At 39.0% G+C, this 110,097-nt stretch overlaps 7 protein-coding genes across 17 annotated transcripts; 5 read left to right on the top strand and 2 right to left on the bottom strand.

The window, feature by feature from the left end:
* Positions 1-481: 481 nt before the first annotated feature.
* Positions 482-9,208, top strand: DNAAF4 (dynein axonemal assembly factor 4). The gene is made up of 9 exons (XM_074836948.1): positions 482-1,067; positions 1,642-1,789; positions 2,114-2,247; positions 3,270-3,510; positions 4,123-4,268; positions 4,925-5,034; positions 5,741-5,894; positions 6,891-6,996; positions 8,354-9,208. Exons 1-9 carry the CDS (start codon positions 945-947, stop codon positions 8,461-8,463), a joined length of 1,272 nt encoding a protein of 423 aa, XP_074693049.1. The 5' UTR covers positions 482-944; the 3' UTR covers positions 8,464-9,208.
* Positions 9,209-9,322: 114 nt separating this feature from the next.
* On the bottom strand, positions 9,323-12,373 carry PIERCE2 (piercer of microtubule wall 2). Its single transcript, XM_074836950.1, has 2 exons — positions 11,853-12,373; positions 9,323-10,973 (listed from the first exon to the last, which is right to left on the bottom strand). Exon 2 carries the CDS (start codon positions 10,962-10,964, stop codon positions 10,611-10,613), a length of 354 nt encoding a protein of 117 aa, XP_074693051.1. The 5' UTR covers positions 10,965-10,973; positions 11,853-12,373; the 3' UTR covers positions 9,323-10,610.
* A 70-nt stretch (positions 12,374-12,443) lies between these two features.
* Positions 12,444-66,385, top strand: CCPG1 (cell cycle progression 1). Of its 10 annotated transcripts, none has more exons than XR_012624915.1 (12): positions 17,310-17,381; positions 21,365-21,479; positions 22,451-22,530; positions 22,718-22,925; positions 23,935-24,030; positions 26,839-27,093; positions 30,633-30,754; positions 31,825-33,227; positions 35,136-35,221; positions 58,662-58,779; positions 64,578-64,707; positions 65,086-66,385. XR_012624915.1 is itself a non-coding variant. In XM_074837825.1 (10 exons), the coding sequence occupies exons 2-10, from the start codon at positions 17,322-17,324 to the stop codon at positions 35,311-35,313; spliced, it is 2,517 nt and encodes an 838-aa protein (XP_074693926.1). In that variant the 5' UTR covers positions 12,444-12,645; positions 17,310-17,321; the 3' UTR covers positions 35,314-35,875. The 10 variants fall into 10 exon arrangements, 5 of the variants coding, with proteins under 5 accessions (XP_074693926.1, XP_074693927.1, XP_074693928.1 ...); XR_012624914.1 differs by having other exon boundaries at positions 64,578-64,711; XR_012624913.1 differs by having other exon boundaries at positions 64,578-64,768.
* Positions 35,864-45,238, bottom strand: PIGB (phosphatidylinositol glycan anchor biosynthesis class B). 2 transcript variants are annotated; one of them, XM_074837830.1, is made up of 12 exons: positions 45,028-45,238; positions 44,815-44,950; positions 44,407-44,520; positions 43,698-43,802; positions 43,390-43,520; positions 42,645-42,785; positions 42,187-42,238; positions 41,545-41,756; positions 40,266-40,330; positions 37,829-38,039; positions 36,919-37,099; positions 35,864-36,340 (listed from the first exon to the last, which is right to left on the bottom strand). In XM_074837830.1, the coding sequence occupies exons 1-12, from the start codon at positions 45,165-45,167 to the stop codon at positions 36,209-36,211; spliced, it is 1,620 nt and encodes a 539-aa protein (XP_074693931.1). In that variant the 5' UTR covers positions 45,168-45,238; the 3' UTR covers positions 35,864-36,208. The 2 variants fall into 2 exon arrangements, with proteins under 2 accessions (XP_074693931.1, XP_074693932.1); XM_074837831.1 differs by lacking the exons at positions 44,407-44,520; positions 44,815-44,950; positions 45,028-45,238 and adding an exon at positions 44,165-44,398.
* Positions 45,207-46,047, top strand: PIGBOS1 (PIGB opposite strand 1). The gene has a single exon (XM_074837835.1). It carries the CDS (start codon positions 45,440-45,442, stop codon positions 45,602-45,604), a length of 165 nt encoding a protein of 54 aa, XP_074693936.1. The 5' UTR covers positions 45,207-45,439; the 3' UTR covers positions 45,605-46,047.
* A 6,042-nt stretch (positions 66,386-72,427) lies between the features above and the next one.
* On the top strand, positions 72,428-81,540 carry RAB27A (RAB27A, member RAS oncogene family). The gene is made up of 5 exons (XM_074837834.1): positions 72,428-72,580; positions 74,269-74,354; positions 75,129-75,232; positions 75,992-76,115; positions 78,772-81,540. The coding sequence occupies exons 1-5, from the start codon at positions 72,428-72,430 to the stop codon at positions 78,968-78,970; spliced, it is 666 nt and encodes a 221-aa protein (XP_074693935.1). The 3' UTR covers positions 78,971-81,540.
* Positions 81,541-86,018: 4,478 nt separating this feature from the next.
* RSL24D1 (ribosomal L24 domain containing 1) lies at positions 86,019-94,401 on the top strand. Its single transcript, XM_074837832.1, has 6 exons — positions 86,019-86,176; positions 88,517-88,630; positions 91,011-91,083; positions 91,799-91,862; positions 92,333-92,418; positions 93,995-94,401. The coding sequence occupies exons 1-6, from the start codon at positions 86,096-86,098 to the stop codon at positions 94,066-94,068; spliced, it is 492 nt and encodes a 163-aa protein (XP_074693933.1). The 5' UTR covers positions 86,019-86,095; the 3' UTR covers positions 94,069-94,401.
* The last annotated feature ends 15,696 nt before the right edge of the window (positions 94,402-110,097 follow it).

Raw genomic sequence — 110,097 nt, 5'->3', positions numbered from 1 at the left:
CTGCGAGGCAATAGCATGGAGCTGCCAGCATGACCTAATTATTTTTAGAGGACATCTGAAAGCTTCAGTGTATTGCTAAATCAGTCCTCAGCTTTTAATAGTTTTAACCAGAAATTGTCAAACTAATAGCAGTTTGTCTCTATGGAAATGTATTTGGATAATGAGAGCTGCATTCCTTCCTACTCTGCTTAGGTGTGAGTGACGGAAACCAGAACCGTGCCTTACATTCACTGGATTGTGGTAAGTCAGTGAGCCAGTACCTACAGGAGGGTTTCTCTTAAGTTTTAGGAAGCCAAAAGTACTGTCCGTTTGCTTCACTTCCTGCACTGTTACTCTGAGGCCCCGGGTCAGTTTGCGTTGTTTTAAACTCCGTCCAGGACCCGCAGCAAAGAGCGCCTCACCCCTGCCTTAGGCAGCCTGCACCCCGCCTTCCTCGCCCAGCACGGGCGGCGCGGCGGGCGGGGCGGCCCTGGGTGGCGCTTGGCTCCGTGCCGGGCCGGGCCGGCGGCGGGCTCGCTGGGAGCCGCGGCCACCCTGTGCCGCCGTTCTTAGCAGCGGGGCTGGCCGCGGCGGGGCGGGCTCCTGCTCGCGGGGCCTCCGCGGCACCGCCAGGCCGCCGCTCCCGCGCCGCCTTGCGGATCGCGCTACTGGCGCCGCGTTCCTCGGCGGCAGCAGCGGTGCAGGGGACCCGCGGGCTCCCGGGGACTCCGCTCCAGAGCCGCGGTGCCGGGGAGAGGCGAGGGGGTACGGCCTGCAGCCCCGGGGCCCACAGCTCCCGGCGTGCACCGCGGCCCGCCCCGCGCGGGGCGCCATTGGCCAAGGCACCTTCCGGCGGCAGCGCGGGGGGGGGGGGGGAGTTGACCCGGAAGTGCTCTTGGGGAGCCCCGGAAGCTCCCCTGTCCCTAGCAACGGCGGCGGAGCGCCCGTAACAACAGGCCGCGGCCATGCCGGTGTGGCTGCGGGAGTACAGCTGGCGGCAGACCGGCTCCGCCGTGTACCTCTCGCTGCCGTTGCGCGGCGTTCGAGCCACCTCCGCCAACATCTTCTGCACGGACCAGTACTTGAAGGTGGGGCGGCCGCGCCCGCGCCCTCGCTCGTCCCACGTCGCGCGGTATCGCCGCCTGGAGATGTGTTGTGCCCGTGGGCCTGCGGCTTGGTCGTACTTTATAGCTCTGTTAAGAAGCACCCGCTTAATACACCATGGCAGCGCTGTCAAGTTTATAATCTTCTATATTAATCTGTAATCTCCCTTTATATGCTGCAGGCTGTTAAATATCCCACTAGGGTTAATGGCTTTACTACTGTTCATTATTCTCCGTACTAATGCTCTTGCTACTCAATAGGTGACAGCTACCCGTTCTCTATAAATGGCCTGAATTAAACACATCTGCTTATATTATGAATAATTGTTCTAAATTTGAGGTCCACGGCTTCTGTTGCAGTGCTGAAGAACCAACTTTCTCAATCTCTTTTATCTAGTCTAATAAAATACATAACTTCCATATGGGATACTAAGCAAATTAATTTTGTCAATAGCATGTGTTTCTTGAGGTTTACTGAATGCTTGTACTGAGTATTCCGATTATGTGAGATTTAATTAAAAATTGTAAATATTAGTACAAATCAATTATATTTTTATAGGTAAGCATCCCTCCCTTTTTATTTGAAGCCATTTTATATGCTCCTATTGATGACACAAATAGCACAGCAAAGATTGGAAATGGAATCATTTTCTTCACTTTGTATAAAAAAGAAGTGGCTATGTGGGATTCCCTGACACTAGCAAATGGTAAGTTTTGTGCCAAAACTTTACAATAAGCAATGTGAAACTTCTGCTGCTAGATGTCTGCTAGGTTAAACCTTGTTGTTCGTTGTTAAAAACAGAAAGTATATGAAAACAGACAAAGAACATCTACTGGCTAGTGCACACAAAACAAAACAATATTGTAAAAGTTACATTTTGTACGTAAGCAAATCTTAACTTTTTTTAGAGATGTGCTTGATAACTGCTTTGTGGAATTTGAATCATGTTGCGTTTTCCTAGACAAAGTAGCAAAGGCATCCTGGTTTTATGACTATGGTACATAACAGTAGTTTTTGTTTGTTTTTTAAGCTAACAAGGAGAAACTGCAGTATTTAAGAGAGAATGCTGTTCTAAAAGCCCATGAAAAGGCAAAAGAGGAGACAGAAGCAAAAAAAGTTACAAAACAGGAACACAGAAAATATGCTTTGGAGGCCACAATGAAGGTAAGCTTAGAAGGAACCCTACAAGACATATACATGTAAACAATTACCAACTAATCTGGCAGCTGCTTGGTTAAATGTACCTTAAAAAATATGAAAAGTACTCATTTTTATTACAGTAGTGGGAGAACCTTGTTATTTCTTTGTGCTTAAAGCATATCTATTACCAAATATGAAAATGATACAGAAAAAATACTTAGACATTGCCATTTTCCATTAGTAATACGAGTGAAAGCTTTTGGTGAGGAGTTCAGATTTTTGTCAATTGGAAGGAGACTATGGTAATGTGGTAAAACTGTAATCTTTTGGGGCCTTTGCATCAGCACAAGTATTTAGTCATTTAGCACTGTCAAAAATACTGATTAAAAAAAATCTTAATTATTCATTATTATATTTTATATCAGACTTGCTATTGATTGTCTGTTGTGTGTATCTTTGTCATTCTGCATTTTATGCATATTTTAAGGTACCTTCTTTTCTTCAAAATGTTTATGTATATAAAAACTCTGGTCACTTCATTTGTGTTTAAAAGGATTTTTTAAGGTATACAGTGCCATTTTAAGATTGCATGTACAATTTGGACTAAAATTAACTGCAGTTAGTGACTTAGTAGCAACGCTGTACCTATTCTGCCTATGTAATAATCTCAAAGAGAAGAGGCAAAATAAGAAATAGTGTATTAAAATGAAGCCATATATTTTACATTTCTATATATTCCAGAGATCTGCATTGGAATATGGCTAGAATTTTCATTGTTTATAAGTAATATTTATTTATGAATGTTTCTGGATCATACCTTAGTATGATAGTTAACCTTAGTAACATAGTTAGAAGATATGACTTTTAAAAGCTAATCAGAAATCTTTACTCTCCCAATCTTTTTTAAGCATCTTTTATAACTCTGTTTGTACAATCACATTAATTATGATGTTATGCCTGGTATATGAAACTGGGAAGATAATGGTGACTTAGTCATCTTACTGTTATCAGATGTTACATATCTCATAGGTTTATCATTCAAACAGTTGGAAGAAGAAGAAAGAAAAAGAATTGAAGATCTGAAAGAAAAGGAGCGGCAGAAGGTCACTAAGGAGTTGGAGTTATGGAAAAAACAGCAAAAAGATGCTGAGAAACAAAAGAGGGTACAAAAAGAAGAGGAACTACATCATGAAGTAGAGAAATTAAAGGCGAAGAAAAAGGAAAAAGTGAACAAAACTATGATTCCTAATGAAGGAATTTCTAAGACTGCACTCAAACCTACAAAAGGTTGTATTATTGAAATACATTTTATCCTTCTTTAAAATATGGGTATAACTTTATTCCTAGATGTTTCTAATTCATCTTTTATCTTTTTCTCTCTCTACTGAACTAATTCTTTTAGTTTGCAGTTATTTTCAGGCAATTTATTGAGCTAAAGCATGTGAGTTCTTAGCTCTCGTTTAAGTCTTTGGAAGTACAAGGGCAGGTTTGTTCTAAGCTTTAGAGAAGTAAAACAGAAAGCCTTTCTGACAGTGTAAGGGTGGAGTTCATGTTACCCTAAGTTACGTAACTGCTGGTTTTCATAGAAATACACAATCTTCTTTCATTCTCTCTATCCCGTGTCTTGGCCCCACAGAGAGCCAATTCAGGAAACTAAACCAACAGAAAATATTTCATTTTTGTTTTGTTTGTGTGTTTTGGTGAGGTTAGTGTTAGTTCTTGCAGTTGCCCTGCCAGAGAATCATATAAATAACAGAGATAGTGTGTGAGAGGAGCTATTAGAGGTTTAATTCTAATGTGCAGAATTTCTAAATTAGGTGTACTTTGGACTTTGGTAGAAAATCAGAAAAACCTTTTTTGTTTCATTTTTCATTTCCAGTACTCCAATTCTTTTCATAGGTCATGGTTCCTGTAGTATGTTTTCAGAAAATTTAAAGGAAGAACAGTTACCAGCTCCTCGATCTGCTGCTACAATTAAAATCAACTTTACATCACGAGTTTTTCCTACAGCTCTGCGAGAATCTCGCATTGCAGAAGAGGAGGAGGTAAGGTTTGCTCTCTGTTTTAGTATGATGCTTCTACTGTCTTCCAAGATGGCAAATTACTTACTGTGAATTCAGTAAGTTGACAAAAATGTTACCTGTGCCCAGAAATGTTACCTGTGCAATATTCTTATCTTCCAAGGAATGCAGTCTTATTTACATAAGATTTAAAGACACACTTCTATATAAAAATTATTTTCACCAAGCATGTGATTATGCAGATTAATAAATAGCATGTTCCTTTTTTGGGGAAGCAAAAAAAAAAAAAAGGCAGCAATATTATTTTAATTCCTTGAAGTACAAAATTTGAAATGTCTTTACTCTTACATTTCAGATTCTTTAAGTTCTGTCCTCTTAAAAAGAAGCTCACAGTTAGGTCTTTTGAGCTCTATTAAATGAGCATAAAGAGTTTAGAAATTCCAAAACAAGCAAACAAAAATGTTTTAGTGATGCAGTAACCTTACTGCTCACACAGTAATAAAATATGTGGGGAAACTTGAAAGTTTTTCATATCTGACATAATTAAATATTTCTCTCTGTACAAAATATGTGGCAAATAGAATTCTTTTGATAGGAGTGAGTGAAGAGATCAAAGCAAAATCCTTTTTTGGATTTGAATTTTTCTTCAGAAATAATACTTACACGTTGTATATCTACAGTGGCTACGGAAACAAGCGGAAGCTCGAAGAACAATAAGTGCTGATTTGTCTGAGCTGGAAGATTTAAAAGAAGAGGAGAAGAATCCAGATTGGTTAAAGGACAAAGGAAAGTAAGTTAGATTCCATTTGAAGGTGTATTTAAAATTAAATATTAGTTATATAGTGTATATCTATTGTTTAGTTTTGATATTTTCTATTTATCCTAGATACAGATGGTGAATGTCTACGTAGTAGAGAATTTATTGACAGCTTATGGGGTTTGAATCTGATAAAGTCATGAGATGCAATTGCTGAAGCTCATGATGGACAAAATAATTGTGAACATATAATGCATAATTTTCTATGAGGATAGTTAAGTCAATGCAATATTATACTTAGGTGGATTTCCTTGAATTTGTACTTTTTATTAAGAGGTTAAACATCTGTCTAAAACTTCAGGAATTTGATAAAAATATTGGTATGTTTATATAGCTGTGTTATACAGAAAGGTTTGATTAGGCAATCATAATCAGATACATAGCTTTCAGAATTAGTCCTGTGTCTGCATAGATGTGTCTGCCTCTTACTGTTCTGCATTGCTTTTAAGCAGTGACTGTTTTTGTTAGGTTGTGTGTCTATATGCTGTATTGTCAGCATCAAGTCTGACTGAGCTGTCAGCCGTGTTGTTCTCAGAAAGGGCTATAAATGGCCATTTCCAAGGAAAAGCTCCTAAACCTTCAAATTTTTGAAAAGAAATTGTTAACAATAATTAGGTATTTATTTTGTGATTTATCACCTTGTTTAAAGTGCGTGTCTCACTTTTTGTTTTATACTTAGCAAAATGTTTGCAACGGGAAACTATCTTGCGGCTGTAAATGCATATAACCTCGCAGTGCGACTAAACAATAAACTTCCCCTACTGTATCTCAATCGTGCTGCTTGCCACCTTAAACTGAGAAATTTACATAAAGCTATTGAAGATTCCTCTAAGGTATAAATACATAGCTTCTCTGTCAGCTTATACATGATTGTGATTTATTACTGTGATGCTTCTGTTTCAAGCAGATCTGTAAATACTTATTAGTGCAATTCCAAATTTTTTAATTCAAAATTGATATAATGAAGTCATGGTGAAAGGTTAAAACTGGACAGTGATTAATTAATGAACTTTCAGAAATTTAAAACAAAGAAACAAAAAAAACCCTAAACCATGCTTCCAGACATTTGGGAGGAATGGCCATAAGTAGATTCAGTACATGTTTCTTTACAGGTGAAATATTGTAGCAATATATAAACCTGAAAAGAAAGACAACTTTGAGCAGGAAAGAAAAGAACATATACACAGATACCTTTTGTATTATGTTGTGGTGTTCATTTGGTGGGAAGAAAAAAGGTGGTGGTGATGAGGAGGATACCTTAAAAAAACCCCAACAAGATGTTTTTAAAGAAGGGCTGTATCATCTTGGTGTTTTAGAAGCCATTATTTGTGCAATGAGAGAAGAGCTATCTCAAATGGCACCTGAATAATTTGGAGAAAGTTTTCCCAGAGTTATTATTTTTTGAACTAATAAGTACTTGGGGCTTGAAACTTGTTTCTTCTATTTTTTTTTCTAGTAATTACTACTGCAACACATGCTTTTTTAGGGCTGCTTTTTTTTTTTTTTTTTTTTTGGTAGCATGCTATGGAATATCATGTATGAAAATAGAATACATTATTTGACTGTAATAAACATTTAATCCAGTATTTGTCAGTTTTTAGCCATGGCAATGAAACTGTATTTATCAAACTGTGGGGTGACAAATCTTAATGACTAGATTCACAAGCCATATAGCTAAATTTGAATAGTTATTTTATATTTCTCTTTGAATAGTTATTATGTTACTGCATAATAATAGGGATTAGGGGAGAGAAGTGTGTGTAAATGAGAAGAAAACAAAATTATGGAAAATCTACCTCTAAATATTTTGGGTGTTTTCATTTGTAAAGGCACTAGAACTGCTGACACCACCTGTTCCTGATAATGAGAATGCTCGAGTAAAAGCATATGTGAGACGTGGAACAGCATTTTGTCAGCTGGAATTATATACTGAAGGTGAGACCTTGGTTTTGTGAAAACATGCACATGGATTTATACTGACGTTCAGGTAGTTCTGTTTAGCTCAATGAGAGTGCTCACACCTTTAATTTTTCAAGAGGGACGTTAAAGGAGGCCTGTACAACCTATGTTTCTTTTGTTACGAGCCTTCATACCACATTCCCTAATTTTTTAATTTAATTTACTGGATAATTGCAATTCCACTTGAAAAATCTTTACAAGTTTTAAGAAAAAAATGATTGTATTCCGAATTTAAGGAGTACACAGTTTTTCTATTGAGGAAAAGGCTTTAGGGAAGTGTGTATCCTCTGTTTGGTCTATTGGGTCAGTCTTTCTTGTCTGTAGTGGCCAGCTGTTGACCATGGCAGCTTGGTGGCCACAGAAGGTATTAGTGAGGAATGAATAAGAGGTTGGAGATGAGATATTTGTGTTGGGAAGCATTCAAATGTAGGATGCAAACTGATATGAAACTAGGTTGCGCTAGTTTTTCTGTTCATGAAGCAATGTTTTATTGGTTTTGAGATTATATTTACAGTATTTTCAACTGTGGAACAAATTAACCTGAAATACTTCTAAAATATTTGCTTGTGAAGTGCTTAGTAATGTATCTTTGTAAAATGATTTATGAAACCTGTATTGATGAGCAAAATGTTTCATCAAGTACATGTGATTTGTGTGAAAACAGCTGAATTAACAGTGTCCCTACTGAGTTCTCTAAGAGTACCAGTTTAGTTTTGTAATTGTGAATTGTAAAATTGTAAAAGTGAATGTTGATAATAGAAAACGAAGAATATAAAGAATGTTAGTGTTGAAATACTAAGCTTTTCTCATCGGTTACCTTTTTCTACCTATGAATCACTTTGTCATTCCCTTACAGCTCCATTTGCACTTGGAAACCTTATAAAAAAGACAATTAAACAAGATTTTATTTCCTGTACTCATGGTTTGCCTTTTTTCCCCCCAAGCTCCAGTATTCACAGTTCATGTCTTTTTTTCCTTGTTTTCATGCACTTTCATTCTGTTCTTCAATTTTACTCATCTGCAGAACACTTTTGAACACTCCCCTTATGCACATATGCATATATGTGTGTATGTATGTGTTTTCATGTTTCAATACCTGAAAATGTTTATGTAGTACAGTGTTTCCACTAAAATGTTTTTTAAATAATGTAAACAAAATATAAATTTATTTACTGACAAAGCCTAATGTAATTCTGATTCCATCTTGCTCAATAGCAAAACTCAAGATCAATACATTATGCGTATGACTAGGGAGCAGTTATTTCCAGTTAGTTGCTAAAGAGGATGCTCTTGCATTATTGATTGACCTTCTTCTTAAATGTATCTGTATTAGGTCTCCAGGATTATGAAGCAGCTCTCAAGATTGATCCTAAAAATAAAACTATAGAAAAAGATGCTGAGAAGATTCGACACCTAATTCAAGGAACAACACAAGAATCTTAATAGAAAAAAAAAAAAAATAACTTTTTAACAGGGACACCTTTTGAGGGCATCAGAAAGAATCTTAGTTCTCTTCAGTATGTTCTTAACTAGACATTTTTCTGTTTCACTCAGAACACCTACAGAATTGATAAAAGATTGGATATATGAATTACTATTTTTGGAAAGTGTAGTATTATAACAAATATGATTAGATATATTTTATATCATTTTGATACAAAGTTGTCATATTTTTGCTTTCTGTGATATATTGGTGGGCTGAATATTAAAACATGCTTTTGGTACTTGATTTAAAGTTACTCATAACTAAATTAAACATTTGTCTGGAAATATCTACTGAAGCTAGACAGTTGGTTTTCAAACAACTTCAGTAGCTCCATGTAGTCAATACCTGTTAACTTCTTGTTTTTCTGTTCTCCACCAAAGCTGAAAGAGTTCTGTTTCATTATGGTTATATGCTTTCCTCTTTTCTTATTGTTCATAGTGTTTGGCACATCTGAAACTAAGTGAATTTAGATACTGTAATTCAGGCATCTAATTTGGAAAACCTCCACCTGTTAGCATAGAGGTAGATGTTACGTCCTGCAGAACATTCTTTTTAACATTAAGGAATGTACACTGAATATTTTCAGACTATTTTGAAACATTTGTTTGGGCTGACCAAACAAGGTAATTGGAAAAATTATAAACCTGTAGCGTTGTATTGTAGTGGTTAATTAATCGTGTGATAAATAGTCCTATCAATGAATATGACTTCCTCCATACTACTACAATTAGTAATCTTACAGTGTAGTGCTGTAATAGCATATTCTAAATCAAAACCGTTGTTATTTATATGAGAATACATATTTTTCTTGAGCTAGTGTTTTAATTTATACTCTGTTGACACTGGCCGGTATCTCAGGAATACTGGTGTGATTACAGATTCTCAAAAAAGGGACCATCCTGGTGAGGTTACAAGTGGTGTAAAATGACATGAAGCATGACACTGTCCTTTGAATTCCTGCACCTGTTGTTCTGGATAGCGGAAGAATGTAATACAGAATTTTATTGTTTATATATATGTTAGCATTTGTATTAGCGTGACAACCCGAAACACGGGACTCGAAGTGGTTCTGTTTTGTTAGGCGTTCTGTCCAAATTGTGACTGTTTCAACTACACTCCTTTCAGTAGCAGTTTTAGCAGACTTCTGAATTTTCCACGAGTCTGTTTCCTGAATACCATTTATGACAGATTTCTGTCTTTAGAAGAAAATATTTTTTATGCAGATATATGTTATTCTGTGTAAATTTTATACTCTTGGAACAGGGAGAAGGTGCAGGCGTTGTTTCCAGTTGCTTTACTTAGAGCCTTGAGAGGCGTGCTGAGGTGAGTCAGAAACGTCTGGGGTAGCTGCTGTTCCTTCTTTCCTACAGATACCTACTCCACTGCAATGGAAGGGGGTGAAAATACTTTTTTATAGCAGTTGGAAGGACAGCAATGCAGGAGCTTTAGTGCCTCAGTTGAGTGTAATGGTATACTTGCCAAAATAAGGCTATTTCGTATAATTACTGAGGAGAAGCGGGGGCTAAGGAGGAGAGACGCTGGCAATGGGAAGAAGAACATGCAATGGAGTAGGTGCTGGTTGTAAGTTCCTGATTTTCTGTTTTGGTTCCAGAGCCTATTAGAACACTCTGTATACATCTGTATAGGCTGTTTGTATTGCAGTGATTTGTTATAGCTGCTCAAGGCTGGTTTTGATGTGGGCAGGCACCTTTTTCTACTGCTATGAAATAGAAACAGTGCCCTCTTTAAAGGTTAGGGAAGCAAATTGGTGGCATGAACAATATCTGCCTGTTTCATCTGATTATATTGTTGGATGTTACACTTTTGACTTCAATACCTGAGCTGATGATGTGTGTACTGTATCGAAGTCATATGCGTTATGCTGGTCCTGACATGTAAGAATGTGGAGACTGACTTTATGTTTTAAAATTAGAAAACAGTTTAATGAAACTGTTTAATTTGGTTTAGTTAAACCATGACAACACAGCAAAATCAAAATACATCAGATATTGACAGTTATTCCCAGAATACTGAAATAACAGATTTATTTTCTTAAAGCTAGGTGTCTCATCTAAGTCTATGAAAAAAAGATGGAGATGCGTTTTTATAGAGTATGCTGGAAATTGGGGTAGTCATATACCCTACTTCTGTCAATGGCAGTGTTTAAATAAGTATCTTGAAATGACGCACAAGTCAGTAAGTGTTTTGAAAAGGTTTGATCCACTGGATGATAAATACAGGGTACCATCTGCGAGATAGGTGGTATAGCACCATATTCACTTGAAGTTGTTTTAAACAGTAAAACCTGAGGCTTTGTCAAAGAACTGTTGGTCATGAGTGTTTTGGGGTCCAGCATACAGGAAAACACCGGGTTGCCAGGATTTGTGCAGAGGGGCAGATGAGGAGATTGGTTTTGCTCAGTGTTCAGACTTGATGGCAGTTCCTTGGCAGAAGTCATCTTCTTTCCCTATTCAGGAGACATATTTTAATTCAGCCTTTCAAATAACAGGGCAAAGCATTTCAAATTTGTCAAATGATTGTGGTCAGAGCAAATGTTGCTCAAGATGTGTATTGAAATACAGGCACAGTGGAGAGTGAGGAACTTAACACTGCTGACTTTTGACCTTATTTAGTAAACTGTGGTCAGTGATAAATTAGTCCATTAACTATGAAGTAGCAGCAAAAATTTGGAATTTGCATCAACTTCTGCATTAGTGATAATCTTGAGCATAGAAAATATCTTAATATGTGTGGTAGAAATAGTATAGATAATAAAAATAGGAATGAGAGTAAGAATCTAGTGAGGTTTTGTGGATAGTTTGTTTTGGTTTTGACTTTTCTAATATACAGAAGTATGTATGCTAAAATAGAGCCCTAAAGAAATGTCCAAATGACTGTACTTCTTCACTCATGTTTGCATGCATGAGTTTACTTTTTTTTCCCCTCTGTAGGGAGTGAATTAACATATGACAGATACTCCTTAGTCTGTTGGTGGTAGGTGCTCTAACGCAGTGTTGGTGAGCATGCAGTAAAACTGCCCTGAAAGGGCACCTCCCTTAGTTTTGCTGAGCAAGCCATTCAAAACCTGCTGGTCTTCAGAGGTGCCATGAGATCTTTTTTCTTTGTACCTCAGTCATGTAAGAGATGAAGAAAACATTCAAGTTGCTAGCTTAGATAAAACTCACGTAAGAAATCCTGACTTTACTTTGTTTATTAATGAGGCCTGTTGTTGTCTCCCGTTTAGTTTTTGCACCAGTATTAGAGCACTGGTGGGGCCCAATTCCCCGGGCTTTAGGCTCTGCTCTGTGTGTATTGTGGATGGGATGCGGTGTAGGAGCTGCCTTACCCCCAGCTGCGAGCGGCTCTCTGGGAAAGGACAGCTTCTCCGGAGGCAGCACGGCCGCAGCCGTCTGGTTCCAAGCCCGTGCTGTTGGGAAACTTTCCAAATGCGTTAATTCACAGTCATCAGAGTTCTTCCACCTGTCCAAAACCAGAAAGATCAAATACTTCTAGTCTCCATCTGTTGTGCCTTTTTTTTTTTTTTTTTGGTGGGTTTTTCTTTGGTGGGGCTTTTTTGTGGTTTTGTCGTTGTGGGTTTTTTCCTTGCCCTTAGCACAAGCACTACTCGCCCGTCAGGGAGCGCGTCCCTTCGCAGCGGCTGGCCCTCGCCTGGCTATGCCGGGATGGCCTCTGAGAGGCGCTCCCCGCGCCGCAGGTGCCTCGGCGCTCGCTGTCCGCGGCCGGCCCGCAGGCCCGCCCTCGCGCTCCTCCGCGCCGCGCTCCCTCCCGAGCTCCGCGGGCCCGGCCCGGCCCAGACCCGCTGCCGCTGTCCGGGAACGCGGCGGCCGCTCGGCCCGAGCGCGGCGGCGCGGCGTTGCCATAGCAGCGGGGGCGGGGCGGGGCGGGCCTCCCGCCGCGGTGCCCGCTGGGCGCTGCAGTCGGCGGGGCGGGCGGGCCGCCGGGCCGCGGCCTACGCTCGGACTACGCTCGCCAGGGTGCTGCGGGGCGCCGCCCCCCTGCGCAGGCGCGGCCCGGCCCGGGCGGGTCGGCCCGGGTCGGTGTTGTTTTTGACGGCGTCACTGGCGGCCGCGGTCCGTGTCCCCTCGTCCGTGCCGGGCCCCGTGGGGGGCCGCGCTTAGGTGAGGCGGTGGGAGCGGCCCGCGGGGGAGCTGCCGCCTTCGGCCTGGCCGCGGTGCGCGGCCTCCCGGGGAGCGCGGCGGCCGGCGGTGCGTGAGGGGCTGCCTGGAGCGGGCAGAGCCCGGCGGCGCTGCGGCGGGGGCAGCCGCCCGCTGTTGGCCGCAGGGAGCGAGCAACCGGGGCGGTGCGGGGCGGCCGCGCCTCTCCGCGGCGGCCGCACGGGCTCGGCGGGCGGCACTGCCCGCTGTGCCGGCCCTGGCCATGGCGTTTGCCAACTTCCTTCTCTTTCATCATCTGCCTCCGTCTCTCCGGCTGATGCAAGGTGTTCTGTTTCCTCAGTGGGGGGGTGTGCCCTGAACTGTTCCGGTACCGGGCCGGTTTCTGTGTCAGGTGTGTGGGAGAGAGGTCGTGAGCGCTCAGCAGGGAGCGAGTGCCCTGGCATGGGTTGGCTCCTAGAAGCCACATTTGTCTGGCTGGAAGTCGTAGCGATGGAATAGTCGGTATGGGTTGCTAAATATATTCATGAAGAAGAATGTTACTTTAGGAAAGAAATTACACCGCTCAGTAGAAATAATAGATTTGCATGAAAACCCTGAAGTGTGATACCACTGTAGCATGTTTTTATTTCTGCTGTGCGACAGAGAAGCTGCTGTAGAAGAGAACCATGAGTTTTTACTTGGAATGACAGCACAACAAACTCTAAAGAACGCCGATTTCTATCCGTGCCTTGTTATTCATCTTGTCCTTTGTCTACACTTACCGAGTTGGTTTTTTTAGCCTAGGAGATCCTCTTTGAAGACAGAAGAACTTAGGGGTTTGTTTAGACTGGAATAGTTATTCTTTCTGAGACTGGTATTTATTCTTCACCAGTGGATAAATAGGATGTGGTATCTCATTTTTATGTGGAATAACTTGGTATTGCATTACGTATGACTGTAAACTTCTACACCTTGTGCTTCTGGTTTGCGTGTCACTAAGGTTAGGAAAGTAGTTCACACTCCTGGTTCCCTTACCCCTCCTCCCCCCCCCCGCCCCCCCACCTCCCCCACTCCCCCACCTCCCCCACTCCCCCAACAACAATATGTAGAGGTTGAACTCTGAATATAACAGATATTTATTTTGTCTAGATAGAAATTTAAAAGGTGATGTCACTGAGAGTGTAGGACGTTTGCAGGCCTAGAATCAGCTTTGCAGTTTAGACTGCAGTACAGAACAACTTGAGCTGTAACTTTCTTCTGAAAAATAGCGGCAATAAAAGTGTTTAGTGAGAAGCCAAGTGAGTGAAGCTGTGCGTATGGGGTGAGTTGTTTTTTGTTTTTTGAAACTTTTCTTCTGGCTTGACCTGGCGTACAGGAGATATGGAATACTCCACTGTGTCCTCCAGTTATCCTTGCTGTTACTGGGCTAGAACCCATTAGCATCATCTTGATTAGTTAGGAAGTTTGCAGGCTTCATGTCTGTTTAATTCCTGCCCAAAGCTGCTACTTTTTTTTTTTTTTTAATAGCTTGCATTCAGAAAGACAGTGGTAACTGTATCCAGCACCTTTGGGTGGGTAGGAACAGCATACTGGTTCTTGGTCATTTGGTGGTGGAGAATACAAGCTGGTGAAGAATTTGTGAGTTGGTCAGTTTAGCCATTGGGCTCAGATTAGTCTTCTGTATTTCAGTTTCCTTAAGAGACTGGATTTGACCTTAGATTTACTTATGACTAGGTGTGTTTTATTAATCTTTTACAGAAATAAGCTGTTTACCCTAGGTGTTGATTGAAGTTTATGAGCCCTGTAGTTAGGCGTTTTTTTATTAAGGCTTTTTAGGCTGTTTTGCTCTTTTAGCACTAATTATAATTAATATAATGCTTTACTTTTGATAGCTGTGTTACTCATGTATGTTTGCTGAATGTGCTTGTAGGAATATAGCGACCCTAGAGATGACCTTCAGTCTGATGCCATGTTCTCTATCATATTTGATAAATTTAGTGGTTCTACCTGTAAATCTCAGTGATTTTGTAATTATTCTTTTTTATTCTATTCTTTTTCTTGATACTAAAAATTTTTCTATTTTGGAGATTGATTACCTGTATTCAGTTAAATATGCAGTATTATAATGTAAAATAATCTGGTTAAACACAAGATAAATAACTTTTAATTCAAGGCCAGCAACTAATAGAAAATAGTGATTGTTTGCTTGTTCCTCTTTTTTTTTAATATTTTTTGATTCTGCCGATACCCACCTAGTTAGGTCCTGAAGCTTTCAGTTAGGAGGGGAAGACAGATGTTTAATACTCCATGGAACCTGAGGCCATGGTTAGGTATTCAGTAGAATTGGTTTTATGCAGTGCTCAGTTACCTGTCAGTCTGTGATCTGGATGGAGAGGGAGAACACACCAGCATTTATGTTGAGTTAGCTGGGGCCCACAATGAAATGCTGAGCTAGCTAGAGGAAAACATACTTTACCATGTCCAGTACAGTCTGCTGTTAAAACTTGCCCTTGCAAAATTTGTAAATGCACATGTATCAACAGGTTGGGGTTTTTTTTGTGTATTAAAGGATTTTAATTGTGTGACTTCACTGTTCTTAATCTAGCACTGAGGTGCACTAAAGCAGGAATTGCCGTGTTACGAAACCACAGCCTGAATTTCCACAGTGGAGATCAGACTTACTAGTAAGGACTGGGTAGCCACCTGTACTATATTTGCCCCAAACAGTGTTGTTTGTGGTTACACAAAAGGCCTGGTTTTCAATGACAGTAAATGTGGTACTCTTATGATTGCTCTGTTTGTTGAATTGTAGAATAATTAAATGGGAATGTTTTCATACTGAAGAGAATTCTTAAAAGATAATTTCAGATTACCAGTACAGTTTTTGCAACGTAGCCAGCGATCTTTCTGTTAGGTGGCAAGTTCTGATGCTGGTAGTTACCTTCCTCTGAAAGGAATACTGCTGCTGAATGCCGGGTCAAAGTCAAAATAATTTAATGACAGCAAGCAGATGTTATCATCTTATGAGAATTTGGGAACTCCGTCTCTGCCATTTGGGCATTTGTTATTTTGATGATTGAAGAAGTATAATTTAAAAAAAAAAAATCATTATTTTGATGATTGAATACAGTATGATTAAAAAAAACCCAAACCAAATGACCCCAAAACAAAATACTCCCTGCCTGATGTTCCCCAGCTGAGATTCCAGGAAGAGCACTAATGAAGGAAGAAAGAATTTAAAGGAAAATGACAACCATATTCAAAGTAGGGCTTTATAATAAAAGGAAATCCAGTTTCTCTGTAAGTTTGATACCTAAGTTGATTGTTAGTGAATATTTTTGCTTTATAAACTGTGGTTGTGATTGTCACCATTGCCTTTTTTTACAGAGTAACCCCAAATGTATTAGTTGAAGTTGATGAGGAAAAAGTGTTATATTAGAAAAAGTATGATAACTACCGTAACGCAGAGATATGAGATAAATGTTTACTGTATTTTGTAAGAAACCTAAATGGAATGGGAAATTTTGTGTTTTGCTGTGCAAATTTCTAGCCACACTGACGTATTTAGATGTTCTAATTCAAGGTTTGTGTATATTTTCTGTGTTAACAAACTGGGAGTAAAGGCAGGATTGATAATGAAGTAGAGAGTAAATAAATTTGAACAAATAGGTGCTTTTCTCTGTGTTCTTACTGGAAGTAACAAAGTATGGGAAATAAAGCAGATGTCTGAAGTTCTCAGAACTCTCTGCTTTGTCAATATTGTCATTTTATAGAAGCCTTATTGAACCATGATTTCTTTGTTGTTTTATTACATTGGATGCATAAAATAACACACAACCGATTGGAAATTATTCTGGTTTTCAGAAGTTTTTTTTCCCCAAGATAAATCTGTAGTAAATTTTTATTTTAAGGAATGAGAAATGCATTACATCTCTTTTTAAAGTTAGAATTTCTGTTAGTTAAGAACTTTAAAAAATAATCCGAATGTGTAACAATAATGAATACTCTGTATTCCTGGTACAGGAGAGAGAATAAGCAGACAGCTGCGGCCAGATGGCTCTCTTATGAAAATAACTACCAAAGTCATCCAGTACTGTTGTAACAATTTGTACTTCAGGTTTTTTCATTCTGTTTTTGTACTCTCCAGGTACTCTCTCAATTTTCTTCAGAATCACTATATTTGAAAGGAGTGAAAGAAACACAAAACTTTGTTTTGCCCAGTAGTTAAAGAGAATTACTTCCAAAAGAGCCTAATTTGTGTTTTTTCAAAAATACCGGGGTGTTTTCCTTGAATTCCTTGCCATGTATGAATTCAGAAATGGCTTCGTCTACTGAAACATGTCTTAAACAATGATGCTACAGACAAATTTTAAATTTGATTATTGATTTATTGGCTAACTGTGTGTGTTTAGCTAGTCTAAGAGCTTTTTGGCTGCCTAAAATAGGTAGGTACCTAGCAAAGCCATATTTGCTCCAAGTATAAAAAAGATAATATGAACTATGTACAAAAGAATATATTTTCTTTCTAAGCTTTTATTCTATCTTCTTTTTTTTAATTCCAGAATAACAGTTTTGAGTTAGTGTAGGGTTCTGTAACATCATGATTTGGAGTCTTCTGTTTATTGTTTTTCAAGGCAATAGTGAAATTGCATATCTTGCACGTTAAAAGAACCTACTTTTACTTGCAGCGTGCTTTGAAAATGTCTGAAAATTCCAGTGACAGTGATTCATCTTGTGGCTGGACTGTCATCAATCATGAGGTACCCAATCTCAAATTAATAAAGTTCTTTCAGTTTAAGACTAGCCATATGCAGTAAAATATTATTTCAACTTTGTAGTTTTTGTGTGTATGTTGCATTTCAACAGAGAATATAGAAGAGAGAAATAAGAAAGCATAAAAGTACTGTTTAAAAATGTGTATCCTTTACTATAGCTGACATAAATTTTGTTATTTAAAAATAATTTTTTTCTACAAAGGTTTTACTTTGAAGAATTGCTAGAATTTTAGTGAGATGCTGTCCTCTGTTCCATCTTTCGTGAAAACACTGACATTCTATGTAACTTGTCTGTTGTTGCTAATGTATTCTTTTTATTCTTTTCCTTCCAAATTCACACCACCCTGCCCTGTTCCCCATCCCCGCCCCCCCCCCCAAAGGTTGGGAATAATGGGCAGGCAAAAATTATCATGCTGAAGGGAATGATTCCATGATTTTTCCAAGTCTTTTTTACCTCTAAGGTATCTGATCCTAGCTTTGGCAGTTCTGTTTAGGAACAGCCCTCTGTCCTTACATTCTGTCTTCCTTACTATGAAAAAATAGGATAGGGACAAGTTTATGCTCAATGATGAGAATATTAGAATTACGATAGAATATTAGAATATTGTAGAATAGAATATTAGAATAAAGTTAAAATTAGAATATTCAATTGATGTGTGGAGCTCAACCAAATTTGTATGGCTTCAGTTGTGCTTCTGCCCATCTTTTGATCTCTGCTATAGCTTCATTTATTAGGCATACTTTTATTTGAGATGAAATGCTAGAATTCCCTCATTCTTTGATCAAGTCATGTGGTATAGCTATTTGCAAAGTCACTATTATGTCTGTGTAGCCCTGTTTTAATTTGTGTGTTTGTGTTTCCTATCTTCTGATGTTTGACTAGTTGTATAAAGTGACAATGGGTTTATTAAAGCAAAAGTAATTTTTAGCTCCTAGAAGAATAAAGCTTGAGACAAAAGAAAAAAAAAAGAAGCAATTAAAGGTCTGTTGGGATCGGATTTGTTGTTGCCTAGGTGTCTATGGGGTAGATGTCTGAATCTGATGTTGGTTTCTAAGCTTTCATTGTATAGATTAAATCAGTGCAGTCAATGGAGTCCAGAGTGTGGTAATTCTTATGTGAAGGTCAACACTTACATTTGATCAAATGACTTGCTTGTATTGATTGTACAGGTGCCTTCAATAATTTGCTCAGGTGTAGACAGGACAGTAGGGATAAGCTGTTTCTCCTTCACTGCACACTCTTCTATTTGCTGATTATAATGAAAATCTTGGTAATTCAAAAGGCAAGCCATTACAAGTTTGTGATTGTACTCAAGTTTTGAAAGATCAGTTCAATTTCAAAAGGGCAAGAGATATGGTTTGTGGCTTATAAATGTTGGGCCATGGTTTCATTTCTGTTGGCAGCAAGGTGGTATTTAAGAGATGCTTAAAACTTCTTTTCCTTCTTTTGGGTTGGATGACAAGTTGGGAATCCTGTCACCAAAAGAGAAACAGAAAACTCACTCCAGTCCGCAAGAGCAGGTGGGATGGGATACAGGAGTGCACAGGCTGCTGGACCTCACAGACTTCTAATAAAAGTGAAAGGATTTGGTAGTTGACTACAACAGTTGGGTTACTCAGCTGTGAATCGCAGGCTTTATTTTCATACTTGGAATGGTTATTTTACACTGTAACTGAAAATGAATTATGCAGGCTAAATAAATTAACATAGTACAAGAAGGCAGGAATTTGTCTAGCCAAATCAGAACAGATTTCTACGGTGTAGAGATTTTCTGTTCCCAGTTATTCCCTGATTAAAAGAAATAAAATCATTCACTTTGGGGTAGGAAAACACAGGTGTTTTAAGAGCTCCCATTATTGGTGTTCTGCTGGCAAGACAGCTTTGATTCTGAGTGTGAAGAAAGTATAATGAATGGGGTAGCTAGATACCCTTCACACACTTGTTATCCAGGGAGGGGGTGACATGTGGACTGCTGTATACTTTGGGAAAATGATCTGGAAATGATATTTAGGAAAGGGCTAGAACTTAAGGATTAGACAAATTTGGAATACTTTAGTATTGCTTTCTTGCATATTATCGTGACTTGTATTGATGATGACACAACAGAATCAGTTTCTGGATTTGTTTTGCCATTTACAAAGGCATTGGGTTAAGAGGGGCAAGAAATGGCAGTTGACTAGATGGTGATTGCAGAGAACTGAGTTGTCTATGCTGCATTTAATATCTGCTTTGAACAGAGCAGTGATGCTGTGTATTGTTGGACTACTTTTAAGAAAGGACTTGCTAATTTTTGTAGGAGTGTAGTGAGGAGACAGTATCCTTTCTCAGCCTCTTTGCTGTTGATGAAGTGGAAGGGTGATAGAGGTGTAGCAACAGATAAAGTGAATTGGAGAGTTCAGACATCAACACCAGACTGCGTGTGTTTGAAACAGGATGGCTTACCTTGTACTCAGCTAGCCCAGTTTCTTGGTGTTTTAGCTAAAATTGTAATCTGTTTTAAGCTATATTCCTGATGTTTGTCTTCTTGTGGAGCCTGGGCAATCTAAATTGTTTTTTTTTTTTTTCTTCTTCACAACTTAAGAAATGAAAGTAATGGTTCTGTTATGCCAGAGAACAATTGTCACATAATAAATCTGTATACCTATCTATAAAACCCAACCAAGCCAAAAAAACCAGTTAATTTTGTATGTTCTTTCCCAAGATTTCACTCAGGTTTTAATAAGTTACTTATAATTGAGTGGTGAATTTCTGCAAAACATTTGAGATTAAAATTGTGATACTTTTGTAGTCAAAAGAAAAAAAAATACAAACTATTTGTCAAATTACTAAAGCAGTTAATTTTTGCAGCGTTTTAAAAGGAACATACATTCTACCATCACATTAGAAAGTTATCTTATGCAACTCTTCTTGAGGTATCTAATCTTCCTGAAGACAGTCTTCTCTTAAAAACAAAACCATGCATGTTTGCTTGAGTCCTGAAATGAGGCATCGAGGGAAACTGATCTGGAAGTATTACTACTACTGTAATTTCACACCTGCTGTTGCAGAAATAACTATCTCTGTTTACAAAAACAGCTCAAGTTATTTATGGATCAGAGTGACTTTGTATTTTTGAGTTATGTTTTGCATGTTTATAGTTTTCTAATAACCTTACTTGTGTATATATTTTATATATATATACATACATGTATATATATATTAAATATTTAGAATTGTCAACCATATTGCTTGCCTTTAGTGCCCTGCAACCTCTGAGTGTTGTTTATCTTCAGTTCCTGTTTTGCTCTGAGGTTGTTGCTGACTGGCAGCTGAGTAATAACTAAGTCTCCTTTCTGGATTACAGAAAGCAAGCCGATTTGAAGACTGTATAAATACTTGTTTTCCTAGTGTTGGAGATGTACTATTAGAACAGCCATTAAAATTTGCGGACAGGAATTGAGATGAAGTAGAGCTATGCATATTTTTTCCTGGTAGTAGTAGTACTTACTAGCGTTCGTGGTGGTACGAAGTTCTGTTTTGGGGCAGGTGTGTGTATTTACATACGATACATGGACATGTGTGCAAGAATTAGATGCCATATTCCAAACTCATTTAACAACCTCCTCTGTTTCTCTAAATTCTGTTTAATAAATAGGTCTAATAAAGCTAATAGAAAATAGTTATTTAAAATATTTAGCATAATTGTTAATTGATGCCTAAATTGCCTCTTTTTTTACCTAGAATTGTCCTTCTCTGCCTTTTTTCAATGGTAGTCATAAGTATTACACGCTAACAGTTGTTTCCCTCTAGTTAATTACTCGATATTTCTCTTGCTTTTCTTTGCTTAAACTCTTCTTCAGTTCTAAAGGTTATTATTCTTCTCTTCTGTTTTTATTATTAATGTTCTGTTTTCTTGTGACCCTTTCCTTCTCCTTTGTTGGTGGAAACCCCAGTAACTGTAATGTTCATTTAAAACTCTTAACTCCAGGGTTCTGACATAGAGACAGTGACTTCAGAAAATGGAAGCACAAATGATAACCATGAGTTTGTTTCAGAAGAATACATTTCTTTGCAAGAAGAGGAGCAACCAATTGATTTGCAAGGTAAGATATTAAAAGAGGAGCAGTTCCATAAAATAGGTAGATATCTGTTGTGGCATTGGCACAAAATCAGTATTTTTAATAGAGTTTGTATACTCTGTAGGCCTCTGTCAAAGTACTTGCTTCATCAGTATTGGAATATGGAAAATACTCAGTCATCAACTTTATAAAAGTATTTTTTCTTGAAATAGATGAAATTAGGAGAATGTCTTCAATTTTGTCAGTACTTTGGATGTGTTTATAAAATACTGGGCGCTGGTGTTGCTGGAAGATAGTGTATGGAAGTGCTATTGATAAAAGAAATATTCCTTCCTTGATAATGTCATAAGTCAAATAAGAGTAATTTGCAAGGAATCATCAGTGCTTATAGACCTAAAAATAACATCAAGGCACTGTGAGCATTTCTTGAGTTGGAAGTGTAAGTCTGATGCATATTAATATAATGAAAATCCACTTATTTTAATTACTAGATTTAATTCTCAGTTTGTAAATACTGATATGAGAACACAGACGTGACAGGTTCAGTGTGCAGTGGACTAAATTTGGGCTTGGCCATGTTTCCAAATTCATAACCTCTCCTGTAGAAACAGGACTGGACACTTAAACTCCAGTGAAAATATTTTAATTATCCTAGAGTACAAATGTACTGTGGTATCAATTTACAGTATAGTGTTGGTTTTTATCTAACTGTGCTTTTCACTTATAGGTTACTTGCATTATGATCAATGTAAGCATTTGAATTTAAATATCTTCCAAAACATTGTATTACATAATGACAGATAGGATTCTGGTGTTTGTTAGAGAGATATTAAAAATGAGATTTAGTGTATTCTTAGAAAACCTTCCCTGATATGAGTAGATAATAGGAATGTCACAATTATACATATTTTAATATTATATGGGAGTGGGCATAATTTGTGGTTACTGGTTTTAATCCCATGTTTGTTTGTTTTTTACTGTTTTTATTTATATAGCTCAGTGCACCAATGATGGAGAGATACCAGTGGTAGATAATACTCTCTCTGCTTTTGTGGAAACTCAGGCAGTTCCAGAGGTAAATTATGTTACGTTATTCAGAAGCTTCTATAAACCCCATCTGACAATGCCAGGCAATGTTTTGAAGGCATTAAAAGAAAGATACTGATTTTTCCTTTTCTTTAAAGCATTAAGAATTCTTGCTATTTTTAAATTACTTTATATCGTATGTATCTGAATAATTTTTACATTGTCCATTTCACTAGGGAAATAAAGAAAAAATCCCTGATGATGGGTCCTGCATTGGAACTGTTAGTGATGATTCTGACATTGTTACACTTGAAGCTCCAAAACCAGACGAAACTCAAAGTCAAGAGGAAGCTCCAGCTGATGGTGAAGAAGCTCGAAGTTCAGAGGATTTTAACATGGGCTCCTCCTCTAGCAGTCAATATGCGTTTTCCCATCTAGAAACTGGTAAGAGTGATAAATTACTAAGCAACTGTGTGCAAAAATGTCACCAGGAAAAAAAAAAACAAAAAGAAATCTTTGCTGAAGGAACCTTCTTTGTGTGGAAAGGGAAAAAAACGGTCTTGTTGAGTACATATCCAAGTATTGGCAGTCTCTAGGACAACTCTGGTTGTCCTAATTCTAAAACTTTGTCCAAATACATGTTTGCAATCTTTTCGTTTGAAAGAGTTCTCTTCCATTAAGTGTTCACTATTTTAAAAAGAAAGTAAATTTCTAGTGTATTTTGGAGAATTAAAATTACTTTTAGTTCATAGAATAACTAAGTTTTCTCTTGGCAATTTTTTTTGCTTTTGTAAGTTGGCATAAATAAGTAGCAACTGGGAGAAAATTGATTTTTGGGGCCATGAGGACTGATTAGCAGCATGATTACAAAAATTTTTTGCTTACCTTCATAGATAGACATGTAGGAAAAAAAAAAAATTTTTTTTTTTTTATTTTTAAGATACTCCCAGAACTTGTCAGAAATATGCAATGCATGGTATTCAGGAGGAAGGGTATGAATATTTGGCCAATTAAAACAAACAAGCCCCCAACAAACCCAAACAAAAAAACTTACTCTAGTTCTCTAGTCTTCATTTTAATTCTGTTTGGCTGCTTATTTGTAATCTTTACTATTCTCTTTATTCTCTAACACTTTTGTGTTACTGATTTTTACCTTTCAAAGTAAGCTTATTACAAGAGCAGGATTTTTCTTAAAATACTGTTTTATTTTAGGAGTAAAGCATCGTTAACTGTTCACGTATCTGTATAGTATCTGTTGGAATCAGAAAGTGACAGCTTAGCATCTAATTATGACCAGTGATGATTCATAACAAAGCTGTTGCTTTCTTTAAGTCTTCTGGATGACTTGAATTAATTTTTAATTTAAAATTTAGTTGACTTTCTTTTTTCTTTTAGGGCTGAGTTCTAAAAATGCTTTTTTCTTTTCCCCCCCTCATGTTTTTGTACACAAAAGTCAGTTGGCTGGAGAAGCTGAGGAAGATCCCTGATTGTGTAAGGGGATGGGGAAATGAGGTGAAAGAGCATGTGTCTCGCAGTCTTCCTTTCCAAGGTGGTGTGATTAAATCTGATCAGCTTGTGTAAAGCTGATTTCTTATGGCTTGCATGGAGTGTTCTTAAAGTTACCAGTAGCAATCTGACTTGATCTTATAGTAGTGATATTCCAAACAGATGCTGAAAGCCAGTCCTCACGGAAGAATTTGGCTAAGGTGTCAGTGTTTTATTTGAAAAATGTTAAACTTACATTTTTAAGTTTGAAACGGTCATCAGTAAGCTTTGTAATACGTTGTAATACGTATGCTTGACTGTTTAAATTAATGGTTCTTGTTGGATTCCAAATCTATGTGTGACTGGCAAAAAGAATTTCTTCTTTCTGACTTGAGTGGATTTCAGCATGGTCTTCAGTGCTGTGCATTTAATTGAACAAGTATTATAGAAAATGTCTGGACTACTTTTGCATTTATTTCAAATGCCAAAGTTTTAGCAGTCAGAATTTTCATGCCACTTTTTGGCAGTGGAAATCTTTGCCATCCACTTCTTGTCAAGTTTTCTATTGTGTTGGAAAAGGATGAGCTTCTGATTTTCCTAATGTAGATACTAAAATGTTCTACAAGGATATTCTGCCACTTTTACTTACAAACCAATTCCTGCTTAGGCTGTCTTCACCATGCAAACTGAAATGTTTTAATACTGCTTCATGAATGAAGTTAACTAGCAGAAGCATTCATATACTGAGATAAACTGCATCTAGGCTTGAGTCATGTCTGTGCAGAAACGTCAAAGAAAATCACATTCTTAACTGACGTTGTCACTTCATCTGGTTTCTAGTGTAGATCTGCCACTTCAAAATCTTAGCAGAAGCTAGAATTTTGGACTGCTGTTGTGGTCACATTTTTTATACTCCTTTTCATCCCGTGAATGTTAAGAGTACAGCTTTGTACTGAATTCTTACTGCAGCTGTAAGGCAGTGTCATTCTTGCCTGAAAGTGTAATGCTGTTGACAGCTTGCCAGTGCGTGCTTATGAATGGCTTTAAGTGTCTTACAGTTTTTTCTCTTTGCTTTCTGTTTGTCTATTTTTTTTTTTCCTTTCATATTCTTTGCTGTCCAGTGTATATCAAAGAATTTCCCACTTGGCTAGAAGTAGCTTGTTCCTTAACCACTTTTGTATTTTGTATGTGTAAGCTTCTTTGGTTGTTGAAAAAACACTAGAAAACACAAATAAGTGATAATAACACCTGTCTCAAGTGTGTCCTGTATAATCCTTTATAATGTCTGACCTCTGCATTCTAGTAAAGATACCTCTCGCCTGACTAATTTCGGAATGCTTGTCTTTATTGTCCAGGATTGGGGAAGAGTGCATCTGCTTAAATGACTGATCCTAAAATAGTGTCCTTTTCTGCCAAGCTATATAAATTAATTTAAGAATCTACATGTCAAGTAGCTGTTTAAGTGATTTGTCTTTATTGCAATGTCTGCTTGGTCAGTCTGGTTTGACTAATTGACTAAAATGGATTTTTTTTTTTTAGTAAGAGGGGAAGTTATCTTTCATTATCTGACATGCTGCTTGTCCGTGCAGTCAGAAATTAGACATATTCCAGTTACTAATTGGTAATCTTTTCTGGGGTTGATGCAATCACTTCTATTAAGTTGGAATTTATTTTAAGTGAAGAATCTTAATTGGTAATGTTTTCTATAGATAATGGCTGGCACTACTTGACATTCTTGTCTATTCAGTGATGTGTGCATGGCTCTGCTCAAATGGTTTTCAGTTGTGAAATGTTCAAGAGCAGCAGCTCAGTATTTATATTTTTACATTTGAGTGATGATCTGATACAAGAATGAGCAACCATATTTCTAGAAGGGGCATTAGCATTGTGTAATTGTGGGCATCAAATTTAGTATCCAAGCAGGAGCACTTTGTCACGTACTGGAGACTTCATTGATCACACTGAATGTATTTCAGGCATGTAAATTAGGTACACGAACACCGGTATTTGAAAGCTGCTTTTTCACCCTGCTACTGCTTCCCCTTGATACTTGCCTTACACTTGAAAATGATCCTTTCAAAGGAGGGAGATTAAATAATCATTACTTACATACTGGATTATATAAATCAGTTTGCAGTACATGCAGCAAGCATTTGTACCACTAATAGCAACAAGCAATTTGGAAATAGAATTGAAAATAGCTTTTTTGAAAGTTGCATAAAGATGTTAATAGGTAATATAAGGTAGATATTAAGAGTAAACAAAATTACATATTTAATATCTAAAGCTTTACATTGCAAATTTATAATACCTACATTAATGGAACTTTAATGGAATTTTGTCTGCAGCTGTGTGTAGATCACAGAATGAAGTTTTTTGAGAGAATACAGTAAAACCATGTCTGTCTTTTAGGAGGTCTTTCTTTTTGCAAGCCTTTATGTTGCTCTTTTATTAATAAATAGTTCAGTCTCAGTATCTGTGAGAGAAGGAAAACGGAATCCTTAACCTTTCTACTTCACAATAATTTGCAGAGGCAGTACATGCAGATGCTTTAAGAGGCAGGATTATCTGAAAGAAACGTTTCCTAGTGAGTGAATGATAAGATACAGAGAAGTGCCATAGTTTTTTGGTGATCATTTCTTGATTCTCTATCTTTTCATTTTAAAAAATGAATTTTTAACTTTGGAGATCAAGCATTCCTTGCATATCCAGCATAAACTTATCACATCGAGAATTTTTATTTTGTTTTATTAATGTTCTCTAAGTTAAATACTGAATATATTTTGCATAAATATGATGGATTTTGGTACTCAATTTGATTTTTAAAGCAACAATTAATGCATTTTAAAGACTGTTCTATGTTGGTGTTCAGTTTTTTCATCTCAGGCTAGCAATGATGAGTCAAGTAGTGACGAAACTAGCAATCAGTCCAGTCCTACAGTACGAAAACGTCGGGCTAAGAAGAGGCTGATCTCTAGCTCTGAGGTTGAGGGTGGGTCACCTGCTGAACCAGAATCTGAACCTCCCAGAGAAGAGCAGCACAAACGCCAGTTCAGTAGTGGCCTTAACAGATGCATCGTACTAGCTTTGGTGATTGCGATCAGCATGGGCTTTGGACACTTTTATGGTGAGTTTATAGAAAACAAAATACATAGAATTAACATCTTCCATAATAAATACCATTTTATTGTGACTCTAAATTTTTTCTTGTTCTCTGCTAACAATCTAAACCTAAAAATGAGGAAAAGCAACTGCTAATATGTGGATAATACAGCGAGGCTCTTCAGCAGTGCAGTTGTATTTAATGTATGCTACTTTAAAGTAAATAAAAAGAAATTAGTTTTTGCTTGCCCTTCCAGATAGAAAGTTCTTGTTGTTCTCAGTGCAATGTGTACCCTTCATTTTTCACCTCTTTTCTTTTGAAATAGATTTGTGGTAGTGCTTACCATTCCTAACATTGTTCAGAGAGTTATTTCAGGCTTTTGTCACACATGTACTCATCTGGTAAGTGTAAGAGCAAGGCATTTTTTTTTTACAGGAGTTCATAGTATCAATATCTTTCTCTCTGTGGTGGAGAAAAATACACTGCAGTTATCCTTGCAGTTCCAAAGTGGTTTAGGGAATGCAGGATGGCAGTTTTCCTGTGTTCAGTGCATTGTCTAAAGTTAAGCATTGCACAGATTGTTACTGCATTTAACAGCAGAACTCATTCCAGATCTAAATCTACATAGTGCAGTCCTGATCTACGAAGATGCACGTGTTGTGATAAAAATTATAGAGGGCATGTATTTTTAATAGTAATTTCCCTAAGTAGTTTTAGTTTTATATGAAAATGTGCCTGCATAAAATGACTTGTGGTTCAGTTTGAGACTGGGAATATGATTCTAATTGGATTTAATTTTTGACTAATTGTTAGGGGTCTAAATTTTGACATTTACTTTGAGATTATAGTAATTTTCATTCGACCCTGATTATTTTTTTTTTGTTCTTAGGGAAACCTGAAGGTAAGTCATGAGTGATGATGTATTGTGGATGCTGTGCTTGCATTCAGATTTATGCTTTAAATTGTGTGTATGTGTACACACACATCCATATATGTATGCATAATTAAAAAATTAATCAAGTCTTAAGAATTACTAGTGTATGTGGGTTTACAGGAACGACTAATCTGGTTGTATAAAATACTTTTTATTTATCAGCTGCAGCTAGTAGTAGCCAATGTAAAAACTGATTGATCTATATTGGCATGCTAGAAGCAGAGAGGTGCATGATGACTAGACCAGTCTTTGATAGTGCTTTGTGGTGGTAACTTGAGGTTTCAGTTCTGTTAATCATTTTACTGTGTTTAAGTTGGGGTTAATGATAACTACTCTACTTCTAAAGAACTTTGAGGTCTCTGTATGAGACAGACATTTTGGAAATGTACTCAGGGTCATATCTTTATTAAGGGATTCACTTTGACTTGTTCATTTATTGAATCCGTACTTCTAAATAAAAATTGTCATTGCTGATGACAGGGACGACAGTATTCTCAGCAGAAAGAAGGCTACTCTTGTGTGGCTTTACGTTTTGCCTCTTAAAGTGAAAGTTCTTCATGATTATAACTAATCTTTCTACCACTAGAAAGGAAATCAAACCTTGCTTTCCATATTCCTGGGTTTTTTTGTTTTGTTTTGGGTTTTTTTGTGTTTTGGTTTTTTTTTTTTTTTTAACACAAACTTGCAAAGAGAAGTCCATCTCCGTAGAGGACTACTTTGTATTTTTTGTGATTCAGCTTGGAATGAATGTTGTCCACAGCAGTCTTTTAATGCTAGGCTAATTGTCATGTAAGAGGGTTGGAAAGGGTTACTTTTTATGAAATTACTTTTTTTTGGGGGGGGGGTATCAATACTAGGATATTGTGTTTTCCCTTTAGATAGAGCTCCAGGACCTCTAAGACTTCTAAAGATGTAGAAAGCGACTAGGATTAGGATTAGATTTTAATCAATAACTGTATCCTAATCAGTATTAAACTGAGTTAGCTGGCTTTATGATGCTCTAGGAAGGAGATCTGAAAGAGGGCAAGCTTTCCAGGAAAATAGGTAAGTGGAGAAGCCAAAGTTAGGAAGTCCTTGCCAGAAGAATGTCTCCTTATGGACATTCAGGTATCTTTTCTCTTTAACCAGAATCTGCAAAAGGGGATATTGATGTAATGCTAGGGATTTGGATAGATTACTTAAAGAATCTGAAGGATACTGTGACTTAGAGTACCAACTGGAAACACAAACTATTGACTGAGAAATGGTGCCTCATTAGGTGCATTTTCAGTGTCTTTGCTAGCCTTTCTGTGTTGTTAAATGTAATTTCTGCTTCCTGTATCTAAATTATGATTCTTGATGAGGAAACAGTTTTAAGTGTTTTTCTGTAATTCAGGTTCCTCATGAACCATTTACACTAACAGATGATTTTTCAGATGCAGTGTTCAGATCCTTAGGATCAATGGACTTCTTCAAAAGTATCTATACATATATATAAATATGAAAACAGATTTACTGTCGGTATATTTAAATTCACTTATGCAAGGATCTGTGCTTCCAATAAGTGTTTATTAGGACTATGCAAACTTAAAATCACTGCTGTAAAAGCCTTGCTTTCCCTTAGCTGAACTGAACTATTGAGGTTCAACTTGGTTTAATAGAGCACTGTCTGTTTTTAAGTTCATACTCGACAATACATTAAATGGAAATTAAGAGCACAAAAAATTCCTCAGTGTAATAGTATTTATAGAATTTCTTCTGTTTAATAATACATCTGCCCTTCCTTTAAATACAGAAATAGAACTCTGCCGATGCTGCCTTGGTTTTGAAAGAAACACCTAAAACTTGATGTTACTATCTGCTGTAAAGTCAGTTCAAGAGAATCTTAAAAGCAGAGAAATAAAAACTACATCAGTGTTAGGATTTACAGAACATGTGTGTAAGTAGGGAAGTACCAGTAAAGAAGTTTTACTTGTTACAAAAAATTGGTGTCTAGTACAATGAAGATACTTTTTTCAGAAAGTGTGTCTCAGCCTTTATCTGACAATTGAAAGGATATTTGCTTGCTCTTCAGCCTTTACTCATGGATAAGAATGACAAGATAGAGCCTGCAAATACTTGCTGCTTTGTGAGCAGTGTGTAGTAATGGTGTTTCTGCATGGAAGTTTAAATATTGTGCCAATATCCTCTTATTCATGTAACTTTACTTAACAATAAAAGTTGTAGTTCTGAAATAGATAGTGCATGGACTAATGGTCTCCCTTATAGGATCTAAAGTGGCTTGCATGCTACTAAAAAAAATGACAAAGTCGTCACACATATCCTTTCCTGCATCACTTTTGTTGTTTTGGCAGTGTTTCAAAATTCCTTCATGTGTTATAATCAAATAAGAGACAGTGTAATAGCAAATTTTTGGGTCTGTTTGAGAAATTGTTTATCACTGGAAGAAACAGAATCTGCATGTAGCAATCTGGTTTTATAATCTTTATTTTGTTACAGCTAAACAGTTGCTAGTAAATACTGGACAGAAATTGCAAGGTAAGAATGCTTTTGAATTTGCAGGGAAAACGAAGGTGATGTTTAGGTTCATCTGTTCCTGTAACTACTAATGTAAGTCAGACTATCAAAAGAAAGTTTTTTATCTTTGTAGGTACAATACAGATCCAGAAACGTCAGCAGCTGGTGACAAAGACGCGTGAATTAAAAGATATGAAAGATGACCTTTTCCAGTGCCAACAAGAGCAAGGAGATAAAGTGTATCATAAAGTGGGGGTAGGTATGAGTTTAGCTGGAAGTCATTCGGTTATTCTGTCATTATGTGTGTAACTTACACAAAGTGAAATGAATTTATCACACAAATCCATTACATTTTTTTCTTTAGTAAGTTCTGAGAATGTAATTTTTCTTTCCCATGAATTCTTGATCAAAATCTTGTATTTTGATCAAATTTGTTATTGGAATGCCTTTAAACATGCTGGTTTTATGTATATATAGTCCAGGAGTTATCTGGAAACAGAGGTGGTCTCTTTTCCTGTGACATAATGCCAGGTTGTCATTAATGAAGACAGCTGAAGTAGAACATGCTGGTAAAAACCTGTTATAGGTTGAACATACAGGTCTTATGAATTTGCTTTCTAAATTGTCAACAGTTACTAATTTTTTAAGTACTTGTACTTTTAGTTTGTTACTGTTGGATCATTCAGAGAGAACATTAGGGAGTGCTTTGTGTGTGCATGTCTGTAGGGTTGTTTTTAAGTTTTCTTTTATGTTGCCAATAGCAGCACTTATACATAATTCGATGTGCTTAGTTCTAGAGTTTGTCAAGGATGCCAAGAGGCTGGGGAGATCCTTTTGTGTTAGGATATAGTTACATGAACACGTATTTTCAGCAACAGATTTGGTTCAAAATCAGTTCCTGAATTTCTGCCCCGACTGTTGAATGTCCTTGCTTCTGCTAATGTATTTCATTTTGTAATCTGTAAACCCAGTTTGCTGAATGTAAATCAACAGCAAACATGCATATTTTTATTTCCTTTTAAGATGTTACAATTCATGTACTCAGTTTACTATCGTTCAGCTAGCTTAACCAATACAAGCAAGAGGTGATGACCTCTGGTTGGAAGAGGGAGCCTCTCACATGGTCTTTGTTGCCAAGAAAGTGTTTGTGTGTATCTGAGATAAACAAACTAGCTCTATTTTTGCATCTTGCTGCAACATGTGTCACTGCATCCAGGATGACAAGGAAGCTCTGTCTGGACTACCTTGGTCTTTCATCTTTCTAGGTGAAATTGTAACAATTCTAATGGTAGTATTTTTGCTTGTTTTCTTCTTGTTTGTATTAGTCACTCAAGGGAGATGTTGCCACATGTTTGACCTCTACTGAGGTGGAGAAGAAATCCTTTGAATCTCAAAAAAAAAGTCTTGCTGCAGAAAATCAGCACTTAAGAGAGTCTTTAGAGAAGGAAGAGAAAGCTTTGGCCTCACTTCAGGAAGAATTAAGGAAGCTAAGACAACAAATCAGAAACTTAGAAGATAAAGGTACTAGCACTGAGTCTATTGTAATGGAAAATCAGAAACTAAGGGAACATTTGGAAGAGGAAAAGCAAAGAAACCACAACTTTCTTAGGCAAAAGGAAACACTCTTCGCAGAGGCACAGATGTTAAGGAGAGAACTGGACAAAGAACGTCATGTTACAGAAGCTCTAAAAAAAGAACTGGAACAGTTAAGTTCTCGTCAAACAGCTGACAGTGCTAATGATGATGATACATTAAGAGGAAATCAAGAAATAGAAACTCTGCGAGGAAGACTAGTAGAACTAGAAAAAAAGCTAAACTTTGAGCAACAACGCTCTGACTTATGGGAGAAGCTGTATGTTGAAGCAAAAGACCAAACTGAAAAACAAGAAATTAATGAAAAGGGACAAAAGAAAGGTGCTAAAGGGCAAAGTAAGACCAAAAAGAAATCAAAGGAATCATTTTTTGGTTCAGTTAAAGAAACTTTTGATGCTATGAAAAATTCCACAAAAGAGTTTGTAAGACACCATAAAGAAAAGATTAAGCAGGCTAAAGAAGCAGTAAAAGAAAACCTGAAAAAATTCTCTGATTCTGTAAAGTCTACATTCAGACACTTCAAAGATACCACAAAAACCATCTTTGATGAAAAGGAGAGGTCAAATGATAAAAGACGTGAGGCAAACAAGAAAGCTCGAACTTTTTACCGAGAACATAACTCTTACGAGAATCTGAAGCACATGCATTACAGGGGACCTAACATGCCGAAAGAATTCAAAGACGGAAGAAAACACCAGTTTACAACATTTGAAAAAGATACAGATTCACCAAAATGTCTCAATGATCCTTTGTGTAATAGAAGACATCAGTTTGTCCTAAAGGGCTGCTCTGGTATTTTTGAATGTGCTCATCAAGAATTCATTAGTCTTTTTAACAGAGTATCGGATCCCATCAGGGTGGATGAATTTAATCGGCTAATGAAAAAGTATTTGCAACAAGTTGTACATAACTTTCATCACTGGAGAGAACTAGAAAATTTCATCAATAAGTTTTTTCATAATGGGGTATTTATACATGACCAGATGCTGTTCACTGATTTTGTTAATGATGTCAAGGATTACCTGGAAGATATGAAGGAATACCAAAATAATAATGAAAAGGTTTTTGAGGATTTGGACAAATACGTCTATAGATACTACTTTCATTATGATAATTCACCTCAATATGGACCCAGGTTTGTTTCCATGTTTCCTGAACTTGTTAACACAATGAAGTAGTCTTTGTAAAGACAACTACTGTCCTTGTTTGAACAGGTGTTTATATATATATATATATAGGCTAAAAGACTTTCTGAAGGACTCCATGGAAATACTAGATTGTGTTATACAAAGTGGACCTGTAGTACCTTATAAATTTTGTGTGTGTGTGATAATAGTTTGGGAGGCACTACAGATCCAGTGTATGCAATCTAATATTTCTAGAGCTCTTTAGAAAACCGGGTAACTGCAAGTAGGATTACTTTAGAGTGAACAGCTCTGATTGCCTATCTGATGGAATGAATAACTATCTCAGAAGAAGCATTACCTAGGACTTCTTGTCCTTACCTGAACGAGAAGGTTTTGGAGTATGTTTGAGCAGTCTGAGTCCTGTCCTGGCAGGTATGTTCCCTGCTGGCTTTTCAGGAACTTCACTACGCTCGTAGCTTAGTATACTAGTGAGTTAGTCTGTATGCCCAGATCAGAGATACTCAAATGGTGGGCCTTAGTTCAGATCCCGACCCTGACTAAACTTTGTTCAGACATGCTTACCAACGTCTTTGGCATGAATTGTTTCCTATATTACTTTCCTGTACCTAATGGTATTCTCAGGGCTTCTGCAGAGCAGTTGTGGTATGCTGCCTGGCTGGCCCAAGGGAGCTAGATATGGTGGACTGTTTCTACCACGTTGACTTTGATGAACAAAAATGAAGCAAGCAGCCTTAATGTGTGAAACTTGCTCTTTCTGGAACACTTCTGTATTTATTTTATGTGGCTTTTAATATCATTGCTATTACAAGATTTGCAATATAGTCTCTTGTGCTAATGCTTATTCTGATCAGGTAAGGAAAAAATGTGGTGTATTATGAATTAGTTAATATATAAGAAGTTGTCCTTGTAGTCATAATAGAACTTTTCCCTGTGCTGGTATTCAGTGCAAAGCATATTTAGATCAAGGTGCAGTTCTTCAGTCAGGTTTCTCTTTTGGACTTTTTTATTATTTCGTGCATTTTATTGCAGCAGGAAGTCTGAATACTTAACTACTTTGGGATTATAAATACCATGTGAGGTAGTACTTTCTCTTATTAGAAGTTGAACCATGAGGATGATACTCCTGTTATCAGTTAGCAAGTAGCCTTTTTAATGTGTAGGTTTGGCATAAGTTTTATGTTTTTATTTATAGTTCAAATACTTCTTACTAAATGAACTTTAATTTTTAATTTAAATACTTAATTTTTGAGCACTTTAATTCAGTTTGCAGAAAGAGAATTTGAAATTCGTTTACTTAGAGTATTATACAGAAGTTTGTATGATACTGAGGATGAAAATAGCCTTAGCTTAGCAGAAGGCAAGGTACACTAGTCGTATGGTAACAGCATGTAGTATAATGGGACTGTTTGCATCAAAAACTGCAACAGGTGAGCAAGTGTTTTGTCAGTGCCTCCTCTCTGTATAAATGGATCGTGTATGAAAACCTCTGAAGTGCCCATGTTTGCACAAAGCATTTCCTAAGAGTCTGTAAAGTTTTATTTTTATAGAATAACTGAAAAATAGGTTGAGACCTACCTCAGGCATCATAGCAGGGATAATCAAACAGCCTGTTTTCTTGGCTTTATTCTAAAAAGAACTTTGGGCAACCAGTTGCAGAGCATTTTTATTTTTAGAAGGGATTTCTTTTAAATACACCATCTTATTGATGACTTAAATACACCACACCCCCCCTGTTTTGCTTACAAGAGAAAGGACTACTTAATACAAATTCTGTTTTCTTTTCAGTCAACCTCGGGATGTTAAAAGCTGTTCTTGACAATGTAGTTGTGTTTTAGAATGCTTTTAGAGAGATGCTTTCATAAGAGTAGTAATAAGCTTTTGTTTACTCCTTGCAGTCGACCTAAAAGGCCTTTTACACAAACTGAAAATTCCAGATATGAAAAACCAGCTCAGAAGTACCACCACCGTAATAAAAGAGAAGGTAAATGGCATAAACACGGTCGCACTAATGGAAGACACATGGCAAATCTTGAAATAGAATTGGGGCAATTACCCTTTGATCCAAAATATTGAGTAATTTATGGTAAAAATAAGATTAGAATTCACATCCTCTCCAGAAACTAATTGTTTTTCAACAAAGCAGCAAGATGCAAGTTTTTTCTCTAAATAATTTGATTTTTACACACCTTTGTTAAAAGGCAGAAGTCGAGCTTTCTAATTTGCATATTCTGTACTGTTGCTTTAACTGTTCTTTGGAAGTTATCATAGTTTGGGTGCCAGCAGCATTGTTGCAGAAACTAGGCATGGAATGACCTGTATATGAAAAATATGCTTAACTGCATTCCATTAGTATAGTTCAAGCTTGAGTCATGCATAATGTACCAATAATTAACTCCAATGTTTGATATACTAACTTCATCTCATCCTTCAAAAAGGTCTACATTATGGTAATGTATTTGTTAGTGTTTTGTAATCTTATACTTGCTTCTTGTCTTTGGGGGGGGGCGGTTCGAGAGCCTGTTAATTGTGAAGAATTTGCTGTGCTGCATTCTAATCAGCTTGCTGATTTAAGCACTTGAAATGTCTTGCATATCTGCATATTGTAGAAAAAAATAAAGAGACATTGTGGGTAAAAGTCTTTATTTATAAAACAAACCTAGTATAGCTGTACAGTTCTGTAAAAATGGTCTAGTCTTGTCCAGTTTCTTACTGTTTAAGTAGTCATATAGTAACTTTGGTCTTCCTGATGTTTTCTAGTGTTGTAAGGTAAGTCAGCACCCCCATCCTGCCACACTGCTAACTGAAGTTGCCTGAAGTGTTCCCAGACAGCCAGTGGCTGCCTAATCAGACCTCCCCATTTGACTTCCCCAGTTTCAGACTCACTACGCTCTCCTGTCTGCAGTACAGGATCGTCTGGTACTGCTGTGCAAAACTGATCTCATTAGGTCTTAAGTCTAGAAACTGATCTTCAGGTATGATTCATTTCAGTTCCTTTCCTGTAGACGTAGATGTGGCTTCCAACTCGTCCTTGAGGTACATGAGTGTGAAAGACAGTAGCTGTTTTCTCATAGCCCCTTAAAGCTAGAAATGATGATATTTCCTGTAAATGAACATACATGAGTTTCCAGTCAGAAAGTGCAGTTGGGAGCATCAGAACAGTGTTCCAAAGTCTTCTGAAAACTATCAGTTCAACTGTCCCCTGGAAGTTTTATCCTTTATTTTAGGAAAGACTGCTAGAAAAAGAGGTACCTATCCTGTTTGATCCTGTCCGGAGTGGATGTCCACCAGACACTGTTGTTTTGGGTACATGAACTTCATAAAAGAATTGAGGGGGAAAGGTACTCTTGACTGCAGGCATTTTTCCTTGTCCTTGTTGCTTACTTAAAAGTGTATGGTTCTGGGAATGGACCACAACATTTGTTTTAATGTCGCTTGAGGAGAATTCCATAAAAGATTACTTTATGGCATGTAGAATTCACACACGAGGAGAGGGCATATGTTAAGTATGTATCACTCGAATGGTATCTATACTATATTATGGACTAGAGGGTTCAATTCTAATTTGTGTTTTTAAAAGCTGTGAACAACAGTTTTCAAAAATCTTACCTATAACTCTCCCCTAACTTATTTTGTAACTTGACCTCAAAACTACTTTGTTTCATTGTGCAGTTACCATACCTGTTCTAGCACACTGAAGAAGATCAAGTGAGTGGGTAATAACGAATCATTGTAAAACTCCTTATTAAGCCAGCCAAGGGGATTAGAGTAAAATACATCTGCTTCATCAATATAGCTCTCATTTCCAGTTAGGTCTGGGGGACACTGAAGGAATCTCATTTTCAGAGGACAGTGAACATGACTGGGGAGAAAAACAAAACAAACACTTCAGGATAAACTGACCAGTATCTAAGATTTGAAATGACTCATCACTTAAAGATACCTCAGTCAAAACCAAAATTGAATATTGGGTTTTCTCCCTCAGAGTCTTATTTTTTCCCTTCTGTACTTCATGTGAAAGCAAAAGTAGAACAAGTGGATTCAGCTCCAAACTGCTGTATGTTGTCAGCTTTTCACAGAAAACAGATTTATGCACAACAGCAGTTTCTTAAAAAGGTACTTTTCCATATCAGCTTCATGGTTTATATCTGCTTTTATGTTTTGTTTATGTGCCAGGATCTATTGCAAACTTTTGGGAATAGTGACCTTAGTCATTATATGTTAAATTACATTTCTTTACTCTCTAGCAGCAGAAGTAAAGGTAAAATTAATAGTTTGACTGTAACAATCAGTCTTCAGTTTTGCTACAAAAGTTACCGTAATGAAGCACTATGACTTTCAGAAGTCCTAAGACTTAGTGCATATCCTCATACAAAGTTATTTTACAAAAACTGAATAAAGCTTAGATGCTGAATTTTATTCTGTGGTATAAGTATTTGACTTGTTTTCCTATTCTGTATTAACTGTATGAAAAATCCAAACTTTTCCTGTAATGTTTATCCATCTCAATTTGTTAAGTTTAGGGAAAAAAAATAATTTTAATTTATGCTTAAGTGTATGGAATGTAGTACACTCTTAACTATTTTAATACCTGTAAAATGGAGTAGAGTGGCATGGCATCATGATGAAGACAAAAGCTTGTGACTGGTGAGAGTTATTACAGAGTTGCTGTATGTGACTCATAACATCAAGAGCACCTCGCTGGTGAATCAAGCCTGTATACAGGGCTGGGAGTAAGTTTGATAAAAGCAGGAAACTTGCTGCAGATTTCTTCCATGCTTTCAGGTGTTTCAAAGAATATCCTATGGAAACATTTGAGTGAGTTTTAGAGATAAGCAGATACTAACAGTTCCACACAGCAATTTAGAAAGTACCGTAACTTACTGGAAAGGCATTACTGACTTGGTACAGTACCTTGCTTTGAGATATTTTAATAGTGTTCTTTTAGTCTTTACTCTTTGCATGGAAATTCAAAACTTAGGCTTTGCCCTTATTAACTCTTGGATTTAATGGTGTAAATGTTAAGCCCAATACCTATCTTTTGAAGTACAGAGGTACGATTTCACAGCTAATGCTTTGTCTCTTTACGGCTTAATTTTAACTGCTTGTGGGGAAAAACAGTCTGGTCAGTAGTTTAGATGAACGGTGTGTTGGCGGCTTACTGATGCGTTCCAATTCACGCGTGTCCAAGTAGAGCAAGAATAAATGGTAACGTGTGCCTTGGAATGGCTGTGGTATGCTTTTTCCCCAACACGCTGAAAGCTACAGCGTTCCCTTGTTGTTCATTTTTGAGCTATTATCCTTGGAAAAGCTTACTCCTCCATCTTTTCCCATCTCCGCTCCTTCCCCCCAACTTTTCTTGAAGGAGCTAATAACAGAAAGAGACATTTCTCCTGGTGGAAGATAGCTGTATAAACCTGTTTCTCACAACCACAACTTAGATGAACCTGGCACAGGATGTTGCAACCAGTATGGAAACCCTTATTAAGTCATGTGCTTGTCAGTATTAAGAGATAAAAATATTTTATGCAGCCTAGCTCTGTGACCGTGTTGACTGAATCACAAGAATCAAGTTAGAGTAGGCCTGTTTCAGAAGTCAGTAACAAGATATACTAGTATTCAGTTGGTATGTTCTGTCAAATTGCAGATCTTTATCTCAGATGAAAACAAAGTCTACTAATTAGTCTGTGGTTTAAACACGAGTGGAAACATTCTATTACAGGCATTTTTTACTGCTTTTGTGAAATGCTCTTAGCTTATCTTTAAGTGTGCTTGGAAATTACTTTGAAATTCATGTGGGGTTTTTTCTGCTTTTATTTATAATGTTTTGAGTAATTTAAAGACCTCTTCATAACCGCTGAGTTATCAGAAATAACTTTTGGTCATTTTTTTCTTTACTAAAGTATCCAAACAGATCATAATTAGCTCTTGATAAATTGCATAATGACCTCATTCCCTTATAGACATGAAAGTTGAGGGATATTAACAAAAAGTAGTGGTCTGGAATTTTTCTGCATGTGAGGTAGAACTAGTTCACCTTAAATCTAGATCTGCTATTGAATCAAGTCAAGACATATTACATATTTGATCTCAGCAGAGAGCAAAATTATTGAAGTAAGATTTACTTCTGTTTAGGCTAGCAAAACAGGTTAAAGAAAATTGTTTTTCATCAATTCGTCTGTTTTGAATTTGTATTTAAGCTAAAGCTGTACAGCTTCATGTTTCGAAGTTCTAATCTTTCTAACTTTTCAGCATATTAGACTTTACATCGTGATTTTACTGTTCATATAGATACACTACTGTAATTAATACCTAATTTTGTAAAATATAAACCACTTCCTTATTAGGCTCTTTTGTGTATTTATAAGAAAAAAAAACACACACAAAACAAGAAAAAATATAAAGGAATACTTTAAAAGTTTCTATTAAAGTATCAGAAAAATCTTTTTTAGCAAAGGCAATGCGCTTTCCAGTTTAAACTGTGGACAGATTCTCTTAAAAATTAAAGTTAACCACATTAGTTTAGGGACCTTATTCGTGTTTTAACAAATTCACCTTACTATGCCTGAAGGAAAAAGCTATTGCAGTAACTGCTTTAAAACTTGTGGGAAGTAGCCTCCAGCCTAGTGGTTGATCAGGAGCAGACAGAAAACAAGCATCATCTCCTTAACTCAAAGGCATCTGTCAGGAATATCCAAGAGAACTGGGTGGAAAAATACTGCAGAGGAGCCAAGAACAAAATTCAGTGTAAGGGTGGCATTGCTAAAAAATTAGGAGTCACTGAGGCAATTTTAGTATTTTTTGCAGGAAGTACTTACAGCCCTGCTAAGGACTCCCCATCTGTGTTTCAGTCACTTGCTGTTCCTCATCTTTTCCCCCCCCCTTCTTTCTTTTGTCCTAACTGTAAGAAAAGGTTAGGCTAATTCTAAGAATCCTTTGTCAAATACCTACATTGACTTTTAACAGTCTCTCTTTAGATAAAAATTATATACAGGGAAGGTTGCAAGACATTTGAAATGACTGCTTACCACAGAAAACCATGCAAAATGGCAGTATTGGGTAGATGAACCTGAATTCTTTGTGACTCAGCATGCTGTAATAAAACAGATAGAATACTACAGCAAGAAAGTTAAATGCATCAGTTCTGTTGACAGAATGTGTTTCAGAGCATGAAGGACTGGAAGAAAAGCACTTGCATGTACTAAAAAGCTTCCGGCATTGAAGCAGTTTAGAGTCAAAATCCAAATAGTTGCTTTTTAAGAACCTAATGAGTACATTCAAATTAAGATTATTTGGTCAGTTTAAACCAAGCACTAATAAAAGTACCTAGCTACTACTCTAGTGATTAAGTGGTCTGATTCTGTAACTACTAGATAGAACTTAGCTAGTACTTCACCAATTTGCTTTCTGTAATAAAACACAATAAAAAGCGTGGATGAGAAGCTAAGACTCAACCACACACTGTTAAGTAACATTCACCTCTACTAGTAAAACTACACAATTTCCCATGCCAATTTTAGGGGCTTTTTTGGAGATTACTGCACGACTGGTGTCATGGGAACCAAACAGGTTCTTAAAAGACTAAGGGAGATAAAAAAGGCCTAAAACTAATAGAGCTACATCCGGTTTTGAGTTGGACGGAAAGAAGAGATGGCATTTGTGGCCTCGCTACCGTTTTGCTGTATTCTGTTACTACTATAGTCTAATACCATTTATTACTTAGTATTTATTAATTTGCTGTATCTTTTCTTGTCTGAAAGTGTCTCATGTTTAACGTACAGTTAATTCTGATGCTTTAGAAACACTTTACCTTTTCTTCTACTTCTCAAAATAAGACATATAGTCATATGATAAATGTTAAGAGCTGTGTGTAGACTTGTGAATGGAGTAAGTTTTAGAGGCCTAAGAACCTCCCATCTTACTGGGGATGTATTGAAGAACCAAAATACATTTTCGTTAACAAGCGTCTAGTAAACACAATTTTCTAACTACTTCTGTTGTTGCTTAAACACCTGTTAGGTGATTTGAGTGTGGGTTATTTTATTTTCCATTGAAAGTTATGCTGAATTATTTTATTCTTTAAGGGTCTAATAAATTCTAAAAATACATGTTTGGTAATGATACAAGTAGTATTACAATAGTTTCTAGAATTTTATGTATAACTGACTGCATTTCTTGGAGTGCTTGAATAGTTTAAAGTTTTCTATCGCTTAACCTGAATACTGTGCTTTTTTGTTCTAGATAGGATATGAGCTCTGAAAAGAACACAACCAGTGAAAGATAGTAGTTACACTTAGGAAAAATTACCTGTATACCGACACTGTCCAAATCACTGCCATTAGAAGGATGCGATACCTTTTTGCTGCCAGCACACAGCCATGAATAAAGAAAGGCAGATGGGTACCCAAGATGACTGGTAGTCCCTGACTGAAGTACCAATGCCAAGGATGAGATCCGTAAAATGTTCCCAAATTCTGCAGCACGTTGAATTTCAAGAAGTTCAGCTGAACCAGTACCCACTGGGAGATTTGGGGGGGGCGGGGGAGTGGAAAGTTAAATACAAATCCAAAGTGAAAACCAACAGCTAAATTGAATTACAGTTATCACTGGCCTTAAATGATAGTGCCTTTTCATTCATACTTATGTTTTTTTCGACTAAGACTTGTCAGAGACTTCCTATATTTAGCAATTAAATACGGTAGTGTTTTGTAGTTTGTTGATAACTATTGATTTATTGAGAGCTGAGCATACTGATTTTAAGTCACAGCCTGTCATTTAAAATAACTGAGAAGTCAGTGTTTAAGGGTTTATGGCTTAGGATCTATTTGGAGATCATAGGCCAGACACAGTCACAGAAATAATGGAAGTTAGAGACATCTGAAACATCCGTCCATGTTAAAATGCTAAAACCCAACCTTTTTCTTATAAGTCAAGTTTAAAACAACTTACCTCACCAGAAAACACGCGGTCAATTATTAAAGAGGTTCCTACTGTGACCAGTCTGCAAAAATGGAAAGTTGGTTGCACTGATATTGCCTGAATTGCTTTTGTATCTGTCCTCTAAATAGTTGTCAAAACTCCCCGATTCCTAATCTTTTTTTGAGATTATCCATAGTTATGACCATTTTACAGGGACCAGTTGCCATTACCCAGTATCCTTGTACAATCCCAGACAAAGCTGGAATGCTGTTCACATCTCACCCTTATCAAATCTCTCCTAGTGCTTTCTTTTAGCATATATATTAATTTAAAGGAAGCATGTCCCTTATTTAAACTTTTGCAAAAGGACTTTTCCTTGGGTTTTTTTACACTAAATTGGCTTTTTGGGTTGTTTGCCTTTGTGGAGGTAAAATCAATCTTAAGATATAGCTGTGCACAGTCATAGTTTAAATTTAGTAAGAACTTACCCAATTGGAATGCAGTTGTACAGGATAAGGTCTGCTTTCCTCTGTTCTTGCAAAAAATGACTGAAGACCAAAGGTATCCATGGGATAACAGCAGTAGGACGAATAACAATTGCAAGTGCTACCAAAGCTAAATATTTGCAACTAGAATGAGGGAACATAAGAAAACCGTAAGTTTGTTTTTTTTAAAAGGTCTGGTCAATTCTTTTGCAGACAGTGACATTTCAACAATGTAAGTACTGTCATGTCTCTGACCAGAAGTTTTTCATATTGTAGATAACTTTGATTCTCTCAGTGCAGATACTCTGTTTTGCTTGGGAGGCTGCCAACTGTATAATAGCTTTATTAGCAGTGGAGTTGCTAACTAGAAGCACGTACTTGCTTTAAAATAGATAGCTGGCAAAGAAAGTTGTGACCACAAATTCACCTATATCTGAACCCAAACAAGCTTTTGCTAATCTTTTCCCAAGTTACTACAGATTTCAGTCCTTTAAATTAAAAGTTTCCCATAAGGTGATACTTTGTGTAAGGGAACTAGAGAATAGTAATTTTACATGCCAGCTATAGTGTTTTTAGAGGAAATACCATGCTTCCTGTTCATTCCATGATCTAGAGCTCTTGCTGCATGAATGAGATAGTTTTGGTTGCCTTTTATCTTAAAATAGAAGTTAGCATTTTAAACTGTATCAGTAGATTGGTGTTATATCAAGCCAAATATTATCAGTACTGTTAATAGAAAGTTTCTCACCTGCTCCCCATCTTGGAACCTTTTATTGGATAGTAGGAAAGAGCAAAAATGGTAAGAAGAGTTTCCATGGTGTTTGTTAGAGTTCTGGTACAGGAATACCACGTAAACCAGGAACACAGCTGGCAGAAGTACTGAAAATAATTACAAACAACAGGATGCATAGGAAGAAATGTTAGAACAAATTCTGTAGTTTTAAATGAAGGTGATAGTTCTTCAAGGTGTGACTTACTATCATTTTGCTGTTGTTTACACTGCAAGCAACAGTGTTTATTAACATGCATAAAAATTTTTTAAAAGCTAAGACTCACCACACACTTTGCTGTTTCTGCATTTTCAAGGTGTTGCACTAATGAGTAAAGCTTCACATCAGCAAAAGCTGCCAGCACTGCCTGTGCAAGTCTAGGGACCCATATCTATAGCAGAGAAAATTTTACTTGCAGCAAACCTGTTAAATTCTAAGTTTGAAGAGAAGACTACTGAATTAGTGAATGACTGTTCAGATGTGAAAATAGTGAATTAGTGAATATTCTCTATAGCTTTTGATGTGGGCTTTTTTTTTTTTAAATAGTAAGGTCCTTTGGTGAGACTAGTATTTCTGCCAAAACAAAGTCTAAAGTTCAGCTGAAAGTATTCAGAAATTGAAAGAATTCTTTGCCATTCATCTCCAGAAGAAGTCAAAAGGAGCTGTTTGTACTAAACTCAGTAATAATACACATTATTAAACACTCTGGAAAACTGAACCACTGAGCAATTATGATGCAGTGGCAAACAATACCAGTATGAGACTCAAGGACATTGATGGAGGCCAAGAATAATCCTCTGCAGTCACAGGCAGCAGTACCGTGACTGGAGATCTTTGGATGAGTTCTGCACCCTCGCAGAACCCTTCAGCGAAGTCTCTGTGCTCGTACATCTCTAACTGCCAGATTCAAGGCTTTATATTTTACCTGGCCAATGACAAGAATACACTGTTTTAATTGAATTTTAGTAGCAGAGGTGTTTTTTGATTATACTCACCAGAAGTTGAACATCATCCTGGGCCAACAGCTGTAGTGCTTTGTAGATGCTTGCAAAGATCAGTGGGTATGAATAGCCCCTTAAGCCATTCGTCCATTCCCAAGTTAAGTAGCCATAATTATTAATATTAAGGATAAATCATGAACAACTGAAACAAAAAGCTTCATTCGAGCTGTGTCACTGTCCGAGTTGCGCGCGTTGACATTTACCCTTGCGGCCAAAAGCGGTGGGGGTTTTGCTGCCGGCCAAGCTTACGCCTTCCTGCCGGGGAACTGTCCGCCCGGCCGCGCCTCGCGCTGGCGACACGGCGGCCGGGACCCCCCGTTCCCGCAGGGGCGGGCCCCGGGAAGCGAGGGGACCGCGAGCGGGCCGGGAGGGGCGGCGGGAGCCGGGCACCGCGAAGGATATTTGAAGACCATGCGGTGCGCCACCTCCAGCGACTGCCAGTACTCGTCCGGGACGAAGCTGGTCCGGACGAGGGAGCAGTTCAGCACCCGCAGCGCCACCGTGAGCGCCAGCAGCGGCGCCGGCCCGCCGGCAGCGCCTGCGGGAGGGGAGCGTGTGTCCGTCAAGGGGCCCTCCCAGGGGCGCCGCCCCGCCCCGCCGCCCCGCCCCGCTTACCGGCGCCTCGCTGCCCGGCGGCGCCGCCGGGGGCCCCGTACAGCACCGACCGCCGCTTGCGGAGCCGCACCGCCGCCGGCCTCCGCGCCAGCAGCCCGCCGGGCGCCGCCATCCGCCGGGGCGGGCCTGTGGCGGCGCATGCGCGACTTCACGGCGGCGCGGACGCGGCCGGCACTTCCTTCCGGTCCCGCTAGCGAGCGGGAGGCCGCGCGCTGTGCTCTCCCGTCCGTCCGGTGAGGGGCGCCGGCTCCGCCCGCGGGGCCAAGCGCTCCCGAGGCGGGGATCGCCGAGCGCGCTGCCCCCGGCCGCTTTCCTCTTTCCCCGCCCGGAGGCGAAGGCGCCGCCGAGGAGCGCGGAGAGGCCGCGGCGCCTCACGAGCGTGTCCGCGGGCGCGGCGGCGCCGCCTGTCGGCATGTGGGGGCGGCTGCCGCTGCCTCAGGTGGTGCTGGCCGTGGCGCTCGGCGTGGCCAGCGGCATCTACATCTACCGGCCCGTCTTCCGGCCCCCCGCACCCGGGCAGCCCCCCGAGGGCACGGCGGGGCCGCCGGCGGACGCCGCGCCGGAGAAGAGGCCCTGAGAGAGTCGCGTGAGCCGCGCCGCTGCCCTGGCGCCCTTCGCCGGGACCGCCGGGCAGCCGGGCCCTCCGCGCCGCCCGGCGGAGGAAATGGCGCCCGAGCCGCTGAGGAAGCCGGAGCGTTCGTCGCCTGCCGGGGAAGGTGCCCCCTGCGCCGGCCGTGGCGGTCCCCAGCGGCCCCTCGGCAGCCCGGCCCTGCCCTGAAGCCATCCGCCAGCCGAAGGTGTCACCGCATGCGTGTGTGCTCTTGGTACCAGCCTGTAGGGACGTGAATGTTGAGATATGTATAAAATTCTGAATGTTGAAAGGTACGTCTTCACGACTAAGTCTAAATAACCACCAGGGAAGTGGAAAAAGAAAGCCGCAGTTGTACGGTTACACTTAATGGTTTCTTTCTGGATTGCCTCTGATCTGATCCTCCGAGCGATAAATACCATTTTTACGTACTTGCACAGTTTCAGTTCTTAATACTTCAGTTCTGTGGGGAATGCAGTTGTACTGGTGGCCGAGAAGGGAACTGCACCCAACTTTGGTGTCCTTGGCTTACATTCATACCTGTATATATACACACACACATACACACGTGTTCCACACAGGCATACACGCATCTTTCATTCCTGACAGAATGAGACTAGAGTGGCTTTAATAGATGATGTGGCGGAGAAGTGCTTCAGCGTGTAGCTCAGTAGGTCGGCATTAATCTTGCAATAGGTGTGGATCAGTCTGACAGAATCTGAGCTTCAGGGAAACTAGAGCAGTAGATATTTCAAGACTTCAGAAAACTAAAAAGAAACTAAAACCTGCAGACCTCGGGAGGAACTTCTGTCAGATTCGGGTTTTAACCCTTGAGTCTGTGGACTGCGTGAGGGAAGAAATCCTTTCCCTGGATGTGCTTTTATTTAAATATGGAATGATGTGACAGCTGGAGGCAGCGGGTGGACTTTACAGAAGCTAAGGTGGGAGGATAGCAGGAGAAGGTGGCCTGGGAGGTGCAGTTGAGTGCGTGATAAATCTGGTTTGGACATGAGGAGATGCCCCAAGTCTGTGATGAGTGCAAAGGCAGAAGAGCTACTGTGGTGACTCCAGCAGCTTCCTTTGTTTACAAGACCATTATATATTGAAAAGGCTATTTTGAAAAGGCATAACTGAAGTCTAGCAGGCACTTCCTTTGTAAGCATAATTGCTGGAAGTTCGTCCATAAAGATGGCAGTTGATTTCGAGAAGTCTCACGAAAGGGGATGCCTGAGCTGATGCAGACAGAAGGGGATTGATGCAACAGCTTAAGACGGGTTGCTGAAATCTTGAGACTGCTGGATTTAAAGTGTGCTTATTGAGCAGCTGCCGAGAGAGCAGAGAAAGTGCGTTCCTCTGGTGAGGGAAGGTAGCCAGCAGGCGGCAGAAAAAACTCACTTAATCTGCAGTGATGGACATGACCTGGCACCACGTATTTTCTCTTCAAAACCTGTTTTGCCTCTCATGCATTGTTATGAAACGGCGTGTGATCTTCCAGAAAAGTGAGGAGGACAACCAGACTGGGGGGCCAGCCTGTTCCATTAAAAATGGCCTTCGGGATTTGAGCAAAATCGCATCGTTGCGGTACGGTGCAGCCCTCGGGCCGTGCTCGCCGGACCGGGCGCCCGGGGCGGGGGGGATCGAGCTGAGCCGGGGCGGTGCTGCCCAGCCCAGCCCAGCCGTTCCCGCCCCTACCTCGGGCCTTACGGGAAGTGATGTTGCCTTGACGGAAAAGGCACGCTTGCAGCCCAAAAAAGGGCAGGTGCGGAGGGACGCGGCGCTGCGGGAGCCCCGGTGGCCGTGTGAGGCGAGCAGGTAGGAGGGCGGCGAGCCGGGCTGAGGGGTGGCGGGGCCGGGGAGGGGCACGGCGCTCTCGCCGCCCCGTCGCCCTCCTAAGGGGCAGCTGCAGGAGGCACGGGGGGCGGAGGGCTCCAGAGAAACGCTTCCGCTGCAAGAGGAGTTAATAAATAATCGCTGGACGAGTGGTTTGGGCAGGAGCTCGAAATACTGGGGAGAAAAAAGGTGATTTCCCTGTGCCGCGGGGACTCGAGTCCGAACCAGCGGGAGCGCCCCGGCCCCGCGCCTGCCGCTCGCTGAACCAACGAGGGGCTTCACAGGGGGGGCTCGTTCGTGAGGGTGAAGGAACAAGCCTGAAGCCTCGGCCCCTCGGCTGCCCGTGCCTGTGCTTCACTCTACAACTGCTGCCCCGAGCACGGCTCCGCCAACGGGCCCGCTCAGGCCTTCGCATGGAGCACCTGTAGGAACTGCAAGTTTCCCACAGCTCGGGCCGTGCATTTCTTTTGTAAAAAGGACAGGTGGATTGCATGTCTGATTTTAAAAAAAAAAGCGCCCTTAAAAATGGTAAGTTGTCGAGGGAGCAGTACAAGTGCGCTTTATCTGTTTAGCCAGAACTTAAATTCTGTATTTGAGTATCAGCAGATCTGTTGCTTCTCTCTGAACGCTGTGTGTTTGTCTGTCACAGTCTGCTTGCTGAGAGGGTTCAGGGGATCTCTTCTCATTTGCAATGCTTGGGCTCACCTAACACTTTGATGATCTTGGATCTAAAGAAAGCTAAATCCATCAGAAAAATGTCCTGGTTTTTCTAGCTCTGTGACTAGATTATATTAATATATAAGTGGTATTTTTTTATGGTGCTAGCAAAGTATAAAGGACATGCCTAGAACTGTTAAAAACACCCAACTTTAATTTTTATCTCTCCTTGGAGATGAATCAGGTGTATTTTGAGCTGTCTGATCATATGATTCCTCAAAAACTTTCCCTAATTATTCGTGCTTGTGAGTTTTTCATCAGGATAACACATATGCTGTTTGGAGTTAGGAGTTCTGCTAGGTGTTAATGGTGTTTCTTTGTACTTACAGTTTTTATTGAAACTCTACAAAATGCATTAGTGGCACTAATCAGTTTCTAAAATCTATTGTCTGCCTTTTCTTGGAAATTTATTCTTATGTAGGCTTGTCTTCTCAGCCCTTGTTTCTTTTCATAGACTTGTACTACTTTTGTGACTGTTCCAAGTATTTTCCAGCCAGGGAAAAGCATATAGTACAATATGCATTTCAAACGTTGATACATAATTGTAGGAATAGTATTTGTGATGCTAAATGGATGTCTCAAAAGCATGGTTAGAAAGATGGGAAAAAGAACAGCACGTTCCTGTATGTCTAGTTCAGGGTTCTAATTTTATCTCTACTTAATCTCTTGCACAAAGGAGTTCTGGGTGGGGGGAATGTGCTACAACTTAAGACTGTTTTATTTTTACAGTTAATAAAATTTCTCATCTGCAACCAGATATCTAAAACTAGTAAGTTTGTTTTCATCTCTATCGTTAAACATGGGAACACATTATTTTATCACTTGACTACACATTTCCTTTTCTTTCAAAGAGAAGATTGCTGAGATAAAAGAATTTTTAAGTAGTTTTTGACATTTACAGAAACAAGTATTATGAGCAATAATCCCTGTTTGTCTTCTTTGGATTCTTGTTTTTTCTGTTACTGCCAGGTATCCACTGTGCTGGCATAATGACCATTGAGTAGTCTTGTCAGTTTTCAGCAAAACCCTGGAATTGCAGATCAACACCATTAGGAAGAGCAGTCTCATAGTCAACAGAGGGCTAGTAGGAATTTCATTTAGGCAAAATTGGAACTAGAGATGGAATATAAAGAATTACAACTCTTTTTCCCCTGTTAATGTCTCAGCAAATAATTATAACAGGGTGCATTTAGAATGTATTAAGCTTATGATTTAAATAGTTAATCATCAGATGCTCTCTTCTGTATTAAAGCTGTGTTATTGTACTCCACTGCACATGTGATCTGGTCCTGCAGATAGTTAAGTTTGTTCTTCAGTAAATTCAGAGGGTTACTTACATATTTATATCTAAGCGTTTGCTGGGCTGGGCATGTCAACTGCTCAAGGACTTGCTTTCGCTCCGCTTGTCTTGCAGATACCACTTGTGCTGAAGATAATATCATGTTTACAGAACTGACTTCAAACATGGCTGAAAACTTGCTTAAATACCACATAGTTTAAGAAATACTTCTATAAAAAGCTGCCTTTTAGATGAGAAACAGATTTTTTTTCTTCTGTTCATACAACTATATTCCCAGTCTTCCTCTGGGAATAGCATCTGGTTGTGAGATTTCATTTCCTCATTTCTTTTTTGGTCGTCTTAGTCTGAAAACTGCATCCCTGTCAGGAGGCAGGACTAACTTGAAGCAAGTTAAATCACATGAGATCATACCCTTTTATCTCCAGTGGAGGTAAAACCCTAGTGAATAAGAAGTCCTAGCTCCTAATTTCTCTCCTGGAGCGTCCTTATATTGTTTTGTTTTCATACATAATACAAGAGAATCTACTTTTGATTATTGTAATTAGTAGTCGCAACATCTGTGATTTATTTTCCAATCTAGTAAACTTTGAAGATTAAATTATGGCATATAGATTAAAATATGACATATAACCAGCATAATTTTTTCCTGTGATGTTGCTGTGGCTTCAAGGGGTTGAAAATACTCTGATATAGGTATGACAGTTTTGCATAGTACTGGGCGTTGGAATCCTTTTCATGTACTGGCCAGCACTTTGGAGCTGACCCGACAAGTTCTTCAGTATTTTAAACTATTGCAGGGGGAAGAAAAAAAAAAAGCAAATGTCCTTGCTTTTACGGCTCTGAAGATAATATCAAAGCGTAAACCAATGCAGTGCTATTTTCCTGAGTTTGCAAACCCGTTTCCCATAGCTGTTCCCTTTCTCTCTGATACTTTCAGTGATGAGAAATGGGTAAGACTGAACCATGTTAGATAAAAGCACTTTTGGAAGACAGTGTGAAGACTGGTACTAAGGTAGGAAAGGGGCAGGAAGCAGCAATGAAGATAGAAGCTTAGGAGGAGGAGTACAGCTTTTCTAGAAATTTGTGGTTTGCAGTGGAAAAAAGGACATGAGCAGTGCTTTTAAATTAAAAGTTAAATTTTTGGGCACTTGCAAATAGTATTTTGAAAATCACTCTATGCTTCTGCCTTGATTATTTGTGTAAAAGAGTTATGTGAGTGAAAGGACTGTAAAGAGTATACCTAACTGAAATATTTTATATGCAAATAAAACACTGGGTGGGTATAAGGACAACTGCTACCCAAATCAAGTAGCTGATTCCAGATTAATTTTGGAGTTTGTGTTTGCAGTTTTGCAGCTGGCCATCTTGCTGCTTGTGTGTACATCTATCAGCTGAAAAGGTGATAAAAGGATAAAGGAATAAATAGCAAAAGGTTAAATATTACTCAAGGTTCAGATTTTTTCCTTTCAGGTAAGGTGAGCTCCATGGTTAGAAGTGATGCCTTTTAATAGACCACCTTAATTGGTTGGAAAGGGTAGCTGAGCTTTTGGGTATGTAAACCTCTTTCAGGTTTGAATTGAAAACAGCAGAATGCAAAATAAAGTTGAAAACAATTGATACATGATTTTTATAGTACTTCTGTTAAGCATATGAACCCATGAGGCAGCATATGTCATTACAAGGTGATGAAGGTTCTCTTGCATTAGTACTACTGTTTTAAAGGCATCCTCCCATTTCTAATTAAACACGTCAGAATGGCAGTGCTTTCACCGTAGCTGCTATACAACCGTGAAAGCGAACAGCATGTGCTCTCCAAAGTCAATGAAGTTTCATTCTGAGGGCCTATCTCATTATTTTCATAACTGTTGGATATTTTATTTTGCTCTCTGAGCTGTTCAGTCAAAGAACTATAAGGAAAAAGGTTGCTCTACGAACTGAAAAGGAAGAAAAAAATTATTTCCAGTAACATCCTTGGGGAATGGGAATAATTGAACTAGACTGAAGGCTGCTCTTAGTGATAAGGACTAATAAAGCATGTATATTGGGGAGGAGGAAGAGAAAAGTTGATTCATTTTTATGATAAAAAAATATCAGCTTTCTGGTTTTCTTGTGTGTCTCTGCCAGTCTTGCAAGTATAATGTTTCATATTAGTAGTTGCTGAGGGAAATTACATTCCTTGTGGAAATCCCTGCTGATAATTGCATAATTAACAAAGAGTGTGATACATTTTGAAAACTTCAGGATATCACTCAAAGCTAGCAGCTGTGGGAGCTGCTTATGCTGTGAAACTGTTGTATGCAAGGTTTGCATGAGGGATGAATTGCTGTTACAGTTACTGCCCATGGGTGGTGTTTTCCAAGTCTACTTTAAAGCCTAGCTAACACTCAGAATGTGAATTATAGCAAAAAGCAGGATAGGTGGTTTGGGGTTTTTTTGGTAATTGCAGATGTTAATCATAATTCCCCTCCCCCCACTTCCTTGGTTCCAGACCAAACTTTATGCATGAGTGAACGTGACCCAAAATACAGGTAGCGGGTTGGGTTCTAGACCTGCTAGTATCCATCTGCAACAGAGTGTTTCTCATCCAGCGCTTTAAGATCCTGTGCGTAACAGCAAATGCTTCTCTTTCTCCTCTAACAATGATTTAACTTGACAGGCCTTTTCTGCTGGGGCATGAACTGTCTGGCTCTACTTAATTTTTCCATATTCTTTCTTGCATGAGAATGGTGTCAGGGTAGACATCTCTGTACTGAGATGGTGATATCCAAGTTTGAAGACTACACTGTCTGTATTTGATTGTATTTCTTCTGAATTTGATAGCAAAACTCCCATCATTTTAGTTTGGATAAATGTAGCCCTAAGTCAGAGTTGTTAAAGTAGTTTTTTCAATGTTCTTTAGCTATGGAGTAGAAGAGGTGACTATAAATCTTTATTTGATAGTTTTCTAGAATTGTCAATTCGGATATAGTACCCAGTGCACAGGACAGGGCCTGAGATCCTGCTATGTGTCAGTAGAAGCTGGAGAGCAGGCTTTGGAGGACCTATGAAAAGAATGTGCTGCAAAAGTAGAATCATGCTTTCTAGTAGGTTTAAAAATGGAAAAAAAAAAACCACAAAAAACCCCAAAAAATTTGAACTGTTAATACAGTTGAAACTCAACTTTTTATTTTTAATAATAGATGTGCTTAAATTTAATTTGTTTTTAAATAGAAGTTGTCTTTAAATCCAAATTGAAAGTAAATGTAAAATTGAATCATTGTCACAGTATGTGCTGCAGCTGGTCTGGAGCAATGCCTGTATAACTTGGTCAGCTAGTGGGTGCCCCTTATAGAACTGAAAAACAGTAACTGTCAGCTTTCAGTAGAGGTGTGCGTCGGACTCTTTCCTTTATCCAGCTGCCAATTTTTCACAAAGTATAAAGGAACTTCCTATCTTTGTGGCTTCTTCCCCTCTGAATGAGCGTTAGAACTGATGAACAGATTCAAATGTTGGGGGAGAAGGCAGAAATGACAGAAATTCAGTGTCTCCGCCCCTCTCTCTAATAGCTTTGTTTCCATAGGAAACCAGGCTAAGAGGCATGTCCTCATTTCAGTTTTGTTTTCTGCATTGCTAATTTGGAGCTTTGCTCCAAGAAGTCCTTATTGCATTTGTAATTTCTAGTGTGGTGTGTTGAGCCTTAGGGATTTTTTTCTTCAGCCTGGCATCCTGAGGGATCACGAGGAATGAGAGCAGTAACATTTTTCATAATTGGGAGTCGCGCAGGGAGTGGAATAGGGCCAACGGAACTGAAAGACCTACTTTGGTAATGTGCTCCAGAATCACTGCCTTTACGAGCCCACCCAGTCCTCTAGCACACTCTGAAGGAAATAAGATCAACCAGTCAGGTTAGTTAACTTAGGGACTCACTGAATAAATGTGAAAATGAAGGTGCTCTAATGTTAATGGTGTTCATGGTTTAAGAAATGGTAGAGGAGAAGAGTAGGCATCACAGGTGTTTAGTTAGGTTTCATATGCTTCATTGCATGGAAGATCAAACAGTACTATAGGACAAAAGAAATACTTCGCTGTAGCTCAGAAGAGGCATACTTCTGCATCTGTCAAATACTGCTAATAACTAACCTTTTAATTTTTCCTCCTGAGAGCAAATTTAAAGTGTAAAAGACACTGTTGTCAGCTTGAATGAAGAGAATGAAGAACCACTTGCCCTATTAAGTAGATTTACAAAAGATGCGAACAGGGTCTTCTTGTGCTGGAAAGAAAACCCAGCTGTGTCCAAATTGGAACTCTGCTGAGATAAGTTTTGAAAAGCAGTGTCTTTTACTTGGCAATGACATATTTGATGAGGTAGTGCAAAGCACAAATGCATATTGATTAAGCTTAAGCATGAATAAAAATACAATTTTCAAAACTGTATTAATATAGGATTGTAAAACATTGAAAATCCTTTCAAAGGAAGCTGTAATGCACATGTTCCTTTACATTGGTACAACAGCTTCCTGTAAAGCCACTATGTTTTTTAATTAAAAAAATAACACTTAGTCATCAACCCTTTTAATACATAGATAAAGGTCATTGATCTACAATGAGGTTTGTAACTCTTCAGACTGAAGATAGAGACATGAGATTATTAGTGTGCTTTTACAGCTCCTTACCAGAACGCAGGGACACTTCTGTCTGCATGCATTACTGTTCTAGGTGCTCTGTTCATGCAATCAAGCACTCACTTCGTAAGTTTTACAAAATGTGGAACCAACATAAGTCTCACAGAAGAGCTGTAGCATGTCAAGTAATTCATCTTTAGGTTAAATATTTCTCTTTTAAGTAAAGATGATGTAATCTGAGTAATGTGAATATTGCCAAAATACCATTTCCTACATGCAAACGGATGAAATTTGTTAATTCAGTCAAAATGAAGAATCACATTTGTTCTTACACTAATACATTTTATTGCTGGTTTAAGTACACAACTTTTTATTCACCATTTCTTGGTGTCTTAACACCTCGTACATGAACACTGTATTTTCTTCTATTATTTTCTTTCTAATATTGCAGAACTGTAATAAGAGAGAACCTGATTTAAATTTTTTTTCCTTCCCTTTTCATTCAGATCTGAAGCAAGCACCTACACTCTTGGCTTTGCCTCAGGATAAACTGTGCCTACGCTGACATTAATAGAAAGTGATGTGGAGGCAGTAAACTTGTAGTTCAACAGAATTGAGAAATCAATTAATTTGCTTGTTTGGGATAATTTTACTAGTCTTTTTGGAGATACTAACAGGTTCTTCAAATATAACCAGATTTTATTTTTGGGAAAAATCTTTTGATGTTTTTCCTGTGAAGAGTTTGGTCTAAAGTTTTCCAAAGTGCTGATGTTAAGTGCCCAATTTCTGGGAAGGTTTTCTGTCTGTCGGCAGCAGGATGTTCCATGAAAACAAAACTGATGCTTTTAATTTGTCAATTATTTGAGTGTTAACATTTTTTATTCTTGAAGAGACCCTGATAACTCTTGGAAGTTAGTCATCTAGAGCCTGTCTTGGAGGGGGGACTATTTTGAAGAAGCTCTTTTCTGTGTAAAATGCTACTGACCTTAAACATACCAATACTTTATCTCTTGCAGTGCTAAAAGAAAGCTGTCACCATTACTAGAAACTGCCTAGATCAGCTTATAGTTGAAAGAACAAAACATGAAAGTTTTATTTTAATCTGTAGTATTACTAAATATTTAGCAGATGTGCCTTTTGGGTAGCAGGAAGGCCTGCCTGACCTACTTTCATTTTAATCACTGAAGGGGTATTTAATGATTTGATGCTGGCAAAGTTCAGCTATTACATTTCTGGTGTGCAAGCTGATCATCTGAGTGTGGGTTGTCGGTTTTGGGGTTTTTTTTGGAAGGATATTGGTGAGTGGAAAGCAGAAAAAAGTCTGTATAAAGGATTTTGTCTCCTCCCTTCAGGTCTTTTTAGTTCTGTGTTGAGATATTGGCATGTTGCTGCATTTATGGACTGTTGCAGCAGTAAGTAGCAAGCTCATTCACATGACAATGGGTCAGTTTTCCTTTGCAAGCATCCCATCAGCCTGTCTTAATTTTTTCCAGTGTCTTTTTGTGTGCAGCTGACTTTCTTCCCAGGAAACAACTATAGTTCTGTTTTACAGTTGTAGGAATCTGCCTGTACCAATTAATAGTCATATTTTTCCTATTTACTTTTTTCTCATCTCTTTTTGTATTTTGTAGGGTGTTTCTTTCACTGTGAAATAATTGCTGGATAGCATGTGCTCTGGCTCTTCTTGAAGTTTGCCATTGTATATGCAAAACAGTTCATGGGCAGCGTGTCCCAGTGGCTGCTTTCCCCCCTCTTGCATTTTTTAAGTTTTCTCTTTGATTGCCAGTGGAGGTTTTGTGGCACAGACAAGATTTGTGGACGTTAACAAATAACATTACCCTTGGCTGCCTGCTGGTTGGTTTTCATTCCATAGGCTTGCAGGTCATCTCTTGAACGCACGTGTGAAAGCTATGGCTGTTGGTAAGGGCATGGTGAGTTTTTAGTGCATGTTGGAGAAGCCATTAACCGGTCAGAGTGCTGAAGATGAGACCTCCGACAGAACTGGGTAATTGAGGAGTGGAGAGAGTGGAGGCAGTTGGCACTGATGTCAGGCACAGCTTTTGGCTTTGAAAAGAGAGATGAGTTATTCTGCGGTATTACCTGAAATGGACTGTTGCTAGATGGTTTTCTTCCTCTATTTCCGTCTCCAGTGGCAGATGTCTTAATTCCTGCAAGAACTGTGGTCAAGACAGGTAACAACCCAGCATTTTCTTCTAGGGGAAACACCTGCTACAGGACAGTTCAGACACTTGAAGCTTTTCTCAAGAGCATGGAATGTATGAAGGCAAATACTCTGATGCTTGTGATGAAGAATGCTCCACAATGTCCACTGTGTTTGACTCTCCTCAAATTTCCTAGGCCTGTATAGCGTAGATCATTTTTACAAGAAGGCCATAAATTCCATGCACTCAGGTCATCTTGTTCATACAACCTGTTCATAAAACGGGAAGATTTAGTAACTAAATAGCTGGCCATTCCTTTGTAGAGCTGTAGCTTCAAAACTACACAGTTTCAAAGCACAGTTCCAGGACTTAACTGATGTAATTTTGATCCCCTGCATAAACTTAGAAAATGTCCAAGCTCTTACAACCCCCTGAGATTCAGACAGCAGCAGGAGGAAGGCTTACCTTGGGCTGGCTGCAGTGGTTCCTGTTCCAGCTGCTGCCGTACCGTTTGCAGGCGCTTCCTGCCACTGAAGTAGGGTTGGCTCAGCTGTTTGTGCAGCATTTGCTGAGACTGGAAATGTGTTTGTTTAAAAATAGAGACTTTAAGTAACCAAACACTGATGTCCATCGGTTTGTAAACTGAGGCCTTCTGTTTTGGTACTAACTCTGCAGTTTGAAATCAACGTAACTTCACCCTCGGAAAATAAGCTTTATTTCAGCTGTACCTTCCTAGCAAAGTCTTCCTGTTTCAGATAAAACCCTTTCCTGGAAGGGGGAAGGGAAAATTAGTTGGTATTCCTCACACCAAGTTGGTAGGAGGAAAGTTAAGCAGCCTCGTTTTGTCCTGAAATCAAAAGCTGAAGTCTGGGAATTATTTATTAATTGTTTTCCCCTTAAAGATGGCAAAAATCTTACTGTGTGGAAGAGTTTGAATTCTATTTCCATTGCTGGTTGAGACTTCCAGACAGGGAGTTTGTGTAGCCACCCCCCAGGGCTGTTTGCAACACTGCAGAAGAGTTGTTGCTTTGTCTGTCAACACTTCTTATCCTGTTCCTCCTTCTGCACTCTGGAGCAGTTACCAGAAATTCTTGGGTGCTTGTGGTCTGAATATTTCTTCACAGTAAGCAAATGTGCTGGTATTGATCAGGAAAGCGGTGAAGATTAAAAATGTTCACGTTGCTGAAAATTGAACACAAACTTTTTTATTGTATGTGGAAGCAAAAAAGGGACTGATAGGTGAATGCATTAAGGATATGTTAAATGTTGTAGCAGGCTGTCTGCAGCACTTCTTAAATGGTAAGACTGGAGAGTGGTCTTAGAAACCTTAATTTGCTTTCTTACTTCTCTGCTCTTGAAACACTGTGAGGAAAGAAACTGAGACAAGAAAGGGTTGTGCAAGGTGGCCCGTCCTCTGTAAAAGCTCACATCTGCTAAATCTTACATGGTGAGTGCAAAACTCGCTTTGTTCACGCCTGTTAGCATCTGTAATGTCAGGGGTGTTTGTGAGAGGGGACGAGGCGTGGTGGTGGCTGCAGGTGGCTGTGTAGTTCCTCTCTCATCCCTTGGACCCAGCTCAGGGACCTCTGTCCAGCGAGTGCCTTGGCGCAGACATGTGAATCTTGCCTGTTGGGTGTCTGTGTTCATAGGCCCCAATGAAGGGACTGGTTGGTGAGGAAGAGTTGGTTTACATGTTAAATCAGTAACTTTATTTCCTTGAAATTATTTAAATGTTTAAAACGTTTGCATGTGTGTCAGGATTGGACGGGGGGGTCAGACACACTTGCAGATCTAGTTGCAGTGGTTCAGAAAGTTTCTGGCAACATCTCAACTGTGGTGTTCTGTTGGAGCCTGTTCCTGTCAGAAGTGGTGCCACAGAAGTGGCTGGACATGGATGCCCACAAAGCCCTGTAGTACTGGTGCCACTGCCCTCCCAAATCCTTCCACCTCCTCCTCACGTGGTCTCGCTCTGGTGTCTGTGCCAATTTTGTTATCAGTAACTTTTTCTCCCATCTGTAAAGGCATAAAATAAAACCAGGCTCAAAATGCAAATTCTCCATTAATTTTGGGAGCTTTTAGTACTCGCTGTGTTTCATTATAGTAGACTACTGTGTTTGCTGTATTTTATTTTATTTTTTTGTAACTGCAACTTCCTTTCCTTATGACAAGAAGGAGGAGGGTCAGTAGTTTATGCAAAGGCTCAATGTTTGTTACCTGGTTTAGAGAGATCTAGCTATGTTGCTTAGTTTTAAAGGGAGGAAAAGAGATCACTTGATCGGTCAGCAAGACCACATGACAAGCAGCTGAATGTAATTACGTGGGTAGGGTGGTTGTGTGGGGCTGGCAGCTTTGCATGTCAGTGTGAATTTTAGAGTTGTTATTCTGAACTACACTATTTTGTTTTTATTTTCTTTCTCTGCTGATACTACCCATAGATGAGAAATGGCTCTTTTTGCATGACTATGGTATTCAAGAGATCTGAACTGTGTCAGGAAACTCGTCACTGAAGTACCCTTGGAAAACTACAGATCCATTTGCAGGTGTTAAGCATAGGTATGTAAACACTTTCTCTTTTTTATTTATTTTCATAAGATTTATTCCGTTGTTTTCCTTGAGCTGACAGTTGTTGTAGGCCAACTGTTCCTCTGTTAAGAGCTGCTGTACTTTTGACAAACTGCCTGAAATACTTTGATTTTGGGAGACAGTTTAGCATTGCTGCATCCTCATGTTCTAGAGGGAAAAGTAAACTTAAAACTGGGAATTACGCTGGCTTATGTAAAACATAGGCTTTGGGTTTAAATGACAAAACTGCAGCTCTTTGGTATGTCTTTGGTCATTGCTTTTCACAAAGGAATCAGTCAGATTTAATGACAAACCTAGGCAAGTTAATAAGATTAAAATAAATGACTGCAGTGACCAGTGTGTGGGTTCAGTAGCCATAAGATGCCCTTTCTGGTCCCAAGTCATCAGCCTACATTTTCTTCTGTGTTAAGTCAAACTTGTTCTACGTTGGGAGGTGGAATTAGAGCTTTGATAATAAAGTGTACTGTGCAAATAACATTTCATAATACAGAACAAAGTAACTCAGTGTTTTTACATGTTGTACTGCTTGAACTTTTTTCCCCCTCTATTTATTCCTGTGTTCTCATTAACGTATAAAGATAAATTATACTTAATAAAACAGTCCTTTAGAATGGTGTTTTTTTAACTGGGTTCCGCACCAGCATGTTTATTCTCATGCATACTAAATGTATTGATGATAAAAGGAATAAAAATGGTGTGTTGCACAGTTGATTATCAAAAGCAGTTGCACTGGAAGGAACCATGAGAGTCCATCTATTTCACATTGCTTGTTCAATCAGATAGTAATGGTTTCAGTCTTTAATTATGGTAAAGGCAGTATGGGGGTGGGCTGTTATTACTGTGTTTTGTATCTTCTCTGGAAGAAACTCCAAATGTATTTGCCCATCTGACTAGGTCATTCCTTGCCACCCCAGGCATGAATTTGTAATCAGGCATCCCATCTAGACCATGTGTTTGACAGACAGTGTTTTTCTAATCATGAACCAAAACTCCAGCTTGGAGTTTGGCTGCAGATAACCAAGGAGTTGTTCAGAGAACAGAAAACAATATTCTCCTCTATTTCTGTGGGAATGTCACAAGGCTTTCCCAGGGTTTTAATTATTGTCTAGCACAGAGTATTTCAAGATGATTTTTCTAGTCCCGATCATCACCCCTTGACTTGTGTTTATGAGAATGAAGTGACAAATTCATAAATGCAGTTAAATAAATATGTTTCCTTGCTGTTTCCTTATAGACATCCTCAGTGTTTGAAAAGCTTATATAAAATAACTGGGAGGAAGGATTTTTATAAACATTGATGCTTGACTTAGTACCTTTTTTTTCTGTGCTGGATGGGTTGGTTGTCATAGTTGCTTCATTGTAATTTACTGTTATATAATGCTTTTCAATTATTGCATTGCATGTACATTTTGAATGTGTGTTACAGAAAATTTCTAGCATGTTTTAGGGTGGTGATTTCTAATAGTCTAAGTTATTTGAGGATTAAATTTTGATAATGTTGGGATTGTGTTGTATAGAGCAAAAGAATATTCTAGCACATGGGGCCCTCGCCATACTCCAAGTGGGTTTCAGTATATTTGCTATTTTCTAGCCTGTCTTTCATTTACAGCACTATCTTAAACAAAGCATCCTTAGTAATTAAGCTTGGTAAAGACAAACTAGGAGTCTAATTCAGCTGGAATTCTTTAAACATGCCACTAAGAATGGCATCAAAGAGAAATTGTAATTTGTCTCCAAAAAAAATTGAAAAAATATCAACAAAAATTCTGAAACTATACAAAATTAATGAATGAATTCCTGGAAGAAGATATGGAACGTATCCTAGTGGAATGAGGGAAATAATCGCTAGTCAAAGGGAAGTAGAAATAACTTTTTAAGGAGAAAAAGTTAGGAGTAACTTTTTCTTTGGTCTAAAATGTTTGACTTCATAACTAGGAAATAATACAGCTGCTGTTTCTGAATTTTGTTTAAATATTGTGTCATAGGGATAAAGTTTCTTTACAAAAATTCAGTTTTGATTCATTATGGTGCAACTGTTAGTATAAACTGAAGCAGAACTGAGATCTTGGTGAGGTGGGAATTCTTTGGGAGTGAGCGGATTGGTGTATGTTAGCTCCACTATAGGTACTGCAGCTGTACTGATTAGCACTGAGATTTTCTTTTTTCACATACTGAATTTGTTTTTACTAGAATGTCGTAATTGGATTTTTATTTCCTTTTATAGGAAATCGTATGCGCTGGTTTAAAAGCAAACACTGCAAGCCAAAGTCAGTCTTTTAATAGAAGATTAAACAACAGCACCTACTTTAACGAGTCGTTTCACACAGAACCTCTGTTAGACAGTACCATTGCATACTCCCAGTTTCTTGTGACTTGTGCACAGAAGTGTGTAGCTGAATAGATTCTTTCATACCTACTTACTCTTTATATCATATCTACTTACTCTTTATATCCTGTTTATCATTTTGGAGGTTTGATGCCTTTCTCAGTCATAATGCAGAATGTAAAAAATTGCAAATTGTTATATGAAGTTGGTTTGTCAGTTTGCATGAGCTTTTTGGATTCTTCATAAGTATGCAAAGTTTTATACTTAGTGTTAAATTAAGAAAATACAGTCCGAATCCTCTGTGGTATGAAAACTGCATACGCATTTCCTTGAGGCAGTTTTCTACAGCGAACTTGTGCTGCTTGGATCAATTAGAGCAGTCTGACTGGCAACTTATTTTCCTAGAATAACTATATATCTTTTTCTGGAACTTGGGTTATGGAGGTGGTTGTTCTGTAAGCTCAGTGCTGTTAAGTCATTTATTAGCTATAGCATAAACATTCTGAAAAATAACTTTAATTGAAGACTTCTGGGGGGAGTGGTAGGAAATTGCCTACTGTAGGTCAGTTAAAGTCAAAGTTGAGGACACTGTATGTCTGCATGAAATGTTACGAAAGAATTCTGCAGGAGGGCATCTACAGGATGAAAAGCTGGCAACAGCTGTCAGGTTGCAGTCAGGGGTTGCTCTGCAGGCATCTTGGGCCCTCCCTCAATCAGGGAATAACTAAAATAAATAGTATGGGCAAACTATGGCATTAGACTTGTGGTTCTTTTTGCTTTCCTTGCAGGGCTCATGCATATCTCCATGACAAGAATTAGTGTAAGGAATTCTAGTTTGCTGTGCCATTCATCTGAGCAGGCTTTGCTGTATATCAAGATCTAACTATAATTCACGCTGTAATATGGGATTCTGATCAGAGCGGTAAGATAAATAGTGTTGGCAACTCAGATTGGAAAACAGCAGGCTTTGTGAATGGAAGCTTTGTGTTGTGCAGTTCAGCCTGCTTAATCAGTGCTTCTTTTGAATTATCCCTTCCCTGAGGCTCTAGAAAAGAAGCTGTGCTAGGATACGAATTGAAGCAAATATTTTGCCAAGGCAGCGTCTGAATATTTTGGCAGACTGCAGAGCCTCAGTAGAAAGTTTGGACAGAGTTAATACCTGCTGCAGTTCTGGAGCTGTTCAAGTGAAAGATTTGTTGACTTGTTGAAAGTATGGGCTTATTTTTCAATTCTTGCAGTGAAAAAACCCCAACCTGTAGTTTTAGCTTTGCTTTGTTAGAAGAGTTGAAGAGTGATAATTTTGAGCCACAAGCGTGCTCCAAAATGACTGTGTCTTGCTGTCACAGATCAAGATTTCTGCTTTGCTGTCGCACATTAGTAATTTCCTGAAGAGAACAGGTCATGGCCTATTGAATACCGCCTGGCTCTATTTCAGGCAGAAGTGGTGTTTCATTATGTAATGGACAAGTTAAGTTATTTCTCACCTTTTCGTAGCATTTATGAAACATGGAAGCATCACATAGGCTTACTATTTCCAGACATGTTTACTAAAAAATCCTGCCCGGTACTGGCTGAAAATCTCTCTCTCAGACTGTAACTATTACAGGCTCTGAAATCAAAGGCTCAGTTCCTTTTTGAGACCTCTTAAGAGCAGATTATTCACAACTGACCTATCTCTCAATTTCTTTGAAGTGTCATGCTGCCAGCCTGCACTGTTCTGACTGTCTCCACATTGCAGTGGTTGCCAGCATGATCTGGAGTAGGCCCAGTGAGCTTGGCACCTGCAGGGGTGCTTCTGTCAAGATTTTATGACTTTTAAAAGTTTGGGAGAAGTGAGTGATAGCTGTGAGCCTCAGTTTTATCAATGTAGATACATCCTTCCATCTTTGTCCATGTACACCACTTTCCTGCTTAGCATCTCTGACTGTCCCTTGCATTTCAAGTCCAAGCACATTGGATTTGAGATTAAGGAGTAGAAGGAATAACCTTTTCTAGTTACTGGACAGGGATTTTCTCAACTGACAGTTTCCCTTGCTTTCCCCCAGATAGCTATACATTAGTTTGCCCTTTTTGCTACATCCATTTAAAAAACCCTTCTGATTAAATATTTCCACAAGTAACTTATTATTCCTAATGTCATGCCTGATATTCATAGATAATAGAGATTTTCCAGCTCACTAGAAATGGATATTGATTAGTTGTTCAGTCAATAACTTTCATAACCAGTAAGTTTTCTGAGGAACAGGATGTTTTCACTGGTGGCTGGAAGTGTGATCCGACACATCAGTCCTGCTCCAAAAGGCCACGATGCCTTGTGGTTAGCTCTTTCCATTTGGCAGGTGTAGACAGACTAATTTCTGATGAGCTTAAAAATCTTTGGATATTTCAATGTCATCTAAGTAACGAGAAAACTTTTAACTTCCCGAGGAATAAATAGCCAGAACAAAACGTAGGAAATGCTGTATATACTGTGTTTCCCTGTTAGTTATTGCTGAACTAAATCAAGTAACTTGCATCAAAAATAAGGACAATATTATAGAAAAGCAATAATACTAAAGAATGACAGAAGCTGCAAAAAAAAGTAACTTTTGTTGCATCTTCCCATCAAGTAGCAAGGAACAGAGTTTACCTCCTATGAAAACCAAGAGAAGCAGATATTTCACAATCCAAAGGATGGAAAGGTGGATTGAATTCTGCACTGAAATTCTTTCTTGCCTCACCCCTTTTTATGCTTCCCCACATCATGTTGGATGAATGATACAGTTTTATAGTCCCATTTGTATCATATTTTTGAGGGTTTCGCTTTTTTATAACAGTGACTAAGAGGTATCTTCAGGTTGTCTGTTGCCTGACCTTCTCCACAGACTTTAATTGACCTAATCATGATAATTTATTTTTGCCAGATTATTTCCCTCTAATGCAGCATATATCTTATATCCTTCATAAACTTGGCGGTGTGACCTTTTGGAGGATCATTATCTGTATTCCAGGTATCTGTCCTACAAAACAAGGTGGAAGGCAGCTGACAACTTCCCTGCCCTGGAGGAGAAAAAAAAGCTTCAAATATTTTCTTCTGGCTGTTTACAGTGTGTGCTTTAACAGGCTAAGAGCCTGGCCTGACTAATGTTTATTGCAGCCTACTGAATCACCCACATAGGCAGAGCATAAAAATACAATGCTTTCTTTATCATGAGTGCACGCGCATGGTTTTCCTGTGTCTCTTCATTCATATTCTAACTGCGCATATTAAATTGCTTCCTTTTCAGTTTTTAGATTTTTTGCCTTTTCTTAGTCCTTTTATTCTGCTTTTTCATGTGTCTGCTTATGCTAGCTGTCTACTGGAGATTTTTGTTATCTACAGGAAAACCAAACCATTCCTTAAAGAAATGCACAATTCTTATGATCCTGTGTGATTCTTACTATCTTCTCTTTTATCTTTCAGTGGCTATTTCTGAGGGCAGAAATAGAGGTGTACTCTTTTTCCTTACCCTTCTGGAGTTGTAAGTGTTGCTGAATGAGTGGATGGGCAAACTTCTGGATATTTCCCTCCTTCCATGAATACAACCAGCTTTGTGGGTAAAATTCTGGTGGCTGCTGTGTTGACTGAAAGAGTTGGAAACTCTGTAAATCTGTGTAAGACCGTCATTCCTAGTTCCTTGATACTCTCAAGAGCAGGTACAGTGTAGTGATGTGTTACAAATGTTAAGGTCAGGCTGTGGGTAAGCTATGGGCTGGGTCCCAAAGCGGTCAGAATTGTCACATTAAGGAAGGATGCTGGGCATTGCTCTGAATTTCCTGTTTGTAAGTTAGTGAAAAAGCATAGCACATTAACTTGTAAGGCATTGTGACTTAATGTATTTATTAGAGAAACAGTTGAATGGCTGAGGAGGGAATAAGTAGTATGGAGCTGTTTTAAAAAAAAAAAAAAATCTTTGCTTTATTTTTCCCAGACTGCTCTGGAGTTTATTCACATGGTAGAGATGTTTGCTTCACTGATACAACTTGAAAGCAGCTTCTGATGAGAGTTCAAAGAGGTAACTTGGGAGGCAAAAGCTCTCGTTGCCAGGAGGGGGACAGGTCCTCTGAGAGAGTTAAACTATTTTCATCAGCTACTGTTGCAAATCTTTATTTATCTACAGTATTTTCTTAACCATGAAGCATGAAAATGTTAGTAACTGATGAGGGAACAGAGATGGTGCTGTGCTTTTTGGAGAGAAGTTGAGACTGCATGGAGATCCTTCCATATGGATGATGTTAGAGTATCACCTGCCACATTCCTAGTTTTGTTTTCCATTTTTTTCCAGTTCCATGCTGCCTTCCACTCCTTTATGTAACTGAGCCATTCTTTGAAATTCAGCCTCCTTTTGTTGGTTTGGTTATGCTGAAATGCAGATGTAGTTGCAAAACTAACTGTTGTTTCCTTTCCTGGCTTCTCCATTCCCGGTTTCCCCTGGTTTTCTAGAAATGAAATCCAGAATCTGCTGTTTCCTTGCCTGGCCTGTTGTGCAAGGTTCTCACCACATCTGCAGACCTGTGTTGCTTCACTTATCCTTTTTGTGCCCCCTTTCTGGGTATGATTTTATGCTGGCATCTCCCATTATAACATTCTCAGAGTGCTTTGTGTGCCTGTCAATTCTTAACGTGCAAAATTCTGCACTTCTAGCAATGCTGACAGCTGATGGAGTGTCGTAGAGCACCTACAGCTGATAGAAGTGACATCAGCATTTGGAAGCTAAAGCCTCGCAGCCTATTTTTTTTTTTTAATGTATTTTTACAGACTCCTATATGTATCCTGAGCACCTTTAAAGTGACTTAGATCCTTCCAAGAAAGAGACGATCCTTAGACATTGACCCTACAATTCCTTAGAGTTCCTCTATAGTTGAAACTAAAAGGTCATAATGGTAAAATGTAAGTAAAGCAATTGAGAGTAACCAAAAGATAAATGCTCAGAGCAACTGAATCTCCTCCTCTGATTTCCTTCTTTTTATGTTACAGAAAAGTCCCAGAAGTTGCATAAAGTGTCATTTTGGCCAAAATTAAAGCAAGACAGGTCATGCATTTTCCTAAGAAAAAAATAGTGCAGCTCATAATATTTCATTAAAGTGCTTATTTATTAACGCTCTTCCCCCAGCGTAGCAGTTACTTGAGTTTATAAAAAATTGTTGTAGTAATTTGTTTATATTACATTTGTACCTATCTGGCAGCTTTTAGCCAAAGGCACTTCTAATAAAGTTTTGACTAGACAGGCACATTGTTTAACTCTGTCCCTTTTTTCGACAGAGCTGGCAAGTGTCTGATGGTGACCAGTTCTGCAAGCACTAAGGTGCTGCTGAAGCCTTAGAGCAGGGTGAGGCCGTTCACTACGCTTCACCCACGCTAGGCAAGAATGTGGTTATTGCTTTGCTGGAGTGTGATGGGAGTGCTGGTATGACAGCATTAGTGAACTTATTTCTTTGAGGTCCAGATCACTTTCTCAGTGCTTCTGCTGTAACAGATCAGGTGATGTATGAAACAGCTATTGAAGTTAGGTCTGTGTAGTACCCAAATGAGCGTTTTTATTATGAATTTACTTGCACTTGCATAATGACTAAACTTGTACAAATGCATTATTCCCTTGTACTTGTATTTACACATTGTCCATCAAGAGACCTGCAGTATCTTCCTTTTCTGTCTGTGTGGGGTTTGGACTCCTCTTCCCCCAATGCCCATGTCAACTCCTTTTAATCATGCAGCCTCACTTGCTTTTCAAGGATAAAGCCATATTTGTGGAATCCTTCATTTGCAAAGCGTTTTTGAACTCTAAATAGCATTGATGTTTTCATGGTGTATTTAAAAATATGACTCTATTATATATAAATACAGTGGAACCTTCTTAAGTAGACTGCTACTTTTTCGCCTGTTGCGCACTGCTCTTGCTGTGACAGATGCCAGGAGATGTCACCCCTTCACTGTGCTTGCTCTGTCTGTTGAGGGCTGGATCTCCATCGCAGGAGGAATATGCAGACTTCACTGCTACCTCTAGGACACAGCCTAGTGAATGTCCCACTATTCCAGTGGGGTCTGGTTTTCCCAAGCAAAGAAGACAAGGCCAAGACACAACTCATCTGTCTTTGTCTGTCAGATCTACCTGAAAGCTGAGTGACACTTTCAGAAGGTGGACCCTGTTAAAAGCTGTAACCCTTGAGTGTCTGCTGTCCATCCCCAAAAGGACGATGTGACGAAATCCTGTGGTATCTTAAAATATGAATTAATTATTGGTCTAATAGCTGTATTTTGGCAAACTTGAATTAGTATGCCTCTGTATAATTGTGTGGTATGGTACCATGTTAGTCACTGGCTTTATGGCTGGCTAGACTGCAGGTCTGGGATGCTGAGGTGATGTCCGAGTTATACAGAGAGTCATTTCATTTGGTATGAGGGGGAAGAGCGAGTTGAGTCAAACAAATGGTTTTGAGTAGTTCCATAGAAAATAGTGGCTTTGTTGCTCTTGGGAGGGCTGGCTAGGTGGTATAGTGTGGGGAGGGCAACCCCCCCTGCCCCAAAGCTGCTTCTCTGCAAAATGGGGTAGTGTTGCAGGTGTGGTCTGAAGTCATGTCACATGTAATAATACCTTATGTTCCAGTCTTTGCCAAAGAATAATTTTTCTCTTCTTTAGCAATCTGTGGTAAAGATGGCTTTCACTGTGGTACCCATGGGGCAACGCAGTGTCTTCCAGTCTGTACAAGAAAGAAAGAAAACAGCAGTTTACGTTAGAGACTGCTGTGTCCTCCTCAAACTGGAGAGAGAAGAAATGGAACTGAACAGCTGTGATCCATATACTCCATCGTTAATACATTTTTGCATGAAAACACTTGTTAGGAACAATGTAATTGTGTTAGGGCGTGTGGGTGATTTGGCAGATACTTTAGATCTGCTCCTGGGTAGGTCATGCACAAATCTCTTCTGAAATGCTGTTTGCCTCTAGGAATAAATGGGATGTGAACTATATAATTGCTTCCCAGCCATGCTGTCAGGCAGCACCCTCCTTAAACATGGAGACATGAGGCACACCTCTTTATCTCTGAGCACCCATCAACATGAATGCAAACAGGTGACACGTAAGCCTCTTGGCTGTGTGCTAAAAAGGTGGTGCTAGAAAAATACTCCTGCTGGAAGTACTATCTCCAGTGTGGCCTAACTATTCCTTTAGCAGTGTTTGGGGTAAGTGGTATACTTACTTTAAATTGATGTGCTTGAGGACTGTCTGATTAAGAGCATGTTCAGATTTCCTGAATTTTACACTCCGTGTGTGTGTGTACACATTTTGATTTGCAGCTCAATGTGGTGGGTTTTTTTTTTGGCTTGTGTTTTCATTTATTCATCTCTTTGTGCCTTCTTCCTCTTTCTTTCTCCCCTCCATTGGTTCTGTAGCAGCCCAGGAGTTGCATGTTTTGTGCAAGGCCAGTTAAGAAAGCATATTTCCTGTCCCCATACTGCACAGGGGAAACCCTGCATGCCAAGCTAATTTTCTTAATTTATACAGGAGCAACACTGCTGTAGTCTTGAATGTTTTATCACACAATAGGGTTGTGATATCTGCGTCCTGGAGGCAAAAATATGAGCCTGTTAGCATTGATGCCTGTTAATGTGACAGTACCTTGGACTAAAAAATCCACAGAACAAGAGCAGCACTTGCTTTGCAGAGCATCCCTTCTTAGCAATCCACGATCTGCACGTGTGTGTATGTGGAGGCTCCAGAGTGGCAGCTGTACAGGCTCAGCTTAAGTGATGGCTGTGGTGTTCCTGTCAGCAATGGAAAAGGCCCGTGGAGTTTTCCCAGCACTTGCTCATAGCCCCTGTCCATCCGCATGCTAGGCAAAGTGCAAAGCCAGAGCTGACGGGGATTTAAGGAGGGGTTTACAAAAGGCAAAACCCTGGTGGGCTTGATCTGGAGCCTAAAACTGTGTCCATCAGTGAATTTTTTTCAGCCAACGGGTTCTTACTCTTAGAAGCAAGATTTGGGAATGATCATTCTAAAATGAATTAGATTTCTTTTTTCTTTTGATGACCTGATGAATTCTAACTGTATCATCAATTTTTTTCTGATTCTTTCTTTTCTACCTCCCACTGTCCTGATATATGAGGTATAGAAATATGGAAGGAAGGACTGGAAGGTGCGAAGCTATAAAGCCTAATTTTAAAAAAAGCAAAATTGGAAGGAAAAAATGGGATGGGTTTTTAGTAACAGGGCCATGACTTTTAAAACTCCACAGCAGTTTTAGCTATGAATATGCTTTGCTGTGACTATATTCTTATTTCTGTTATGTGGAGTTGGATGTGTCTGGGCACTAGGACTGCAGGTCTCAGAAGTAGAGGGTGGAGATCACTTTTTAAATATTTGTACAGGGAGGAGGACAAGGCTTGAAACTGCTATGAAAATAGCTCTTTGCATGTCTCCCAGGATAGGTTAACTGTGCAGGGTTTCACAGGAACCACTCCCTGGAGATATTTGAATAATAGATTGACATTATGGGGTGCAGTGAAAGGTGTGTGCATTTCAAAACCCTAAGGAGAAATTTCCTTCTCAAGCAAATGCTTTAGAAGGCGTTTTTATGGCCTTCCTGTGAAGGACTCCTAGTCTTCTATTTGCAAATGGTATTTGTTACCAGCCTTATGGAGAATTGAGGTTTAAGTGGTCGGAATGATGTGGATTGTTTGTCCAAACAGATACTATACAGATCAGATATGACACTAGCAATGACTTTAGGTTTTACTTCCCCAAGGTCTTACCTTGACCTTTCTGTTTTAACCAGAGCTTTCACCCAGCTCTGTCCAGTGGAAGAGTGCAGCTGAACTGTAACAGCTCCTTATAGCTCCAAGTAAGAGCTGTAGTGCCCTTTCTTCTTCTGTAAGGTCTCGCACAGGGCACATGATAAATTAGCTTTCTTACAACATAAATTAGCAGTGATTAGGTGGCACTATCATTTGTATCTGTTATTAAAATATGTTCTAGGTATCTATAGCTAGTTAATAAAATACCAACAAAACAAGGCAAATACTTCTGTATAGGTGGAATGCATAGTAAAAGACATGAAGCTAGCTTGTCTTTGTATAAAATACTGGCCCTTAGATTTGCATTTAAGCCTTTCAAAGCAACAATTTATTTAGGAGTATTGAAGCTGAAAGAACTTGTACTTGAGCAGAGGGGGAGCCTACACAGCCCTTTGCCCTTGGAGAACATCTGAGGGTGAAAGAAACACTATATACAAGATGGAAGTCTAAATCCAATCCAGTCTTTAGTAAAAACCTCCTTGTTTGCTTTTAAAAATATTTTTCCCTTTCTTCTAGTGCATTTCAATGAAATGACTTTGTAGAGCTACAAGGTAGGCAATCTGATTTTACTTTTTTTTTTTTTTTCCCCCAGCAGGAGAGAGGATTTAAAAAACAAAAACACCCAAACCCCTCTTGCTGGTATGTATGAGTGTGTCTAATGGATCGGGGCTTTTAATTTCTTTTAAAAATGTTCTTACATCAGTGTGTGGCTGCCTGTTCAACTTGCTTACTTGAATACGCTGTTCTTTCAGACCTGTGTGGTGGTTGCAGGCCTGCAGCTGTGGTGTATTTATGTAAAAAGCTCACTGGTAACTATTACTGTGGGGTTTTTTTGTTTCAATCTTTTACTCTGTTGCAAAACTTTGTATTGGAACACAACAGGGGCAAGTGAATGAGCTGGCTGTGGTGTTGTAGTGAGTGTGAACTCTTGTCACCTAAAACGCTTTTCCTGCAAGGTTTCACTGTCGTTGATGGCATAATGTAAAATATGCCTTGTCTAGGGAAAGGGAGACTTCAAAACTGGAAATGGCAAAAAAGTATCAGATGCTTTCCACTGACTTTTCAGTTGGAGAGTATCTGGGTATAAATCTGACCATAGTCTGTGTTTGATCGTGGTAAGTCCAGTCATGGCTAAGTCGACTAATCACAGTTCTGTCTTTTAACCAAGAGCAGTATTAACATAAAGTTGAAGCTTTAAAGATTGTTATGGCTTTAGCTTAATGGTGGTGATTGACGTTCACATACTTGAGATAGGGAGTTTCTTCCAAACCTCAAGCTGTGAGTTGATACTCAAGAAATGAATTGGTGTTTTGCCATTGATGCAAACTACTGCACTGTTTGACTTGAAGTGAATAATTTTATCTAGTTCAAGCAACAAATAGTCCCAAAAATACTTATTTACAATTGAAACAGCAGGTTTTAAATTTTTTTGGTATTTTATTTCAACATCAATATTTTTTGTATTTCGGTGTCTTATTTCCCTCTTTCATAAGAGGCAATTTAATGCCAGTTTTATGTTGCTTTTAGAATGGCTATTTTGGGCTTATCTTTTCATGTTCATGTCTTTGAACACAACATAAGGCAGCTCTCTACTGTTTGTTTTGGGGGAAGAGAGGCTCAGTAGCTACTCAACAGAAAAGTACTAGTGCACTTACATCAGTCTTTCTAGTATATATGAAATTTGCCAGGGACTTTTGTTATATGTTGTAGCTGTTCCTGCACTTTGATCAGACTATATCTAATATGGTTATTTTTTCAAAGGCAACAGAAAGGATAGAGAGAAATTTCTTACATGTGTATGGGCCACAGGAAAACATGTGTGTTGTTTAATGGCAATTCAGGATCATGATAAAAACTTTAAAAACTTTGAAAATTGGTTCTCTAAACAAAAAAAAACCAACCCCAACCACAAAATGCTGCTTGGTTATTTTTTCTCCTCATATGAAAAAAACTTTTTCAGGACTTAAAAATAACTATTACGATAGAAAATGATTGTCGTTTTTATTTAAATATAGTGGACAGTCTCCAAAAAAATTTTTTTGCATATGTTAATAATGTCACAATGACTGTGAGGTCAGAACTGCATTGCTGGTGTGTTGACATAACTTTTGCCAGCTTCCATGCAGATTAAAAACAGTTCTGCAGTTTATGTTCCAGATGTCTTGAATACTTTGACCTTGATTTTCAGTCTTTTCTGAAGAAGTTAAAATTGTGTTGCCTTCTTTTTCTAGTAAGAGGAATGTAGCAAAATTAATTCTGCACTTTTTCAGGTACAGTTGAATTCCATATTGATAATTAGCATAATTGAGAGTTTAAGGTGAAACCAGTGTAGAAGCATACAGAACTGGTCTCACTGCTGGATGCTTTGTAGTTCAGATAGTGATTTGTATTTAAACACTTGTCAAAAGAAGCCTAGGCAGAGTTGTTGACTAACGAATCCTTTTTGCTTTGCTTTTTAAGGTGTCTCCTGAATTATCACTATGTCTGATGGAGACTATGATTACCTCATAAAATTTCTAGCACTTGGTGATTCTGGAGTAGGAAAGACCAGCCTTCTTTACCAATATACGGATGGCAAATTTAATTCCAAATTTATCACAACGGTGGGCATTGACTTTCGGGAAAAGAGAGTGGTGAGTTTTCACAAAGAGTGTGTTGCTTTAAATGGCATCTGTCTTGGTGATGGCTAGAATCTGTTTTTTAAAAATGTGACCTGCCGATCCTTACATGTAGGCATGCAATCAATAGTTACTGTGCACTTAATCTTGTGACAGGGAAGTGATCTCATTTTACCTGGTTATTTTTGTTGTTGTGTGTTGTCCCCCCCACTTCACCCAAAGTTAAAGTAAGAAGAGCTGATTCTAAGGAACTACTTCTTTACTGCTCAGCAAATATTGATGAGTGTACCTACTTTGTGAGTTGTGCACATAGTACCTGGAGTAGGACTTCTATTGTTGAACTCTGATCAAGGATTGGGCTGTAGTAAAAATGGTTTTGCTGTTTGTGAGCTGAAATGGCTAGTGAACAAAGACTGCAATGTAGATTTTAAAATTGTTTTAAAACGTGAATGAAATTGGATAGCATGGTACATGGAGCTGATCTGGCTTCTCTATCAGAGAAGAATTGTGAAGAAATAAGGTAGGTGGGTTTGGGGATTTTTAACCCCTGAATTGTTATTAAACTAGGCAAACATACTTTTGATATGAAGCTGCGTTACAATAACCAATTGATGCTAGTCCTTACTGTACTGAGAAATTGAGTTGGCATAAGTTTTGGGGGTTTTTTTTTTTTCATTCTTACGTAGAAGTATTAAATGCCTTTCAGTGTAGTCTGATGATTTCCCAAGTGTCCATCAGTCTGGATGGTGTAATAGGCATTGTGCAGGCTGGCTTTTGATGAATGACATGCACCACAGTAATGTAAGGAGTAAATATCTTAATGAATGTGAAACTGGTCTCCTGAATGTTAGTATTCCTTCTGTGGTGTAGTAAACATGGTGGGTTAACTTGATCAGCATATTTGATAACTCAGGATAAGATTTAGGTTTCACAACCTGATTCATATAATCCACAAATTCAGCAGATTTATGTGTCTCTAAAGGTATCTTTGTAACTCTGGTAATCTTAGGTACAACGACAGTTGAAGGTAAAGAAGACAACCTAATGTGGAGTGTTCTAAACAGGAAATGAGTCTATTTTTATCTGATCCTTACAAAGCTAACAGATGCCCTTAATTATATTTTCATGTTGAATAAACTTTTCAGCTTTTATTGTTATCATCCAATTTCTGCTTTTTAAGCTATGATATGATAAGATCTACCCTCGGCTCTTTTTCAGCAATCTTTTGGCAGCTAAGAAGAGATGTCATTATAAGTATATTCTGTTTTGCTAACAGCGTTCTGTTAGTGGTACAAATGTACTGCCAGATTGCATGATTTTATTGTTGCTTTCTTATAATTACATTTTAATTTGAACAGGGTACAAGATAATCGCAAAAAAGAGAAAATCAAAATACTAAAATTAAGCTTGTCTAATGAAATGTAATGGCCACTCTAAATATCTGTGTGGAGTCCCTGGTCTATTGGATAATGTTTTTCCAGTTTCACTTTTTCCCTTATTTTTAAATATTCAATTGGATGAAAAATTAAACTGCAACCCATATTACTTTTGTCTTATAAAACAGAGGGGTTGAGTTGTAGTTGGGATCTTTTCATCAGCAATGCTAGTTTTGCTGCATTTAATGACTTTAAATGTCAGTTATATTGTGTTCTGTAGAGACTGGACTGTTAACACTCAGTCTTGCAAATTTTTACCTTTTACAGGTGTATAGACCCAATGGGCCAGATGGCATTGGTGGCAGAGGACAGAGGATACATCTTCAGCTCTGGGATACTGCAGGGCAGGAAAGGTATGTTCCACCCCCCCACCTAGCAAGTAAGGCAGTTGTCATCAAGCTAGATGCAAATGGAACCAAGTACATTAATTCCCTTTATTGATTGTTACATTTTAATTGTAGGACCCAAGATGTGAAAGTGCACTTACCTCGATTTTAGCAGTGATGGAAACTTTCCTATGAATACCCATTAAATTACAACTGTAATTTACAGATGTAGACCATTAAGACTGTAATTGTTGCTTTTTGTCTTTTGGAAACTCTCGGCTTATTTTTTTTGTGGTCCACGCATATAGATGCTTTTAAAGCTTTTTTTTTTTCCCCCCCCTTTTTTCCTTAAGTTTCTGTAAATATGTTGAGGTCTTGGGAAAGTCAGACAGGTGAAATCACCTCAAAGGATTCTTTTCTATTTGTCTATCAAAAGACTAGCATCCTAGTGGTTGATAGTCTTAAAATCAAGCACTGGTGTGTATAGGGGGCAAATTTCTGTTCAAGGATTGAACTTCATTCTTATTCTAATTTCTGAATCTTGATCAAGTCATGCTTTATAGTAGAAGACTTTATCTAAAGCTCTCACAGTCAAGTGAACTGTCTCCTTCTTTAGGCCTTGATTAGACCGTAGTAATGTTAGCAATTCCTGTTGCAGTCCCTACATCAGCAAAACATTTATGATGAGTATTTCATTCTAGTTAATTCAGTCTTAAGTTACCTCAGTTTTATGACTGTATGCAATTATATTTTCAAAGTAACTTGTCAGATGAGCCAACTAATTTCACTTTGCTGGTCCAGGTTTCGTAGCTTGACAACAGCTTTCTTCAGAGACGCCATGGGGTTTCTTCTGCTATTTGATCTGACAAATGAGCAAAGCTTTCTGAATGTCAGGAACTGGATAAGTATGGCTTTTCTTTGTTTTTTCTTTTTTTCTTTCTTTCTCCCATGGGTGGGAAGGGGGCTGTGTTTGTAAATATGGAGTCTCACTGAGAATAGAACTGAAAATACTTGTTTTATAGCTTTCAGTAAAAGAAAGTAAATGTTGCATTCATAATTGTAAGAGCTGGTAGTGGTAGCTTCCAGCGTTCTACCTGAAATTCAGCTTTGCTACTGAACTTGAATCTTAGCCTACATAAAAGCAAGCTGGGAGAACGTCATATCCCTGGCTCTGGTGATCTTCAGTAATTTAAGTGTGTGAAAGCCAATGCAAAACTCTATTCTGACTCATCTGAAGCTTTGTCAGCAAAACTTAAGGGAAGGCAGATGTTACTAGGCTGGTATATCTAGGTGAAGGAGTTCCCAAACTGCATCATCTATCAGGGGAGGGAAGTATATCTTTTACTGGCAGCTCACTGAAGATGCTTGGTGAGCATGATTCAAGCTACAAATACACAGCTTCTGTGTTTACTTTGTCAGGCTTCTGCTCCCCCGACTTGTTCCTTGGCTTTTTCACTGGGTACATGGTAGTGGATGTCCAACTGTTCTCTGGCTCCTCAGTGTCATAGCAGAAGTCCTGTGAGATAACAGAGAACATACCTGTTTTCTGTCTTTCAAAGAGTCATTTTCCTGAAGGGCTTTGTGACCCTGAAATGTGGTAGTGTTCTTACTAAGCTTTGTGTGTGACAGTAAGTTGTAACCCCTATTCATGTTGTTGCGGTTAGGTCAGCTACAAATGCATGCATATTGTGAAAACCCTGACATTGTATTATGTGGAAACAAGAGTGATCTAGAAGACCAAAGAATGGTGAAAGAAGAAGAGGCTAAGGAACTTGCAGAAAAATATGGGTAAGTAACTTCCTTCCAGTTAGTGCTGTGTTTAAAGCAGAATGAAATGTCTGTAATGGCTTTTCTGTATACTGAAAGGTTATTGTGTGAGCATTGTAGAATGCTTAACTGCCCGGCATCTTTTTTTCTGTCAGAGATTAATGTTTTCTGCATTGCCTAAAAACTCATACTTAGTATTGCAATAATGTTGCACTGGAGACTGGTTAATCTTCTTCTTTCCTTGGCAGTAAACAAATAAATTTTCATAAACATTCTGGAAAAGAGATAGAATGAAGCTGGAGAGGCAGGTGAATGATGGGGGTCTAATTCCTTGCTCTTGCCTGTGCTGAGGCTTTCTGTAGGGCAGAGAAAACCCAGGTCACTTACAAAGTGAAATCCAGAAGAGCATTTGGTGAGGTGATGAGTGTCACATCAGATTTCAGGGGAAACAAAAATATCACCACACAATAATGCCCTAATTTATAAGCTGAGTTGTTTTACAGAAGTTTGTTGTAGGGCAGCCTACAACCTGTCTCTGGCCTGGCCATGGAAACATGCGGCCTCAGTTTCTTTGAGAGCTTTGGGACCCGTTCACCAGCGTTCAGAGAGTCTGCGTAGAGAGTGCTGGGTTCCTGCAGAAGAGCAGTTCTGGTCCAGACCACAGTTCCCCAGTTCTCTGTCCCCTCCCCATTCACTCTTCCCTCAACTGTTCCAGCAGGTTTGTTAGGACTGTACCTTAGGTGAATTCATAGTGACTTAGCCTCAAAGGCATCAGCTGTGTTTTCTTGCAGGCATCTGGACTCTCACAGACTCCCAGGGAGTCTGAAAACCGAGTCAGACCAGCAGACAGACAGCGCAGCCTTGCCCTTCACCCCTCCCTGCAGTCACAGGTCATGTGTCCCTAAAGGAACTGTGTGAAATCTTTATTCCTATCAGACACTAGTTAATCCCATAGTACTCTTAGACCCCTTTAACTCTTCAGTGGGTCTCATCTCTGGATTACATTTGCATTTCAGTGTGGATCAGAAGTGCACTTCTGAAGCAAATCTTCTGAACCATTTATTGGAGTTGATTCACATAGTGGAGCAGCTTTCTAGCATGTGAACTGGATTCCTTCTCAGTTGAAAACTAAACTAGATGATGTGTTCCAGCCAGTAATCTGCATTCAGTCCGGGGGAAGAGATTAGTGCTGGTCCAAAGGAAAGCCCATAAAACATGCACAGTGTGAACACGAGGCCCTCAGTGCTAACTGCCCTGTTCTGCAGGTCTAGTCCTGTTGTGCTGTGCTGTTTCTTATCACATAGTCACAAATTAGCTTTCCTTGACCTCAGGGAATCATTGGAGGCAAATCAGAAGCAATCTGTCTATTAGAGACAAACTGGTTTAGTGCAATATTACCTTCTTTCTTTTTCCTTCTCCTGTGAAAATGCTTGCTTGAAGTCCATGTCACACAGACAACAGCAAGTGCATATGGTAGCTGCTTGTGAAGGAGCAAAAACTTCTAAACAGCAGCAGATGGCATGTAGTCATTTCTTAAAAGATCTGAAAGAGATCTCTGTATGTGACTTCTGGAAATAATTCATGAAATATTCATCTTTGTGGCTGAAAATACTAACTTAATTTAGGAATAGGGAGCTAAAAGTCAAAGTAATAGATCACGTTCAGTCTATAGGTGGTTACAAAGTTCTCTGCCCTGTAGAGATGAGACAGGATAGCTGATAGGGGTCACTTGCTCCTGAGAGGAAGCAAGATAAATCCTAGTGGAGTGAAGAGCGTGAGATAGTGAATATCCTCTTTCTGTGGAAAGGCCTTGTACTGGTAAGCGATGTATTTTGAAAATGATTGCAGGACACCTACACACTGAGACAGAAAGTTAATATTTTGACAGCTCATTGAATCTTGCAAGTTAAGTAAGAAATCTTAAAGTTATGAAGTGATTGTATCAGTCACTTGAGGAGTAGCACTAATGTAGCACCACCCTGTGGAGAGCAGCGAGCACAGAAGGTCGAAGCCTACAGACCCACCATTGAAACATCCTGATCCACAACAATAATGAAAACTAGCAATGTATTTTCAATACCAAGGTGCCCAGAAACTTTTGTTAACAAAGACATAGGTAGTCTGAGCACTGAGATTATGGGTTTTCTAATTTATTTTTTTCATGTAAGAGTTTAGAGTTGAGGTGTCAGCAGAAGAAACCCTTCTGTAGTGATAAGAGTACCACATTAGGAGTCTTTACTGCCTTGCCTGCAGGGGAGCGTCCATGCTAGTATTCTCTCTCTTGCAACAACTCCCTAGATGATGTAGATAGAAATATGTAAGGAGAAGACTTATGCACACAAGGCCATATAAAGTAATTGCATCTCTTGTGGGGAACAGAGCTGAAAAAGCTGGACCTCTGGAGCATAACTTTGGGAACTCATACTGACCAGTGCCTCTGTAAATTGTGGACTCCATGATGTAAATTAAAGCTTATGCTTCTGCCCTACTTACAGAGCCAGCTATTTCATTAATTTCTTTTGCATTTCAGACCACTGAATACTTAGTGTCTTTCTGCTATGGAGTAGCAGTAACAGCATTTGTGTGATTTTTAAGTATGTGGCAATAATCGTGTATTGGTTTTTCTCCTATGAATATAAACTCTGTGATGTAAGCTTGTGTTTTTTGTCTTCTACAGAATACCGTATTTTGAAACCAGCGCAGCTAATGGGAATAATGTAAGCAAAGCCATTGAAACTCTGCTTGACCTCATTATGAAGCGCATGGAACGGTGTGTGGATAAATCCTGGATCCCAGAAGGGGTAGTGCGCTCCAATGGGCACAGCTCTACAGAACAACTGAACGAGGAGCAAGAAAAAGGCAAATGTGGCTGTTAATTCAGTTACAATCAACTTCAATGCATATGATATAGTACAGTTGCAGCTTAAGTGTTTAACTTATGGACAAATCACACTGTGTAGTTATTTAGTTATATTAATTCTTGATACTAATTTTTGGTTTTTTTCCTCTCAAACAACATTGAGCTTTGCTTGCGAGGTATGCAGTTTGATAGGACAGAGGTTTAATTTGGTGTAGCACTGGATATTCCTTTAAGTCTCTACTTTAGAGGGGAGGGAAGGAGAGGAATTTTCTTTACCAAATTTAGAAACATCCCTCTGTATGGGCAGTGAGAAAGGGTAGCTTTCTGAATTGACGGATTTTCAACTGCCCTCTGAAGACTCTATTATCTACACAGACTAGGCATTTAGATTAGGTACTGTGATAGCTCTTAGTCTCTACTAACAGCAAGCTTAGCAACATGGTTCTTGGTTTTAAACAGAATCACTTAATCTTTTCATCAATCAATAACAATCTTAAAGAGCAAATCCTGTGTTTTCCACAAGAACCTGCAAGTGTCTTTTCCTTGCTCTCTCAAACCATCAGTTTTTAGTGATGAAAACCCAAAGAAAGCTATTCTGTGTAGAACAAAAAACTACAAAGAAGCACAGGAGTGCATATGTAGAGCACTTTGGGTATGTCATGAAATTGAACATGTAAACTACAACTGTACTATATAAAATATATTCAACGCAGGCTATGAGACCTCCTGACGTCATTTGAATTTCTAGAACATGCATATACATATATTTATATGTAAATGGCATAACTGTACATCTGTTACGTTTCTTTTCACCACTCATGTTTTAACAGGAATGTAGGGCAACCTAGTTGTCAGCAAAATTTCATCAGAGCTAGTGCTTTGCACTGAATTTGTTTTACCAAACACATTTGGAATGTTTCTTCAAATTTGGATTGAAAAATGAATTATGATTTTCTTCTGGTGAGATGCAGCTAAGATACCAGTTCTGTCTAGATTAGTACTTCTATAAATCTATAATGCTCACTTTATTCTGCCAGCCTTTGTGTCCTGTACATCTTGGTTATCATATATTCACTTATGTCTTGTTAATATCTTTTAGGTTGTCTTTAAAAAAGAATAGAGTTGCTTTTTGATCGTTTTTATTTATTCATACAACCTAAGGAACAATCAGTATTTTTGGGGTCATTTTCCAGACTGATTTATAAGATGTGCCTACTAAACTGTTTTCTACCCTGGCAGAGGTGGTATAACTGTAAGGTATTGCCACTTAAAGTCATAAGATGCCAAATAGAGTCTTGATACAGACTTTCCACAGCAGTTTGTTTACAAAACTCCGAAGTTATTACTCCTTTAGAAACTATGTATTTATTTAATTAAACATTCTAACTACTGCAATTTCAGGCAAGCATTGATACCAGTTGTGAAGATGAACTGCAGCATAACAAATTTTTTGACGGACCAAAAATGTTCCTAGAATAGGAGCTAATAAAAAAAAAAATGTAGCCTCTGATTATATTAATAATACAAGTGTTAAAACTTGGTTCTTAAAATATTTTACAAAGTAATGCATTGTTCTTTAACAAACACAACATGTAAATATTAGATTTTTATCACAGCCTACACAGAATATTTTAAAAGTGCAATATAATTTGACTGCTCTAGGGCTAGGACAGAGATGAAAGCAATTTATATTGAATAAATATAGGAGTTTTTTTCTACTATACAATAACAAGATTCTAAAATACTTGTGGACCCGAGTTACTGTAGTTTAACTCAGAGTGCCTTTTGAAGTTACCATCATGTTTCTGACCAGTAGAGTATCAAACTCTACTGTAGGACACAATACTTTTCAATATACTTCAGTGTCCGAATTTCTTTTAATGTAACTCTTTGCTTTTCAGAGGGTTGCAGTGGAACTTTGTCATGCATTAACTTTAACGGGAGTTTTTGTGCTTACAGCTCCATCTAGTTCCTGAAAATATTAAAGATTATTGCAATCAACTACTGAGCTAAGTGACTACTGAAATGGTGTAAAAATATTTTCTTTTGAATACTTATGTTTAAATTGGATATTGGATATTAAATATTAAATACTGAAACTGTCATATATTTGTCATGCATATTATATTCAATTATTTACCGTATAAAGAGTGTCTACATAAAATTGCTTTGATGTCAGCCTTTGAAATGTGCCGTAAGATTTATCTGGTTGAATTATTCTGTGACAACTTTTGTTCCCTTTTTAACTCTCATCCCAGTCATGATAAATGTTTCTTGTCAGTGAATTACACTATTCTCACTAGTCTAGCAGTGTCTTTAAAAAACAACCAACCAAAGAATTCTTATGTGGTAAGATACTGTTATTTCAAGAAAAGTTGTTCCCATACAGTGTCAGATTAAAATGTTGATCTGTAATGGAACAAAGTTGTGGAAAGGATTTCCATTATGATGATTTATCCCAGGATTTCTTTTTAATATAAAATAGTTAAACATTCCTGATCTGAACCTCGTCAGCATTTGTTGAACTGAATTGTAACATTTCCTGTTGTCTTAGTTCAATATCAGTCTGTGTCCTTCTGCACTGTCCCTACGTGTTGTGGTTTTTTTAGTTCAAATGCATCTAAAGTTCTCTTCTGTGACCTAGGTCGTACTTGATTTTCCCCTCTTGCACCGACTGAGCCAGTCAGCTGGAGGCCTGATGCATCCTGGGTGATGCCACAAGGAACTCAAACCCATAGAAGAAAATAGAGGCAACACTTCTGTATTCATAAGATATTCTCAAAGCTGCTAATGTGCACGTGTAGCATGTTCAGAACAAAGGGAATCAAGCAGTACATTTTGTAAAATCTATTGCTCTACAAAGGTAAGGAGCCTAATTTTTCAGAACAGCTGATTCCATCAAGAGCAGTGTAGATTACCAGGTAGGTTATGATATGCTGGAGGACACAGCTGCTCTTCAGAGGTTCCTTGACAGGCAAGAGAAGTGAACGGAACTAAACCTCATTAACAAGGGCAAGTGTGACTGAGTATTCCATCTAGGTTAGAATAACCCCGTGCAGTAGTACTGGCTCAAAAAACATTTTGCAGAAAAGGGGATGGGCATCCTCTTCAAAAGCAGGTTGACCAGGAACCAGAAGTGTGCCCTTGTGGCAAAGGCAGCCAACTGCATCTGGGGCTGTATTAGTAAAATGAAGCCAGCAGGTTGAGGAAGCTTCCCTTACATTCAGTAATTATAAGACCACATCTGGAGTTCTGTGTCCTGTTTTGGACGCCCCAGTAGAAGAAAGACATTGACATACTGGAGTGAGTCCAGCAGATGTTACTAAGATGAGAGGGCTGGAGCACAAGGGGTGGGAGGAGAGAGAACTGGGTTTGCTTAGCTTTAAGAAGAGAAAGCTAAGGGAGACCTTTCTGCTGCCTTGAACTGTCTAATGGGTGGGTATACAGAAGATGGAGCTGGGCACAGGGATAGGAAAGAGGCAGCAGAGAAAAGTTGGTGTATAGAAAATTGTGATTATATATTAGGAAAAAATTGTCACTGTACAAGTAGTCAGGAGCTGAGGAGGGTTATGGAATCTCCATCCTTGAAGACACTAAAAACTCAACTAGATGTGGCCCTGAGCCACCTGGTGTTAATTTGTCCTGCTTTGAGCAGGACTTCAGTCTAGATGACCTCCAGAAGTGTCTTCCAACCAAAATGATTGTATGCTCTGGGAACCTGATCCTGCAAGTGCACATGCCTGACAGTTCTTTTATATGACTGTATATGAGAGTTCTTTTACTTCTGTTAGGAAACTTGGACAAGTATGTAAATATTTGCAGGCCAGAGATTTGCTATGAGTTTAAGATACTGAGTTGAGATGTTTGGTGAAACAATTCTTGCTGTGGTGATTTCTGTCAAAAATCAAATAAATGAGCCACTCAGTTTGCTGCAAAACCTCTTCCAGTGAGGCAGTTCAGCTGGATACCTAATTCTGTCTGTGAATAACTGTTAATGGAGTAGAAGTACATACTCTTTTTTGATAATTAATCTGGGTTCTGGCTCCAGCAACCTTCAATCTATATTGCCTTTTAGGTCAGGAATAAGCACTTCAAGTCCACAACATGATGGCTTATACTTGAAGAGATTAGTGCCTTGATATGAAAAAAAGGAGGGAGGGGGGAAAAAAATCCAATTGTAAATGCTTGTAGTATCACTGTGCTCTCACATCCCATCTGTCTGCTGGAGGCGTTGGTGACAGTCTGTAATCCACAGTGTTTAAATTGTAGAAGCCACCAAAGACTTCACAATACAGTACTCTGCCAGGAAAAAGCTGTCTTCAGTGAAATAAATACAGCCCGTGGGGAAAAGTCACATGGGCAGGAAACTCAAAGTAATCGGACTAAAAAAGGATTGCAATTGCATATGCCAAAGCACAGCAGCCCCAGACCTAAGCAAACTTGTTCACTATTTGGTTTTGCCTCTAGCTGTAAACTTGGTGTCTTCATAGCTTCCTTCATAGAATTGCTTTGTGTACGTGTCTGTGCTATTTCCTCTTATCAGCTGCGTTGCCATCCCCTGCCACAGCCACAGCGCCTGCCCTCCGGCGTGCAGCATGAGACTAACTAATACCCCGTACAGTCTTATCTTGCTGTCTGTCTCTGAGTCAGTTCGGAGCTGTTCCATAGGGCTGGGGCTGAGTGCTAGTCCCCAGTCATACGCTCTAGCCTGTGACTGCAATAGGATGTGGCTGAGGTCTGGTTTTCAAAAAGATTGGAGACAAGTTCTGTGCTGATGTTAGTGATCCTATTTGTGCTAAAGCTATTTTTTTTTCTTCCTTCCGTCTTTCTTAATGTAGCCTGCTTTTGTTGTTCTAGAAACCAGAAGGCAAAAACTGCCCTAAAAGCACATGCAATTCAACACATGGATTTTTCACTAAATACCCAGATAGTTGATTTCTTTTAAATGGAGAAGCAGGAATTGTGGTGGTGAAGCCTGACATGGTGAGGAAAATTTCAGACTCTTGAGCTGAGACAGCAGCCTAAGATTGAAGAACAGAGGGAAGACCCTCTTCAATTCCCAACAATTTAGGAAGGTACAGGGCCTAGCATTTAGGTCCTTTCACAATAAACAGGTAACTCTGTAGGAGAGAGAGAAGAAGGAGTAATAGGTTTGTCAGAGTAATGTGTGCAGAGCCACAGGTTTTAAACTGTACTTCAAATTTTGCTTTAGAAAATAACCCCGGTAGAAGACTTGTATCTTACAAATACAGAAATTGAGCAGAAAGTGATTTCCCTGAGTTCTAGAGAAAATCATCTGTAGATTTAAAAATCTGTCTGACTCCCTTTCCTTTCCTTGGATTACTCTCTCCATCCTTATGTTAATACTGAGCCATTTCAGCTTCATTTTTCACACTTGGAGCAAAATTTTGCATTTATAATGAGAAGGCAGATCACAAGCTGATCACAAAATCTTTTGTATTTAATTTCCATACTAAAATATGTTTCAGGGAAGTAGAGAGTCATTTGGGAAAGTGAAAAGACAGCTTACTTTTGAAGATGCAGTATTGTCTAATAGTTCATCCCAACTTCGTTTCTTTGTATGGGTTGTTTTTTGGGTTTTTTTAATACTTTCATGAGCACGACTTACCTCTCCGCTTTCAGCAGGATTCTTTCTGGTTAAAGCAAAGGACCGACCTTGCTCTTGATATAATGTATTGCAGGTAGTGTGCATGTGGCTGATGTGTATATCTGGTGAGTGTAGTGTCTTTGTGTTTTTTGGCATATTAGTGCTTTTGTAGATACCCTTCTCACCCTTTTCCCCCTAGTAATCTGTTTGTGTAATGATTTAGAAATTGTGGCTCCTATCAGCCAATAAATGGACCTTTCTTATAGCTTCAAAGAAAGCACAGCAATGAGAACTTCCACACAAACTATAGTCTCAGCATTGTTCATGTGATGGCCTTGTGGCCCAGTTTCTCATTTTTGGAGCAATAATCTCTTCTGCATTTTATATATGACTTATTTTAAGAGATCTTGCTAAGGCGTGAGGTCATCTCATGGTCCTCCTTGTATTTCATGACGGTTAAAGCCTGCCAAAGAAACGATGACCAATTTGAAAAGCGTACGCTACTCTACTACTCAGAGCTAAAACCAAACCAATATCCCTGAATTAAAAAACGACACATTCTTCCAGAATCTTTGGGAGGGAATGTGGTCTGGAATGCACTTGTTTTGGGGAGGTGAAGGGTCAGTCCTGTGTTGTGCTGTAAAGGCATTTACGTCCAACAGGAGCTGTCTTTCCTCTTTCCCACTCGGTCTGGCAGAGACCGCCTCAGGACAGCTCGATCTGGTCTCTTCAACCATGCTCAGCAAAACGAGCCCTTTGTTTTCCGGGTAGGCTTTATGTGATCCACTTTACAGGACTCTTGGGGGTTATCACTTCATTTCAGATTGCTGGCTTCTTCACAGGGTAGGTCGCTCAGATGCTAACAGCGTGGGACAGGGGAACGTTACTGCTCTCGTGTTGTGAGGCTGTTCGCTGTGGGTGTGAGGAGAGGCTTCCACGGCCCCCCAGACGACTGGAAGTGCTGTTTTCCAGTGAGTAACCTGTGAGGATACACTGGTGCGTTGTACCTCCTGGTGCAACATGAGCTGTGTGGGGCCCTGGGGCTGGGCTGGCCGCGGGCTCTCTTGCGGCATCACCAGCCACCCAGCGGCAGAGCGGGTTTTCTAATACCCAGTATGCTGCTGGCTCCAGAGCCATGCGACGTGACAGCATCTGCGGGCTCTGCGGGGCCTTGGGTCTGTGCGCGCTGAGGAAGCGGCTCAGCGTTGTCACCGCCGGCCTAACGGCTGGCTGTCGCCCTGTCACCTTCTGGAACTCCCGCCGGGCTGGTTGGGCCGGACACTCAGAGCCAGCCAGCACTTGCTTGTTCCCAGCCCGGGGCCTGCGTCGGGGCTGCTCGGGCCCCCGATGACCCGGGGCCGCGGTACCGACGCGGCTGCGTTTCACGACGGCCGTAAAACGCTGCGAGAGACGCGCGAGGCCTGGGCGGGGCGCGTCTGCGCATGCGCCTGCGGCCGGCAGGGACCGCCCCGCCGCCTCCGGTCAGCTGAGCGTGTCCTTCCGGGGGGGCCTGCGGCGCGGCGGGGCCCGGCCATGCGCATCGAGAAGTGCTACTTCTGCTCGGGGCCCATCTACCCGGGCCACGGCGTCATGTTCGTGCGCAACGACTGCAAGGTACCGCCCGCCGAGGGGGGGGCGCGGCTGGCGCCTGTCAGCGCCCGGGGCCCGCTCCCCCTCGTAGCCTGCCCGGCTGGGCCTGGCCCAGCGGCGGTCCGGGCCTGTGCCGGCGGGATGTGTGTCGGGGTGTGTGTGTGTGTGTGTGTGGTGTGGTGTGTCTGTGTGTGTGGTTCCCCTTATGCACGTGGGGGCCCCAGAGCTCTCACCCCCCCACACGCGGTGTCCGCTTCTCCCGCGGTTCGGTTACAGACGTTGCCGAGGCCCACGGGGCTTCCCCGGGGTGGGTGCCCCCGTCCCGGGCCGGGCTGCAGCTGCTGACGCGCCCGCCGAGCCTGGCCCTGGCGGCGGGGGGCAGGCAGCAGTTCCCGTGTCGGGCTGCAGCCCGCGCGGTCGGGAACCAGCGCAGCGGCCGCGGGGGGCTTGGGGCGGTGTCATCCACCGCGCAGGTCTGTTTGCTGTGTGGGAGCCGTTACGTGGAGTGACACTGTGATTTGGCAACTGTTGTGGCTGTCGGGAAGAGTGTGGGCTGAATTACTTGATTTCAGTTTTTACTAGAAAACTGTGTGCTTGACAGAGCAATTCAAAGCCCTCATCCTTTAATTTTCTGCTTTTGGTGAAGTGGAGGCTTCAGATTAATAGCAAGTGATTCTGAAACTTTCAGCAATCGAAGGTACAGGCACTGCGTACTAAAGCTAATGGTTTATGCATCTCTTGGTACTCTACTAAAAGATGCAACTCAGATATCTGACGTGACTTACCCAATTGAGGCTGTCGTAACAGGATGTGCATAGCACTTTGGGCTTTACATTGTGGTGACAATTTTGTATGTAAAATGTTGTGTATAGTTTCCCAGCCTCCGCTGTATTCCTTCTCTCTCCTATAGGGCATTGGAGACCTCACTGTGAAACGAAGCTTACACAAATAGCTTCCTTCCCGTGCTCGGATATCTAAACAAATAAATACTGGCTCAACTGTATTGCTCATCTGAGTCATAGCTTTTGGGAATTTAGAGGTAGATGTAGATTGACACAGTTCCATTTATTCAAAAATGGCCACGAGGTGTGTGTTTTTAAAAAAAAGCACAATGGCAGGTTAGTTGTGAACAGATAATCTATGAAAGAGCAAAATATAATGGCAGATTTGTCTCAGTTCAAGTGAAAAAATGTGGTAGAAGAATGTAAAAAAAAATTATTATTTGAGGATTATTACCTTTACTAGAGATTTTGTATTTTCTATTAGTTTTCTTTAAAAGTGACTGATGGGAAGGAGAGTATTGTTGAAGAAAAATAGGATTTTCAAAAACTCATGAATAACAAATGTAACTTTGAGTATTCTTAAGTAAAGTTTCAGCTCTGCTTTGGATACTAGGCAGCCCAGGATAGTTCAAGGTGATGCACAAATTTAGGGAAAATTAGAAACTTCAAATAGTAATACGATTATATGTCTCACACACCCCCCCCCCACACACACACCCCTTAGCTTACTGCCATCTTGCTGTGTACTCTTTTTGACTGGAAAATGTCTGTTGCATTTGGGACAATTTGGGATAGAGGGTGTTTAGCTTGACTATTACATAATTTCAATTCTAATAAGAGGGAAATTTCAAGTATGGATAGTGAAGTTTCTTTTATGGATCTTTAATGGGCCTGAAAACATCATCTGCATGAACATAAGGTGCTTCAATGGCCAGCAGTGGCAGGTGCCTAAAATGAGTCTAGCATTATGCAGAACATGTAGAAAAATGAGGGTAAAAAAAGTCAGTTAGGATGTTCAGCATATGCTTTAACAGTTTTCAGTAAATTCAGTCCAGGATGTTACTGATGTGCTTAGGATTCCTGCTGCAGGGTAATCTTTAAGGCTTAAAGCTACATTCCCGAGGATAGACTTTTTTGTGTGTGTGTATATGTGTATTGCATTCAAAAATGTTATATGAGGTGTGAGGATTCTTTGTTGTTGTCAGGCTGACACTGTATCTAAAAAGTGCTGATAGGTGTTGAAAACTGTTTATTCATAGTACAGGTTTGGTTTTATAGTTATTTTTGCAGATGATAATTCTTGCAACTCTGGTATATTTTATTTATAATCAGCTTAATTGTAAGGATTTGTGCATGTCCCTGAGCTGTAAAAATGACTTTATAATGGAAAAATAAGAATAGTGCTTGAAATTATTTTCGTTAATAGCTATATTTGAGTTAAAAATATTTACATTTGAAAGATTAATGTCATTTTCAGTGAGCAGTATTGTTACAGAAACTTCAGTGTTTGATATCACACTTATAATCGGGGAGGAATAACATGATTTGACTGTAAACTTTCTCCCTTTCTGCCTTCTTCAAGGTATTTAGATTCTGCAAATCAAAATGCCACAGAAACTTTAAAAAGAAGCGAAATCCCAGAAAGATGAGATGGACCAAAGCATTTCGGAAAGCAGCTGGCAAAGAATTGACAGTGGTAAGAAATTGAGCTGATTCACACTTTACATTAGCTCACTAAAATGGCAGAAATCTAGCTTCTTCCAGTTGCAGACAGGTTAGGTTAGCTAGCTTAATGCGTTATCATTTAATTAGATGAGCATGAGGGATGGAATAAATGGAGAAAAGAGGGATTGTGGAAAAGGATGTGAGAATTTTCTTGAGAGTGAGCTATTCGTTTAGCTTGACTATAACTTGGAACTTCCTTTTCCAGCTTCAGTGTGGAAGCCAGTGTATCAGGTGTCTACGTTGGTAATACATGGGGATTCCCAAGTCCAAGGCTTTTTTATTTTTTTCCCCATCTATAAATCTCCTCGCTGTACATACCCATTTTGTAGTTGTATTTCTGCACAATCAGATAATCTGGGTTACCAGGTACCCCAGGAAGTCTTGCAGTGTAGATGCATAAGATAGTTACCTTTTGAAGCGTACAATGTATAGGAAAAGTCCTTGCAGAGATAGGAACGTTTCAAAAACAGTATATGAGATCTTAAAAACAATTTCAAGACAAAGTTCCTTCAGTGGCAAAAATACTAAACACTCATATTTGGTGGGACAGTCCTTAAATAATTCAGGAGTTACTGTGACTTCATTACCTGTTTTTTGACAGAATACTAACAGTTTAGTAAGTGTTTTGACACAGTGATTTGCTGCCTTCTGTGGCTCTTCCAAGGAAAAGAATGTGATTTCATTTTTTAATGTGACTCTGAGAGACCATGATTAATTAGCATCTTTGTAATTGTATTTCTTGCTTTCAAGTTGTTTCTGGCTAAGTTGAATTACCTTTTTGAAAAGATCTTAATTTGAAATTCCTTTATACATGTCTAAGTAGGTGACAATATGCTCTAGTTTTGGGATGTATCTCTGTATGTTAAGAATTAAAACAATATATAACCATACTGCTTTGTTGTCGTTTGGTTGGTATCCATTGTTTCATAAACCACCTGGGAGGGGGGGGGCATGTCTAAAAAGGCTTATGACAATGGGAAATACTGTAGTTTGTAAGAAGGTGATAGTTCTTGCTGCTTTAAACAGGTACATTGGATAGAGGGTAAGTATATTCCCTTGTTTTCCTGGGTTTCAAGGTATTTTTTGTTAAACAACAACACTGAAAAGGAGGACATAATCTTGCCAGTTGGTTGTTCACAAGGTGTTTCTGAAGGACTGTCTTACTCTCTCAATCAGAATGACTGAGGAGTCGGTCGTTCTGTCCCCTCATGTTTGGATTGAAAAGATCCTTTGGGCCAGTATGAGACAGCTGTAGTTTGTGAATGTAGAAGACCACGGCATTTTAAACATCTGTACTCTTACGAGACTTCTTTTCACTGTTTGTGGTGTGTTCTCATGATACAAAACAACGCTGTGTATTATAAATACGTAAAAGCTAACACAGTTTAGGATAAACTGCAGTGAATTGGTGTGGTGCTGTGTCACACTTGGCAAAAAGTGAATTTTAGCTAATTTTTAATTTTTTAAAAATAAGAATGGCATGTAGATGTTAGCATATGGTCTGCTCTACAGCTTGTACTTTTGATATTTTGCTTGATGCTATCCCTTGGTGAAAACTAACATCTGTCTGCCAATGGAACATGGCTTGTGAGTATGTATGTGCCATTTCTTGCTATTCTGTGTAGTTTCTCTCATTGGAGCTGTCTTTAGCTCAAGTGAAGATTAGCAGCTGGCCTAAAAACTTTGCTTTCCCTCTACAAAACCTTTGGGCAGGGAAAAGTCCTCAGATAAAGTTGTTATAAAGCTAAGTATGCCTAGCAAAAAAAAAATCAGAAAACTGATTTTCTATCTTAAACTCTTGGGAAAAAAAAATACAACAAAAAGAAAAACACCTAGCTGCCCCAAACACCAGAATGTCATCAATTGAAATATTTCACAATTTCCAATGATTTTATATTGTTTCAATATTCTTATACTGTTGAGGTTTTTTGAACCTTTTCAAATTACAGGCTGTTGAGTAGAACTTATTTGACCTGCATTAAATGCTTTTGACTCGACACGTTTTCAATTTTGCCTTCCATCTGTCTAGTCTGCTCTGTATTTCCTACTCCACATTGGTCTTCTCTGTTCCTTTTGTCTTGCTAAAAAGAAAATAGCTGAGGGAGATGTTTTGGTAAATAGTTCTCTTCAGACAAACCACCATGGCTTCTGACACTTTGAAGCCAAACACTCCACTCTATTTCCTTCTAGTTTAATAATCTCCAAAGGTTGTTCAAATGTAGGAACTGAGATTCTGAAAGGAGGAAAAAAAATCCTGTAAAACATTGTTATATGAGTGAGTGCTATAGTAAGAATGTATTGATCTAAATAGGCTTCTGTATATAATCTATATTTACTTTTTCTTAATATAGGATAATTCGTTTGAGTTTGAAAAACGTAGAAATGAACCAGTGAAATACCAGAGAGAGTTGTGGAACAAGACTGGTGAGTCATTTTTAGAAAAAACAAAATATGAACTATGGGGAGTGAACTTTTACTCTAAGGTCTTCTGAAAACATGTTCACGTAGAGTACTGACGCTTTATAGTGATTGTGTTTGAAATTACTGGAATCATGACCAAATTCTGATGTGTGGAGGAGGTTTGAGTTGTGAACAGGTGTGGAGTTTCACTTGATTTTATTTTTTTTGAGAAACTGGTTAGAAGATGAGGTGCATCATTCCTCTGTTTTGAATTAGTGGTTCTTCAGCTTTTTAAGAGGCTCCCAGTGTAAGCCTTTTGTATTGATGCAGTTTCTTTGCTCCCACTCATTCCACTTCAGTTTGTTTAATAAATCAATTGCTATAAAATGGAAGAGTTACCTAAGTCATGAATGAATGCCATAAAGGAGAAGGTGGTACCTTGCATCTGATTTCAAGTAGAGTAAGAGTCTTTTATAGTCATGGTTAATTGTAGAAAATATGTGTAGGCACAAAAGTGGGAGCATAAATAAGCTTGAAAATACAATTCATCATAGTTGGTACACAGAATATTCTCCTACCATGCTCTTTGAAGAAGGAATAGCTTCCTCTATATAGTAGAAGAGTTGCCTCTGATATAGAGGTATTATGGAATACTGGTAGTGTTGCTCTGCAAAATGGCATTTTATTTTTCAACCGTAGGTATCTAAGCACTTTTAAAACAATTTCTGCTTTATTTCAGTTGATGCAATGAAGAGAGTGGAGGAAATAAAGAAAAAACGCCAAGCTAGATATATTATGAACAGGTGAGGAGAAGTATTTGTATTATGGGGGCTTTTGCAAATCTGTATTAGACAGACAGTCTTTCTAGAGAGATGATGATCAAAAGTTTTAAATGGTTATTTGATTTGTACATACAAAGTCATCCAACTGATGGGGTAAAATAGTTTAAGTGGGCTCTACTATGCTACCAAACTACTACGCTCTATTGGCTGTCTAATGAAATGTAGCTTTTGGACACTCGGTTATATTGCCTTGTTTGTAATATGGAGTCCCAGGTTTAAACAAATTTCTGGTAAGAGTTGATGTAGTGCTGCCTTTTTTCTTGGTTTTGTAGCCAGTATATGCTTGAATTGGTATTCAAATACTTTAACCTTTATTTCCTCATAATCATAGTTATTTACAGTTTACATACCTTTAAAGATGTATGATGCATTAAAATTAAACATGTATCTCCTCTTTAAAGGTAATTAAATTTAATTTTCCTTCTCCCCAGATTAAAGAAGAGCAAAGAGTTGCAGAAGGCAGAAGACATCAAAGAAGTCAAACAGAATATCCACCTTCTTCGTGCTCCACATGCAAGTAAGAACTTGCTTTACCTGGTTTGCTTAGCTTAACTTGTATATACAATTTTATGATGAATATTGATTTTTTTTTTTTTCTTTTTTGGTGTGACTAATGCTACAGATCAATAATCCTGTGCATTTGTCTTATCATTAATTAGTCTATTGAATATGGAGAATAGTTCTTGCCACTGAATGTAAGCAGTATCTTTGTTCTGAATCACATACCTTTTTATTTATGTAGTCCTGCATTCATCCTTTCTTTTCCTTATTTTGAGTATTTTAAACTATGCCCAATACCTGTTACTCTATGAACTGCGTGTTTCTTGACCAATACATTAAGTCTTTCCTTTGAATTGAGTATTTGAACTCAACAGACTATACCACTGATTGATCTAAAATACAGTAGTTAAACTCTGCTTTTTGTAGCTAATTGTGAGAGTAGGCGTTTTGTAGTTCACTGTGTATAATGAAACTTATATGAAAATACAATTTCTTCAGCGTAAGCCCAACAGTTTTTAAAATATCACAGTAATTTTACAAATTTTCACTAAAATCTGTGACTAGTTCAGATATAATAATGTATATTTTTTGTTAGCGAACTGAGTTTTTCAGTTGGAGAAACCTGTTTCTCCTAAATAATTTTCTGGTTTCTGAAGTATTACAAGTACTAGCTTGTGCTAGATGATGTTGATAAAAATGGATTATCAAGATGATTTATTTTTTTAAAATACAGTTAATGGAGAGAAGTTAAAAATATTTCCATTAGTTTTTGTTTTATAAAAATTACCAGTGGTTTTTGTCTCTGGGTGTAGGTGTGACATATTATTAGACATTAACTAGAAGTCTGTTCTATGTTTTTTCTTCCAGTTCATATTAACTATAGTTTAAGATCCTGTATATATGAAACAAGGTTTTGTCAGGATATTTTAAGCTTTGGTTTAATTTGTCTCTTGGTTTATGAGGGGGAAAAAGAAGAAAAAAGATCTGAATTCAAAAGAATAAGTCTGTTTATTTCTTCTGTTCGGCTTTGCTTATGTTAAATGAAGGATGCACAATAGCATGTAGTACCTCTGTTTGTCAAACAGCTACCTCTTCAGTGCTTTGCTGAGCCTTAAAGAGAGCAGAATCAAAGGCCAATCCTGGATTTTTTTTTTTTTTTCTTTTTGGTAGTATTATTGAGAGTTAACATTTGCCATCCAACACAGCATTCAGGAGGGCTTAAATCTTTATATAATGTGTGAAGGCCATTGATCTGTTAAAAGCAATGCATTTGTATGGTCCTTTGCAAAGTTCTGCTAGGTATTGCCAGCTATATCGAAGTTAATCATAGTAGATGAAAACATGTTTGACTGCATTTTAGATTTTGCATAAAAACAGCATCAACTTTTCCATTAAAACAGTTCTTCACTAGTTTTAGGTGGTGATGGAGGTTAGCAATAAATACTTGTAAGCTTGATGGGTTTACTCCTAAACAAGTCTTTAAGCAATATATTTAGGTTGTTTCACCTAGAATAGACACATATTGTTCAAAGAAGAACAGTTATTTGGGTTTAGAGTGACATCTTGATTTTAATTTTTTCTTTGCTTTGAAGGTACACCAAAACAGCTGGAGGACAGAATGGTGCAGAAGCTACAAGAGGATGTGGCTATGGAAGAAGACTCTTAAAGTGCTTTTATTTTCTGTTTATATCTCCTCAGCAGTTAACAGTTCCTTACTGCCTCACCTGACATCGTTCAGAACAGAGCTTACAGTTGAAGAAAAATACATTTTAATGAATAGTGGCCCTTTGCAGTTTGAATGATTTTTGGTTTTATAAAAAATAATGTGATGAATACTAGTTTGGGCAGTACTTACAATTATATAATTTGAGAAAACCATGTCAACAGAATGGAGAATAAGGCATATTGTTTGAGATACTGTGTGCTCCTTGCAAAGTTATACTTTCTTTCTGGATAACTTTTCCCTGATAATGCAAGGAATAAAAGATCTTGTCTGTGAGCTTTTCTTATTTTGGCTGTTCTTTTGTAGTGGTAAAAGCAGATAAAAATCTATCTTAATGCTTACAAAGTGGGGCAGAATATATTATTTTTCATCAGTACAGTGCAGTTCAGACTTATTTTCGCTTGTCATTGGGAAAAATGTTCAGTTTGTTATGAATGCCTGTAGTGTTTGTTTTATCTCCTTTTTAAGTCAGCTTCCCCAGGATTACATTGCAGTTGACACCTAAGCCCGGCAAAGCTAACAGTGATGTAGGACTTACTGCTGTTTGGAAAATAGTAATGATGATAACATCCAGTCTGAAGTTGGACCTGCCATCCTCCTGACCTACTGAAATTCAAATCTGACATGTAATCAGGCTGACTGAGATGCTCAATAAATCGTGCTTTTGACTGTTTTTAGCTAACGCTCAGGATTACTTTGATAGAAAAGGAGATTGTGTTAAAGTGTAGGTATTTGCATATTGTGGTGGTATTTATCTTTATTCAGTGTGTCATCAGTACTGAGATAAATGCTCTGCTTTTTTAAACTGTCAGCAGTTTGTCTACAACAGTGTGAGCAGAGAAGCCTTTCAAAGGCATTTAAAATACTTTTTACTTTCTTGTCAGTACTAATCCTGAAAAATAGTAATTTGTAGTTCTATTCCAAACTTGAATATGTGCTATATCAAGCACTGGAAAACTTCATACCTACATACCTGGAAAACACCTACATGTGTTTTGTGTAGTTCAGAAAAGAGTCATATTTGAACATACGAAAAGGGACAATGGGGAGCATATGAAATAAACAGACATTGTACTCAGTTTTTCATCTCTTGATTTATAAATTATGTTTAGATGTTTGGAAAACATGTATTTTAGTGAGATAAACATAACTGAATACTAGTAATAAAAATAGGTAATTAATTCATACTTTAATGATATTAAAATTTTGCTATATTTAAAATTTGCTGTGGTGGTAGCGGATAAGTATTTTAGATGTACAATATTAGTATTTCCTGTGTAAACTGTAATATAAATAACATCTCAAAAGCATATGGTAAGTTGGCCAGAAAACATATGTCAGTGAGGTGAAATAACTAAGATGTGGCAGTATAATTCTTGGACATGGTGAAAGGAAACCTTCACAGAATGTTAATATGTTTATGTGTGACTATACAAGTTAATATTTCAGCTTGGGAAATGTGTTTTTTGCATGGCCTGTTCTACCATAGTATTTGAGGTCCTTAATCCTTGAAGTGGGATACTTCTATCTAAAAATCTTACTACAGATTTTTTTTAACTGACTTTTAAAGATACAATGTTCAGTGAGTGCCAAGTTTTAATTTTCTCCAAAAATAGTAAAGTAAATCTATGGAAAGCAGAGAAAGGCGATGAATCCCATTGGATATTATGTAGTATTTATATACAATCTTCATATGAGTTTTTTAGCATTAAATAATTTATATTACATAATATCTATTTTTTCTGTCCTCATATCTTTAAATGAACTGCAATACTTGTGTGCTTTATAAAGTGTCTCTATGAGATTGTTAACCCTTTCCTATGAAGGTCTGTAAGTGAAGTAGTCATCATGCAGCAGCTGAGAAGAGCCATTTGGGAAGTACACTACAACCATAAATATCCTGCCTGTTGTATGAGTTGCTTAACCTGTGTGCCTCATTACAGCCTGTGTAGTAGTATAATTGCAAGCATGGGCTTTGAAAGTTAGTACTGAAGTTGTCCATCATGGTGCAGGTGTGCTGTTTCCCTGAGAAGCAGAGACTTGTAGCCTGATGTTTATACCTTGTGAGTATGTAGGAGGTAGCTGACTTTAAAAATTTGTCATGAGTAACATGCTTACAGCACCTGTTCTGAAGGTGCCCTTGTGATTTTATTTTCTTTTTTAAAAAAATTTAATTGCTGTGGTATCCTGTTCTCTTGTCTGTGTCATCTGGAGCACGATGCTGCTGCGGACAGCACATGGTGAGAGGGGAACAGCTGCAGCTGAAGAACAACATGGGGCTGGTGATTCTGCATCCTGCACATCTCTGCATAACCCACTGCATGCAGAGACCTTCCTGAGGAGTTGCTAAGCTGCGGGGGACTGGTGGCTTTTCTTTTTCCTTCTTTTAGGGGGCTGACTGTCAAACCACATTTCTAATAGGAATTGTTCTTACTCAAAGACATTTTGGTGAAGAGCAGTTATTTTCTTTGCTTGCTTAGGATGAAAATTTTTAACTAAGCCAAAGCTGACTGAAAATTCCTTCAGATTTTGGGTTTTGTTTATAAGACTGGGGGAGAAAATGTCTAGCTGAGCAGTATTCTGGTGGTCGTGGAGAAATACTGCCAAATATCAGGAAGTAAACACATTCCACTTGAACAGCTCTAGCTCAGATGCTGGCTTGCAGAGGAGTGCAGTGATGTGCAAACGGAGCCCTTGTCCACCTTGCGCCTATGCGGCTGAGCAGTAGCCAGCCCTCGGGAGGCAGGACCTGCCATCAGTTCGCCCCATAGCAAGTTGGAGAGGTGGTATTTATGAGCAGCACATTGCTACTCATTAGAGATCCCTGTTTTAGTGTCACACATCCAAATCACTGATCCCGTGTGTGTTGAGATCTAGTAGGAGTGGAGCACAAAGTGCTCTGAGTACAGTCTATTACAAATGATGATGATGTGTCCATTTGATTCAATATTTAATAAAAAAAATATGAGTAATAAGCACGGTAGTGCTTAATTGCATTATACAATCTGTCTTTCTTGGCATTTATTAGATTCAACAAACTTACTGTTTCATGTTTGTACTTGATGCCATTGGGAGCCTTTCTTCAAAACAAAGTATGATGTGCTCAATCAGAACAAATGTGGTACTCTATTTTTAAGAAATGATCTTTAGTTTCAGTTGCTGCCATCTTTTCTTACAAAACAAAAACAGATGTATGGTTTTATTTTTTTACAGACTGACTGTGCAAAAGGTGGAAATGTGGATTTTAATAGTGATTTATGAAGTGATTTTTTTCTATTTCCCCTTTTTTAATCCATCACAGTGATTTCAAGTTAAATGCTGGCTTTGTTTTCAAGAGAAGGTTGTCCTCATACATTTTGGCTACTGCCTCACTTGTGCTGCAGATCCCTGAGCAGGCCTGCGGCCCTGTGAGGTTACAGTACTGCCCTGAGTCCCCAGAGATGCCTTTTAGATCTTTTATCAAGTTTCACTCTTTTTCAGTATGTGATTGTCATCATAACTATCCCAACACCTGACTGCTCAGCAGTGGTGTGTGGGGAACCATTTCTGTCACACCTGGGAAGCCTGTGGCCCATGCCGAGTGACGCCATCTTAGAAATAACGTTTGCTTTAGGTGTTGTGGGATACTACGTTAGGGAGGGAGGGAAAGAAGTATTTGTTTCTCTATATTGCGGTGTGAATCAAACGTGTCTGTCGCCAAAGGTGGAGGAGCAGCAATGTGGCAGCACCAAGTGAGTTGCTGGGGAGGCAGTGGGCAGGGCGGCGCGGCGCATGTTCCTGAGGTAAAAGAGCCCTGGAGGCCGCCCTGAAGCAGCCACGGAGCCACACGGAGAGCTCAGGTGTTCTCTACGGGCCTGCACTTCTGCTGAGGTAATTTCCATGTTTTCACACAGAGTAAGACCTGGAGATACGTCTTTTTGCCTGTGATTATGGTTTGTTTTTACAATCCATTGCTCATTGCTTTGGTTGTCTGTGGAGTCTCATTTTCTTGTCAAATTTTGATCCTGAGCGAATGACTGAAAAGTGGTGAGGGTGGGGTTTTTTGGTTTGCTTGTTTTGAAGAAAAAAAGCAAAAAACTTCAGGCTTCCCTTTTGGTGTTTCCTTTGCAAGTGCTGACTAATAGAATGTGGAAAAAGTGGAAATTACTGCTTTCTGTGTAATCAAATTGTGCTGAACTGGTGCAGATTTTCTTCACAGGAAATTGGGCCTTCCCATATTTTTGAAAGATCTGACTTTTTAGTCAGAGGTGTTCTTGAGATATTCTTCCTCCTTAGAGTAACAGCACAATGGAGCCCAGAACACGTACGAGATCTGTCCTTTTGCAACACAAAGAAACATAAATCAGTTCAATATGTTGACATGGTCACATGTGTCAATGGCTGGAAAAGCAATATAGACAGCTGCTAATAGGTCGAAAGGCTTATGTCCCAGGAGACGATATTTCAACCTCCAGGCTGTTCAATTCCTCAATTACTGTTCTGGCCTCAAAAATTCAATCTCCTTCACCAGCCTAACTTATTTATGGGTTTCACTGAACTGCGACCAGGGAGAGCAGAAAGCTGAAATAAATCAACTACTGATAAAATTGTTTAAGTCTGCTCGTTGTCTGTCTTTCTGTTTTTAGATCTCAATTTTAAAAAGGCCTTATGCAGAGAAATGCCTAAGATTTTTTTTATTTTCTAATTGATATCACTAATAATTAGTCCTTGGTGGTTGCTAAATACAAGGAAGGTTCTTTACCTAATTGCGACCCAGTTGACCTGATTATAGCCATAGTGTTTTGAACAAGCAGCATTACTCGAGACTGGATAGGAACAAAGGGAGAAATAAGGATTTGTGGAGGTAGCTGAGTTGGAAGGCGTTCTTTGATGGGTTGGTTTGTTTGTTCTCTTCCCCCTCCCCGTAGTTTTTTAATATTATATTTAGTTTGGTAAACTCACTCTTGTTTCTTAAACTGCTGTTGTTTCACCTTTAAAGTGTACTCAGAGAACATTTTATCTCATATATATATATATATATATATGGCAGTAAAGCTATGTACTGAGTAAAGGGGGATATCAGCTCTAGCCCTACAAGCAGCGTGATTTATTAATATTGTTTCAGTACAGGAACTGACTCCTGAATGGAAATAGATGTATTGTTTATAAGGCAATAATATTGTCCATCTGTAACTTATCACCTGGAATAGACAGGGGTCTCTGCATAACTGAACAGAAATTCTTGTTTACAGTTATATAAGCTGTTTTCTGTAAGGCTCCACTGTGCACTAAACTTGCTGATTAAGAGAATTGCTTTGGTAATCCACTTTGACTGAAGTGATTCCTGAGTGGAGAATTTGAGAGGTTTCTTAGTACTTGACAAAATAAAAAGCTGTCAGAAATTCTCTTTTGCATTGGTTACAGTATCTCTGAGCAAGATGTTGCCAGAGGTAATATTTCGTTCTTTTAGCCTCACTGCAGAGATTAACTCTAAAAAGCAGTACTGGGTAAGGTGAGTGGTGGAAAGACTGAAGGGTTTTCTCATACAACAAACATTGCCTGTCATTCCCAGCACTGAGCAAGTTCAGATTGCACTTTAAATCCCCATGTATTCAGGCTTTACGTACTCCCTGACACAAAACTCAGGGACAGGATATTACAGGCCATACAGGTTTATCTTGATTCATAAAGGTGGCAGACCTGAACCCAGCAGTCTTCAGACTCAGCTTTTTCTTCTAACAAACCTAACAAACTGATGGTGGGCTTGGAAGTCAGAAAGAACCAGCCAGACTGGCCCCCTGGGCTGCTTCTGCCTTCTCTGTTTGGTTGATTGTGCCTGGGTACAGATGGAAAGTCATTCAAGTTTAATTTGATTCGCTCCACCCGGCTTGTGAATGATCTCTGGGGAAAAATCTTTCTTTTGTAATAGAAGATACAGATATCATAATGTGATCCTAATTAATGTGTGATATTTAGAAAGAAATAGTATTTATCCTTGAACTAGGAATAAATTTAGAATCTAGTATGCACAAAGCACACTCTAATCCAGATTTCTTTAGGGGTGCTACTGCCTGGGATGCCTCATACAGAGGATCCCCAGGATATCTGGGGGATACTGTGATGCTGCTTTTAAAGAACTTCTGCTTTTTCTTCATAGATGTCTACCTCCATGTCTAGTGTTGACTTGGGAGGAGATTGTGTGCCAGGTTTTGTCAGTGGTGCTGTCAGAAAGCTGTGAAACAAAGGTGACAGGAAGCATTCTTCTCACAGCTGATGTAGATTCATTTGTTTTGAAGGGGAAGGAGATGGCTCTCTGAAAATTGCTTTTACTGGCAATTGCTTTTACTGGTTGTTGAAGGCTTTCTACAGCAGATACACAGAATCTAGGTTCTGCTTAAAAACATACAGTTGTGAACACAGGAGGCATTCTTAGGTCAAACTAAAGGTGCTTGAGCAGGGTAAAAACCTGTAGGCCTCTAATTATCCACTTCCCCTGTTGATAGGAAAATAGTGTCTGCAGGCAGCAATATTCCAAACTTTTCCAGTGATCATCATGATCTGCACTTCACTCAGTTCAATTTATTTTCTTATTGTATCATATGTAATGATCTACATGAACCTGGTCATATGAAGAACATCTAAACTGTACTCTCCCTATTTTCTAAGGATATGCCAACTTTTGCTGAACTACTCTGACTGTAGTTTTTCTGGCAGTCGTTTAAATCTGCCTTAATTACATGAGTTTCATCTGTTTGTTCAAAATTTGTTAATAGTTTTTTCACTTTTCATGACAATTGTGTTGAGTCCAGTTTTGGAAACCTTTAAAGCCTTTAGACTGAAAAGAGAGGAACTTTCATGCTGGTTCTTATCCAAAGTCCATCTAACCCAGTACTACCAGTGGTGGCCAGTATGACAGATCCTTTCAGAGAAAGTATAACAAAGCATGCATCTGAGTGACCTTTTCCATAGTTTATCTTCCCAAGTTCAAACAGTAATTTAGGGATTTCTTTGGAAATTGTTGGTGAGCCAGTCTTCTATGACTGTATCTAACCTAACCTTGAACCCCTCGATACTTTCATTTCTCTAATGTAATGTGGTGATGAATATTCCTGTTTAATTGCTTATTGTGAGGAAGAACTTATTTGTGATTTGGGTTTGATACCACTGGGTAGTTCTGGTATTGCAAGAAGCTGAATAATCATTCTTGTCACCCTCTCAGCAGCGTTTGCAGTGTTGTGGACCTCCAGTTACCTATTTTGTAAACCAAAGGGTTCTAATCTGTTATCCTGTTCTGTATGAAAGCATACTTCTCTGAGCATCTTTGTTGCTCTTTCTTACATCTACTCTTGTTGTCTGGTGTGTGGGATGGAATGATGAGAAATTCTGTGGTATTAAAGATACAGATGTGCCCTGGATGTCTACACTGTTTCCCCTTTGTTCTTTTCTTCTTTTGCAACTAACTGCCTTTTCAACCAATACCCCTAGCTTCTTCCTGCATGTTTTGTGGAAAGAAAATAACTTTCAGTGGTGTTTGGGTTTTTTTTGTTTTTTTTTTTGTTTGTTTGTTTTGGTTTTTTTTTTTTTTTATATTTAGAATTTGCCAGGTCATTCACTATGTTTTCTCTTTCTAAATCTTTAGGGAACAGACAAGTTCTAGACATGGCTACCTGAATGCGTCAGACATCATGGTTAGGATTTTGCTTTTACAAGAAGCGAGATAGACAACATTATAAAAAAATAAACAGACACACACAAAAGAACTGCAAAGGGATTAAATTCTGTCAAAACAGATCTCAACAGATGGGCATCTGCTGCTCTTAACAAGCCAGGAATATCACCTTGAATGCTCTTTGTTCATGAGAACTGTGACTTGGAAGTGAGTGGTGCTGTTGTCTTAAATGCTTGAGCACAGTTAATCATAGATGCAAGAAAGTGTTCATTGGTATGGAGTTTTATGAATCGCTTACCTTTTTAGAATTCTGACATCCTAAATACAGCATGCTGTTTCCATTCCCACACGTTACATGCAATAGCTGAGTGGTGAGTAGACAGCTACAAATCAGCAGACCTGAATTTTATTCCTGACTGCTTGCCTCAGTAATTTCATTTAAGTTGCTCAGCTTTTCTAAGTCCTCTCTAAAATGGTCTACCTGATCCCAAGGAGTACATTCCCTCTTTTCCAACTTTTCTATGCATAGTAAGGGACTTAGCCCAGCAATTAATTTTATCTTGGAAGCCTACAGAACATTTTTTGTGTCATTCCAATCTTACTTTCCTAGCTGTGAAACAAAGTTCATTACCTTCTTCCTTTCCATCTTTTTTTGATAGGTTTGTGTCACTGATTGGGGCCTCTAGGGCCAGGTTCAGTCATGAGACAGTTTTACTGGTTGCTGTAGAAGTCAGATGGGACTGTTAATGTGTGTGCCTGATAGAAATCAGTATAATACAAATTGGACACGGTGCCGTTCAGAAATAATTCTGTTGGTCTGACTCCAAACACCTGACTAGGAATAAAGAAGCTCCCATGCAAACAAGTAGTTGACTGTTGTTTTACTAGGTGAATGCCTAGAGTGTGGGACATCTTACTTATTTCTGCTTCTTCTGCTGAAGTTAAATAATTGGAAATTCTAGTAGTTCTTATATCTAGTAACACTGTATTCTATATGATTTTTCCCTTAGGCCATGTTTCAGAAACTCTCTCTGCTTATGTAATTTGGAAATCCTAATAGACCAGCGTAAGTCTAGTAAGCAACCAAATTTAACACTGAAATCTCTATTTATTTTCACTAGGGATACAGGACAGAAGAGCTGAAATATTTCTAAATTATTCACTGAGGATATGTGAATATGTGTGTTTTGTGATTCCAAGGTCACAGACTTTATGATTTATAGCATGAAATGTAATCCAATATTTTAAAATGTAATTTAAAACTTTTTTCCTTAGCCCTTAAGCTTGTGAAGGATGTATCTCAGCCAAGTATAAATGCCTTAAAGAAGTGGTCTTATTCAGTCTGCAGACAAGCAAAGCAGATGAATAAAAGGTGAGACAGATTTCTGCTATTCTAAATCCAGTTTTAATTCTGAAACTTGGGTTAATCAAAATCAAAACTGTCAACTCTTTAGCTTGTTGGTCACAGCAGCATTTGATTTCATCTCACTGTCCAAAAATCACTCTTACTACCTGACAACCCTGAAGGTTTTTAAGCTGAAGTTGCTGATGATCAGAATCTTTCTGGCATATTGAAAATTCAGAGAAAGGCAAATTCAGCATTCAAATAAAGAATATATGGATTGCTCTACTAACTATATCATGTATTTTCACAAATAATTCTAAAATTCCTCATTTTCTCTTTAAAACAAAACAAAGGCCCCATTAATTGGTGTCAGAAAACATTAGACGATTATGAGGGAGAATAAAGCCCTTGGCTGAAATCAGATTTGTTTGGCCTGTGTTTTAGAAATTTGATCTGGTTGAGCCATTGCAGCCTGAAGGAAACAAGTATCTTTCTTGAAAACTTGATGATGGGATCCCAGATAATCAGTAACCTAGGGCGTACTTCTAAGGATGCAGAAAATGCAGTCGGAAAAGCTTTCATTTCTTGGACGATAAAAACTTGAAATGAGTCTCGACATCCGGTCATTAGTATTCAGAGCCCTATCCAGTCACGGAAATGTCTTTTTGCTCTTCTTTCCTCAGTGTTATATTTATTAGATAGTAAGAATTTGATACAGAAGCCAGAACCTGAAGGTGTTCAGTGTATTGTGATTTAGCTGCCTGGCAAAAGATCTTGCTTTGGCAGTTCCCAGACTGATCTTGTGAAGTATTCCTGAGGGAAGGAGATTTCTTTCCAGAATTGTCCTCCTTTGGTGCGACCATCTGTCTCTATACAGTCATTTGGGCAAAAATATAAATTACAAACAGGAAATTGCCACATTGCCAGATTAGCTGCAGAATATGCACTGATGGTCTACTCATGAGGATTTAGTACCAGGATTGTTTGCTAGGGATAAAACACTATATCATATTTTCCCTTCCTGTTGGCATTGGATTATAAACTAAATCCTGCTCGTTTTACTTTCAGAAGTAGACCCAAAGGATTTTGGTGGGATTAATTGCATATGAAAGCAAGCAGGATTTGGCATTCTGTGTTCTTTGAAAATGAAATATAGGTAAACATTATCAAAAGCTTGAACTTACTGATGCTATTTCAGCTTGTCTTGTGATCTGAATCTTTCCTGCTGAATACTTATTTAAAGATGCTCATGTAACTTTAGAAAAATCACTTAAAGTTCTGAAATGGAAAAGGAGAAAAATCTGTGTGTGTAGGACCTAAATTCAGCAAAGACTTGAAATAACTGCTCAAGTCCCTCTTCCTCCCTGAAATTAAGCACATACTTAGGTGCTTTGTTGAATTGGGGATTTAACAAAGAACTCTTCTCCTTTGTGTCATCAGATACACGTTTATTTTTTTTCTGTAGTTTTTCCTCTGTAATATTCTAAAGCTTCTGCTGGGGAGAGGATGCCAAACACCTTTATGATACATTGGGGATAATTCCCTGAAAAAACTTTTGTTCTATGGATTTAGAGTTTAGAAATTTTAATTCTGGCGATAGTGTGGGTCGATGTAGGGATGAAGAGCTCCAAGAAGTAAAAGTCAATACCTGATGAACTTCAGATGGCTATAGCATCAACTGTCCTAGATTTTATGCAGTGGGGGAGTAGAAGTTCTGTCAAAACAGACTGAAACTCTCTTTTTTTAAAATTTTTTTTTAACTCCTCTTGTGGTTTAATTCCAGCCAGCAATTAAGAACCACACAGCTGCTTCTCACTCCCCCCACCCAGTGGGATGGGGGAGGGAATCAGGAAAAAAAGGTAACTGATGGGTTACGATGAAGACAGTTTAATAAGATAGAAAAGGACGGGGGGGGGGGGGGGGGGGCGGAAATTAGAATATACAAAATAAGTGATGCAGAATACAATTGCTCATCATCTGCTGACCAATGCCCAGCCAATCCCTGAGCCGTGGTGTCTCCTGGTCAACTCCTCCCAGTTTATATACTGGCCATGCCATCATTTTGTATGGAATACCCCTTTGGCTTGTTTGGGTCAGCTGTCCTTGCTGTGTGCACTCCCAGCCTCTGCTGACAGGGCAGTACGAGAAGCTAAAAAGTCCTTGACTTAGTATAAATGCTGCTTAGCAACAACTGAACATCAGTGTGGTAGCAACAATATTCTCATCTTAAATCCGAAACACAGCACTATACCAGCTACTAGGAAGAAAATTAACTTTATTCCAGCCAAAACCAGGACACCCTCTAATCTTTTGTAATCCATTTTCATGGCTTTTCAGTGAGGCTATTTCACCTACCTCAGTCTTTGACCTTTTTGAGGTTGCCAATTTGTAATTAAGGATTGATTTTTGAATGCTGTGTGGAACCTGTTTCAATTACTTGCTCTGCAGTTTGAGTTTACAGTACTCTAGAAGAATCCTTTGGGGAAGGTTGGCTTTCTGGGGGAGGCAACAGAAGGAATCTGGGTGTCCAAGTGCCCTGGGAGCACAGAGCACACAGGAGCAGGGAGATCAGGGAAGATATAATGTAAATTACCCAAATCCTTCAGAGTGCATGGCCCTAAAATGAGAGCCAGAGTGGCCAGGTTAATTCCAGTACCTCAGGCTCAACCATCCGTTTTCAGAAACTAATTTCAAGATCCTGATGATCAGTAGTAATGTTGGTGGAATTAGTGGGCTTATGTGGCGGCTGAGCCATGGAGTGGGGAGGAGGCACTGTTTGATGCCTTGAGCACTGGAGCTGCTGGGTTTCTGTGCAATAGGGGTTCCTTGCTGCTGTTATTTTTCTATCTGTAAAGTTAAAGCTAAATATTTTGCAAGGATGACATCCAGTTTATCTTGGATGTGTTGTGCCTTGGGCTAGAAAGAAACAAACTGGATCTGAGGGCACACATTATTCGAGACAGACTGCCTCTGCAGCAGCTTTCGTGTAGGCTGTGTAACAGCTAGAGCAACAGCTTTCAATAAACAAGTTTCTCTTGTAGTTTCTTTCTGCCCTGCAGCTGTTTGCTCCAGCCATCACCATTGCCCTTCACAGCTTCCCCTGCAGCTCCCTCCATACCTGTCCTCTGTCTCCTTGCACGGTGGTGTCTGATCCTTTCTTAGTCCACAGGCACTGTTATGATAAACATGTCTTGGGAAATAATAACACATGATCAATATTTCAGCTGCATTTTGAAAGCTCCGTATAAGAAGTGTTCAAGTGAAACCCAAGTCCGTGATTCCTGACCTGAATTTTTTGTCCAATGAAGCATATTAACTCCCTGAATGGACTAAAATGACCTAAAATGGCATGATGTAGCTTTCCCTTAGGGCAAGGACACAATGCTCTACTTGTCTGTATCTCTACATTTACTGTCTTCCTTGGTTACCTTGCATATATTGGCAGCCCAGAAGTCTTTATGGGGGCATAGGTAATAAATCCTACATGATAACTTTCTTACTGTTGTTGCATGATCTGCATGATTTAATGCCACTCTCAGATGGTGACAGCAGCAGAAAACACTAGGCCCCAAGAGCTAGATGTGAAATAATTGCTGTGGTGCTCTTTGCCTCTAATTCCAGACAGAGGGGGGACCTGATACATGGTCTAAGTGCTGAAATATGTAATGTATTTTTAGTGTTTTTGTGGGAATCTTTCACATTGTGTTTAGGCATTTGTCCATCATGATATACTAGTTGTTTATCAAAAAGCTCAAGAACCAAAGGCATAATTTCACGTAGGTTGATATGAAGGAAGTACCATCAGTGTTTGTGAGATGCTTGAATTTTAAACACTTTTGACTAAAAGTTAACAAACTCATAAGAGAAGAAATTCTTGATGTTGTTTTTCACATCCATTTTTGAGCATTTCTTTTGATTTATCCTGATTTGATCTCATATATTCCCTTTGTTTCAGCCTGTTTTTCCTGAATACTGATAGTGATGAAGACAGAAGATCTTATTACTTAATCTTCTTACACATGCTTTCACTTTTAGCAAAGCATCAAGGTGCAAAATCAGAGATGTTTAAAACAGTTTCAGTTATCATTTGTAGTTGTGGTACATTACCTCTATAAGAGCCAGCTGATGAAACATACAGCATAACTACTTGAATGAAATCTATGTACACCTTTTAATTCTCAGTCTCTCACTGTTTCGTATGAAGAGCTATTTTATTGGTTAATATTGCTTTGCAGCATCATTAGTAGGGAAATGAGAAACATAAAGAGGTTCTACAGGTATTGCAACATACCACAGAAGCAAGCTTGTTATTTTTATCCTTCAACAAATTACACCCACTCCCTACTGTATGAGATGCATTTAATTTATTTTTTCATCTATGTCTTATTGATCCCACAGTCATCATGCTTTTCATTTTGTTTGTTAGCAAATCTGCCCCAGTCTGATCTTGTGGCATCACATTTAGATTTTGAACTGCGTCATTGTCTTGCCATCTGTTAAAGCCCTATGTCTGCTGAGCACTGTTGTGAGAGAGCTGCCAATTGCTAGCCAAATCAGAGAAGGTAACAGATTTTTAATTATGCAGACAGGATGGGAGTGGTGGGGGATTGAACAGTGAGTGATTATTGCTCGGACAGTGGTTCTGTCTCTCAAACAGCCTGCTAACAGCATGCAGTCTACTAGAAATGGCTAATGTGCATGTGTAACTGCTCTTTGGAGATAAGCTGAGGGAAGTAGACTTCCTGGGGGGGGGGAGCTGTGATTGATGGGGGGGGCCCAGCTGTGTGAGAAAAGTGGGCACAGAATTAATCGAATCACAAGTTTGGTAGCTGGAAGAAGCTGAAAGCTGCCTGTAATCTGCCTTCTGACTTAATGCATGCTGAACCTAGAGCTTCTTGCTTTGATAAATGAGAAGGCCCATATAAGTAATTGTTTCCTCTATTTTCCATTGATTAGTATTAGGATAGGCCACTTTGGAACTGAAAATGAAGAGATTAGGCGTACATAACCTCTGCCTGTTGGATGCATACAATCTTCAGACCATTTTGTACCAACAGGTTGCTGGGTGTTTGCTCAGCCAGTCTCCACATGCAGATCTCCATTTCATCAAAGGAGACAGGAGGGAAGAGGCCCCAGCAGCTCAAAACAGGTCTGCTATTTGGTTGGGACAAAAATCCCCTAAGCTTATAACAGGAACTTGTTCTGCTTTATTCTCCTTTCGTGGCTTTATGAGTGTACTCGGAAAGAAAAAGGGATTAAGAACCTCTATGGCAGCACTAAACTGAAGATCAAAGACCAGAGCCTGTTTGCAGGGGTTGTGACTGCATAATTAAAGGCTATTCTGGAGGTGGACTATGGGGGATTTACTTAGAATTACTGTGGGCAAACTGAGTGTCGAATTAATTTATTTAGGATATAAGAAGGAGGGGATGCCATCTTTAGGCAACAAGGCTGCCTGCAAGCAGTCAACACTGGGTCTGTGTCCTCTGAGAGCACTGCTAACGCTGCCTGTTGTCAGGACCCCAGGACTGGGGGCCTTAAATTGCAGGAAGGTGATACATCCCCACCACCATACACTGCGATTGGGGAAGAGGGATTGCTCTGCTTTTGGAGCATGACTATTACTCAGTTGGGGCTGCCAGTACAGCAAGAAATTAGATGTATGGGCTGGAGCCTTTCACAAGGCCTAAACTGTCCTTGCTAGTGTTTTTCATTTCAGCCCTGGCTCCCCTAACTGGAGTGTTTTTAACCAGGGGTTTCTTTTCCTAAAGAATTTACACTTGTACCCTGATATCATGGAAGAAATTTAAAAAATGGCAAGAAAGTCTGAGTTTGTGTTTCCCTTTCATCTCAGTTCTGCCTTTCTGCTACCTCTGGTACTGAATGAAGCTGTAAATTAACTCTCTCTGCTGCCGGGGCTGTGGGATGGCTGCAGGTGCTCTCTGCACGCCTGGTGGGTGCTGTCTGCCTTGGGCCTCCCCCAAAGAGGAGGGAGAAGCCTGGTTTCTCACACATTGAGACAACTGCTGGAGGTGTGGGGATAGGCCCCGGTCCCAAAGCATGATCGATGCCCTGCTTTGTCAGTGCAACCTGAAAAGGGCTTGTATGCTGCCCACAGGTTGGCTTCTGTGTTGTGGGACTTCCAGCTCAATGGCAGTTCCTGTGTGTGCACCCAATGCAAAATACTTCATCCCAGAAGTTTTTACCAGGAATGCTGTTGACTTGCTGATGAATCAAATGACTGGTTAAAATAAGGGAAATAGTATGCTATTAACTTGATTTCCCCTCTTCAGTGTGCTTCATTAGACTACACTAATCCATGTTACGACTTCTGAGACCTTGTCTTCTGTTCATGTAAATATGGTCAGTGAAATCAAAACCTTATGGAAATTTAATTTGCTGAGTCATCAGATGTCTAATCTTGCTTGATTACAGCCCTGTTGCCAGAGGCAGGCTTCATGTGCTTCCGATTTCCAGATCATTACTGAATCATCTAGTGTGTAGCTGAGCAATGTTTTTGAGATAAAAATTTATTTGCTAATTCTCAGTGAAAGCACCATTCTTGGCTGATCCAAGGGTAGCTTGTTGGAGAAACTTCAATATAATTAGGGGGGTTGATTATTTGGGGGCTTTTTTTTTTGTTTTTGATGCAGGACAGATATGTTTTTCAGCATGGTACCACTTGGAAAGGCATTGCAAATGCAAGCTTCTGAGTCAGCAAAGAGCCATCCAGGTTAGGAATTAGAATGAACAGTACAAATTGTTTTGACAAAAACAAATGAATCTATAAATGTACCCGTTTAAGCTAATAAATCTTTTCATAAGTATTCATGCCACGTCCTGGTGTGATGCAAGTAAATACCTTTGTTGTTGAAGAAAAAATAGAGGAGAATTTGTGCAGCTACTAGTGATGCACAGTATAAACACTTTAGGTTAAATGAGGGTGATGGAGGAGAATTTAAAGGTGTTTTGAAATAAT

This window comes from Strix aluco, chromosome 12 (assembly GCF_031877795.1).
Source record: "Strix aluco isolate bStrAlu1 chromosome 12, bStrAlu1.hap1, whole genome shotgun sequence".
In the NCBI taxonomy this organism is placed as follows: Eukaryota; Metazoa; Chordata; class Aves; order Strigiformes; family Strigidae; genus Strix; species Strix aluco.
This window is presented reverse-complemented; position numbering and strand designations above follow the sequence as displayed.

Coding starts and splice junctions, on each gene's coding strand:
- DNAAF4 (XM_074836948.1), top strand. CDS start 945: ATGCCGGTGTGGCTGCGGGAGTACAGCTGGCGGCAGACCGGCTCCGCC. Junction 1,068..1,641: donor GCACGGACCAGTACTTGAAG/GTGGGGCGGCCG, acceptor ATATTTTTATAG/GTAAGCATCCCTCCCTTTTT. Junction 3,511..4,122: donor TGCACTCAAACCTACAAAAG/GTTGTATTATTG, acceptor TTCTTTTCATAG/GTCATGGTTCCTGTAGTATG.
- PIERCE2 (XM_074836950.1), bottom strand. CDS start 10,964: ATGACTTCTGCCAAGGAACTGCCATCAAGTCTGAACACTGAGCAAAAC.
- CCPG1 (XM_074837825.1), top strand. CDS start 17,322: ATGTCTGAAAATTCCAGTGACAGTGATTCATCTTGTGGCTGGACTGTC. Junction 17,382..21,364: donor GGACTGTCATCAATCATGAG/GTACCCAATCTC, acceptor TCTTAACTCCAG/GGTTCTGACATAGAGACAGT. Junction 27,094..30,632: donor GGGCTTTGGACACTTTTATG/GTGAGTTTATAG, acceptor TTATCTTTGTAG/GTACAATACAGATCCAGAAA.
- PIGB (XM_074837830.1), bottom strand. CDS start 45,167: ATGCGCCGCCACAGGCCCGCCCCGGCGGATGGCGGCGCCCGGCGGGCT. Junction 43,803..44,406: donor AGGATGATGTTCAACTTCTG/GTGAGTATAATC, acceptor TCTCTGCTATAG/ATATGGGTCCCTAGACTTGC. Junction 37,100..37,828: donor CACTCTACTCCATTTTACAG/GTATTAAAATAG, acceptor TTTTCTCCCCAG/TCATGTTCACTGTCCTCTGA.
- PIGBOS1 (XM_074837835.1), top strand. CDS start 45,440: ATGTGGGGGCGGCTGCCGCTGCCTCAGGTGGTGCTGGCCGTGGCGCTC.
- RAB27A (XM_074837834.1), top strand. CDS start 72,428: ATGTCTGATGGAGACTATGATTACCTCATAAAATTTCTAGCACTTGGT. Junction 72,581..74,268: donor ACTTTCGGGAAAAGAGAGTG/GTGAGTTTTCAC, acceptor TACCTTTTACAG/GTGTATAGACCCAATGGGCC. Junction 76,116..78,771: donor GAACTTGCAGAAAAATATGG/GTAAGTAACTTC, acceptor TGTCTTCTACAG/AATACCGTATTTTGAAACCA.
- RSL24D1 (XM_074837832.1), top strand. CDS start 86,096: ATGCGCATCGAGAAGTGCTACTTCTGCTCGGGGCCCATCTACCCGGGC. Junction 91,084..91,798: donor AGAGTTGTGGAACAAGACTG/GTGAGTCATTTT, acceptor GCTTTATTTCAG/TTGATGCAATGAAGAGAGTG. Junction 91,863..92,332: donor GCTAGATATATTATGAACAG/GTGAGGAGAAGT, acceptor CCTTCTCCCCAG/ATTAAAGAAGAGCAAAGAGT.